The sequence below is a fragment of the Cygnus olor genome, chromosome 1, assembly GCF_009769625.2.
Source record: "Cygnus olor isolate bCygOlo1 chromosome 1, bCygOlo1.pri.v2, whole genome shotgun sequence".
Classification (NCBI taxonomy): domain Eukaryota; kingdom Metazoa; phylum Chordata; class Aves; order Anseriformes; family Anatidae; genus Cygnus; species Cygnus olor.
The window spans coordinates 137,560,420-137,682,315 of NC_049169.1; the positions used below are offsets into that span (position 1 = coordinate 137,560,420).

A 121,896-nucleotide genomic window follows, 5' to 3' on the forward strand; every position below is an offset into this window, starting at 1 on the left:
GATGTGTTGTCCATACTTTAAGAGGGAAATGGAAAAAATCGAAAATGTGAAGAAAGCACTACAAGAGCTATATAAATCCTGGAGAAAATACTTTACAGTTAGACTCTCAGGGAGCTCAATGTATTTATTTTATTGAAGCAAGACTGAGAGGCTACATGATTTCAGTACATAAACACCTTCTCAGGTAGCAAATCCAGTGCAAAATTCTAGAAGAGAGAAGAATAATGAGAACCCAGAGGCTGAGGAGCTGAAGCCAGAAAATTCAGATCAGAAGAAATGTATATGTTTTTAGCACTGGGGGACGGCAGTTAAGCTTGAAAACTCTGCAGCTTTTTTTTTTTTTTTTTTTTTTAATTTCTTGGCCTTTTCCATGTAAGACTAGTCACCTTTCTGGAGATATTATTTCACTGAAGCACAAGTTATTTGGATTCTATATTTGTAATTTGGGATACATAGTCATCTGTGACGGTACAGAAGGCTTGGCTAAATGATCACATTCTGGCCTTCAACTCTACGTGTTCTGGGAGAAGAACAGATATGATTTCTTACAACAAGGATTCTCTCTCTGCACTAAAAGGTTCTATTCTAAAATAAAATCATTCTTAAGTGCCACCTTCTACCCAGTGAATAAAATGTGAACAGAGGTTAACTAGTTCATGTTGGACTGTGTAATACCAGATTAGTTAATTCTGCCTTCTAATGACCCAACAAGATCATTGTACCAGTCTCCTCAATATTACATACACGGGGAATGACACGTAGCCACTACACCCAAGAACCCACATTTCAAGCCTGACAAACAAAGGAAAAGTCTAACATTAAGTCAGCAAATGTTCTGTTAATTCTTCAGCTATTCTTCATGAAAGGGCAGTGTAACATGGAGGAGATAAAGAGGAGGAAAGTAAAAGGTGAAAAGCCATGGAGGAGAGGAATGTGAGAGCAATAGGGAAGTAAGATGAGGTTAAGATAAGAAAAAGTCAAGCAGAGATTATGACATTGTGAAGAAGAGAATCCATGAGGGAAAATATCCAGTCAGTAGATGTATAGTAAGAAGATTTGAAACTGTAGTGTTCTGTGAAATTTGGCCAGGGAAATAGAGGCCCTGTGGAAGACATCCCTTAATTTTGTTTATTATTGGACAGAAGCATCATCTGAAGCCTCTACCTATGCAATGTGGGTCTCTGGCAGCCTCGTCCATTGGCTGTAGGTGGACTGGAGATCTATAAAGAAAACCCAGCTAGTGAGGAAAATGGCACAAAATAGTTCAATACGAGACATCTTGTCTCAGCATCATTAGTGAGCAGAGTATCTTTCCATGTGTCTGTGACTGCTCTCTGTTAGACTTGGAGAGTGTGCTTGATGAAGTTAATTCTATCTTTCTATCTTGATGTAGTATCGCATCCAGGCTTCACCACCCTGATAAATGCTAGAGAAACAAACCAGGATGTAAGGCCCTGAGAATTTCACCTGCCTCAGTTTGCACTGAGAGACAACATGGCAATAAAGAAACTGAAAACTTCCAGAAAAGCTCATTTTCTTTCTAACCTGAAATAGTCCTGCACGGAGCCCTTTGTTCCACGTGGTTCTTACTTCTTCCTGCATCTGTGCCATTGTCCCATGGAGAAATCAGCAGGCAGTGCTTTCCTTCCCACACAGTCAAGAAGATAGAAATTACAGACAAACGCCCCCCCCCCAAGGAAACCACTACTTGCTTTGTCTCAGTCATCTTCCATCTCCAAAGTGCTAGCAGTGGGACTCCATTTCCTTTACACATCAGCAAGGGGGGAAAATGTTATAGTAAATAGGTGAACAGTCTTATCTTTCTCCTGACACCACTCACTGTGCACTGGCCAAAGACATTTAATTCAGCCAGTAAGTAATTGAGGGTTAAGTTAAAACTGGCAGGAAAATAAAACACAGTTGCCAGTCCAAGTTCTACCCAACCTGAGCACTGCAATAGTATTAATGCAGAAAAAAACATTACTGAATTCCCAGAATTTTTTCATTGGATTTGCACTCCTCTAACTGGGAGAAGTTGGGATTTCTGTGTCATTATTCATTTTACATAAGAAACAAAATGATATATGTGAATGCTTTCATTTTTTCATTTAAAAAGAATAAAACTTTATGAACAAGCAGACACTTTGTAAAGGATGGGTTATCCTTAAAGACTTCAGAATTAACATTATAAAATTAAATACAAATTGTAATTTGTCTTTTACTTCCTTGCACTACTGTATGGCATTTTCTGGCTGAAAGACATTTTTTTATTCAACTGAGCTAAACTAATGGCTGGCAGCGAGGAAAATTCACACACTGGGAAAATATCCCTAAATATAATTTCAAAATATTATTTAGAGCACAATTAAAATAAAAGTGAATGCTATCCAGTGCAATGAAAACAGCCTTCCAGTTGTTCTGAAAGTTCACAGGGCCAGGACTGTAGGAGGCGGGGACTTCTGGAGGGGAACTTAGGGTCCTGCTCCCATCTCATTGAAGCAGCACAGGATGGGCACAGAAACTGTTTGCCGCCATGCTTCTGCACAATAGTTGTCCTAAATATTTTCTCTGGCTTCCAGGTTATCTAATACATTTGCCAGGTATAAAACCTTTTGACTGAAAGTATAGCATTTTTAATATATATATGTGCGTGTGTATCTCATTTACACAGAGATACATAGAAAATTAAAATGGAGTAAAAGGAAAGAATTAAAATATATCAGGATAAATAAGAAGAAACACACGCATACAAGACCAAGTGTGCAGAAAGAGATATTCATTTTAATGTGAGGAAGACAAAGCAGTTTTTCCACAGAAGTTTTGTGCTGCATCAGGGTGCCAAAGGTTGCCACTGGCAGGGAGGCGCCGCACATGCAGCACCGGCCGTACCTGAGAGCCCTCTCAAAGGTGTTGGTTTCACGCCAAGGCCCCACGTCCTGACTGCCCCACGCAGTGCCATAGCTAGGGAAGGCCCTGGCTGAGCTGCACCTGCCCCATCACTAAAGCTGACAGAATGGTTTGCAAGTGGGTCGCACCTCCATACATACAATGGGCACACCGACTCTGGCAAATCTCTGCTGGTTCCAGTTACTTTTGCCTGAGTTCCACCTATATGCTTGTTTCCTCATCAGACACCCTTGAGCCTGTTATGGAATGCCTCTTCTGGGGATTTTAAATTACATAACAAATTACAACAGATATAAAACCAATATAGTTTTGTGTTCTTTGAACGAAAGGCTTTCAAAAGTGACATGATTTTGGAAGGCCAAACTTCCATGAATCAGATACTCTTCATTTCCTTTAAGCCTTGTTCTTTTCAAAGGTCTCAAGCTGAGCATTCAAACACCGAGAAACCTAAAATCACTAAATAGCTTTGGAAAATCTTAAACTAAAAATGTACCTAACTACAAGAGATTGATTTCAGTTGTTCGACATCAAAACCCAACAGTTGCCTTCTCTGAGGCCAAAAGCAAGGCTTCCTTTCTCTGATAATGTGTTCTCCAAAAGGAAGACATCGCATACGATGGAAAATTAACACAGGGCAAAGAAGATCACAAAAGACTATGACCTTTCTCCTATATAAATATTTAATCAGGTACTTGACCTCACTGGATTACAAATTAACAGTAATTGGGACCCAAAAGGTTTCCTCCTCTTAACAATTTTTTTTTCAATTGAACATGTTATTAAATTGGTTCAACTATTTTTTTTAGTAGAAGGGAATTAGTTACTTATGAAAAATATATTGAGGGACTTTAGGAAGACTGCCATCCCTCTTACCAGTTCTCTGAATCCACACATTCCTCTCCTTCTGCATGAAGAAAGTCACCTGTTCTGAAGGTGTCCTGTACACCTTCAGATGAAACACCTTCAGGTTTCATTTGAAGACATTGTAAACATAAGACATAATGCTGTTTGTCCTGTACCCCAATTCCAAGACAGTAGCTGAGATGATTGAAGACACCCGCTAATATCCTGTTCTCCATGTACACATGTACAACAGAGAGAGGGAAACTTCCTCCACAGCTTTTGAACATTTCCTAAAGCAACAAAGGATGGATTTTGATCTACGCTGGGACCACAGATCCATTCAAGAAGATAATTTTCCAGTATGGGAATTTTATTTTTAACCATCCTATTAAATAACATCCACGTGTCATAGAAATTAAATGGACAAGCCTGTCCAGTCACAGAACTCTTGAGTCCATAATATGCAGTCAAGTAAAGCTACCACTGAAGCTTCCAAAGGGACTTTGATTTCTCCGAGGCCTTTTGACACAAAAAATAAAAATAATTTTAAAAAATGTTTCTTTCCTTCTTCAGTCTCTGCTACTTATATTTTTATCAACGGTGCAATTATTCACCCTGCGTTTTCAAAAGTTCATAAAGCATACGGAAAAAATTGATATGAAAGGAAACAGCACGTTCTGGGGAGAGGTTTTTCTCTTTTTACTGGACATAAAATAATTTGGTTCAGCTGTGCACAAGTTAAAAGAGAAAAAAAAATGCAAATGTAGCAATTTGGTGGGATGGGTCTCTTTTTATTTATATCCGTAATTCTGAAACAGCTTTGAAATGACAACTCTGTGTTAGGACAGAGATTGATCCTTGTCTGCAAAGTGCCACAGGCATTTTCCACAAGAAAAATCCCCATGTCACCATGGTGTCTGCCTTCCCCATCAGGAAGGCTTTCATCCCTGAGGACCGCTCATCAGCAGCTTCCCTTCCAGTGGGCGCTGCAGTGCTCAGCACAGCTCAGTTGCAGCCTACCAGCTCCGAAAGGACCTGCTTTGGATGACCACAGATTGACCTGGATACTAAACGTGAAGAGGAAGCCTGCGGAAGGAAGAGCTCAGAGTGATCTTATCAGTGGCAGCTGGAGGTGGTTTTTACCTGTCAACAGAAGCGAAAGGAAAACTCACAGAAATGACTGTGGGAAAAAGCTCTTCAGAGTAATTCAACTCTTCCCCAAGTTAGCCTGACTGCAAGGGCTGATGGAAGTACAAAGGTGACTGTGTTCAGCATTGACAGCTGAGTACTGGTGATCCAAGAGCCATGTTGTTCTAGGAGCTACTTGGTGCCTCTTCTTTACGTCTTGAAGACCAGAAGATCAAGGTCACGCTCATCTTCACCCTGGTGATGGGATAACTAACTCCTTACTGAACACTGAGCCCCCAACACACCACATGTGCTGCACCAGGTTTTGAGCTGAGCTAGCTAATCAGGGGAATTCTCCAGCTCTTTTATAAGGTGACCTTGTTGCTCTAATTTTAAAAAAGAACGGGGATATGAGCCAAATACCAAAGTCTAAATAAGTTTTCCTATAAGCACAATATCAAGACGGTAAGTTTGTGAAGTCCATCCACTGGCTCCAATCCCAGAATGTAAACCAGGTGATGTATCTTCACTCCTCTTTTCTGACAGCAGTAATCACGCTGAAGTCTGCATTTCTGGCTGTGGCAAACACATGGTGACTGTTATGGTGTTGCATCCATTCTGGCTTCTCTAGGCTGTTTGCCAAAAATCACAATTACATGTTGTCCTCTGATTAACACTCATCTCTGGGTCTCAAATATCTATTCTAATTTTCCAATTTGTTTACAGGTTTCTCTTGTGTCAAGTATTTTCTGAGCAAATTCTTCCTCATGCAGAGCACGTGCTCTGGTTTGCCTCTGGGTATGCATGGTGAAAGGCTCAACTGAGTTGCTCACATATGTGTACCTACAGGATTTGAAATGCCTAGGGTGTCCACCATGGCCCCCAGCTGCCAGTCTAGTAAGACTCAGGTCTCCTCTAAGTCCTGCATCATATCTGACAGTTTCCTGTGGATGTTTTGGATATGCCTGTGCATCTTAAATGGAACAGGTGGCCTATAGATGGGCAAGTGAATCAAGCCTTTGATGTCTTATGTTACAATGGATACGCTGTAGAGGTATTTGGGAGTTCAGAATTACTGCAGTAATATCTGTTCCCTTTCTTAACAGCTACATGTTGGTTTTAACTCACTTGATCACACCTAAACCTGTGATCTTTTCAATCAGTTATATGCCTTGAGAGATGCTATGCTTATCAACAAAAATCATGGGTCACTTCTGAGTCTGGAACCTGGAACTTACGATTAATATAGACATTATAGCCAAACTTATAAATCTACTTGAAGCACTTAAAGCAAATTCTATGTTCGCTATTTGTTATCTTTCTCTTCATCTCTGACTAAAGTACAGCTTCACTAGTATGTTTTTTGACTGGTCATTCCAAGGTGTCCTTTTCAATGAACTTCTTCCCTTCATTTTCTTTTGTCTTACTGCGATAACAGGTATTCTTGGACTTTTTGTGACTGATTTCCAGAAGATCCAATGTGAACATGAAAAGTACTGTTTTTTTTATCATTCTCTGCTTTTAATTTGTATGACCGCTTGAATAACTCACTGCACATCCAGGGTAAAGACAGTTTCATACATTTGTAGTGGTCGTACACTCTGTTACAGATCATTCCAGTTCACCTGGATACATTCATCAAGCAAACCATATTGTCTGTAAAGGTGGTGATCTTGACAATGTTTCACCAAGTCCTTTCTTGAGTTTTGCAAAAAGTGTTCTATGCTTAGTCTCTTGGCTTTTGATTCAAGTGGTCTATGCTTAGTCCCTTGTCTTTTGATTCCAGACAAAACCCAAAAAACTTTCTGTGGCTGTTTGCATGTTCTACTTAGAATATGCATTCATGCACCTGTCCCGTGTCATCACTATAGCCCTTGAGGCCTCTGCTGTAGATGAGTCAGGTGTCGCTCATTTCGTGGTCTATTTCTCTCATTAGTTTGAGATTGATAATTTGGTGTTGTTCAGTTTAAGGTTTTTTTCTTCTTGCAATTTGCAGTATTCTCCACAATCAGTCTTGGTGTTCAATAATAGTGCTTCCCCTTTCTATTACGTCATTTTCATGCACTTTCATCCCTGGGAGACCTCCTAGTGTTTGGGTTGATGTGCTGCAAAATGTTTCAGGTTCTAATGGGTACCAAAAGGCAATCTCAAGAAGCAGCATTTCAAAATGGTGATATGAAAGTGTAAATTTTGAAGCATTCATTGTCCAGGGGAATCTGCCAAACCCCTCTCTCTGTATGTTATCTTCTGAAGAACTTGGCTTTTGCCATCTCAGCAAGCATTTAATTCCTTGAGAGCAAATGGAAATGTTTCCCTTTTAAAATGATCTTGTTCGGCTTCTTGCGGTCACTGCAAAATATAAGACCAATCCTTTCTGCTATTTTTCTCCACAGCTACAAAGAACAAGCCTGTTTTATTGCGCTGGCTGATCCTGTGAATGAAGCCATCTGTTGTCATGTTTTGCTGCACTTTTATTAGTGCCACATGTAAGAGATTCTGCATCTTCCATTAACTGTACCTTGAATGTCACCAGGTGACCCCTTTTCTTCTGCGAGCACACTTCACTTCACGCATTGGCACATTCACGTCTAGTTCAGGTTTGTTCCTGGGGCTATGAATCTACTGGGCTTTTGCACACATTCCGGTGACGAGACCAAGCTTATGCCCATGGACTACTTGCTTCCCTTAGTGCATTACCACAAAGTCTTGCTTTACTCTTTGTGCCTTTGAACATCAGTGACATTTCACACTTGGCCAGGCCTGGAATTTGTCCCCTGCTTTCAAATTTCAGTCTCACCTTTGACTTCTCCAACTTTATACTTCCTTTTGAACAAGTGTGTTTCAGTTTCTCTCACTTCTTTCATTTGGGCTCCTGGGCCTAATTTGTGCATCACATGGAGGCCATTTGTGCTTTGTTTTATTAGCCATTCTTTTGACTTTGCAGCATCTTTCTTTGTTGAGCAAATCCACAGCTTTCTCCTGCACTCTATTTATTCATTTCATTACCTGCTGTAGTCTGAGTGTTTTTGCAAATGCGTGAATTCTTTTTCTTTCTTGATATTGGCACAGATACTGGACTTTTTTATATTTATTCACATCAGCTGCCAAAGCTATTTTTGGACTTAAAAAAAAAAAAAAGTGCTTGAATTTCTCCTACAGACCAAATTAACTGGCATTCACAGTCATGAGCTCAAACATTTAGACTGACTATTCAGAGAGCTTTCAACTGATCCACCATGGAGTGTGCGGTTTTGAACAAGGGCACTTTTCAATGCCCTAAATTCACAAGAATTGGCCTGGTAGTTTTGAGTTTGTGATAAATTACTCTATTGTCCCATTTATATTTTCAATAATATCTCCTCCAGAGAGTTTTTCCCCCTGGGGGAACTTTGATGATCAAATGTCCTTTCTGCCACTACACTCTTGAAAAAGTTGGTAATTCTGTGTACCAAACTCAGTCTAAAATTTTGTCCCTCTTCTGTTTTATTTACCATTACAGCTTTCATATAGCCTCTACGCACCTATCTGATTCTTGTCTTTATCTTTTTAGCATTCACCCTAATTTTAAATCATTGGATGCTTATCTACTCCAGGTACTCTCTCTTTAGCAAGAAGAAAAACTTCCATTTTTCTCCTCAAGGAAGACCCTCAGTAGAATCTGCTTTTGTTTTGTTTGGATTGGTTGTTTGTTTGCTTTTTCCTGAAATAAATCCTCTTGGTGGCCTGCTGATCAAATCAGGTAGCCACTCTAATGGTGCCTCTATGTGATGAAAGTAGTATGTCCTTTCCATAAATCAGTAACTGCCCCATCATCCATCCTGTGAGCGATCACTGCATTTCCAGCCTTTATGACTCTACAGGCAACCACAGAAGATTTGCAGACCTGCCAGCTCTCCATCAGTTTGTGAAAGTTAGCCCTAATGAGGACAGGAAAATGTCACACCAGATTACACTTCCCTGGACTTTTTGCCAAATCCAAAACACTGTTTCACTTCCCACTTCCTCTTGCCATTTGTCCTCTTTCTCAGACTCTTAATGCCCTGGCTTGCAAAGCATTGCACAGACAGATCTTCAGGCTGGTGCACCAGGAAGGCAGGCTACTAAATTTGGAGCTGCAGCTGATATGGCAGTGTTATACAACAGGCATCACCTGTAGCATTGTACCTCTAGTAATGTATTTTCAGGGAAGTCTATGGCGTCTTTTATAAATCAATCAAAAATGACCATGAAAACGATAAAGCTGTGTAACAGGAGGTTTGAAAGACAAGCTAACACGTTTGGATCCAAATGGATGGGCAAGGACTTCATTTACTGCAGCCAACTTAGCCGACCTAGTACAGTGTATCTCCCCCTCTCTGAAGCTGCCTCGCCAACCTTCCTGCCAGGTTTAGTGCAGAATCATTTTTAACCAGAACAAAATTGCTTTGTCTCCTCTCCAATGTAAGTAAAAACCTCACTAACTGTACTCTCCATGAGTCATTTCGGTTTCTTGTCCTGGACTTCTTTCAAAGAGCCTCAACTGCTTCACTCAGTTCTCTCCATATCAATACCAAGTTTTGTTTTGTATTTGCATTGTTTAGCATACTGTCAAAAAAACTGCCTATGTGGACTAGAAATAACTGAAATTTTTTTGAGATTTGGGGTTTTTATTTTACTTTTTCTTCCTTTTTTCAAATGGTAAAATTGTTGCAGAAGTAGTACATTTTGTGTTCTTAACAAGTCTGGTGTAAACACTGTGAAGTTCACTTAGGGTCTGATCCTTAGTATTATCTAAGCCAGTTTATCCTGGCGAAGGTTTTGCCGTGTAGCTTTGAGATTTTAACTGTCATAATGTTCTTCAATAATGTAGCAGGCGGTCGAGGGCTGAAGTATTATATTCAGCCCTTTGAAGTATGCAGCGGGGTAGGTTGTATTGCTGAAATGAAAGTGAGCGTGTCAGAGGGGTTATGGGGCGGGTGGAGCGCCATGGTGATGGGGAGCTAATGTGATGACCATTGTACTGTGTTCACTTAAAACCTTATTTCCGACTTGAGCTCTTTCTGGTTGTGCAGACTGCTGTGAAAAAACATATGTCTGACACCATATTTTAAACATATATACATTTAAAACAAATAGAAAAAAAAAAAACCATACTGTTACAAAGTAAGCATGAAACAAGGGTCCCAAATGATGATACCAAGATACCCTAATTCCCTTAGAGTGGTTTGCTCACTTGTTTGCTTTTGAAAATAAAAGAAATGAAATCCCAGCTTTGCACATCAGAGAGTGTATTGTCTTTCATGTTTAATTCTTCATTCTCAGCGTCTGGCCTTATTTTAAGCGTCACAATATTCACACCCAATTTAAAGTGTTATACTCAAACCAGCCCAATTACATACCTATGCTCTGCAGCTAAAGAATCACTGGGTGCATTGTTCATAACCACTCAAGTGACTTAGGCACCTACATGAATTTCCAACATAGGAAATATTTGGGGGTGAGGGGGAGGCTGGAAATCCCATCCATAAGTTGGCATCAATTTTTAGCTCTGTAACCAGACTCAAACTCTAATTTAAATTTAAATTTCATTCAATGTAAATATATTCAGTGATTTTGCATTTAAAATTCCATTGACTAAGTAGGAACATTTTCTTGAAGCCATTGCCATCCAGATGTTGTAATGTAACAAGAGCAAGTGAGTCATGATCTATAAAGAAAAGACTTAGAAGTAAAAATGTAAGATTAACTGGGCCTATGTTCCCACATCCTACCTCCTATAAAGATGAAATAATAAAACCAATAAAAATGGTGAAAAGTCACTTTTCTCCAACCCCTTATCTCCTTTGTGATAGTTGAAAAGCATTCTTTTTAATTTTGTACATCATTTTATCTCTGATAACGTTCCCATAAGAATTGTGCTTAATTTTAACAGCGTCTACAGTCACACCCTTTATGCTAAAAATCCTGTTCCTTTGCATGAGCCTTCAACTAATGTAAAAATATGCCATTGCCATGCAGCCAGACCATCCCACTGTGCACTTCACTAGTGTATTGAGTGTTCTCTGTAAATAAGACGAAAAACCTACAAACTCCTTGCATCCAAACAATTGTTTCTTTTAATGTAGAAGCCCAAGCTAAGGTCTAGAATAGGCAGGTATTAAACACAATTCGTCTAAATATCTGCCTAAAGACAACATTATGGTAATGCTATGTACCACCTCTTCCACTGTCCGTTGAGTTAAAAGCAAAAAAACAAACATGAGGCAAACATGGTAAGTGCCATCACGGTATTTTGAGAAAAGAAGCTATCCAGTGTCTATGAAAATTTAATAACCATTGACTTTTTTATTATTATTATTTCTTACTGTGAATCCAGGACAAACATTTATTTGACAACCGTATGTCCTTTAAAAGAGATCCATAAGTCTTCAAATAACCCAGACTGTTCTTCCCTCTCTCTTCTTCCCTCTCTCTCTCTCTCAATCTCTCTCTGTCTCCCTTTTTAATGCCCACATCTCCACTATCAGGAACAAATATGATTTCTGATTGAACATCACTTTATTTGCCAGTTCTGTGGTCTTTTCTTATCTTGTTCCACACTTCTCAGGCTTTGTGGTTAAATTATGTATTAAGGTCAATGTCAAAACACGGAAGATCTGTAATCTACAGGGAGCTCCCTTTTATTCGTTATTACAGTGAAGGCTGAGCGCAACTGTCAGGGAGCTTGGGATGTGCTCAGCATGGAGGCTTGCTACACAGCAGGGCTCTACAAAGCCTCACTCCTTGTTCTCCCAGGACGAACCCTTGATAGATTTACCCAGATAACCCATCTCACTTTAAAGCTCTCTTGTCTCTGCTTCAATCTGAAAGCTGTCAAGTGCACCTATATAGTAATGTCATAAATCAAACGTAAAATGTGTACACTGGAGACACTGCGAGTGTCATGTATTCACTTGTACTTTGAGATCTTCTAAAGTAAAATGGTGTCAGAATAAGGAAGGCTGGGAGGAATGTTTTTTTCCTTAAAAACGACAGAATATTTGAAGAGGTTGGCTGTAAACTTTTTTAAAACTTTTGTTGCTATAAAGCCAAATTCTGGTTTATCTTAAATTAATCAGGGACAGCTATTTAGTAAATAAAAAATAAAAAATAAAAAATAAAAAATAAAAAAAAATAAATAAAAAATAAAAAATAAAAATAAAAGAAGACGAAGAAGAAGTTGCAAGACAGCTATCTGTAAACAATGTGATTTAATACAAGACCATGTATTGATTTTGTTTCTTTGGTTTCCTTCTTGACAAGCATTTGTCAACACAGATTTGTATTAGTTCCCAGGTTTGTTTATTAAACACGCATCATTCTTTCCCTGAACTAGAAACAATTCTCTTGCAGCAGGAGTACAACATCAAAGAGGGATCCTAAAACAAGATGCCAAGCATGACAAGAAAGTAAAGGAGTCCTCTATGCAGAAGGTACCACCACTGAACTTAATTTTTTCTTATCCTCAGGTAAAGAGAATTTTATTTTTTTTTAATGGCAGAAAAGGCTTGCTATTTCTTATTTAGTGGAGTCTGCGTTTTATTTTTCTTGAGGGAAGAAGGAGTTTCATTTACAACATCCAGGTTGCCTTTTAGTCAAATAGATCCTAGCAAAACATAAGTGATCCTGCAGTTGAAACTTTCTTGACTTTAAATGTTCTGGCTCAAAGCCTATCTATTTCAAGGCCAGTTTGCATAAAATGTTTAATTAAGGATATCTATGAATCATACTGTATCCGGCAGTCACCAAGATATGTATTCCATACCGCATCCCAAACATGTTTGACAAGTTTGCATCATTAAACTGCAAAAAAACCTAGCATAACTTTAAAGAAATCTCACGCATCAAAACCCCACAAAAGGATTGTATCTCCTTTTAAATCATTTGGAATTGAAAAGTATCCAGTTCAGCTGGGATCCAGAGAGCGTGCGCTTTTTGGTGGAGGGCAAGGTGAGGCCCAAAAAGTGTTCTGCTCTGGAGACAGATGTGTGAGTCTGAGCTATAAACCAGCTGGTGCCAAAGGTCAACCCGGAGGGTGCCAGATTTTTTGGGCTGGGGAACCAGCCCAAACAGGATGTGATACTAGGTTTTTCATTCCCTCTCCTACTGCTCGCTGCAAATCCCTGCAGCTCCTTCACCAAACACACCTACAGTCTGCCCATGGTCATGGTGGCTCTTATATCTCTTGAAGCTATAAAATCATTCTTTGTTTCTGTGTACAGCAATGCAATATTTCAAAAGGCTTCGCATACAGGCAGTGACTTCCTCTGTAGTCCATACTACTAACAGAGATCTCTTTGCTCTATGAGGTGTTACTTTTGCACTTTCTTAATCTGTATCTTTTGTATTCTTGTTGTTTTCATTTAAAACAAGGGTATTTCTTCATGATAGCATCTGTTCCATCCTCTTTGAATTTGAAAATTATATCTTTTGCCTTCAAGATCCCAACATGACCATAACACGTCATGGAGCCATAACATAAGAATGTAGGGTTGGCCGTGTCGGGTCAGAGCAGAGGTACATTTGCCCAGTATCCTGTCTCCATCATTAGCCAGCCAAAGAGTGTAGAAACAGGTTGAGTAGCGGTGCTTCCCCCAGACTGCTCCTAGCCCCCAACAATTTGTCATTCAGCAACCTTCTGAGGCAAATATGGTGTCTTTATATTTAATAGACACTGGTGGATTTTTCTTCCAAGAATGTGCCCACTCATTGTGCCACTATTTAAGTATAAGCATCCCCAGAATGAGTTTCACAGCCTAAGTACACATTGTTTCAAGCATAGCCTCACTTCACACGTTTGAGCAGTTTACCCAAGATCCATAAACTGGAAAAGGAGCAGGGGAATGCTACAAAGAACCTGCCTTAAAGGATGGCAGGAAGGGGTTAGAAGCTGTCTTGTCTTGTTGTCCTCATCTGGAATCTTTTGATTACTCCAAGCAGGAGAGGACTTTGTGCCTTGTAATTTGAAGTTCATCTAGATATACAACTCTATTAGTTGTGTTGTGCAGAAATACAAGGTTTAATGAGGAGAGCAGTCCCATTCAAAGAATCTCCTTTCTGAGGAGAATTTTTTCTGTTCCCTCTTAAACATTTCATTCTTTACTGAAGATGAGAAAGTCTGAAAAAAAAAAAAAAAAAAAAGCTTTCATTCCTCCATCCATCAGTCAAATTTCTATGGGGTGATCCTCAAACAGTGTCCTGTGCTACTGAAGTGTAAATGACTGATATCACCAGTTGTATCTCTGCACTGCAGGTTTTAGTTCTATTAGAGGAAGCATGGGCTATGGGAAAGTAAATATCTTGACTGTATTCCTGAATGTATAAATCTTTGTCCACTTTCTCTTTCTCAGGTGAGTAACATTCTACTGAGCCTGTTTATGACTACAATTAATTATAGATTTGCATGTTAAGAATCATGATTTTCCAGATTGTGGAAGTACAGAAAAAGATAGATAGAGCTGTGCTTTTAGATAAAGGCATAGTTTAAGATTTCCATAGAAAAAACACTTTTCTCTAAAGATAGTCATTTGAACTGAAATAATTTCAGTTTCTTTAAAACTGTTCAAGAAAAAAAAAAAAAGTTCAGATTTTACTCAGCTCTTACTCACAGAAAAGTTCTTGTATCCTCTCAAAAGTGTCTCTGGGTTCCAAGAGTACCTTAAACTTGACTGCTTAATATAACAACTAGTCTGACATGACTTTTTACCCTTTTTTTTAATAAGACACAAGTAGGTTTGTTGTTCAGTGTTCCTTTTTTTTTTTTTTTATTTAGGGGTCAGAGGACATATCCTAAAAGCTCATAGCTACATTATTACCAGTAATACTTGACCAAGAGAGAAATGAACAGTCAGAAATACAAAAAGCATTATTATCCATCATCCATATATCCATATTTTGCACCTTCAAATTCTTTTCAGTGTCAACATTCCTAAGCCACACTGACACTAAAGAAAAGTCCCTGAAACCCCTGCAGATTTTAACAGGTCACTCCACAGAGCAAGTTTAGGGCTTTCTTTAAATTCATGTGTTTGTATTCTCAAGCCGATGAGTGTCAGGCTCAACACTGCTCCACTTTACATATATGCTTTCCACTTCAGAAGGAAAAGCTATGGTGCATCTGAAGCAAACCCTATCTGAAGAGCCATGAAAATAATTTCTGACTACCAGGCCTAATTAATGCCTCCATGCTGACCTCTACATCCAGCCCATATCAAAAATGTTACAGCAGAGCTGATTCAACATGAACTCAAGATCAGGCAAGACCTGGTACTAATGAATACTAATGAACAGTAATTACTGGAACTCTGCCACAGAAACCCACTGCAGAGACATATGCTAATGGGCTTTACACAACCAGGCACAGGACTTCATATCCACTAAGAAACTTCTGCTAGACTAAGAGCAAAGAGAACCATATGTCACGCTCAACCTTGCTTGCATCCACTTCCTCCCTTGCCCCTTGTGTCTGACATCCAGCTCCTGCCCCATACAGCTAGCTCAAGGCCAGCTCAGTTCTGCATCCTTCACCAGCACAGGGGGTCATGTGCATCCACTTGGGGACTGGGTTTGCCTTTCTGCCCTTTGTTCTCCCTCAAAGCGGGCAAAACCTCACGTGGAGTATAAAGGGATGTTAGGTCTCTTGGTCCTCAGCAGTTGTGCTGATAATATTACCTGCTAGTGCAAGGACACAATGGGAAAACAGATCCAAGTATGACATTTGGGCCTTTCCTGATAGATTTAATGGAAATTTACCCTCCAGAAGGAACGCATAAGATGTTTTTAAACATAGAGACGGTCAGTTTGACAAGACTTCTTCCTTCTGAAATGTCCAGTGCCAGTCCAACCACACTGTGTGGATACCCTGACATCAGTGAAAAATGTTCCTGAGATAACCTTCACTTTATCTTAATTTCTGAGGTTCAATTCTGGCAATAATTAATATTTGTAAGAATAAACGTAACATAATCAAGCCCCCAGCTGAGGTGTTTATGCAATAAACTTATCGTTCTAGGCTAGCACAAGAGGTCAACATAAGAAAAGCACTCAGGCTTAGGGCTGGACCAAGTATCTGAAGTAGTGAGTGAGGGACAGTATGGAGCCAGAATGATTCTCTCTCTGCATTTCCAGATACTTGATTCCCACAAACACCATTAGTACCCATGTTTTCATTGAAGCTTCATCTCCTGGAGTCATAAATTAGAATCGTAGCTTTCATTTTACTAGGTAAGCAATTTTCTGACCCTCCTGGGTGTGGACAAATGCTTGTAAATATGACCCACATGAACACTAATGGCTCCAAAACCAGAGTGTTAGTAAAAAAAAAAAAAAAAGTTTAATTATTTATTGACCTGCTTTAACTATGTGATGGAGGACAACCTCCTCTTTGGAGTAGATGTTGAATTGTAGTACTTAGGACTGTGTGCAGCCTGCAAAGGCATTGTGCTGAGACTGCTGCATGCCAAACGATTAGCAGTCATCTTTGAGCTTAATAGATGGCCTTGCTGCTGTCCCCCCCTTCACCAAGCTTTTGCTGGTCATACCTCACTCTGGCTCTTTAACATGCCCTGAATTCACCATGTGTTAGTGGTAACTGCTTTTAGTCCTCATGTACCTAAACATAGGAAGGAGTGTTTTGGGGGGAAAAAACCTGTCTCCACCAATTTTCATTGGGACAGAAAGAAATGAGAAAGCACAAGGGCACACAGCATGTCTACCTCTTCACTTCACCTTTGGTGACTTAACTGCATGTTCCCACCCATATTTTTAAGATGTGGGATTGTTTGACTTTCACCTAGCAAGAGATGATAGCTTAGCATGCGATTACCTGACATGAGGAAAAGAAATGACTGATGTGACCATGCAGCTCCCTGCTGGGTCTTGTAGGTCTGGGAGCTGTGGCTAGCACTGCCTGTCACTATGTGCTCAGGTTTAGCTGTCATTTACCACTCTGCCTGTGTGTATTGACTTCTTGTTCTTTGTGATCTTTTAGCATGCAGTTCCTCTCCAAAGGTATCTACTGTCTGTGTTCCCCAGTCCCCATCTCTCCCCCATCCCATTTGTCCCTGCTATGTGCAGAGGAGCCCCACTAACTCATTCTTCCCCTGGCTTTAGAGTTCACAACATGAAGAAATGGGCATGGAGAGATGTTTGTGTTTTGAGGGGTTGTTTTAGCTTGTGAGCTCACACAGGAAGAATGCTATTTGCATCAGCATGCATTTAAAAGTTTCCAGCCTTGTGGCTAGCATACAAATATTTTAGGTTTTTCCCCTTTAAATAAAAGCCTAAATCCTACAGAATCCAAACCTACCACATCATCCATAGAAATGCACCAAACAACACAGAGCCATCCTGTGGGCAAGCTGTTTGACACCTGGTTCTTACTTCTGTACTTTTCCATCTCCTCTCCAGCCTCCTCCCTTCTTTTGTCCCTGCTGTGTTCATATCTTGCTAACTGAAATTGAACTAAACAGGACATCACGATGTACCCATAATGGTCAGCAGAACAAGAGGTGTATTTGTCAGCTGTAACTGTTTAGGAAAAACAAGCACCTGCCAGCTGAAAGACCTCAATACACTTGACCTTCAGTCTGAAATAGCAAGCAGCAGAGTTGTTTTGCTACCACCCAGGCAATACATGAAAATCCATATTCCTTGACCTCTAGGATGTTAGTGGAGTTAATCCCATTTCTACAAGTTAAGAGGTCCTATACTTTCCTTATCTCTTGACTAGCACTTTTCTGCTTAGCATTCTTGCACAGCTTGTGCTCTTTTAAGTACCTCCTGATATTCCCTGGGCTGCAGAGCTTACAGAAGCGGGTCTTCTTTTTTTTTTTTTTCTTTTTTCTTTTCTTTTTTTCCTTTCCCTTTTTCTTTCCCTTTTCCCTTTTCCTTTTTCCCTTTTCCTTTTTCCCTTTTCTTTTTTCCCTTTTCTTTTTTCCCTTTTCTTTTTCTTTTTCTTTTTCTTTTTCCTATCTTTCAAGTCTCCAAAAGTAAGAAATTCATTTCGTTATAGGTGCCTGCATCTGACTGGATCATTTCTGGAAAAGATCGACAGTATCTTTAATCAGCTACTACAAGTTGAAGGAAATAAATGCAGTGTTTGTCTGCTTTGGCTATAGAGCTGCTCCTCCTGCCACCAAGGTCATTCATTTATCAGGCATATAGTCCCAGAGCTTTATAATTTATACTTAGAGCTGTTTGGTGTCCAGGTGGACTTTAAGGAGGTGGGTTTGAATCTGTTGATATATGTAATCCTAGACAACATTGGTCCTAAATCTTGTCAGCTGCCCATTACTTCTAGCAGAAGGGGAGGTGGAGGGTTTGCAAAGACTGTACCAGCAAAAGTCAACTTTGAGGACGATTTAATTCAGCCTAGTAGTCACAAGACATGGGTGCAAATTTACTAGAGGACAGAACTGGACAGTAGCTCTCAGTCAAGCTTACTGGAGCATAGACATTCCTAATCACACAATGCTGCAACAACTAGCTTTCCCACTCACTTTGCAGCTGTAAATGACTCTGAGGAATTGTTCTATTATATCAGCTTGTCCAATCAAAGATATTAGTTACCCTTACAAACTTTAACTGACCTTACATCTGCACAGGTACAGCAACACATCAACTATTCCTTTCATAATGTGCCTTAACATTAGCAATATTCCTGACCTGTGAATCCACTGTTTCTACTGTTCTTTTCTTTTTCTTTCAAGAGGCATTTTGGAATTAAATGTAGTGTTTTAGCATTCTTTAAGTCATAAAAGAACATGGTGTTATGGCAACTTTTGTACTACTGATACCCTTAAGTTCCTTAAAAAATCTACTTTGCAGCACTAGAAATAAAAAGTATGAAAGTCCAGTCTCTTGAATACTTTGATATGAGCAGTGCAAGAGACACATAGGAGAAGAAAGATTCCCATCCCATGTGGTAGCACCGTATTGTAGTAGAATGAAAAAATATATATATAAAAAAAATTCTAACTTCTCCTGTGGAGCAACTTGCTAAATTTGAGAGACTCTTGGAAGCTAGTCTCTTTCAAAAGCTAATTTGACATTTCTGAGGTCTTCCTTTTTGCATGTGGTAATACATTACACGTATTTGAGAATGATTTCAGGTTTCCAGGAAGATTAGAATAGTTGCTGATTCATTCCTAATAAAAAGCTCTGAATGAGTAATAATCAATCACTTTCTGCCCATTTTTTCATCAGCATGTATCAGTCTGCATACTTGAAATGCCTGAATGTTTCAAAATACAGCATCTTTTAAGCCTAAGTGAATTTAGCTTCAGCCTTCAAAATCAAAACAAAACCAACATTTGCAATATGTCGTGTTACTCCCTCCTGAGCCTGTTTCCCATGTCATGTTCTTCAGAGAGGCACACAAATATTAACAAACCTCCACACTTCTCTGTAAGGCTAGATATCATTATATAGTTTTTAAATATGGTAGAATTTATGAGAGATGAAAGAGTTAAGCAATGTTAACCACACAATAGATCAGCTCCAGACTGGGACTGAAGCATTAACACTTTACAGAAACAGGCTGCAAGTTAGCTCAACACATCACTGACAACCTTTGAAATTTGTGGTAAAGATAAAAACTTTCTGTGTACCAGCAATGGAAGCAAATCAGATGCTCAGCAAGCAGGATTTTACACAGTATTAGTCATGAAACACATGAGCAATTTGTATTTTAATGAGGGATGACAACAGGTCTTGTGTATGAAACTTGAATCCTTGAAGCCTAGTCCAAGGTTATCAAGACAAAGGTCAAGTCAAGGTGAAAAAGTGTAGATCTTGCAAGGTACATCACAAAGCACTGCACAATCCAAAGCAGAGTAGAATAAAATGTAAAGTATGCCAAATGTAGCTATTTCAAAAAGCTAAGAAAAACTAAGATCCTACAAATCTTTGGCTGACATCACTTCAAAACTAGTAGAATCCAGTATACCCTTCCCATTACTAGCTGGTTATGGAAGTGTTATGCTGTTAACAGTCATTACATCATCAAAGAAGATGTTGCTTTAATATGCTGTCAGAACAACACTCACCCCTTAAATATTCCATAAAGAAATGAGAACACCACTGTGAGGGGGAGCAAGTGGTGTTTTCAGATATGGCTTGATGATATCCTTGCATTGCATCATTTAGGACTCAGCGGACAGGTGCTTAAATAACATATTGAAATCACTGGGCTGGAGGTGGACCAAAAAAAGTGTGTCACGAAAATGAATCATTCATCATTTAGGCTGCCTTGTAGACAGCAATGAGAAAGATCTGGACTTGATAATCAGTGTTGAAAATGTCCCATGAATTCCACAGATTTAAGGAATGTTCAGAATGGCTGCTTATCTTGGTGGCTGTTTAAAGGGCATCATTACAGGAAGATGGTTGCATGAGTTTTACCGCTGACTTGACTGCACCTTACATCAGGTCTTAAAAGGCCAGAGACTAATTTAATTACAGATAGATAAGTGAGTTTTTAAGTGAATCTTTAAAAATGTGCTCTCTCAGGCTCTGTGTTCCCATGCTTCTTTATTCAATCATGCCTAGTACTTTGTGGTTTTGTGCTTTTGACATAAAATGTTATGACAACAATTTAAAAAATATTTTCAAAGGCTTGTCTTCAGACACTCTCCACATTCATGCAGTGCTTGAATGCCCAACTTATAGAAAAATAATCTCATTCCCCAGTGATTTCTTCATCTTCTCTTATCCTTCAACTCATTTCATTGTAAATCTGCTTCAGATAAACCTCACTTTGATTCACCCGGTCACAATATATGTTGTAACTTGCTGGGTGGAGTTATTTATACTGATACAAATTTCCTTAAATCTGTTATCTTGCATTGTTGGAGACATTTTTCAGTAGTTAAGTCACAGGAGAGTAACTGTGCAACTGGATATCTGTCAGTAACATGGCAGGAAGCTCTGTCAGGAAACCCCAGAATTCCAGTTTTGTGCAGGGAAAAGCTAATTGGTGTGTTACTGTCAGACCAGCAAGCCATGGGATCTCACTATCCCTCTGCCCAGAACCTTGCTTACAGCTTAATCTGTCCTCCCTTTGATAGACAGCACATTTCACAAGAAGCAACACAAGGACAAATTCCATGTGTATCCATGTCTCTGTACTGAAGGCATGCATGTTCATTGTTGAAGACTTTTAGTCACTACCTAATCATCTTCACCCTAATGAGGACAGACACTTGTCAACATTAGCAGAGAACCTGTATTTCATGCATATACCCATATGCCCTCATGTTTACGGAGTTCCAGGCTTAAGGTAGAGTTGAGGCAGATACAATAAGAAAAATGATGCATGTGTACCCATATGTGAAAAATTACATTGCAGATGTAGCAACTTCTGGTGGTTATGTACCATGACAGAACCTGCTTGAGGTTCTTCAGTCTCTCCACCTTTCATAGTCAACTCTACCAGTTGTAATCCATGCTTCTGGACAATCCATATCACATTGCAAATCAAAAAGTTTGAAAATACCAGAGATTTTTGCTTTCATCTCTCCCATCTCTGTTGGCAGATTGGTGAGGTGAATTATATTAAAGAAAGTGACTGCTGATGTGAAGGAAAAGAAGGATACATGTTTAGTACCTCATTTCAAATATAAAGGCAGAGAATAACTTCACAGATCTTTTTCCCTTCCATGGAAAAAAGCACAGCTCCTGGAAAAAGTCATTGACATGCTCCTTCTCATCAAGAGATATCTAGATGACTCTTAGTGGGGAATGCCAGAGCTGTATGAAAACACAACCATTTTCTAAAAGTGGCAAACCAAGGTAATAAGAGGGAAAAGTGGCTTCTGAGACTTTCAGAGAGAGCCTGTGGCAAGACTAGGATGAGAACCAAGCTGCATATCTGAGATATAAGCACTACGTTTTATCTGTTGATCAGTAGTGCTCAAGTCACAGGGAGTGCTTGGTCAATGGCACCTCTCTGCCTACAAATACAATTAAAGAAAAGGGAAATACAAGAAATCTGTGGTTGCCAGTACCTCAAAGCCATTGAGGAGTAATATGTTCCCTCTTTGGTCTTGCAACTGTTCAGTTTGTGCTCCCTTCTTTTCTTCTTCAGAATGCTCCTGCCCTGATCCAGAAGTGCTGTCATTCTGTGCATACAAAAGAAATCTCGGGAGCATGGACACTGAACTTCCATTTAATGCCTCCCTTTGTTTTGCCACTAGCCTTTCTGAATGCCTGAAACTACTGTGGATTCAGTGTGCAGACTGTGGATTCCGGCCACCCAAAACATAATGGAGAAAGAGCAGAATTTGCCCTTTAGTCAATCCCTGACTGTATGGCATTGTCCCTACAGATACCATTCTGCTCTTTTGCCATTGTATCCATATTGTCAAAAGTGATAAGTCAAAAGCTTTCTTTTGTACAGCTGAAAAGCTATATTTCCCAAGTCTCCTTTCAGATCTGATTGTAGCATTTTTATCACAGATGAGATTACTGTGTAAATGCACGCACTCTTCATTCTAGATTCTTTACTTTTTATTAAAACAACCATTTCCCAATTTTTCAATAACTACTTTTTACTCTTAACAAAGATCTTCCTGTTTCTTTCTCTGTTTCTTTTCTGAACTCAAGTATTCAATCCAATTAAATTATCATTTGTATCTAGTATTTAGCATGAAGAATCTTACTGTTTAATACATGCAGTCATCTCTTTCTTCTGTCCAATACTTATTTTTTTCTTCAACTGTTTGTGTCTTGAGAAAGATACATATTTCATCAAAAGATCTAATAACACATGGAACACTTACCCCCTCCTACCTTCAAAAGATCATACTTATCCCACTCTTAATCTAGTGAGGTATGCAGCCTCCATCAAAATTCTAAATTCTACTGAAGACAATGAAAATATAAATTCTGTCTTTAAAGCAGCTAGTTCAGCCCCTTGACAAACACCTACAGCAAATCCAGGGCATATCCAGAAGGAGACATCATTTTCATAAATGGTGGAAGATGACAGTCTTCAAGCTATTAGCCTGATGCTGTCATGTGCTTAAAATCCATTAAAACTATTCCTTAGATAAACAGAGGTAAAAAGCTCAGAGTACCAAGTTACATGATATAACCTATCATAGCAATAAATCAAAGGTTCTGACCGTGATCACAGATATTGTCTCTTATTACCTACAAAAGAAAATATAAACCAGATATCCTATTTTGTATCCAGAATGTCTCTAGTGGCTTAGCAGCTTTCTAATGAATATCAGCTTAAAATAAGCTCATCTCCTTAGAGATCTGCTTCTATGAAGGCAATATTCCCAAAGAAAACCCGTGACTGCTAGGTAACCTTTGTTTTACTCATATGGCAATGATCTATTGGCCTAGGAAGCATGTACACTTTGTATAATTCTCAGTAAAAGGTAATTTTTTCCCTGGGAGGTTTTAAGAAAATATCCCTTTAAAGTGCTGATGTAGAACTAATTCTCTTTCCTGACTGATTAACAAAAAAATATTGCTACTGTGGAGGAGAAATGTCGATGAATGCGACAGCAACCTGGCCTTGATTTAAAAAACTGTAGAAGAAAGGTGGAAAACTGTAAGAGAAACATTTAAAGGTAATACTTTTTAAACAGCTTGCTTAGACAGCATGAAAGCTTTTAAAATCTTGTGTATGAAAAATGAGTTTTTATCACCTATGTATACTTTGCACCAATTTATATTGAAGAAGATGTAGGTTCATGATGCAATTTTATTGCATCCCATGAAAGCTGTTAAAAAGTTACCACAGAGTACCTTATGCTAAATCAATCAAATGAAAAGAAAACCCATTATTTTACTGCACTTTTCTGACAGCTACACTATAATAATGTGAAACTTTTTCAACAACTAATCTGTATCTGGCATAATTACAATGTTTAATAGTTTAGTTTTGACATATTTGTTACTTAGCTCATTATCTTCCTATAAACCTAGATCATCACATTTAATGGTATTTCAAAAATCCTCAATCCGTGTTGAAAAGTTTTAAGCAACAGTCTTTCCCCTGTTCTTTCAGTACCTCTGGATTCTGTTGTTTGATTAGTGGATGCCCTCTCCTCGTTTAAATATGCTAAAACACTCACCTCTTCTGATTAGCAGAGTCTTCCATGCAAAGCCTTTGTGTTGCACTTTCTACTGATTTGTACTGTATTACACTGAGATCCAAGTATGTGCCTGCTCTTTTCTATTGAACTCATTTATCTTTGGCGGTCAGCCTCACATGTACATTTGGTGTCAAGTGTTGGAGAGAGAAGCAGGCACAGAAATGCCTCTTCTCCTTACTTTTAATTTTTGTATTGAAGGGAATGGGGATTCAATGCCTAGGAATCGCCTTTCAAGTCGGTAGCAGAACCACAGATAATTATCAGAGTTTGGATTTGAAAACACTGTGCCAGACAAAAGGTTTCTTGACAAGTCTGCCTCTAGGGGATGGCGAAATGTAGTAGGATGAAAAAATCACAGTGGCCTAGCACAATGAGCTACAGCAGTATACAACCAGCTCTTGGGTCAAGCTCCCACAGAGGTTTTGAGGTGTTGTTGGTACCATTCCCCATCCAGAGAAGCGGAGGGTTGAATAGGTGCTCTGCATCTTGCTGTGTCAGCATTTCTAGGTTTTCTGATGAAAAAAAAGGTGGGGGGGAACACGACAACTTCTGGCCTCATTTTTTCTGGTAGTTTTCTTTCATTTCAGTTATTTTCAATGTAAACAAGGGGCCCAAGCAGTAGTGACTGTACACCCCACCACTCCATTCCAAAAGCATAGGCTAAAACCTGACTTACTGAGGCAGTCAATAGCTCAGGTGGCAAAACTGAAGCTTTAAGCATCTCTTTTTCATTAGCACACCTTCCAAGCTAACTGGGCAAATGTGGCAACTCTGTACTGAGCAAGGCATCCAAGAATGAAAGACAGGTGAAAGGCTGTCAGGTAAGAGCAGAAAAACAGGGCCTTTATCATCAGGTCTTTCGTACATGCTGAAAATCTTTTGAAGAGCTGTCAGATGTGTCTCTCTGCTGAGGGCCAATGAAACCATTGCGGTGTCAGCTCTGAAACTTTAGCGTAAGTGTCCTTAACACCAACTGTACTAACATTACCAGCTTCATCAGACAAAATTTGAAGCAATACAGCTACTATTTGATCTAGCAGTCTTTGCCTCAGATGCGACGCATGTTGGCCCTCAAAGGGACACAAGGCCCATGGTGTATCCCACTGATCCAGAGAAGTCACACTGGCACCTCTGAGGTCAGATCTGAGCCTGCAGGCTGAAAATCTCTATCAGTGTTCACTGATATGATGTTTCAGATCACTTCATTGCACTGGAAGCACATGTGTGGGCAGCATGCTGGAGCCAGCCCTCTTACCTATACACAAAGCATACAGCCTCCTGACCACCCAGGCCCCAGCCTCCAGACATAGCTGAGCAGCTCCATTACACCAAGGCCAGGAATGGCCAGTCCTCCTTTGGGATGATACCTCCTTTGGGGGACACATTCTGCATTTATCCTTCCCGCATTGCCTGCAGCTCTCCAAGCCCTGTGGCTGGTCATGTTTCTACAATTTTCTTCACTCTTCAAGGCCTCTTCACTTTCAGTCCTCGTGTCCCTGAAAACAAATTCAAATTCTGGTCTTAATGGACAGCCAAGTGGAGATAATTAGCAAGTGGGGAAATAGGGAGCATGCCTAGCTCACTGATGACTCTGTGACAAATGCACCAGATGCCAGGGAATTACTCTCAGAAGAGAAAGCTGAGGTCCCATGAGGCAAAAAGTGGCCTCCAGGGAGGAAAATATTGGCAACCCTAGAGCCCAAGTGTTTCCATCTCTTGATGAAGATATTATTTTTCAACGTGAAAAAAAAAAAAATGAAAAAAGGGAAACCAAAAGAAAACACTTCTCTCCCATTAAGAAAGTCTGATGAAAACTGTTCTTTCATCTAGCATTTGATACTCAAATGCACTTTCCCATTCACAGTTGGATGGAAATTTTTTTTCAAGTTCAACCCTAATTTATTTATCTTAAAGCAGGCAATGTACTGTAATTTTACAATAAAGGACTCCCAATCAAAGCTTACCTTATCCAGAGGTAATTAATACAAAGATTGTTGAATTAAAGATGTGAGTCTTGACACTTTGGCGGGAGGTAAGGGACATGGTCTCAAAGGCCCAAATTATGCCTGAAACAGACCAATTAACACCATGTATCTTCTTTTATGTTAACTTCAATTAAGGTTTCTTAAAATTTTTAAAGTTATTTTCTTCTTTACAATCTCAGAATGTCAGAAATGTACATCAAAGAAAAACGCTTCAGTGTGAACACCATAGGTAACACTCATTTGCACACAAATCTGCATATTGCAAAGGAGTTCAGAGCCCATTTTGCATGAATTATTGCCGGATGTGAGTCAATGAATTAAACAGCTAAAAAATAACAACCATCCAAGTGATGATAAGCTGCACCTACTTATGTTGACATAATGAATTTCAAAAAAAACACGTCAGAATTTGAGTTAAGTTACAGTGGAAATAAAGAGGTGATTTAAGCTGTGATGCTAGGCAGGCCTGCCTGTGTGTTTTAAAATACTTTACAAATTCATTTTGCTCATCATGATTCAAAATTCCTGTATTGTGAGAGGATATTCTTTTTTTTTTCTACCAGATCAAACTGAAATGGATGAAATTTCACACTCTCGTCTCTTTTGGTTTTGACAGTAAATCCATTGACTTTTTTCAGCATTGCAGAATATGTCATTTATGTAGCTTTTATTCTGCAATCATCTGTCTATAAGATCAGTTTGCCCTTGTACAACTCGTCTTGCAAGATGCCATTTCTTCATTTGCCACTGATGGGCAAGAACCTCATTCTTTTCCTTGTGCTGGTGCAAGCGATGTATTTCTGAAATTGTCACAGCAAAAAAGGAGTGGAGTTTAGTGTGACTAATGCAGAAATATCTGGCTAAAGAAAGAATTGGTTCTTCAAAGAGTTAAATTTTAATCACAGAAAAGGAATACCAAGAGCAGAAATCCAAAGCTTTTCAACATAGAGTCTTGTTTTTCAGAGTCAAATCTATCCCTTCTAGAGCCTGTATGTGGCTCCCACTGACTCCAGTGTGTTCGCCCCTAATCAGAACAGGCTGCAAACAATGGACTCCTCTGCTGGGGCCTTTTCTTTTCCCCTTTGCAAATTCTCCACACATGGAGCAAGATTTTCTTCTGAGCTTGAGTGCTCTTCATAACTGTTTGACTGATTGCTTTTATGAATATATTTGGGTTTACGGACTTCCCATCAATATTCATAATGAGTGTACCACGGGGCTTCTGCCTTTTAGAATTCAAAACCCAGGTTGTAATACTGTTTATATATATCGTTTGGCATGCTCCTTCTCTCCTTATAAGATGACATCCCTTTTATAAAAAGAATGGTAGCTGGAGAAGCCTGAAACTGCCTTCACTTTTCAAAAAGCAAAGGGGGTTTTAAGGAGAAAGTAATAAATAGGATTACAAAAATTCTGATTGCGTATGAGGGGAAATATTTCACAGTGAGACTGCTTACGGATGGAAACAATCTGCAATCTGTCTGTCCTCGGAGACACTCAAAATGAAACTGGAAGGGCCTTGAGCAGCTTAATCTCGCTTGGAAGTAGACTTGCTTTGAGCAGGGGATTGTACCAAACACCCTCCAGAGGTCCCTTCTGCCCAAAATCTGCCCACGGATCTAATCTGTGGCTCCACAGCCTTGACAGTAATATAAAAGAACTGCCAAAAACCAACTGGGCCAAGAGCCTGATGTAGTTGACAGCAATGTCTGCATTTTCCCACATAGTCTCTCTGCTCTCCTAATAGTTGCTACACTCACTCTGGTGTTTAAGCCACTGACAACCCAGAATGCACGCCCAAGAGCAGATTGGGTGTTTTGGCTAACTGATGTGTGCAACAAGCCTACTGTGGATTGCACTTTTCTATAGTTTATTACATTTATTGTAGTAATTATAGCAGCTTCACCTTTAAAGAGCTTTAGGAGAAGTGGAGCATGACCCCAACTTCCACTACATTAAAAATGGCTTAATCATACCCAGCCACCATGGGAATAAGTAACAGTTAAGGTTGAATGCAGGTTTGCATGTGTTTTGCTCTCTAAAGACCCTCAAGAGTTTGCAAGTTACAAGAAATTTTACACCTATATTACCTCCATCTTTTCATTTTTTGTGATCACAGGGCAAAAAGAAAAAAAAATAGAAGAAAAAGAAGAAGAAAGAAAAAGCTAGCTCAGCTCAAACCATAAGGGCTCAAATTCCATCTGTTTTAGCTCTTTTTTTCTCTGAGATGTCAGTATTTTTCTAAAGACCAACTGTGATAAAGCTTATCTTTGATCAACAATTCTGAAAACACTGGCCCTTAGCCAGAACTCCATTTCTTTCTCAGTTTGGGCTCAATTCAAAAGTCTCAACTTTTTCATGAAGTATGTGACAAAACTTCTAAAGAAGTGCAAGTTCCAATGGAAGGGAACCATCCTGCCAGGATAACGGGCAAATCATGCTATCTTTGCTACTTACCTAAGCCTTTTTCTAAAATCTGTCACTGCACTTTATCCTTCCTAGAATCCCAAATCCCACTCATTGGGATTGCAGGAAACTCTGCTTCTTTAAGAGTGGATTTTGGCCTCAGTGAAGAAGTTATCCTGACCTCTTTTGGTTTTAAACCAGAAAAATAAAATCTGTCTCTAACACAGACATGTTATTCCTCAGCTGCAGACTGAGAAGTAAGCAAGATTATGGTATCTGACATTTGGGCAACTGATGGGACTCTATCAGCAAGTCGGTGTTTTCAACAAAAAGACTGTGTACTGATATTTGGCTGCAAGGAATGCAGGTGGTCTGCATGACATTTTAGGAGTGACAGTGGACCATTGTCCAAAAAGCTTGGAATCACTGGTTAAAGCAACCACCATTGCTATAAAGAGATAGAGGGGCCACTGAGCACCTCTTCTGAAGAAAAGAGCACCTGACAGGATGCCCGGCCATTGGTGTTTTACCACAGTAATACTGAGTGTGAGTCCAATTCCTGCTTTCCTGCAAGGAAAGCAACAGAGTTATAAAAAAGATTCTAACCTTCCTACACACTCTTGCTCTAACTTCTGCTCTAGTAAGTATGAACTGTGCTACCACTAGTCCTCTGCAAAGAAAAAGACTGTGAAAAAGCTATGAGCAAGTAGGGCAATTCCATACAGTATTGTAGCAGGTCAGGCTAGTAGAGGAAGGGCTTGCTACTAGCTAGCAGTGGACATTCATTTAGAGACAGGTTCTTAAAGCTTTTTAAGCACTAACCTCTTACTCAAAATGTGCTGTGAGGCACCTGAATTGGTTCATTCAAATCTCAGGAAAAAACTGAATGCTGTGATTTACTGTCAAAGCCTTATAAACAGAATTGCAGAATTCAGTCTGCAAACATCCTCATGAACAAAACCTCACAGAATTCTCACAATTATTAATATTAGGCCAAGTAATCATCTCCAAAGGTAAATGATGGAAGCACTGTTGCTTGAGTTATTTAAAGCCAGATTGGACAATTCTCCAGGGAACATTTTGGGGGAGAAAGTGGGGACTTTGTTAAGATTAAACTGAGGTTATAAATAGGAAGACATTAATGCAGTGCAGCGTTACTGAAACAGCAATGCTGTTTTATGTTTTTTTTTCTAATCTGAAACTAGGGAAATTCTCACTTCCCACAGCAGTCTCCACCATCCCCAATTGCTTCTATTACATTGACCAGCAGTAACACCCTGTGGTTATTCATTCATTCTGCAATGCTGTAATTTCTACCTTTCTCCTCATCAGATGTCAGAAACACGGAGCTCTTGTGCCTTTCCCATGAGCCTGTTCGTGACTTCTGATTCCAATGTTTACACCCACACGCATTTGGTTGGTGCAGAAGGGCTTGGACCTGAAGTGCAGAAATCTTAGAGCAAGATGGTAAAAACAAATGCTGTCTAGCAGCTTTGCACTGTCACTCCAAGGTGAGGAATGTGTAAATGAGCCTCAAGACTTTGCAGTGATGACAAGGTAAAGACGTTGTACTCATCCATTTAAAAGTAGGTAGAATTTCTATCCCTACTTTATGAGGCTTTGGAGGGTGTCATGTTTTCTTCTGGGTGCCAGTGATGAACAACATATATTGTTATTCAACTAACTGGGAGAAGAAGCTTAGGGTTAACAAGATGGACACCTGACAATTGCAAGGAAACAGGGAGCTGTCTCCTCACCTCCCTGCAATTGTGGGGATTTACATGTATGCAAGTGAAAGCAAAGCAGAGGTCGAAAATGTTTCCAGGTCAGAAAAGTCTGTGGTATGTCCCCCTACCTGAGTGTAAAGTCATACACTGCATACAAAGCACAGAAGAGCTAGACTTTTTCAAGGTCTATATGCTATCCACAAAGGCAGGTGTTCGAGTAAACTCCTATCAATAGGAAGGTCTGATGATTTGAGGAGACTGCTCATTTATTTCTTTCTGTGTCTCCATTTGTTTTTTTGTTTGTTTTTGTTTTTAATTTAGGGTGATTACTTCATCTGCCAGACTTCTGCCTGTTTTAAGAACTATTTGTGCCTTTTCAGTTCAATCCAGAGGAAGTGAAAATCGTGGAAGGTGCTTCTTCCACAGATGGATTTCTAGTTCAGACCTCTAACATCATTACAAGCACCAACATACAGGACAGTTTATCACTAAAACAAGCCTTTTTTTCGGTTGCTTTCTTCAAATGGGGTTTATGTGCCTGTCAATGTGAGCCAGAGTGCTGCATATGTGCACCTCTGAGATCTGTAAGTTTCATTCTGAATTCACCAAGAAAATGGGACGTGACACCCAGCACTAAGGGATATTCAATCATTTCTGATCCACCTGTACACTTGGCTTGTCAAGGCCTTCTCAACCCGCTTCAAACATCCCCACAAACAGCACTTGGAGAGGGAGCTTGCTTTTTTTCCCCTTAGACTTTAGCATGTAGGTTTAAGATGAAGCTAAGGAAAATGTTCCATAGGCACACGTGCTAGGGCTGGGCAGATATCTTCAATAGTTAAGGGTGGCATATACACACACGCAAGCAAATATACATGAATGCACACAGAAAACATTCAGCTGGCTGAACCCCCATCCTGCTCTCTCCCATCTTTCTTGTCATGTTGCTGCGCTCATCACGTTTCCCCACAGGAACAGCGGGTGAGTTGTGTGGACAGGTATGTGAAACACCTACAGGAGGGCCATCAAGCAAATCACTGTTTGTGGAAATAAATAATGGTAGCGCTTCCGCTCTCCCCATGAATGCACAAGGGGACGCATTGTGAAATGCATCAAACCCTTTACTAGTTCTTGTCTCAGTTCTCACTCCGAGTCCCCGCTGCTTTGTGCTGAATACTAGTCCTTTTCAATGGTTAAAAAAACCTCTGGAACTGTGGAATTCCAGAAAGCACAAGCCAGGCTCAGACCCCTCTTCTCATGCAGTTAACATCTTTCTTCTTCAGCCTGAGTGACGGTGTTTTACTGCGGGCTCACACAGAGGAAAGCCCGCAGCCCCAGCGCTGTGACACGTAGACCTTCAGAGACCTGGGCCCACCCCTTCCTACCACTGCTGTGTGTGGCCTTCAGGCTTAAAAATACCTCCCTTTTGCCATAGTCACTGTTTGTTTTAAGCCAGAAATTGAAGCTAGACGCTTGCAAAGAAAAACGTTCCTGGAAGTATTGTCTTACTCCCTAGTATGAGGCACGATGCTATGGAAATGATCACTGCCTTGCCACAGCCACTTGCAGACCCTGCCCACACAGCTGCTGGTGGCATCCCAGCAGCAAGCACCGAGAAAGCCAGGGAAGCACCCCAAAGAGAAGAAATGTGGACCTTTCAGCAAAGACTGGCATTTTACTTCCCCTCCGTCTCTCATACAAAGTCCTTCCAGTAGCAGCAACTTGATTTCAAGTTTGCAAATGCGCACTGCTCTCCCTCCCCCTCACCTGCCCATACAGACATGCCACAAGACATTCTGCACGTCCCGCCTGCTGAACCTGGCTTACAATCGATGCACCAACAAACAGCTGCTGCAGTTGCTGTCTGTGTTGGCTGAAGACAGAATTAGCAGGAAAGCAGTTGCCAGCTGAAAAGAGGTAAAAAAAATCACTGTCATTGTCTTCTCTGACGTAGATTTGGCAACACTGTTGCGCATCCGTTCTGATCAATTTTATTTCCAGTGATTTATTCCAAGGATCTCCCAGTTCAGCCAAATACAGGTCCCCAGAAGAAATGAACTCAGCCTGTAATAACGGAGAGTTAGCAGGTCCTCTCCTATCACAGCTTAGTTTTGCCCAGTGCATTCACTTTTCCATTTCCATTCAGCTTTATGGCTGTATATTGCTTATTTTTTGTACTTCTGACTACATGCATTTGTAGCATGAATATTTTCTGAGCTGTGACTTCTTCCAGGACAATAATACAAGGGAATAGAAATGCACAGGACAGTCAGGCTAAAAACGCTTGAATCCCACAATAATTTGATTTGCAGTGATTATTTGTGCCAGTGTTCAGTGTCATTGCTATGCTAGGATTTCAAACAGAAATTGTCTTACAGGAGACTGCCTTTGTCATTACCATATGATCTGGCAAATTTTAAATGTGACCCTTGGAATGCAAAGGTAGACTTCCAAATACCACGTGAGGAAATTGAAGCTCTTCCTGGAGGCTGCCTAGCCCAGTTAATTGCACTGCTAACTCTCATTGCCCTCAGAGGATCTTAGTTTGACACTTCTCAGCTATTTAGTGCTCTTCAACCAACAATTGACACACAAACATGAAATTAAAAAGTGAAAAGGGCGGGTTATTTTGTAGTGTTTGGGAGTTTAGATTCTTTGTTGTTTTTATGATGCAGTGAAAACTTGTGTGATGAGTGACTCCTGTGACAGAGCACTTCGTTGTTTCACAGCACGGAGCAGCCTAGAAATAAATGTCCACTCCCAAAAAAGATGCACTTATTAAGTAAGTCCTAAAAGTTATTGGCCTTCAAAATATTTTTTTCTACAAAAGCCATGAAGCAGAAGGTAAACCAACCCACAGATGATTGTCCCAGCCATTGCTGTAACAGCAAGGCTGTATCTGCCATTCAGGTGTCATCCTATTCATTGCATCAAGTCTCTTTTCAATACAGTCTGGATAAAATAATGCACTTTTAAAGGTGGACATGAGGAAGGTGAACACAAATATTAAAAGGGTGCAAAAAGTTTTCAGTAATTATGAGTTTTTTTATATTTATATTATATTTATATGATATTATATATCAGTGTTTTTTCAGAGCACAAGGCAGAGGAAGGAGGGAAGTGAATACAGGGAACATTGTTGATTCCATTTATCTAAGAAGCCCAAAGTTCACACTAAACACTTTTTATTTTTAACGCTTTCAGAAATAAGTCCTGAAATAAGCACAAGAGAGAACAAACTCATGAGTCGGGTTCGGCTAAAAACAATAGTGTACGTACAGTCTCCTTTTAAACCAGTTTGCCGGTGTTTCCTTGACACGATGTTTATGTGTAATGCAGTGCAGTAAATAGGGACCTGACTCACCACCTCCTCCTCTCGTGCAGATACAGACACCTGAGAAAAGCCCCATCAGGTCAGAAGGACAATACACAGTGCAAATAACTACCCGAGATGCCAGGCAGCAGGAAAGTGAGCTTAGGGAGGGATTTGGAGATGAGTTGCAGATAAGTAATCAGGAATCTATTTATTGCAAGATTTTTTCTCTAGCATTTGCCCAGGACTTGTGGACAATACATTTGACCTTCCAAGTAGTAAGATTTAGGATGTAAAAAAAGTAAAATAGACCATTTTACTATTGCCTGAGGGCCAGTGGGCTCTGGCTGGATCTGATGAAACAAGTCTAACTGCTAGTGCACAGAATAAGTTCAGTATTATAATGTATTGAAATGCTGATTTAGGTACTGTATCAGTAGATTAGACTGTCATCTAGTGGCAACTACTCAACTTGCACCCCAAAGTACTTGACGCCAGTCTGCACAGTGCAGATACCTACCCAGGAATCTTCTCTTGACAAGCTTTCTAGAGCAGCCGAATGATGAAGGACACTTTCAAGGGATATTGCCATACTAATGGAAGATGCAGGCATACATTGTGGATTTGATCCCCCTGCATACCTAGAAAACAAAAGGTCTTTAAACAGCTATCTCAGAAGATGCATGACCCACCTAAACTTATTCTACTTCCTGATTAATGAAAGGTAAAAACCACGAGCTGAAAGTTAGAGGAAAGCCAGAGCCTTCTATTATGATGCAAAGGAAAACATGCAAGGGAAACACATCACTTTAGGGACTAGCTGGTGATATTTTATTCCTTTTTATAGGTGTGCATATTACCAGGATGTCCCTGACATTAGAATGCATAAAGCCAAATAATAAGTTAGAAATAGATTTAGCAATAAAGTCAAAGGGACTTCCAGATGTTCAGAGAACAGAACTTAATGGAAGGAAAAGGACAAATTCGTCGCTAGATGAATATGAGAAGTGGTTTAAGAGTGATTAAGAACCCACAGGCCCATTTAAGAGCCACGAGTCTAAATGTTCACCCCACTCTAACATAAAACTGCCCATAAAATATTTGATTAAGGGATTGCTAGAGTCAATCCATTATTGGCAGAGCCAGACAGAAAGAGCGCAATGGCATAGAACAGTCTATCGGGCTGAAGTACTGGCCAGCCTGCTCAGAGAAACACCAGATTTAAACATCAAAGAGTGAAATTTCCCCCCACCCCATTTCCATCCCAGATATCTATATATTATATAGATATAGATTATAGATATATATATATTATATATATATATTCTGGATTGGATTAAAGATCATTGGAAGAAACTAATTCTTTTGAAGTAGGTAGAAGAAACAGTGGCTTTCAAATGTCTCAAGTCACCAACCAAAGCATATAGGCTGGAGGATTCTGTTATCTCCTACTGCTCTGAAGGTTGGTACGGATATGAAAGAGAGCCAAAAAAGAAGTCCAAGCAGAAGGAGAAGGAAAACAGCAAAAAACAGCAGGTTCAGCCTGAGCAAACACTAAAGGATGGACCCAGGGTAAAAACAGAAAAGACCTGGGCCAGATGCTGACCGACAGAGAGGAGTGTGGCAGAGATACCATGTCATGCTCCTTAGTTCTTTTTTTTAAGACAGATAGTTACCTTTTTTTCCAAGCTATTTTACATGCCATTTCTTGAACACTCTGATGTTTTGCTCACTTTTGTGGATCACTGTGTGAAAAAATGCTAATATTTGCTGGACTAGACATTTGGGTAGCACTTGTGCAGATGTCCTGGTTGTGGATCCACCACAATCCTCCATACTCCTTTATCCATTATCCATCTCCCAGGCCATCCAGTTCTCCAGTGAATTCTCTTTTTATGGTTGTAACAAGTACACTTTCTGGCTTTCACTACTCACAAGGAAGACAGTGTTCCCTAATTTATTTATACTTATATTTTTGTAATTTGCACAAATGAAATGATCTACAGGAAGGGATTCTCGGTAGTATAAATACATGTTATCACAAAGAACACATTTGTAACAGCATTAAAGAAACTTCAAAACTAAAAAGCATTTTGATTGCAGCAGGCCATTTAATATGCATGTCCCTCCCTGAAATTAGGCTACATTAGCTAATCATTGAAGAAATAAGAGAAGCAATATCTCAGTGTAAATTAACAATGCTAGCTCTGAAAGACAGCTAATTGAGATCTGAAACACAGGGAATTACAAGCAAGAGACCACAACACTCAAAAATAGCACACGCTCTGAAGTTTCACTGCACTTCTCCTTAACCAAAAAAATGCCTTATTTTTTTCAGGTAGAAAAGCATCACCAAAAAATCAAGCGCCAAGGGACAACAATTCATCTGACTGCAGTTACAGCTCAGGTTTGCCAAAGAGAAGGGTGAGGGCAATTGCTTTATCCTGTCATTTCTAAACCTGCACTCCCAGGCAGTGACTGTTACCAGTACTTGCTGCCATGAGAGCAACAGTCTGGCAGAAGAGCTCCTGCGCTAGCACCACGCAGGAGGGGACAGCCCTTCCCAAAGCACCATCCGTGGTTGTGCAGAGGTGGACCACTGGCTCAGGGCCTCCTGTTCTCAGTCCATTGCTCCAACAAGAAGATGTGGTTGCTCTGTGACACATACATTGTGCTGTAAGTGTCTAGTTTAAGGCACATTGGTAAATAACTGATTTTAATGGCCATAACAGTAGAAGCACTGCATTTCTATGGAACAACCGAATGTTCATTTTGTGCGATCTTACAATCTTGTGTTGATTATGCATTGTACTTTTTCATTATTTTTTAGGTAATGAGCTCTCGATTATTCCTGGCAATGGGGGAGGTTGGAGGGAGAATAACCCAAATAAAGCAAGAACGCGGGTAACACAAAACAGATGTAAATTAGGTTGTAAGAAAAGAATAAATACATTTAACTTTGAAAAGCAAAGTTGAAATGAAGAATGAGGTAGTAAACATAATGAAAATGAGGTGGCAGTGGAAGTGGTTAATCCACAACACAAATAATCCTCGCACAGCTGATCAAAAATTGACTGTCCGTGTTTACACCTGCAGTAAGCCCAGCTGCCACTCTTCTGAACAAAAATGACAGCTTCTGCCTTACATAGGCTGGGACTGCAGAAACTTGGGGGGAAATACTGAAATCTGACACGTTTTAGTGAGGGAGATACAGCCCCTCCTGGACATAGAGGTTCTCAAATTGTAATTAGCGAAGGTGGAAATCATAAGACTGGTACCTAATGCTTTGCAGGCCACAGCTTTCTAGCAGGCCGCAGATCTCTGGAGGTGGAAACTAATGGAAAGCAGCACCCGCGCTCCATGCGCATGCTGCACTTTCTTCAAACCTTCATTACTGATTGCTGGGCTGAGACAAATTCCAGCCAGGCTAAGCAGCCATTTTTTGGTGCACTTCTACACAGTCAGGACGTGTTTTAATCCCCCAGAATTTACTAAAGGAAAACAACAAAGATTTAGTTCTCCTGCCACAGCAAACAAACTTTGCCCCACCTTTTCACAGCGCAGATATCAGTTCTTCCCTCCTACCAGTGCAGTCACAGGTAGTTTTTTCTGCCCTGAATTTTGTTTTAATCAAGTAGTAAAATGAAGAAAATCAGAAAAGCCATGGAAATTTTAAAAGCTGAAAATCTCGCATGCTAAAAAGACAGTTTCCCCCATCCAAACCCCGGTGCTCCAGGGCCAACCCAAAAAGCAAGGCCAATGAAGAAACGTCTTAAGAACATAGTGCCTCTTTTCTGTACTGACTGAGAAGGGCAGGGAAAATGTGCCATGGGACCAATGAGTCTTCAAGATTTTAAAGTTGGAGGCTTCTGGTTCCCCTGCTTCAGTACAATAACTTAACTCAAGAACTCTTTCTCGTTGTTGACAAATAAAAAAAAAAAAAGTTTATTTCAATAGGTTTGAGGTATTCTTGAAGAACTGAATCAGATTTATATACTTGCACTGCTTTACAGAGCTTCAGAGGAAAACTGGAAATGTGCCTGATGCTGGATAAAGTCTCCAGTTCATGACATGACAAACACTGTCTCAAAGAATTTACAAACAAAATGGGTGGGACAAATGCATTCCAGTTTTACCCATGTTAAACTGAAGCCTCAAATTACACTGAAAGCCCACGATAGAGCTCAACATTCAATTTACATTCCTGAACCTGATTTAATGCCTTACCTACATGACTCTTTGTCTTTAATTGTGCCAATTTACTTTATAATTCACCTCATTTACAGAGATTATTAAAATTGACAACTGAAAGTAAGTCTGACACAGTTTAAAGCAAGAAACAGGAGAACAAGGAATGCAGTCTTGCATCCAGCACAGATTTCCATAGTCTAACTTCTGCCTAAGTTCCCCAGCCTAGAGTTTTTGCTTGAGTAGGTACAGGTGGCAGCCTACAGCCAGCCACAAGAGACTAAATAGCACTTAGGGGGCTGAGCCTGGCACAAACCAGCTCAAAAATAATGTTCCCACAGCTAAATGCTGGTATATTAAGATTGGTTGTCTTCATTTAGACAACCTCTCTTACAAGAATGAATGATCTTGAACAGAAGTATCTTAGTTATGAGAAAATTACTAATGGCACAGGTGAGACAGAACCACAGTGATATTTATGAGAACACTAGCCCTATATATTTAGAATTGACATCCTTAGTTTATGTGAATACAACAATTGCATCAGCAGTCTCAAACTGAGATGTGATCAAGTCTTTTCCAGTTCCTTTACTTTCTGGAACAGCTATGGAGCTACGTGAACCTGCAGTGTGACCCAGTACTGAAATTCATGCATGGACATTGGGTTTGTGAGACAAAATCTGCAGTTCATACCTAATTTTGCCATGAAATGCATGGAAAAGAGCTGGCTGCTTCAAACAGGATTCTCAGCAGCCATCTGGACCACAGTGTTATTGAAATTAACTGATAGGAAAAGCTGGGAGGAAGGGTGTTTAATAAAAACCCTGACTGCTCATGCTAAGACCACTAAGGCCCCAGGGAAACATCAATGTCAGATGAGGATTCATAGCCCATGCGCTTCACCACCTCTGCCATTCCTCTCCACGCTGCAACAGGTACTGCTTTCGTCTGTCACAGGACAGGAAGAGGAGCAACTGGGCAATAAGGCAGGAGTTGGGATACTAGTCCAGGAAGAAAGGAAGGTCCCAATTCTCCCCTAACCTTCCACGTCTCTTGTCTCCCAGCACCGTGCTCCAGCCACCCAGCAGCAGATGATTTTCAGTCTGTCACAGTCCTGCAGGCCTTCACAGAAGCACAAGGTCAGGTGCCCACCTTGTGCTGCTTGAGATGTCTCAGGGTATCTGCCCCAGCCTCTAGCTGTCCCTCCAAATTGCACGTCTCCCATAGGACCTGTCACCCCTGGGACATCTGCCAGCCTTGTGCAGATATTTTAGCTACCCACTATTGTTTCAAGTGGTATTAGAGACCTTGGTGCAAGCAACTGAGCTGATCCCTCCTATACCTTCCACTCAATCAATATTGGACACTGTAAAATCAGACAAGATTTGAGGCCTGCACATTCCCTATGTATCTATTTTCTCCTTAAAACCCTCTTTAGGATATCCCCTTCCAGAGAGCAAGACCTGTTGACTACTACATCTCACATTGACGGGGCAGTGTTGGTGCCCCGTGTTGCTGCTGGACTTTCCCTTTCTCTGCTATATGTTGTCACTCTGCTAATGAAAGTAATACGGAAAGCACTTTCTACCTGATGAGACATATCACATTTAGGAGTCACAAACTGGTATGGCCATGAATCTCATGTTACTGCTTCATTTTTTTCCCTAATCAGATTGCAGAAAGTTTCCCATCACATTACTTAGCTATATATCCTTCAAGTGAATGCTTGGTGCATATTTTGATCCTTATGGCTAGCGCTCAGCATAAGATCACTCTTTCCCTAGTGATCCACCAGAGAGATTGAATAAATTTCACAAAGAATACATTTCCAGACTTTAGCTAAGCACATATAATGAGTGGATCTCAACAGTTTCTTACTAACTAGTGATGGACCCTGCCTGTGATTAGAGCTTTCCTGGGGCCACATTTGCTGTTCAGGATTTTTATAGTGGTTTGTCCATACTTCAGAGCCAGCAGCTTGTTTTGAACTTTCTGAGCAAGGTGAGCATTTTGAGCCAGGCCCATCTAGTCAAATAATACATTCCACAGCTACGTACCTTCTAATGGTCACAAAAATGATATCATCTCCTGCAGAATACATGGCTGAGATTTTCATTAAAAATAAAGCACCCAATACATTAAGCATATTTCCTTTATTACCAACCAACTTATTCATACTGACATCTTTATTCATCAGAAGCTGCTGCAAATAGCTTGGACAAATAGGAGGTGGTTTTCTTGGATCATTTATTTTTGAATATTTGACATTTGTTATTTACACTGGGTGATTCTTACCTTAGATCAATACACAGACATTTCTACTCCTTAATTAGATGACAAAATTTAACGAGAGAAAAAGGTACAAATAGATAATAGAGAATAACAACTGTTCACATTAATATTGCATTACACACGTTACTTACCCCCAAACCCACAGATTAATAAATCCAACGTCATTGACAAACCACAAACAGTATAAAAAGAGGCACCCGGTCTTTGTCAAATGCAAGCTGAATACAACGAAATTTTTGCCAAATCCTTGCCTTGCAGCATTCAGGCAGTTCCAGCCTTGCTGTCATGGTGTCTCTGAAAAAAACAGGGTTATTTGTATACACAACTGAGGCATTTGATAAGCCACAGTGACATAAAATGCTGAGTAAGAGTCTCTTTTTTCTTACCTCTTTTCCTTTTACCTAAAAATCACACTCTAGTATATCTCTGCAGAAACTTTACTTAACATTTTCCTTAAGTACTTTCTTGAATAACGGCCAAAGATCATAAAATTAAGAATTTAGGACTACAGAAATCAAACTAAGAAGCTAGTGTGCCTGGGGGAGTATAGAAGAAACCACCATAACATAATATCAACAATAATACTCATATATGTATGTAAGAACACAGAGGGGTGTGTGTGCACAAGTGTGTGTTTGTATTTATATCTATAACCTTTCTTGGAAAGGTGTATTACACAACATATGTTAGTAAAGCATCTGTGAAAATTATTTCAAGAAGAAGACATGACAGAGAGTATACAGAACATTTTAATATTCATAGCTGTCAGTAGTAATTTCATGCCTCAGTTACACCCTCTCTCCGGTCACGTGCCTCTAATGGCAATGGTCTGTGGGACTGACCGCCTAGGGTTACACCTGCTGGTACAAAGGCACCACACGAAGGGACCTTCATACACCTGTGAAGCCAGTTAAAAGCCTCTACGGGGCAAATTATTTGATTTTTCTTTGATGAGTGCTACATTGCCTCTGTTTTTTTGGGGTAAGTTCATGCCTTAGTTGAAGTCCAGCTCAGCAAAGCAAACCCCAGCTTCGCAAAGTCCAGCTCAGCCATTCAATTGTATTAAGCCGAACCCCAAACTTGTTCATACACCTCCAGAAATTAATTTTATAGCCAAGCCAGTATTCAGATCTTCAGTCTTGACATGGGGTATTTGCCTTCTGTTTTTTAGAGTCTATTGATCCAATTGGCTCCACTTACATCACATTTTTAAGTTGTTCCTACAACCACAAGACTTAACAATTTGTTTTACTTTTGTTGATGAAAACAGGGAGTCTTGCATAGACACTTTGCTCCAAGGATCTAAGGCTTTAAGAAAGACATAACTTAATGAAAGCACAAGGGTTAGCTTGTGTAGACTTGTGGTTAACTTCTGTTAAATATACAAAATAAGCATGAGCCATAGATCTGGTGAAAATTGTATCACGGAACAGAGAATTTGCCAAATTGCTTTTCTAAGGAGTCAGAATATTTGCTGAATCAAATCAGTTCTTACAGATAGTTTTAGCCAAAACAAAATGAGTAAAAAATGTCAAAAATGCTAAAATACTTCTTGACATTTTTTAATGAAACATTTTATTTCAGAAACATCAACATCTTGTGTCCTCATCTTCCAAATAAAACACTAAAATTTTCTACTTGAAAAGATAATTTTGTTTACAAATTGAACTCCCTTTCACATAGGAGGGATTAGAAAGGGTTAAACAACCTGATAATTAAACACGCTGAATTGCCTCAAACAAGCTGGTCTTGGCATTGTGTTTTGTTTGTTGTTTTTTTTGGTGTTTTTTTTTTTTTTAATCAAAATCTTCAAATCCATTGTATCTATTTGCAAGGAAACCCATAGCTTCTTAGCTGTGTGGAGGTGGCTTAGTAGTTTGAGATGATTAGGAAGGACTTGTCTTCCTAAATTTGACTGCCAGTTTTGACAACATTTCCTCAATGACCTTGAGTACATCACCCAACTCTCTGTGCTTCAGTTTCTTCACCCATCTACTTGGGTTTTACTAGGATTGTGATGAAATCATCTTGTGTCAAGAATATTAATTTACCAGTATGGATTGTCATTTACTTATCAGTTCATCTGTGACAAGGCTGTCCTGTAATGTCATTGTCGCCTTATTAACTGAGAAAGGAGAGATTTAGGTGTATTTTTATCCCACCATGGCTTATAGGAGTTTGGTTGTTGTGGTTATTTCCATTCCTCCAAGTAATCAAGTGATTTTTCTAGTGTCTTCGTATGCATTTCTAAACTGTTCCAGCTCACAGTTGCCCCTCAGTAGCATTTCCTTCAAAAATAATTGTGTTGAACTGCATAAAATAATAAAATGAAATGTCTTTGTACCCACAGTGCAGCTCATGATTTCTTTTCTGGTGGAGGAAGGTTTCTTGTGTGACCTGCGCAAGTTCATGCATTTTGCTTTCTGTACGAGGAAATTCAATGAGTTTCCACAACCAAGCTTTCAGCCGCCGGCACGGGTCGTTATCGGCAGCACGAAGCGACTTGCACAGAAGCAGGTATTTCTGTATTTGTGCCTGATTTGTGCTGGGGGACCTCTTCCAAGCTTTGTGACCCGGACGAAGCCACCAGCAAGGTATTAGCGCAGCAAGTCTCCACGTCTCCTTTCTATTTCTCGCCCGCTAGGTGGCACCGAGTTCTTCGAGCGGTGTTAAGGGGATGTGGCAGCCCGGGAGGGGGCGGCCGGATCCGGCTGCGGAGCCCTAGGTTCGCCAACAAGCCGGGAGAGAAGACACTGGGCACCTACCGACTCCCACAGGTTTCATCTTCTGTTTAAAAAAAAAAAAAAAAAATAGAAGCATTTTGCTCCTAACCTATACAAACCCAAAGGAATGTGTTTACCTAGTGTACGTGTGGATTCTTTTCCATAACAAAAACCTCTGGCCTTGCTCGCAGTGCTCCTAGGACTATGGAAACCCTCCCGTCTGCCCCGCCAGACGCTCCCAAACGAAACATCCCAGGCACTATTCTCTCTCCCATCCCCACCGTTAAGCTTTCTTTCTGCCCCCCAGAAAGGTGGCCAAATCCAAAATGCTTCCTGGGAGCAGTCTCAGGCAGGCACCGTGCCCAGCGCTCTGCTGAGGCTGCAGCAGCGAGCGCTGAGGCTCCAGCCCATGCACTGCTGCTGGAGCATCTTGGAGGCACCAAGGAATTTATCTTGGAAGAAAAAGAAGAAAAACGCCACTGCCATCTCAATGATGGGACGCTGGCACTCGCAGAGGTAAATTATGTGCCCAGTGATGCTGCAATTGCCTGTGGGAGAGCTGGGCAGTGCTGCCTTTACCACCCAAGCACTTTTATCATGAAACCATCTTCTGAAAATAGAGAAGAAGCTCAGCATGTATCCTACAGCCTCTCTTAGAGTGCAAGTGATCACCATAACACATCAAAAGCGTGAGGGGATAAATCTTCTGCTGGCGTGAACTCAATTCAGCTACAGCCATGAGTGCCAGGAGAGGGTGTGACTGCATGCACAAGCACACACACTCAAGGGAGAGACCACAGAAAATTCAGGTCACCTGGGGGATCTACCTTCTGTCCCTGGAGAGCAGAGCAGCTGCTAGAGACAGCGATTTAAGAGCTGGTTTCATAGCTCAAGGACCATCTATTCCACAGTTTTCCAGTTAGTGACAGTAAGCAAATAAGGGAAAAAAACTTTTAGGCAGAAGTACATATATATCTGGGGGAATGTTATTTGTTAAATAATTTAAATAATAAGAGTGGCTGAGGGTAATGGTGTACATAGCTTCATTTTTTTAATTCAAACGTAGCAATGACACCTCACAAACCTAAACAGGACCCCAGTATAGCCTTATCTGCTTAGCTGAACAGCAATGGCTTTCTTTACCCATACAAAAACAAGTGAATATTTCACTCCCTGAATTTTTCCTGGAAAAGAGGTCAGAAGAAGCATGAATTTCCTTTTCAGTCCTAATCTATATTTCTATTTTATTCATTTTTCTATTAAAACTAGTTCCAGATTTTTCTGGTCCTTGCTGAAACATTCAGAGAATATCTTCTATCATCCCATCTTCTTACAGAAATAAAATGTACTTAATTCTGTAAACACTTAACTCCATAAAAGATGTTTAACATGAAAACTCGTAAGTCTGACTAGCAGTTGTTGCTTTTGTTAATACCTCATTAAATGTGGGAACCTGTTTCTGGATGAGGGAATATGCTCATGTTCCCAAACCAGTAATACATATGTCTAGCAGGGAACTGAATTTTTTGATAAGGGTTTTATTTTCTAAGGCTATACCCTTGGCAATAGTCATATAAGCTTAATTTTAAAGCTGTGAATTTTGTTCCTGTTGAAATCTATAGCAAAATCACAGTTGAATTCTCTGCTAAATATTCAGAACCTTTCACTGCATGTCAGCATGGCCAACTTTTTCTTCAAATACTTAAAGTGTGCTTATAACCTCCCATGATTTTTCTGAGGATATCACACAAGACTGAGAATTAGTTTACATACTACAGCTCTTTTTGTATCCCTGCTGCTGCCCATGGGGTATTTGCAGCTTTAAAGTTTGTCACTGCTAGATGCCACCAGGTCTGTGCATGTGCTTGCTGGTTCTGGCTGTTATTATGACACACAGGTGGTTTTTTAACATAAAAAGATAAAAAGTCCTTGATTTTAGATAGATTAGAGGAAAGCATTTTGATCAAAAGACAGAGTTCTGTATTGTACTTCCAAAGAAGTAGGTACAAACAGAGCTTGCTAATTTGAAATGTGAAGTAGCCCTGATCTTCAGCTGCTCCATTTCTTATGAAGGGACATCTCCCAGAAGCAAATCTTCCATCGTTGGTTATGGTCTATGGCAGGCCAAATCCCAAACAAATCAATGGAAGCTCATCTTCGTTAACTCTAAGGCTTGTCCCCCATGAACTTGACGAGGTAGATGCTTGAACTGTTGGAGATGTCTGAGGAAACACATACACAGCTGCTGCTGCTGCAAGATGTCAAAAGCAAGACGTGTCAACACCCAGGCTGCCACCACTGTACAATGCACGGCCCAACAGAGAGGATTCTAAAGCAAAGGGAATTTTCCTTCATGTGTTTTATTTGCCTCAGGCTGACTTAAAGAACATTTTCTCATAGCACATGCATCTTTTTAAAAGTGGTCATTATCAGAGCACTACCCCTGCAAGGAAAAGATGAGGAAAGACACCTGAAAGTTTGTTTTCTTTAGAAATTCTGTGTTCCTCAGCACTGACATGTTCATTTTCTCGTTGGCCTTCAGGACGCATTGCTACTGGCTGCTTAGCAAAACCAAGCAAGAAAGACTGGCAGGTATGTGAAATGCCGTCACATCTTTTCCTTTACACCAAGCTGAATACCACTCTCTGCTATTAACGTAGGGTCTGATCGTACTCTCATCAAAGTTAGAAGCTAATTTCCCATTGACTTTAATAGGGCAACACATACTTTTTACAAAACAGACAGGGCACTTTTTTATTTCCTACTAAATATGAAAAAGAAAAATCTTAGGACCAAAGTCTTTGATCAAAAAGAAAACAAACACATCTTATAGGCTTTTCAATAACTTTTTTCCCAATAAAAAGAGTAAAGTTGGCCTGAAATTATTATACCTGTTTGAACAGAAAGCATATTTTCTTCCTAGCTAGGCATTATAGCATTCAATCTATGAACACAGAAGAGATGTAATATAAAGTAATAAAGAGGAAATACAACATAAAGTAAGATTCAGACATATTAAATTGCTTAATGAAAACACAAGAGAGAGAGAATAGAAAATGTTTTCCTTTATTGAGAAAAATCCCTTTTCAAATGCTTAATCAATAATAAAGTTCATATTTCCCGACTTGAAATATTTTTTACCTTTTTTTTTAGAAAATTATTAAATATCTTTAATGAATATAGATTGTCATTTTTCTGCAGCATGGCCTGGCAGCATCCTGGATAGATTGTTCTCTGCCTAATCTGTTTCCCTTCTGCAATTGACTGATCCAAGCAGTGCACTTCATAATTTCATTTCAGATAATTCTTGTCACTGAATTCTATCCAGTAAATGTGAATACACATTTGCAAATGCACCTTGGGAAAAGGGAAATCCTGCAGGATCATGCTGCTGGTAATTTGGAGATGAGTCAAATTAACAAGGAACATTTGTTACCAGTTAACTTTTTTGTGCTCTTGAGCTACAGAGCAGATTGAGGCTATACAAGTATTGCAGTCAAACCACTGTTATTCCAGTTTCCATATTCTCTGACCCTAATTCACTGTCCACGGGTTATTAAATATGCAGAGTCTACTGACTAAGATGGAAGAATGTGAGACCTCTACTAGTGTGTGAGACCTTACATCCACCTACTCCACCATCTTCTGCCTGAATATCTACAGCTTGCTTCTGAACCGTCTTGCTCCACAGGGTGGAACACCAAAATTATCACTTAAAATAGCTGTCACTTCTGGAAAGACACGAAGCATTCATATCCTCTCAGGACTCAGTGGATGCTTTACATTTCCTGCTCAGCATGGCCACCTTTCTCCCAGTATGGGACTGCAAGCACTTGGTAAGACCCAATCCTCTGCATGCAGTTCCCGGAGGAGCAGGGGTGGAAAGACACAGCACGTCTGTAAGATGACATCAACCTGGCAGTCTTGAAGGACACAGGTTCTGTGGCACAGAGACTTAGAGAGGTCATGGAGAGGAAGAAGAAAATTCCCAGTGCCTGGGGAAGCTGGGAGGAAGGAGGCCCAAGGTATCTACAGTGACAGTCTGGGGAAAGACGTATGGTCTGGGGGGTCCTAAGACAGCAGGTCTGGGGGGTCCTAAGACAGGCAGCAGTCCAGTGTGCTGGGAGATGAGAAGTACCAGCAGGAGCATCCTCTGGGAAAGACAGGGTGGGGACAGGAGTAGAAAGGGACAGGTGGCTCTAAGTCATATGAAAACATTGAAAAGTTTGATCACTCCTGGACTAGACCATTTCTTCTTTATTTGTACCACAATCTGACATCAAGACAATTCAGAACCTACACATATGTGAGTAATGCTGTTCTGGGCAGCAGGGTATCCAAATTACGTGTCCAGGGCTGGCAGACACAACAGAGAACCTGTGCAAGATGGAGGTCCTTCTGGAGTGTCACTCAATTGCCAGCTGGTAGGCCTCTGAGCTCTCAGTGTAGCTGCTATGGTTAGGTACAACTTACTCTTTGGCAAATGGTCACAAATAAGAAAAAAAATGTATTCTATGGGGACAACGGCTTCTACAGGGGCTGTGACCTGCAAATAGCCAGATCTCCACACTTCGTCACTGCAGTCCACTGTTGATATGAGCCCACCACTCTCTTTCCCTGAGCAATAATCCCAGGAGTGTCTCTAGAGAGATCATTAACAATTAGTGAAAATTGGCTACGGTTCCTCAGACTGCACGTTATAAATGAGGGGTGGGAAAACGCAGTGCACAGAGTATGCCCAGTTTAAGCTGCGCCCTTGGCCAAGGCCTGGGCAGGCCAAGGTGGGCTGGAGCCCCTCACATTCTGCACATGCCACCGGATGCCAGAGACATGCAGCTCCTGGGTGACTTTCTGGAGATGTTTCGGCTGGGTTGGGCTGGGCTGAGGGAAGCCAGAGAAGGGGCCAGGCAGACAGAGAGGAAGAAATAGGCGAGATGACAGGCTAGGGAGAGCGGTTACCCTCACAAAACTGTTAAGGCACCTTGCACATCAACCTTCCTGAATATTATAGTGTATTGAAGTAATCTTATTTACATATCCGAGTTAAATTTGGCTAGTTTCTAAGGGGTATCGCTATAGGCAGTACACACAAATCACCTGGAACATCATCTCCCTCCATTGTAAACCTCTAATGATGGCTTATAAACAGAAACACGGTCAAGCTAGAAATAAGCTGTCACACAAAATGCTGACATCTCCAAATAACAAGTGTATCCAAGAGGTGTTTTTCTTTTTCTCATTAAAAATATTGCATTTGTTTTTCTCAGAGGAAGTAGAAGCCGTTAAGAAAAATCAACATTAAGTGACCTAATCTTTCTCATTTTCATTTTTAATTCCCCCATCGTGGGGCTGGAATAGCTCAGTTCCTTGACACCGAGTGCTATGACAACCATCAGACCCATCAGGTCTCTGCATAGCCACTCTGCTCATTATCTGGGGAAAAATGTACGTACCAAACACTCAAACTCTTTTTAAACCTATTAAATATAAATAACTAATATGATTTGACCTAGATAGCTGAGTGTAATGTACCATAACATCCAAATTTAAAAAAAAAAAAAAGCCTAAGAGTAAAAGCACTTATATATGTTATGAAGACTAAGTAAAGTTGCTACAATGAGCTCACCAGTTGTATTAATGTTTTAAGATAACTTCTCAAATGAAATGCTTTCGAAGTGAGAAATGTGAGTAAAGTATTCAAGATTTCAGGTATCACTTGTATGCTATAAATGCAAATTTCTATGAACAGTGTAGTTAAAGCACTGAGAACATACATATTTTTATAAATGAGATGCATCTCAAATCTGGATAATTAGTATCTCCAAAGAAAAACATATTTTAAATTGCCCTTGAAGCTTTAATATTCACACCTTACTGAAATCTAAAGTGCACAGATAAAACACTATTTCTTTTAACAGTACTAGCCTATGGAACAATCTGTAGTTGCACACACATTCAACCATGAATAAGCAAGATAAAGATGTATGAATTTCTTATCACTAACCTTTATACAAACACCATTTATGAATAGGTGTATCCAACTTGACTGCCAGCCTGGCTTTTCCCTTTCGTCTTGCTGCTAATCGATACTTGCTAGAAATTTTATGCAATATCATTGTCCAGTCTGAATTTTGCATTTTGATGCACAAACAGCAACAACATAACCAGCTTCACTCCTTGTCCTTATAAACGATGCTACCATTTTCACAGATAACCTATTTAAATGTCCTAACGTTTTCCCTGAGAAGCATCACCTTTCTGGCAGCTGGCCTTTGCAAGAGAACATTAGATTCTCATCTGAAAGAGAGATGTAAGACCAAGCCTCACTCTGCCAAGCTGGCTTAAGGCTTTCATTTAATTAGCACATCTTTAGCTTGGCCAAATTTAAATGAATGTGTTTCTTGGTAATACAGATAACAAAAAAGGCCTAGCATTTGCACCCTGTGACCTAGATAAAGAAATCACTTTAAAGATGAAGGGTTTGGGGTTCTCTGACTGATTTCAACTTTATTCAGCTTAATTCTCCTATCCTCTGATCAGTATTATCCCTTTCTACTGCAACTTCCTCTTCAAGCATATCTCCAGTCTTCTTCCCTCATATTACTAACTTCCCTAAGCCTTTATTTCACATTTGATTTTATTTTCTTCCTCTAAATATCTCTCCAAGCAGTTAACTGCTTTTCCAGTTTCCCAGATAACATCCAGAGATGCTCAAGCATTAATGGCTTTGCTTCCAGCTACTGATCAGCCATATAAATCTGTTCACACACCGCAACTCGTCCTGAAAATTGGGTCCAACACCACCCCAAACTTCAGTACAAAACCTGTTTGAAATCCACTGATTGAAAACAGTGTGCCACTAAAAACACAGTTGTCAATGCAAAACGACCACCTTTGTGACCCTACTGTTTTGACGCATTTGAATCTGTCAGGAAGTCTAAAACAAATGAATTTCTTTTGTAGCTGGGAGACGAATAAAACTTGTTTGGGTGGAGGTTTCCCTGTAAACTAATTACATTAGACTCACCACTGCCTTTCATCTTGTACCACACTCATTCATCTTTTGCTCAGAAACAGGAAGAGGAGGCTTCTTCTTCCTAACCCTGCAGTCCCTGCCGTGCCTGATTCAGACCATATGAGCTCCAGAGAAGATGCACAAGTTTGCTTGGAGCAGAATCAGGCCCACAGAAGCTGGAAAAATCACTTTTTCTCTGTGTGGAAAATGAGAGAAAACCACCCTCACAGAATTGCAGCAGAAAGGACTGGAGGAAAATGTAACTCAGCTGCTCAAACATTTTGTTCTCTGTGGAATGGTTTATAATCTATTGAATTTTCATTCCTCTGCTACATGACAGTTGAAGAGGAAAAAAAAAAAAAAAGAGATAAACATTTAACTAAAATGTGAGAATACTTCTCAAGGTCACCCCAATTATTTATTATTAGGATTTTTTATTTTTTTTAGTTTTGCAGCTGTTGCAAAAGAATTCCTTTCACTGAATTATCCCCTGACTGCAGTTTCCAACAGAAAATCTATTTACTGAAATTGAATATCAAGACTACCAGGTATGCACAGCTGCAGTATAGAAATGTATGTTATCTGGTCATCTCTTGCATGCTATTCCTTTTTTTTTAAGTTTAAATGTGGCATACACGGGTGTACAAGATTAGGAGGAAAAATATGTAAAAATGAAAGCATCAAATTATCCCTGCCGAAGATACGTCTGAAAAAGGGAACCAGAAAAATGAAGCCCCATATATGACCCAGGGTTAATTGTATTCAACTACCTATGAAATATATGCACATTTCTATGGGGAGAAACAGAAGCGTGAGAAGGAGTGTTTCCAGCAAATGAGGACGACTGGCCCAATGATGCAGAAGCGCCATTAGCCACAGCCCTTGGAGACCCAAACCAAACAGATGCATGCTCCTATCAGAAGCAGCAGGTAAATAGGACAGAAAATGTAGAAGCCCGATGAGTAACAGGCCTATGGTCTGACATGGTATGAATAAGCAGGGGATAATAAGCAAAGGCAAACAAGGACAATGAGAGATGTCAGGTGTAGAAAAGTCATCTACATCACGCACAGAGGCAGCAGTGCATTCCAAATCTGGGAATGCTGCATTTTGGGACCAACTGGAGACTATTTTTGCTGAGCCAGTGCCCATTAAGTGGGCTCTGGAGAGGTGTTTGTTCCCTCTGCAGGCTGTCGATATGGCTGGAAGCATGGTGTTGGCAACAAGAGAAAAACTGGCTCATGGGGAGCTCAGGTAGCAGTCAGATAACCTCTGTGCACACAGCGCTAAAGTTACAAACACAAGTTATGTGAATTTAATCAATATGTCCCCCTTTCTTACATTACTGCTGCACTGGCTTGTCCTAAGCCAGGGGTCACTCCGTACTTCCCAGTGTCAGCCATCAGAGTTACGCCAGCCTCTGAGTCCTGTTTGACGCCTGCTCCTTTATATCAAACACTGATTTTTCAGCTTCTCTGCCTCTTACCTTCAGCAAAGCACTTAGCCTACTTGAGAAGACCCTTCCCATGGGGTTCAAATGAGGAAAAAAGAAGACTTGATATGGTATTTGCTATGTGCAATGTATATGTGAGAAAGGAAAGTGTAAATTTCTGCTACATTTAAGGATATAGACTTTGGCAGCTGGATTTTCCTCCTCCCTCTATCAGCCCAATGCTGCTTTTAAACATGTTATTTTCTGGCTGTCCTCATTTTCTGTGAACTATTCCTCTGTCATTTTCACTGTCACAGGAATCAATACCTAGTAATAGCATTACATAGGTGGGGGTGTTGGCCTCCCAATAACTTCTGGAGACACAGACATGTGGTTTATTAATTTGTCATATATCTTTGACTGGTTCTTTTCCCCTTTGCCCTCTTACCTACCTTCCAGGGCTTCATGCTAAGATGCACAGTGCTGAAAAGCTGTAATGCACATCTCCGCTTTCCTTAGATCAAGTGGTCAGGAAAAAGTATTCTTCCTTCCCCACAAATACAGAATCACTTTTGCTAAACATTATGCTAACTTGTACAAGGAATGACAAAATTTCATCCCCGGTTTGTAAGACAAACATGTATGTAACAACATCCCTACCCAAAAATTCAACAACTAAAAACACCGTGGCAATGAGAGCTCTGACACACTGGAAGATTCCTAGTTTCCCAGTGAATGTCAGCTCTTTCTCCTAGTCCTGGAAGAAGCCAGCAAAAATGCTGAGAACCTATTTAGAGTCACACTTAACATTTTTATTCTGGCCTACAGCACAATGCAGTTGGAAGAAGGGGAGGGGGGTGGAGGGGGGAGGACATATTATCTTCTTCTGTGATAAAACAGGTGGACTGAGATCACAAAAATCAGATGTGTTATTTGAGTTTTGCATGTTATTATTTCACTAGGAACAGGTTTTGAAGTGGAAATTTAGAAGTATGGACACACTTCTGTTTCTACCACAAATGTCAGTGCAAATGAAACCAGCTTATACCAAGAACACCCACTATTCATAACAACAGCCTCTTGTATACAGTTTATTGACCTATTCCATGTACAGCATTTCTGTTTATCAAGACTGTTTACATGAAACTAATTAAAAACATCAAGATCATTGGTTCATAGATGCTACCACACAGACAACAGAATGTCATTTTAAAGATGTGCTAAATAAAACACAGGTTCACTTTTCTCAGCTCTGGCTGCCTTCGTTTGCCACAATGCAGACACATTTTCTAAATTTGCACTTACTCTAAGGGTACAGGATCAGGCTGACTTGTCAGTATTGCAGAACAGGGAGAACGAATGCAATAAACTTCTAGGCTGCCACCAGCTACAATAAACGACACAGAATGACAACAATCCTTCCACGTAAATACTGATCTTATTTTTGCTGAACTCTAGACCTCTTGTTTCATGGTATTTTTATAGACTATAGTTCATATGCATTACATTAGGGGAAGCAGTTATGATGCAAGAATATTGTCACGTTCCCTTGTAGTTATATTATGAAAAAGTGCAAAATTAAAGGAAAAATTCATTTCAGTAGACCACTCAGTCAGCACTGCACTTCAGGAGAAAAATAACAGTGCAGACTTCTGTTTGTTTGTAGCATTCAAAAATCTTCCCTCTGCACAGTCATGGGTTTTATTTAGATCTTCAGAATAAGGTATATTCCACTGTAAGAAAAATAGATGCCATTTTTTACCACAAGAAAAGTCTTTTATGAATGCTTGTATAAGACAGTTTTATGTGCCTCTGACACACCATTTACTTGACTTACCATAAATGTATTGCTTCTTAGGCTATCTCAAAAAGAACTGCAAAAACCAGAGGCATGCTCAGTCAGACGTAACTGTTACACATAGGTTACTACCTCACGAGCAGCTAGAGGGCTGAAGTTTCTGCTAGAAGAAGAAATAACAAAAGCAATAGATTGAAATGGCTGTTTTTCTCTCTGCCTAGCCCATCCCAAATAACATAAAAAGTCTCTCATGATTTGGAAATTACAATTTTATGTGAATGAAGAAAGTACCAAAGCATACAAGGAGACAGAGAAACACATTTCTTCTTATATAATGAGAGAGTATATCATTATGTTATTATCATTTGAGAAACAGAGGTGCCTATCTGATGCATTGCTTTTGATAGCAAGGAGAGAGGCGATTCTTCCTGCATTGAATAGATAACATGGACATGCACCTATTTAGCTTAATTTACACATATGAATAAATACACTTGCATGTCTTCTCCTGATTGTTCATAATGCAGTTTATAAGCTTCACTGCAGAAACAGCAAGTCCAACATTCCCAGTAAATATTTAAGAATTCTATAGTGCTGATGATGAAGCTTATCACTCCAAACATGACCTGCAGTCACTGCAGTGGCAGTACTGGAGACAGTACATGCACAGCCTCTGATGTGTGCAGGTGTCAGAAAGAAAAAACGCGAAAATCTTTTCCCTTTTCTTTATTTTTTGCAGGTTCACATTGTTACCATTTCCCAAAAGGTAGGATTAGACACGTAGCAGTTAGATGAGCTCCTAGGATGCAGGAAAAGAGAAAGAATCTTCTAGCTGCAGCAGCAGTAATGAGAGAATCTTTAGATTTTTCTTTCCTTAGACGAACATTTTGGAAGAGCTGCTTGCAACTGAGGTCAAGGTTGCATGAGAGGTTAATACAAGTCTGTCTTAGGAAGTGAGGATTCATAGGAAATGGAAAGAGTTTTCATATTTACTTTTGAAACAAAATTCACCTGGGATGCCTTCAGACTCTTGACAAGGACTAGCACTTCACTCCCTTCATAGGGCTAGAAGCACTTTGTCTTGTTTCTTCAGTGCAAAGAGTGGGTACCACATGCACAGATCCTTTACATACACCTGGCTTATCTAGAACAGATGAATCTGAAGCTTCCTTATTCATCCATGAAGGAATCATCTAAGGAGTTCAGTATTCACAGCTATGTATTTTTAAGCAAAACACTTAAAATTATATCAGAAGCATACCAGCTGATGGGTGTTTTATGCCCTGTTCAGATAAAAGCTCATTCAACTAACTGTTTCAGCCTCTGGGGACTGCAGGAAGAAAGGCATTAGTTAGTGAACTGTGCACAATTACCACTGAGGAATTCCTGCACACGTTCTCTAGCAATATAATTTTCATCTTCTTTCTTCAGCAGACAGCAGCATGGCCACTAGAGAATAAAAAAAGAGTTTCCCAAAACTTAATAGGTTTCTCCTTTCTACACCTAGCAGTAACTTGTCCATAGTGAGCCTTTGTAGTTGACTACGGACCCCCAAGAACAGATTTAATCTTAGTTTAGACTTAGTTTTTCACACTAGCAGTACTTTTTCTGTCTGGAGAGGACACCTAGAATCATAGAGTCACAGAATATGTTGGGTTGGAAGGGACTCACAAGGATCATTGAGTCCAGCTCCTGGCTCACACAGGACCACCTAAAAATCATACCCTATGTCTGAGAGCTTTGTCCAAATGCTTCTTGAACTCCAGCAGGCTCGGTGCTGTGACCACTGCCCTGGGGAGGCTGTTCCAGTGCTCAACCACCCTCTTGCTGAAGAACCTTTCCTTAACATCCAGCCTGAGCCTCCACTGATGCAGCTTCATGCTTCAGACACTTCAGAAGTCCTGCCCTGTACAGAATCATTTGGACTTCAGAACTCAAGAGTCTTCAGATACTGCTTAATTTTTAACTTCCACATTCTCCAGTCAGGAACCTCCATCCCAGTCAGGCAAGGCTGACGAGTCTATCATCATGCATATGGTATACATTCTCCATGAGTTGTGTCTTCAGGAGCCATATATGTGGTAAATAAATGGTATGGTGTAAAGAAGAGTTTCTGCTTCTGAAGCAAAAAAGAAGAAAAGGGATGTTTCTTCTCTCCTGGTAAGACCCAGGTACCAAAAGAAATAATTATGAAAATACTATGTCTACCAATCTGGTATCTTTTCTAAAAAAAAGACTATTATGTAATACACTCATGTAATTCAACTATATGATTGAATTTATCTTTTCATATGTATTTATTTCTTCCCGATTGCAAGCTTTTCATTGCACACTGCACCTAACGCAGAGAATCCTCTTGGACAAATCTTGCTTGAGTAAAGGCTGGCGAATTTTACCAGTTTATAGCTGCATTTTAATAAGTCTATGATCCAACTGACAACAAAGTAAACAGGAAAAGCTCTGCTGCAGCCAGACTCTCTCTGGGCTTTTCAGCTGACTGCTTCTGTATGTAAAGCAATTAGTACATGTGTATATATTCATGCATGGGGGAGAACAAGTACAGATTTAACTATCAATATGCATACCACAGTACGCAATTTGTTGCTAATAAAAAAAAAAAAAAAAGCTAATAAACAAGGCTCTGTGAGTCTACTTTTCATTAGAAAAGCTCAATGAAGACAAGTGTTGGATTTTGCCTAATCTGCTCTCACCAAATAACTTCAGCATAACTTATTCTACCCACTGGAATTCTTCCCTGTTCACCAATTTAAAATTGATCACTCATTTCTTGTTTACTGTTGCAATAACGGCTCTGCAGCTGAAAATAAATGTTTTACGCTTATACATATGAGAAACCCAGTCATATTCATGTTAAGATGCTTCCCTCATATTGTAGTTATAAAAACGGAGAAGGAAAATGTTGGAGGGAGGGGGGGTTCGTTCTGCAAATTTCTCTCAAATGGAAGAAACAGCCCCATGGGATATGTTACACAGTTCTAGCAGTTTCTGCCTGTATTTCTTCTAATTACATTTTCCTGAAGAAAACTGACTTCTACTACATCTGAATCTGTATTTGCCCTGCTACGGCAAATTGGTTGTTGCAACATTAAGTTTCATTGAGTTCATCAAGGGTTCAACAACCTTTCAGCAAGGGTTCAAGTTCAACAAGGGTTCAACAAGGGCTCAAGATGTTCAACATCTCACTGAGATTTTGATCCAAAACAGCAGAGGTAACTGAAGTACTCATTCTTGCTAGAGTACATTTTAAATCACAGTTCACTGTGCAGACCCTTCTTCCACCACGTGGTCTGTTACACTTGACACCATTTCACATTTGGCTGTTTAGAAATTGTGTTGCTGACATGGGTAGGACCTTCCCTTATACCTGAGGTGCATGCTGCTGGCTAAGGTCATGCTTCCTTACAGTCAGAGAGGACTCCTCTAGCAATATAAATGGGATCTGGAATGGATCCTTAGGTCAGCATACCATACCATGGCCCACAAAACAAACAGTGTTTAGAAGTCGTTCAAGTTGAAAACTTCAAAGGAAAAAAAATGATGTGTGTGCTGGTACAACCATGAAAATCTTGTCACTTATTCAAGGGAGCTCCCTCCAGGTTTACATCTCCAAAAATGTATCTTCCACTCTTTGTGGACTTTTCTTAATATCTTGGTAAAATGGCAGCAAATTTAAGACCAGCATTAGGAAGGGCAGTCCCATACTGTTAAGCATTTGATGCTCATTTTTCATGAGTTGAGCATAGAGGGGGACAGTGACTTTTTTTCCACCATTCCCCCACTTCTCCTGGGGTGGTACAGACACAGAGGGAGAAGGTCAGAGTTGAAACCGCTCCAAATAGCCTGGCTCATCCACTGGGCTGCTGTCCATGACACAGAGTAGTAAAAAGTGCACTCTCCATTCACCAGCATGCAAGCCTTCCTGCAATTTGACTGTAATGATGCCAGCCCAGGACCTCAAGGACAAGCAATTCCACATGGCCATGTTGCTCTAACATAGCACTTTGTCTACTGCTCCACTTGTGTAGTATTTTCTCCGCAGTAAAATACAATAGAGCTGTATGTACAAATACTTTAACCACTGGGAACTCCCGGCTCTTGAATGATTGATTTCATAATCCTAACGCTGTGTGGAAAAGGATTTTGATATTTAAGAAGTCTTCCCAGAAGTATTTAATTAAGTAGGTCAGTCCCTCACCTAGACAACACATTTCCTTCATGTTAACACAGAACAGTCATCAGGCTATACTTCCAAGCAGTGTTTTACCATTAAAGTGATTTACCTACATTAAGCTAAAAAAATCCGTACATGTCCACATGCCCTTTATTGTTTATCTACAGCCATCTACATCATTGGTTTGGCCTTACATGTCTGAGCTGGTACCTGGCCTCACCTCCCATTGATTTCACCTGAGCTATGGATCTCCAGCATCTTACAAAAGACACGCAGGGCAAGTCACTCTCAGGTCTCTGGTATAACATTTGTTCTTCTTTGTTGCCTACATCTTCTGGCCCCTCTGTTCTTAAAGTGAAGCCTCTGAAGTGATGAGATGGAGTTCTCTTATATCTTGACACATTTGCTATGTATATCTAGTTCGGCTTGATGTTTGCCTCTCCCCAACTATTGTTTTACTGCATAACCTCTATTTTATTACATGCTCCAGAAGTCCACAGTCCCTCCATTCTTCTACCAAGTTGGTTACAAAAATTAAATTCTTCTTTACAGTCCAGGTGGTTTGCATTGTTTTTAATTCCCTTTCCCAGATTTTAGTATTTAATCATAAAACTTCTGCAGGAGGTCTACCCCATAGAACTGTATTTTCAAACACTTAGGTTTAGTTTGCTTTCAAATATTAAAGGCATTTATTTTATTTGACATTTATTTTATATTATTTTGCTATAATTTCTTTTAATTCTAATAATCACCTGGTTTTATTTTCAGCACTGTATTTATTTCCTTTTGTTCCCACCACCCAAGCAGTTGTTTAACAGTTAGCTATAAATTTGCATCTGCTTGATCTTAGGTGTCTTTCTGCCTAAAGAATTAATGGTGCTTTTGATAATATATACTCCAAAGGTATATTGTTTTGAACAACTCTTTTGACCTACTTGTTTCCATAATGTTTGAGGTTTCTGTCAATGTGATTTCTCTTTATAATTTTTCTTCCCTTCTCTTTACCAGAGGCTGATTTTCTTCTAACAGCCTATTTCATTTCAGTTCAGTAAAACTCCCTTTATTTTTTAATTTTCTTAGGTTACAGAAGTCCCTAGATTCCAAAAACATTAATTTTACATTTTGTCAAATAGAAGGAAGTTCAGTAGATTCAAATAAAACCAGACTGAATAATCTTACCTATCTAATGTCCTTTTTCCTTCACTTTGAAAAATTCAGCAACTGTTGATGAAATTCTTGTCCCTGTGATAGGTTGAAAAGACAATTAAAGTAAGTGTTATTTCATTAGTTCTGAAATATAAAACTCCTTGTCACTCTTCAAAAATATATATTCAAATCTCTATATAAGTAACATGGAGACATTCCTGATCCATCTAGTAGGAATTTTACTTTGCAAAGACCCCAATCTTGCAATCCAATCTGAACAGAAGAGCCCTTTCACTTCCGCTGAAAGCCAGTGAATCCATTAGGCACTGGGATTACAAAGGTATTTTGGCACTTAAAAATATAGTTGGGTTCACAGTAAAATCTTCAAAAAAGTAGAGGAAGTGAATTCTCACAGAAATAAATTCACTACAGTGTCTGTAGCACAACACATTATACTTTAAATTAAACAAGCCAACAAAATTGAAATGCAATTTTTTTACAAAAACACTCCAAGAACTGGGATTTTTGTCCTATGGCACAAGAAAAGGCTGTTTTGGGAAAGGCTCAGGCCATACGTTCTGAAGGACCACAGGATTTGGGGGGACATGATTCATCTCCCTGCATTCTCCCTTCTCTGCCCTTCAGGCATTCAGTGATTTGCCGACCAGCAGCTCCTTGCTTCTGTTCCCTGACCATACCGAACACAAGTGCTCTCAAAGCAGCAAAAGGCCAAATTTCACATTTCACACCCAACATTTGCACCAGGGCTCCTCTGTCAAGAGAATGCAGGTTGTGTTTGCTCATTTCAGTTTTTTAAGAGGCTAATTTGTTGACAGAAATAGCTGCAGAGTCGATACATCACACATTTAATAATTACACAGTATTACAAATATAGCAAAAAGGCGATGTTCGGATTCAGGTTATTAAACTGCGGTAAATTTTGAAGATTTTCTTTCCAGGTGATACCACGGGCATGACTGCATTGGGCTTTGAGGGCAACAACATTTTCAAATTACTTTTCACAGAACATGAGAGAAGTTTCACCACCTTCCAACTGATGTTGGATCCAACCCAAACTCAGAACTGATATCTGCAATGTCAAACCTGTGCCCCTAAGAATTAAAATGTATTTGGAAGCTGGGTTATATATGGTACTGTCTATCCTAATGAGAGAGACTATAAGCGATTATGAAATGATAAACTATTAAAATTGAATACTTACCAAGCACAGAAAGGTCTCTGTGAATACCACAGTTATTTTGTCTCTGAAAGAACAAATGTTCAGGAAACAACTGCAAATAAAACTGAAAAGAATAGACACAGGCTAAGAACTCCGGAAGCTATGTAGAGGTACATGCATAAAGTACTCTGTAATTTACACAGCAAGTTTAGAAGATTGCTGTATGAGCATTCCAGGATCTCACTGGAAATCTTCTTTCCTCTAAAATTAGCCCTAGAGTTAGCTCAAATGCCTTTAACAGCAGGGAAGCTGTCCTGCTGACGCAGGCATGCCAGCATAGCGACACCATACATGCAGTTTAAAAAGGAGCAAGCATGGCAGCTCTTTGCTAAACCATGGCCTGCATTTGCAATTGTTAACATTTCAGAGGTGGCCACATTCGAAAGGGTCTGGTTTACAAGTTCTTGGTACCTACACTAAAATAAATGAAGAGAAAAGCAAGCATTTTATGGCATGACAGTACCATGCTTCTACAATTATTTTGAACATTAATCATTTAGTATTATGAGCCAGAGAGGGAAAACTGCAGAAAATTACAGGGGAAACTAATTATGAGCATTTGAGAATGTTTCTTCCTTCACCATACAATTCTATGCACATAAATTGTTACAATTAGATATTCATTCTCTACCTTGCACCACTGATGAACAACCTAAAGCTGAAATGGTTAAGGTTATAAAGAATTGGACATTCCATGTTCATATGGAGTTTTACTATCTCTTTATAACTGATTGAGAATGTTTTCTGAATTCTATTTAAAAAAAAAGTTCAAACTGCTTGACAAATATTTCATTGTCCTCATACAGCTCACTGCTGCCACTTGTTTGGAAAAATGAAAGGTAAGTTGAAAAACGCACCTTTTCCATTTTCATCTCTAATTGAATTCTCTCTTGACCCCCTTATTCCCCATGGCTGTATTTCAGGTTTTGATGATAAGAAAAAGAATTTTGTATTTGGATAATACAATTTTCTCACTTGCCTTCAGCGACCTTCAGCTCAATTTCCTCTCCCCAGAGACACTGTATATTATAGAATTGAATCAAATTCCTTATTCATAGAAAAAAAGTTCCAATTTAATCTGAATATTCAGCATTTTACACTGGTCAGGGTGATGGATGGCATATTGAAATGCTTTTGGTTCAGGTAATCAAATGGTAGAATTCAGACTTGTATTGAAAAAAATAATGAAGTCTATTCAATATTCTCATAAGGTGCAAAAAACGCACATTACACAGTCGAACTGGGGCTTTTTCTTATTACCTCACCAATAACATCTCCATTGCAAAAAGTATAGTAAAACATTAAGAATTTATGTAGGTTAGAACATGTGAGAAGCAGCCACTGAGGGAAAAAGCAGGCATCTTCCTGAGATTGCTCAAATGAACAAGCACAAAACGGGGGGAAAACCAGATCTGTTTTCCATATGTACCCGTGATTTCAATGCTGGCTTACCGAAGCCTTTTAATATGTTTTTAAATGCTTTTCAAGAAAGAAACTTAGCTTCTTGAATCATTTCAAGTCGCCTGATATCCTGAACTATTGTAATGCTTCATTTCAATTCCCAAAAGTTTTGTCAAGTAACAGCATTGGGTATCTCATTATTTCAACAGGACTGGTGGCTCCATTTTGGAAAACTGTCCTGCTGGTTGTGAAGTACAACCCCAAAGCAACAATGGATTAGATCATCTTCAGCTTGGCACCACCCTCCTGATGTAGCATGCTTGGACACTTGGATGTGGACGTCTCCAGGAAAACAAGAGGATAACGATGCTGCATGAATATGGTTTTAAAAACTCCATCAATAGTTCATTTCTTCTAGAGATGCATGGAATTACCCTGTCTTGTTTTTAAATACTTAATTAAAGATATTTATTTTCTATTTGTTTGGAGTACTTAAGCCACAGGGAATGATTAACCGTCGGCGCCACGAGCATTTAATTAAAATTGCAATGCAGCAATTAAATGTTAAAGCACTGTGTTACAAACGTAGCAGTGGGCCGCCCTTCCTGGTTGTACTACAGCTGGTGCAGGAGGGGAAGCCGGGTCCGTGTTCATTCCCTCCCCTTACACGCGTGCAGCTGGTGCACACCCCTTGACCGGGAAGGGCAGAGATGAGCCTCTCCCCTTCAGGGAGACGTCCCCACGGCCCACAGATGCGAGGTGGCCTTCACAAGCCAGGGGGAACATTGCTACTCAAGCTCCCTACGTGGAAATACAGAGCTCTGCACGACGCTGGGCCTCCTCACTGGCCATTGATTTTCTGTGCAAAACCCATAAGCTTACCTTAACAGCTCGGGCAGTTTCACAGCCACGGGGTGAAGCTGAGGGGGTGAGGCACGCGGAAAAAGCACACACATAAGCACTCTCAAGAACGGCATACATGCTCCCGCTACCAGGGATAATGGACATGACAAAAACATTTTAAAGCAGAAGGTCCTGATGTTGAACTAACTCTTTCAAATTAAGAAAGATTGCCAGGAAACGGTGAATGCTCAGAGTGGTAACTTGTGATCCACCAGCAACGGAGTAATAGGAGAAGAACAGAACCTAAAGGGACACGTGAATATATTCATTTCAGTAAAGTTCCAGATTGTTGTTTTTTTTTAAAAAAAGGCTTCATTTTTCCAACTTAGCCCCACAAGGGCAATTTAGGAACCAAACATTACATGTCACCATTGTATTGGTGTAAGGGAGGCTCTGCAATGAAAGCCACTAACAGCTACACTGATGAATGAGAAAAAAAGTCCAACTACTGTTCCCAGGGCCCTTACCTCTTCAGGACTAGCAGGAATAGAAGTCACTAAAATGCATGATTTTATAAGTTAATATGAACTGATACCAAAGAGATACACAAAGGAAGAAAGTGCTGGCTGTTTTACATAACCAGAAACACGAAAATGAACTTAAGATACTCTGTCTTAAGATATGTTACTTAAGACACTGAACTTAAGATATGTTTGTCTTTGTCATAGATCAGGATTTAAGCATGCAGTTTTGAAGTAATTCAAGTACGTTTGCTCTCTGTCCTAAACGGGATGGGAAATAAGCACACACTTCCGACTAACCTATAAATTGCATTTCACAGTCCAGAACAGTAAGGATAATGTGCTGCATGTGCTTACTTCTGTTGACATTTATTTGGAACTTCTTCTTTGAAGTTCTCTGTGTGAATACAAAATGTGTAAGAGAGAAATTTGTACAACAGTACAAAAGGAAATTAAAAAAAAAAAAAAGGTATTTTGTTGAAAAGCTGCATTCAGCTCTTGATCCTGCCATAAGAGTTCTTAGCACTCTTCCCTGCGGAAGCACGAGGTACGCACACAGCCAGGACAGTAGGGCTGTGGGAGGAGGCGCTAGCAGTCAGGGAATGCTCGTGCTGAAATTAATACAATCTGGTTTTATCTTACCATGGGGGCTATTCCCAAAGGCCTATTTAGCCTGAGGACACGGGGACCTTTCACTACCAAGGGATAACAACAGGCTCCTCTGGAGGGCAGGTCAGATCAGGAACCCAGCTCAAGCCCAGCAACGTCTGTGTCACCCAGATAAATTTAGCCCTGCGAATGCTCTCCATACATCCAAAGAATATTTAACCTAAATTATTTTCCCTAGGACCGTGTGGGACATTATACAAACCCTGTCTTCTTTCTTCTCCTTTTCAAAATACTCCGGTGTTCTTCTAATAACTGAGGTCTTTTCTGAGTTTAAACACTGTATCTGTATCTTGGCAATTGCTGTCTGCTGCCACATTTGCTTCTCTTTTCAGCTGATAATATTAAAAGCTAAACATTAATTACAGGCCGTACTTCTCTAACCTTTCCTCCTTGAAGGGAGACAAGGCCCTACTTCTCTAACCTTGAAGGGAAGGGACAGAAGATTTAGCTGGGAACAGTATAGTCAGGCACAGCTGCAGTCTAATAGACAAGTGCTTCTTAAAAACCAGACCGCTTTCTGCCGACTACTCTGCATCACCAGTCACTGGGCGAGACGGGGCCCAGAGCAGGACTCGCCGGACTCAAGGCACGCAGGAGGCAGCACGGCTGCAGTGCCTTCTTCTGAGAGCAGGACAAGCAACCTCATAGCAGCGTGCGAAATACCCCAGCCCAGCATTCAGAGGGCTTTTGCTCTTCCTCTATTCCTAACTCCAGCAAATGCGGACAGGAGCGGAGGCTCCCATATGAGCTGGCACACCAGGCAGTAGCTGCGGATACGCTGTGTCCTGTTCACCGTGAATGCAAGCCAGCTTGGGTAGCAATTTAATAAAGCAGCTGAAGCTAATGCCATTTTTTGGCACCACATAACAGAGTTTGTTGTAGGGTCACGCATATGCATATAAGGGGTCATGTACCAGCAAATTTTCAGGAAATAGTAGACATGCACATTATTAGACTGAATTGCTGTCTGGCTCCAATATCTGAAATATGTAACCGACTCTTAACCCTAAGTCGCAGTGCTCTGGTGCATTTAAATCACAAAAACATGTAGGTTTTTGTCTCTGAAACTAAATTTCTGCAGTAAGAAAAGAATATAAAGAATGTAGCACCAGATCCTATGCAGAAACACTTGAAAAGCAACACTGCTGGAATTAATGATGCTACTGGCACAATATCTAGATGAATAAACACTTCTCAAAATCTGAGATGGCTTCTAAAATCTTGATTGTAAAATAATTAATTTGGGGCTCCTATAATTTTTAATTAGAATTTTTGAGACATTTATTTTATATTTCCAAGATTTTCTTTGCAACAAGGGCTCTTTTTAACATGCATATTTAATGGAAGATAATATTGTTTCATAATCATGAGATTCTGAAGCTGCAGCTTTATAAGAAAAATACTAAATCTTATTAAACTTGTGATAAAATTATTGGTGTTGGCAACCTTGCAGACCTATTCCTAGAGCTGCAGTGTTTTCTTCCTCTAAATACTGTAACTAAAAAGACTTTAATGAGAGCCAAGGAATGTGGCTCTGTCTACCCAAAATCTTTTGGAATTTTTACTTTTCCCTAATGGAAATGAAAACAAATCTTTTTTTTTTTTTTTTTTTTTTTTCCCCTATAAGCTTTTATGGACATCTGAGTTGACTTTTGTAACAAAGAAGGATTAAGCAAACTCAGGAAAATGATAAATGTGGTTTGTATTAGTGTACTAATTAGCTCATAAATTTAGGAATAGTTAATCTTTTAATTTTGCTGAATGAAAATAGTGGTCAAATCACAGATCAGATCTTGGAACTGGACTAATGCAGTGGTGAATTAAAAACCCCTGAGCGTAAGTGTCTGATCCCATAGCATTATGAGAACTGGAAGTTTTGCTACTGGCTTTGAAGTGCACAAAGTAAATCTAACGAAAGTTGTAAAATATTGTTCAAGTAGCCAGATACTTAACAGATAATAATAAAAAGTGTGATTTATTAGGTGTCTGCTTCTCATTGTGCTGTAATCCAGCAATTAACTATGTTGATTATTTTTAGTACATGGAGCTAATTAGCGCACTAGTAGCCAGCATAATCCTACGTTTTACTGCAGTTTTTCTTTATGTACAGATGTATGTACACAGATATTCAAAGACTGTACATAAATATTCAAAGACCATCCCCTAGAAATACACATTATTTCAAAAAAACTTCTGTATGCCAAGTGATAAAATATACTTGCCGGTCACATGACTTACATTTGTTTAGAACTCTCAGGGTAGAAAATGAGTAGAGGCATTATCTGTTTTACACTGCTCCCCTGGCAATCTCACAAAGACTGCTCCGGTGATACACAGGGAAATGCATATTCCACCCCAAAACACGTTTAATTCTCAGCTCTTCAGACTGGGTCCTAGCCAGGTGGTGGCGATGCGTGGGCCAGGCAGCCAGGCACGGTTTACAGCATGGTAGCAGAAAGTAGCTGGCAGACACTGCACGCTGCTGCCTGCAATAGCTGAGAGCCTGCTCTTCCCTCTAATGGTTGCACCAGGACAAGGCTGGAAGAAAACTGGGCTCAGTAACACTCAGCATAGAGAATGAATAGGCTCCCATTCTCACACCCCATAAACATCCTCATGCACACCTTGTTAAACACCACCCAAGAGACTGCATTTCAAGCAGTTTTCCATAAACTCCAGGTGACCTGGGTACAATGCTAGATAAAACCATCGGATAAAATACAGCACTAGAAATACGTGAACCCGGGATTAGAAGATCAGGGGGACTTAATGAGGAACCAGCCTTCACATCTGGACTGCTGTAAACATTGCCCGAGCCAGGGACCTTATGGAAAAAACATCACACTGATAGTAATTCAGCAAAATGTTCAACTGCTAGCCCTGCTAGCAGTTCACTGCTAGCCCTGCAGTGATATGCAGAAGAACTAATCTAAAGCCATGCCGGAAAACAACTGCTGAACCAATTTTCTACTTTGGATTGTAATGCACCTGCTCTTACAGTATCTGCATTTTATACTCTCTTTCTTTTTTCCTGCAGGAATGTAAATACTCCCACATGAAACCAACCACTCACGTAAAGAGAAAGCCAGCAATCAGGACTTAGTCTGACTACACAGTGTGCTAAAGTGGAAATAAAATGTGTTTGCAAACACGGAATGTTGAAATGCCTGGAGCCAGGACACAAACTGATAACCTACAAAGGAATTTGTAATTATACCTCCCATTCGCACAGAAGGAGCTGCAAATCTGCAAGCAATCAACCACAACTGATACAACTGCAGTATTCCACCTCAAAGTGGTAGGAGGTCGAGAAAATTCAAGCCTCAGGTCTCACTCTCATGTTCTTCTCAGAACATAGCTGCCTGCAAAACATGTGCACCAAGTCAGCATTGCTGACATTTTTTCTCTGCATATGATGCTACTTCTGGAAGCCATATGATCTGCAGTTCACCATCCTAGCTCTATTTTCGGTAAGCAGCTGCAAGAAAGGATGAAGTGGCATGGTTAGCTGGTATGGGTGGGTAGTTTAAGGGATTCCCAGTTATTAACATTTTCTTAGCCTTCACTTTAAGCGAGGCTGCATAAAGCACCCAATGTCCTCTCCATTCCGGCCCCCCTCCCCAAAATAGTACCAGGACTAACAATTTTTGTTTGAGTGACAGAATGTTAGATTTTATCTTGCAGTAAGTGGAACACAGCATTTGCACTCCCCTCAAGTCTCTCTGACTGCATACCGTAAGCAGGTTTATGAGGAACATCACCTTGGCAGCACATCCTCAATGAGCACTTCTGGACAAAATTTTCAATTATAGCAACTTAAAAAAAGTGACCAGCTTGTCAGAAATATTCAGCACACTTACTTCCAACTAAGTTAACACATTAGGGAATCAGGACACAGTTATTTTCGTTCTTATATATAGGTTAGAACCTAACTTCAGATGCCTGAATTTGAAAATTGTGAAATGTGTCATCAAAAGCACTGTCAGAAGACTGATCGAAATTAAATACTCTTCTTAAAGCAACGTCCTAAGGAAATACTGTAGTTCTCTTCCCCATATAACATGCATTTGAAAAGCTCTAGAATAAAGACTCAGAAAGATCCTGATGGGTGAACCTCGCTTTGATCTAGAGCATGAATTTCACCTCAACCTTACATGCCCTGTGGAACAGTGACAGCTCTACTTTTGAGATTGCATAAGGCTACATCTAGCACAGCCCTGTGCAACGAGTTATGCTTGCTACTGCAAAAGCACTTACCTGACCTAACTTTAGACTTCAAAAATGCGGTTGTGGATACCTCAGACAACAATCTGTATCCTTATTTAGTAGTGAAAAACGACCGTTTTAAAGTCATGATTCACCTGACTTATGTTAGATGTCTACCTCAGAATGAAGTTAATCAGGCCCTAGAAATGCCTCTTCACTCCCACCAAGCACAAAGGGAGTGCAGACAACTCTTTCTTACCCAGATTTCTAAACTGTACATACCCAAGGTTATGAGGGAAAAAGCCCAGCCCTTCTTGTACGTGATATGCTGACAGAGAGCAGGAATATTCCCAACGAACACCACTGCCGCGTGTCACGGCAAGAGTGACAAAGCAGGGCAAAGGACTTTGACGTTTAGCCATTCATGCACATTATCTGTACTGCTGGGATCACTTTGAGCATCAACACTGGTAAAACAAGGTCAGAAATAAGCTGTGTGCAACAGAACCAACAAGAACTGGAAGCCAACGTGGCTCCTCAGTTTCTGCACCAGTTAGCACCTCCAAAAACTACAGGGAGGTGCTGTAATACATGGACACACCAGTTTGGGTGTATTAGCCCCACTGCCCAGCGTAGCTTCACACAATCACCCCCTTATTAATAATTGGTGTGAGTTACACCGGTACAGCACTCTCCTGCACCTCTTATAAAGAGATTCCCGACTTACCTAACAAGTAGTCTGCATCTTTAACAACACTGACCATGACCCTTCACTTTAACTTTCAGGTGTCAGTTGGATATTGCATACTCGGTATTTCTATAGATCATAATTATTCAACCAGACTTTTAAAGGAGCCCATCCTTGAAACAGAGATATTTCACATAAACTGTAACACAATAGAAAAGATTTCTGTTTTCCTTACATTGAAACCAACATAGAAAAGGCACAGCCTCTCTACTTACCGTGCCAGCAAAAACAGAGAAATCGTGGTCAAAAATGAGTTTCAAGTTTCAGTCCTTGGTAGAAGAACAAAGAGGTTAATTTTAGGTATTCTTCCACTTTGGGCTAACTTTTGGGGCTCATATAACTCTCCAAACACATATCCCTAATCGCAGATATACTGTTGAAGAGACCTGATCCATCCAGAGGCATGTTCAAAATATCCCTGTCAATTGCAAGTATTTTTATGACTTGGTGATGGCGCCCAAAGCACTTTAGTTTAACAGAAGACATGTGGAATTGATTCCTCTCTCATACCAATGTTAATCATGACAAATTCTAATAAAGTCAGAATTAAATTGCTTCGAATATACACTAGCGTGCACAGGGGAATACTGTGACTGTGTGTATTTCTCAGATATTTTTCATTTCTTTTTTCTTATTTCTCCTTTTCCTCTGGGAGATCTCATTGCCAGTTTCAACAAAGGGCATCATCTCTATGCAGATGATATCCAACTCTACAACTCTGTCAACTCACTCTCTGATCCCCTTCTTGCCACCTGTCTTCAACATGTCAATCAACAGATGGCTACACCATCACTAAGGAATGCTTCAAAGGCATTCAAAATGTTTTAAAAGTCCTCTTTGTTCCATGTCTGTGGCTCTGCTATCAGTCTTCTTAATTCAGCCCTTCAGTTCTAGGCCAAAAATCTTACCGTGATCCACAACAGAGCTCTCATTTTCCTTTCCCCTGCTTTAAAGCTACTTCCACAGTATTTACAGATTTTCCACACTTTGACACCTGCTTCCTCTACTTTATATTGAATGCTTTACACGAGTTTAGAATAATGCCATTTTATCCTTTTTTTTTTTTGTCCAAAACATACTTTCTAAACTTCACCAACCAACGGGCAGGAAACGAAGCACTACTTTGTTTCAAAAAGTGGAGATTCCCTCAAAAAATTCCAACACCTCACAGGTTTTCTTGAATGCAGAACTTCATTTGAAGGCTTGTGTAAATGCCTTTTGGCATCTACAGCAATAAGTCAAAGCCATTCAAAATACTTACAACGGAAGCACTGTTTTTGTCAAATGCTAATATTCTCAGTATTATCGAAATATAATTGTATTGATCTCTATCAGATCTCTCTCATGGCATCTAATCTCGTGCTTCACCTTATTTCTTCCTTCTCTTTGTCCTTTAGCCAAGCCCCCAGAAATTAGAAAGCAAGGCCATCCCTTCATATATCCTATGTTAACCTCATCTGCATTCTTAGGCCTTCAGTCAAAACCATTGAGATATGTAGATGGTATCATCTCCAGTACAGCCTCAGTTCCACAATAGTATTTCAAGGATCTGTGGCATCAACCTGTCATAAATGTTCAGAGCACCTCCCATGTTAAAGAAAGCAGAATGCAGAAGTAAAGCATAGCCACATAAGGAAAATATAGGGAAATGCAAGTAGGGATCTGAGGTAAAAATATAGATGACCCTCTGATGTACAAAACACCAAGGAAAAAGTTGCATTGGGCAAGGCCATGCTATGTAACAAGCCATTGAGAAGTTTAGGTTGGATATTAGGAAGAACTTCTTTACTAAAAGGGTTGTTAGGCATTGGAATAGGCTGCCCAGGGAAGTGGTTGAGTCACCATCCCTGGAGGTCTTTAAAAGACGTTTAGACGTTGAACTCAGTGATATGGTTTAGTGGAGGACTTGTTAGTGTTAGGTCAGAGGTTGGACTCAGTGATCTTGGAGGTCTCTTCCAACCTAGATGATCCTGTGATTCTGTACCTAGAGCCTCACCAACGTGAAAGCCCGTGAAAGCTGACAGGTTTTCTGTTTGCTACCCAGCCCAAAACAGGTTTTTTAAGAGACTGGCAAGCAGTGGTGTCTTAAGCGAGATATTAGCCGTCTTTTCATCTGTTACTGCTTATTTCCACCTCCCCTTGTAATCCTGTAATAGCAATGGCAACAAGAGCAATCATTCGTGTAGAAATGCAACAGAAGAAGCATTTTGCGTTCTCCTTGAAGCGGCTCTAGCAGCTGGAAACCACAAAGGTAAGCTGTGTGTACTTTCCCAGCTCCTCTCAGTAAACCAGCCAGTGAGGACCCAAAGGTCGGAAACTGCGGACTTGGCATCGCTTCCCTACAAGCTCAGGGGGAGCGAGGGCAGCGGGGAGGCTGTGCACACACGGTGACACGGGCAGACAACCCCACCACACCCCGATGAGAGGCGGACACAAAATGGCCGCGCCTCCCCCGCCCCTCCTCGTTACCACGGCAACCTCCCGCCGCCAGCCCAGGAGCGGGGCGGGGGAGCTCTCGCGAGATGTTGACGGGACGGGGCGGTGGGCGCGGGGCGGGACGGGGCGGCGCGGCGCGGATTTGAAGGCGGCGGCGGGAGGCGCCGCGCGGGGCAGGTGAGTGCTGCGCGCGCCTCCCTTTTCCCGCTCCTTCCCGCCTTTTCCCGCGGGGCGGGGGTCGTGCGTGCTGCTGCCGTTGGGCGCTGTTATTGTTCTCCCCCCCGCCCGGGTCGTGCGCGCGCTCGCTTGCCAACGGTCGCAGGTGTGCCGTTGGCGGCAGGTGCGCCGTTGGGCGGGGGCGGGGGGGGGGCGGTGCGGCAGCCGCAGGCGGCCTCGCCCTAGGCTCTGCCCGCCCCCGGGCGCCTCAGCGGGGCGGGGCGGGGGGGCGGGGGGGAGAGGCGGGGCGTGGCTGCGGCTCGCTGCGTGCTGCTCGCTGCCTGCTGACGCGGCGGTGCCGGTGCTGTGCGTGGTGCTGGGCTCCGCGGGGGGTGTGCCCGGCCGGGTGGCTGAGCTCTGGGCGCTCCTCAGCCTTCACGGGTTATAGTTACACCGCGGGACGGGGGCTGAGCTCGGGTTTTAGCTGCCAGTCCAAGTGCTGGGTGTTGGCCGAGCTCGGGTGTTGCCCATTTTAGGGCTTCCTCGGCAATGTAACTTGTGTATCTCCACTTTGAAAGCGAGGGCTTAAAACGTCAGCACTTCTAAAGGCATATGTAAACGTGAAGGCTAAAACATGAGAGGCTTAAATAGCTAAGCCCTGCAATTCCTACTGTTTTTTAATAAGTTTTACCAGGACAGTTAAGTAATTTGGCTGTAGAGGTGGCAATAGTAACCTGGGGTTGGTTCTCAGGGCTAAGCTCCAGTCCTCTGTTTTGTTTTTTTTAATACACATTTTAAAATTTATTTTAAGTGAACACTTAACCTGAAATGATGCTATGCCAATCCTCAAGTTGCACTGTGTTCCACATTGCCCTTAAAAACCTGTGAAAGTGAATATCAGAATAAATCTGTGCTTAAACTCTCAAATGAGCATATGGTACTAAGTCCTGGGGAAGGGTCTTTGGATGTCTGCTTGGGCATAGCTCAACCTGGGAATACTGGCATATCACAGTGTAAGATTTTACATCAAGCACAGCCTTCAGGATGAAAATTCAGCCTTCAGACTTAACCCTAAACCCTTTCACTGGAAGGTTTGCTTCTTAAATCTTCTTTATGCTATCACCCAGGCTTTGCATAAACTGTTTGCTTGTAGGCAGTTATTTCCAAGTTCATTTCTAGTTTTTGAAGCCTGTTTGTCCCAATGAATACGTATTATACGTTCCTGGAGAACACTTGTTAGACAGCTGTGTTTGGGTGCAGTTTCTCTTTATCCAGTCTCCATCACTTACAAAGTATGCTTTTAAGAAGAGCTATTTTCTGGGTTTGACTTCTAATTAATGACTTGTGCTTACAAAATGTGTCTGTGCCTTTGTAATCGCATGCTATCACGTCTCTCCCCACGCCTGCTGATATCACGTGGGAATAACTATCAGCACTTTGTTAAAACTATAATGTTAAAGAAGTGTTTTGTTGTTTTTAACAGGGCCCTTGGCTTCTGTGAAACACTGGAAGTTAAGTGGAATAAGTAGATAACTCAGACTTTTGTTTGGAATTTCTTCCAACAAGAAAGAAAACTTGTAGAAAATGACACCTGGGAAAGTTTTGCAACCTGTATTGAAAATGAAGGTGGATGAACTGTTTTTGTGCTGGTTTAGCCAGCCTGCGACTCAGCTGACTTTAAAGGACTGCTTGAGAAGAATCAAGAATGAGGAGAAAACTGAGATTGGAAATGGAGATTCAGGAAACAGTAAAAATGAGAGGTTCACTACTAAGAATTCCGACTCCAAGCAAAGCATATTAGGAGATATCAGACTACCCTTGTCTTTCAGCCCTCCTCAACTTTCTACTACTCTTCCATCGTCAACTTCATCCAGCTCAAGGAACGTTTCTAATGTTAAAGGAACACGTAGATCTTCAGGAACCAGAGTAGTAAGTCTGTTTCTTTCTTATTAGACCTATTTGTTGAAACTGAAGTGAATTTTGTGGCTGTGGCTTTGAGTTATGCAAGTAACTAGTTCCTCCACAGGAGATATCTGGAAGTGAAGCAGCACCACAGAACATGAAATGTCAATGTTGGCATGTCATTAGTGCTCAGTGGCCTGAGCTTCTGAAAGCCTGAGCTTCTTGGCTCCTTGGAGTTCTGTTGCTTTTTATAAGTTGTGTGTGCCTGACAAACTGAAAAATGGATTGCTTTTATTTCCAATAATTTTTCTATCAGGAAAGTATTGTCCTGGTTCCTTAAAAGTGCAGAATTGGAAGCATTTTAAAACACCTGATCTGGTACAGCTGACTAATTTGGTATATCTACCCTAGTTAGAACTATAATTTCAAATAAGCAATACTGATCTGTCTTGCTGATAATGTACATGTCCTGGTCACTTCAGTGGGTACAGCAGATATAAGGAAAGGTCAGGGTAAGTGCTTCCTGCTTTCTGAAGGATTGTCCTGTGCAATAAGGTTAAGGCTGGTGTATCTGTCTTCCTGTGTTCTTTAAGTTATAAACAAACTACAAGTGGTAGAAAAGCTAGAAATAACTTCTTTTTTTCTTTTAGAAAGTGGTTTTCCATAATGCTTTTTCTGAACAAATAATTTTAATAGCCAGAACTTGGATAGATAGGTCAGATAGCCTTAGCTAATAGGGTATCCTGCATGAAATGCATTTAACGTTTTATACTAAATATCTAATGTTTTATCAGATTATCAGACATAATAGTGTACAGAGGTTATTTATTTAGTTTAGTAAACAGATCACAGTTCCTGGCCATCTCTTCTTTAACTTAGTTTTGTGAGAAGTAGCCAAAGCCAGGTGTTGATGCTTCAAATACCATGCTTCCCATAACAAGCCCTTCCACTGTAAATGCATCTATCCACAATTGTGAGTTCCCTGTGTTTGTTTGCAGTGTTATTTTTACAAAATACTGCCTTGACTGCAAATATTCCTCTGTCTGATGACACCAGGCACTATTGTTAGTGCAAGACTCAAATTTTGCTCTGCTGAATCTGCATATTAACAAAGTAATTGTTTTGGGACTGTATGGTACGCTCAGTGCTTCCGTTCTAAGAAGGTCTTGATTTATGAAAGAGTGTCTTCTATGCAAGAATGGCATCCCTGCCCCCAGCCTGACTTGTTTTTTAGCGGCTTGCAGTTCAGTTCATTCTAATTTCTAGACCTCTTAAGAAATAGTAAAAAAAAAAACAAAACAAAACAAAAAAACCACTGGATAGAAAGTGTGATGACTGATGAAACTAAGCATTGCATGTATGATCTGCCTTGTATCAAAGGAGTTGTTAACAGAGGCATGCTGTTGCTGCTGTAGTGCTATAAATTCCAGTTACTTAATAATATGGGTAAGCTGTAAGTGGTTGCTGCTTTCAGCCAGTCTCCATACTTCTGTGCCTGACGCAGTCCACTGGCCAAACCTTCTCGTGTCCCAGGGAAGCCACCTCAGGTTGGTAAGGGGTAGAGCAGTCACAGCTGAGGAAGATTAAGAGTGTCAGTTAATTGTCTGTTATTGGTGTCTGTGCATATACCTGTATTTTTACCCACTGGCATAACAATGTGACAGTTTTGCACTAAAACAGTTAATCTGAAGTTTTGCCTTGATTTTTTTAATATTAATTTTCAAATCTAGTTCAACCTGGAGTGCCCGCTTCTTAGATCCGGGACATCAGAGTCCAAAGCTTGTCAGATTGCCTTTATAATAATAGAGTTGTATCTTATGCATAATCACTACCCAGACTACAAAGCATGACAATTGATTTACTTTTTCCTTTATGTTCATACCCTCGTATTTTCTGTTCTAGTGAAATGTAGAAAGTTAGCAGATGCTCGGTCTATTCTTGTGTCAGATAAACGAGCAAAGGAAGAGTTTCCTTTAGAAGCCACTGATACATGATGTATTCCATCACTAATTTGTTTATTGTAATTTTTCTTCATGTATGTTGATTGCTCTAAGTGGGTGCCATAAAGAAGAAGTAAGATTCACGAAGATGTAACATTATTTGCTTAATTGGAATCACTTGTATAGTGCTGAGAAGCAAACTAGATAGGTAGATAAGTGTTTTTTCATCCAAAGAGTTGGATGGAGGGAAGTTTCTATGCGATAAACTTATTTGTGACTTTATTCAGCTGAACTGAAGCATCATACAAAAGGTTCCTAATCTCTGAAATGTAAATTTTATTTGGAGTAAGCACCAGCTCTTAAGATATCCCAGGAGCTGCATAATTACATGTTCTGTCATGACAGTGGATTTTCTCACAGAAAGCAAAATATACCCCTTTTCCTTATTGTGCAGTCATAAATTACCCACTGCAGTGTCAAAAGTGATGCATCTGGCTTTGTGCACTTCATCACTGTTCATAAATTGAGCCACAATGGTTTTACCTACTTAACTTGAGTTTAAGCTTGAGGTCCTTGTCATGCTTCTGTAAGCGGAAGACAATGTTTTGAATAGCTTTTTTAAAAAAGAAAGCTTTTACTGTAGCTCTAGCGACTGAGATTTAAACTCTAAGTAACAGTTCTAGAAAATGCTAAAAAAAAAAAAAAAATTTGTTCAACTCCGTGTGCCTGAGAGTGACATTAGGAAAGGGCTCTTACATCCAGTCATAAAGAGCTGGACAATGATTTTCTTTAGGGCTATGTAAGTCAATATAGGCATATTCTGTATACAGTAAGGAAAACTTTAACAAAGAATTCTTGTAATGCAGCATATATAGGTAGTAAATTTGTTTTGGTAGGATACATTTTGGGTATCATTGAGCTGAATCACTACATTTAATTATGGGTAAGGTTGCTGTACAACTTCTCCTGTCTCTGGGAATGTTCCTATTGAAACTTTTCCAAAGGACATCAAGCAGTAAAGCTGGTAACAGAAAGCTGACATCCACAGGTCATTACTAAGCAGTAAGTATGAGTGTGTAGGAAATGCCACTTTCATACTGCAAGTTTCTGTCTGCTTCTAGAAAACCAAGTATTGTAGAATGCTTTCTTGGAACACCAGTCTTGAAATCCATACAGAATTCAACTATGAAAATTCATCTTAGCGTGTTTTGATGTGGGTGAAAACAAAACAGTGTTTGTTTAGATGCTTTTGGTTAATTTTCTTTTAGGGAAGGTGCTTTGCCTTTGCTTGTATGATCTCACTCAGGGAGATCGGTGTCTGTCTTGTGTCTGTTGTACAAGTAACTTGTGTACAAGCACAGTAACTACAAAGTTCTGGTGAACTTCATTATGTGATGTAAAGTGCTTGCTAGCGCTCTATATTGTTCAAGTATATTCGTGATTTTTTTATATGCTAAATGTATTGAAATAACAAGAAATCAGAGGCATAGAGAAACTTCAACAAATGTCTTTAACAACAGTATACTATAAAATAGTCAAGAAATTCTAGAGCTGTAACTTTGAAACTTGAGGAATTGTTGCCGTAGCTTTCTTCTAACCCTTATCACTACTGTACATGGGTTTAACAGTGTTTCTGGCACTCTAAATTATCTTAAACATATGGAGTATACACAATTGTACGCTGTTCATCACACTGTCAAAAATGCCAGGCCTCAAGGCCTAAAAGATGCCGCAGGCAAGATGTTTAATCCAAACCAGCTGGTGTGCTAGGCATCTGGGGAAACAATTCACAGAATTCCCTATGGGCATTTTGGAAGGGAGGGGAGTTGCAGACAGAATGTGATATGATCTGACGAAGTTCAAAGTTATTTTCCATTTCTCTGCAGGGTCAACCTTTAATATAAAGGTACTTCTTAGGCTGGTTTCTGTATATCCTTTTCTTGATAAGCAACCTGTTCCTGCTTGTTATGCTATGACAATTTTTAAAACTCATTGTCTTGTATTTCTCTAATTTGTAATTTTTCCTACTGCTTTACTATATTGTGGTATAGCTTTATTCATCACTGCCATTTATGCTGGATTTCAGTTTCCACTTAGTCAATTCAAATAGTGATACTACTAGAATCCATTTTAGTTTAAAGGAAGACTAAAATGAAACCATTTACCATTAAGACAAAGGTTTGAGCATAACAGCACTAATAATCGCTCATTGGAACAAATGAACTGATGACTTGAGTTAAAGGGTGGGTAGTAAGGCTTAGATCTACATCCTTTAGATCAGGCTCCATGTTCTGCAGGTGGGCTGTAGGGTTTTTGGGGAACCTCCTTTTGCTAACAAGGAGAGAAACTGTTCATAAAATATTAGAAAAGTAAGAGGAATGAGCTGTCAAATCCAGACAGGTTTTCACTTTGGTAGTTATTAAACTTTGATGTCAGTCTCGATGTTTCAAGTGCCTTGTCTTGCATGTTACCTGCATCAGAATCACTACCTCGTATACCTTAACACTAGAAGCAGTGTTAAGTACAGTCTGGGAAACGCTAGCTGCATTGGGATTGCATGGCAAACTAGATTAGACTGTACTCAGTCTTGCATAACACATGATCCCTAACTCCGCATTGAGCAAAGCTAGTGTTAGTAGTGCTGTCTCCCATCACTAGGTTGGGAGGGTGGCAGACTTGGCTTCCAACTCAAGCCTGTGACTTAAAAGCAGACTGTAAATAACCTGGTATCAAACTGATGTACTTTTATGATGATAACAAGGTAATATGACAGATATCAGCACTAACATGTTCACAGTAAAGGTCCTTCTATGGTGCCAACAAAGGAAGGACAGCCAGAAGTTCATATAAAGGTCTGGAAGATTGCAGCTATGGGTATTCCTAGAAAATCATTATTAAAATCATTATTAGTTTCAACTGGGGTGAAATAATAATGGTCAACATAAGCAGTACCAGTGGTATATCCTATATTGTTCTTAAGCTTTGCTGTACTGAATAGCTTGGAACAGAAGAATTGTTATCCTGATTAGAGAACCAGTTAGTCATTTTGTGTAAAAATGACAAACAGTTATTCACTGTTATAGCTTTTTGGTAGTTTTCTTTATTACTGCTGTATGTTGGACCCTGGGACATTAATATTACACTTGGCAGGAATAGTATTTAGTTTGTTTACACATTGTGCTTTGTTAGAAGAAATAGTAATCTCTTACAGTCCTCTTTCAAAGTGGCAGTTCCACATGAAAGAGAAGATATATCTGTCCTATTGGAAACTCGTAAATATTCGTTATATGCTGCAACCAGTTCTAACATGTTTGACATTTCTAGTGCTGAAAAACTGAATTTGGAATTATATGTGGCTTTCTTTAAATTTAAAATTCTCATGACTCCTGACACAGGGCAAATGCAAATATTTGGTCGCAATTGATTACTCAAAGGCACTCTTTCCTGTGGGTGTAACTGTTGTTTAAAAGCAAATAAGCAAAAAATTCATAGTTGCGTGAGATCATTATATGCAGATATTTACAGTTGCTTGTCTATTCCCAGTCTTTCAAAACATTTAAGCTAATTATAGATCTACATCAGTCATTGAAACAGTTCATTGTTTTAGCAGGTGAGCAGTCTGGGATGAAATTAGATCTTGATATAATGAAGACAGCTTCTTTTTTTTTGCCTCAAAGATGCAAGAGGCTCCACAGCTGAGAACCCATCTTGGATTTTTGAGAACCTCTCCTCCACATGCCCTACACTTACTCTGTCAGCAAGAAATGATCTTCAGGCCAAAAGTATGTGTGGGCTTACTTCAATACAAAACAATGTGGTTCATCCAGTGAACTAGTTTGTCCCTTGATGGACATAGTAAATGGCTGCACAGAAACTTTCAGCGAGCAGTGTTACAGGAAGAATCTCTAAAATACCAGTGGTAATATCATGGTTCTGTCTCTGAAAAGTAGAGGCTTTGCATACATAACTGTTTTGAACTAAATGAAAATTAGGCAACTTAAGTAGCTTAATTGGAGAAGATACCAGTTAAGCACATTCATTGTTTTGTACAGTCCACAACAAGTAGGTACCAAATTTAATGTTTTAACTGTGTCACAATATACAAATAACTCCTTTGTGTTGGGTTGAAGTATTGTGTTCTCATCTTCAAGTTAACCAGATGGTAATAGTGCATTGGTAGTTAAGATTAGTTTGTATTCTGTCAATAACAGATACAACTTAGTTATTCCACGGAAAGCTAACCAGTGATCAAGTGATGTGTTCATAAGCATGTGCTGGTACTTCATGTTAGATGTGCCTCTTTCCCATAGCAGTCACTATTCCATATTAAATATAGGTAGAAATTTGAGAATTTTGAGTCACCCGTGTACCATCTCTTGACCACGGGTACTTGCAGTGATAACGGACTCTTAGGGCTGCTGAGATATGTGCTTAAATAACCTTTTGCATACTTTTTCTATTAGGTTCTATAGTTTCTGTTTCGTATGAAACAAGCCTTATGTATTTGTTCTGTGCAGATTTTAATAGAAACTTCTGCTGGTTTCAGGCAACAAATAAGATGAGTTGGAAGAGTACAAGGAGACTTCCACAGCATTTATAGAAATAGATGAGAAAGGAGAATGCAGAGAAAGAACTTCTGAGTGGGCAAAGAAGGGAAACAGCAAAACTATCAATAAAATGGAGCTGTAAATATACCCACCATGAACAGTCTTCATCTGGGGCTTCCTGTCACCTTGACAAAACAAAGCTTGCAAAGCTTATGAAACTGCTTGACTCAATCTGTTTTTAAAATTTATCAATCAGGAGAACAGCTTCTAAACAGTTTTCTTCCTATAGAAGCTAGATCTGCATTGATAGTCAGCTGATCCGGATTCTGATAAAAATTTCTACTGGATATGATCATATTGGATGTAGTGAATAGTCTTTATTCTTGTGGCATATCTCATTGACTAAGAAATCAAGCAAACTTTGAAATTAAATAATGTTGAAGGTACTTAATAGACTAGGTTTTTCTTACTTCAGTCTAACATTGGTATTCATAAACAGTCTTCATTTGCATCAAACACCTTTAAAAAGGTTTAACTGAAAACTTGAGATTTGGAACAGATCACCTTTATCATTGTCTTATTTGCTGTTAACATACTAAAGGGCGTCTCCTAAAATATTGAACAGTGGCTTATTTATCAAGTAACAACTTTAGTGTAAACTAGAATGTTTGAAAAATATTTATACCTTACATCAAGTCTCTTGAAGATAGAAAATGGAGAAAGTTGCTAGTCGAGAGTACTGTTGCTGTTCCGGCAGTGTGTTTGTATTGGTATATATCTGTAAATTGCCTTAATTCTTATTTCTTCACATGTAACATTCACCCCTTTAGTTACCACACTGGAAGCTAAAGTCCAGAAGGTTACCAGTGACCAGTTTCTTTGATTTGCCTCCTTTCTTTGCCTTTTTCTTTACCACTATACTCTGTTTGCAAGTTTGGAAGTACAAGACCTTTATTTAGTTCTGTATTATTTATGAAGTTTGTTACCCTGTGCTCCTTGTTAACCAGTATAGTTTCTGTTGCTTCTCCATTTCCTCTATCAGCATGATAGTTTTAGGTCAAGAGTGGGCCTTTATAGGAATTCTATAGAAATTCCATTGTTGGTTAAGCTACGATTTGCAATCTTGCTGGCTGACTTGTAGAACAAGGAGGTCTGTATCTTAAGCTTCGTGATTTATTTTTACCTTAAGATCTTCGGGGAAGGAAATGTGGAGCAGAAGCATATGCAGTAAGCTGTCCTGCAGCTGTCACTGACTCAAAATTATTATCTTGTGATTTCAGGGACTAAATTACATGAGGTGTTAGCTTATGATGCCCAAATTAAAGTAGTTGTTGTACACCAATCATTTTAGTTTTGGAAATGAAATTCTAAGATGTGTATTTTTGAAGGGATTCGTTGAAAATTCAGTTCATGTCAAAGTAATAAGTACTGAACAGTTGGTCCTATGTTTAAATAAATTGCTGGGCAATCTAAGAACATGAATGACAATGTTTTTTATACCAGATTACTTTGTCAACTTCTAAATTAAGGTGATACAAGGTAAGTAATATCAGCCTGGAAAGAAGTAAATATCCAAGATGGTCTGTGTGACTTTGAAAAGTTGCATAATGCATAAATTAGGCTCCATTATAAAAGTACCTGTCTCCTGTAGGAAAGTCTAAGTGGCATTCTTAATCAGCTTGAACTGACGCTTCATTTCAATGTGTTCTGCTACACATAGGCTTACCTTGATAAGCTTCAAATGTACAAACTGTAGCTTCCGCTGTGGATACACTTCATTAGCATCATGGTTCATCTAAAAACAGCATTCTATTAGAGCAGGTGTAGCTTTAATTTGTATGAGCCAAAATAGATATTTTTATTATATCAATCTCTGTTTAACAGCCACCTCAGCAGCATCAGTTTGGGTACAGCTTTTTCTGTGATCTAATGAGTAGGTTCATGTGAAGATCACAAATAGTAAAGAGGTTTCACCTGTAAAGACCATTCCAGCAACCTATTTCCATCAAAACTCTGTTTATGCTATGCACAAATAAATAAAATGTGAACTGAATCTTTTCCTAATATGGCAGAGAACGTGAAAATTGTTCTGAATGGGATATACTACTATCCTTTAACTTTCAGGCTTCGGTTTTATATCTCGTGTTGACGCTTGCTGAAGTTAGTCTGCCAGATGCAGTTAGCAATCTAAAAAGGCTTGTGCTATGTCTTTGGAGTCCAGGCAGCGTAATCATAGCAAGGTGACATGTATCTTATCTTGCTTCTAATCTGATAACAGCCCGTGGCGTGGTGTACATACATGGCATTCTTCTCGTAATGCGCAGAGAATCTGATCAGCCCATCCTTCCTGAGCTATCAACATATATCTTACATCTAATTGGTGTCTTGCCGTTCAATGTCTTACCTCCTAAAAACTTGGGATTCTCCCAGTAACTGTAGAAAGAACCTCCAGGCATTGTTTTGTCTACTCCAAGAGTACTGGAAAAATTAAATCATTAGAGAAGACGTGCACATGCAGGTTTTCCCTGTTTTTTTAATTGTCTGAATGTTCCATGGTGGAGGCATTGCATCCTTCAAGGAAAAAAAAAAAAACTTGACTCCTTCTGTGGTCTGTACTTTGTAGACTGTCTCCCTTGGGTTTTGTCAGACTACCGCTGGACAAACTGTTTGGGCTCTGGGTCTTAGAGGCGACTCACTCAAAGGAGAGTTAGGGATGGATAATAATGGTTTGTTTCATTCTTCTCACAAGTACGTTGTATTCATCTCACAAGTACATTGTCATCTTGTTCTAATCTCTTCAAAGAAGTTTGAAATGAAAAGATATTAGTAGGGAGCAAGTTAAATAAGTATGTGAAGAACTTGGAAAACTGCATGCCTGGGATGCTATTAAATCCTTTTCCTTATCCATCAGTATAAGAATAAATAAGTTTCAACTTTGTGCATCCTTATTTCATACGAGCCATAGGTTTTAGTCAATGAAAACAAAAATGCTTGTGAATTCAAGATTGAAAAATCAATATGAATAGGTTATCCCCACCCCTGAGTGGGTCAGCCTGTCAATAACTGTTAATGTGCTTAGGTTGCTTAGGCAGTTATATGGATCAAAAAGTAGAATGTTCTTTGCTTTCTATTTATTCTTGAAGGTTCCCATTCTCTAAAACTGGCATGTTTTACAGGACCTGTCCTACTAACATTTGAGATCATTAAATCTTGCTATGTACTGCATTCTCCTGAGAATATTTTGTTTATTGCTCATAATAATGTAAAATAACACACACAGACAACTGAGGCTTTAATCCATTCCTATAAAGAAGTTTTTTCCCTCGAAAGGCCTTTCTGAAGACTTGAAGGGAATTTTTAGATTTCTGTCCAAGAAGCATTGTTATTCCTCACTTATTTTGACTTCATCAGTGGAAGTTGCTGTGTACAGCATTAAACAGAACAGTACTGCTGATGCTAGGGAGCCTGCCTAAGCTGTGTTTTCTCACCTTGGTCAATATCAAATAATATCAAATCTGACTGAAATGGACATCATCTTTTTAATCTTCCCCTTATTTTTCACTTTGTACCTTAAGAGCTGCTGATACAATAATGGTCTGTAGACTAACACTGGTTTGCAGGGTTAAAGATCTGCAGGTTAGTGTAAGTAATGTACCTGTGCAACCAGTGTTATGTTTGCACAACAGTAGATGCAAGTGACATTCAGCAGGAAGTTTTTTGCGGAAATCTAGACACGTTAGACATTCAGTTGGACTGTGGAGCTTTGGAGGAAGGAATAGGGAACCAAGCAATTATCAATCAAAGATGCCTCATTTGCATAAATTAATATCTAGTTGCAACATCTCTCAGTATATCAAAGGCCACTGTCAAGAGTTATTTCTAGATTAGATAATACTAAATAAGGGTGATAGTCTAGTTAAAATCTTTGAAGATGACAGGGGCAACCCATCCTTTTAGGGCTTTTTGTATTGTCTGCTTGTTTTTCTGGTCTAGCAAAGAACTGCTGTTTCTATTTGTCATTCTTGGTATGTTTCTCACTTCTTATTTATTTGCTTTTCTTGTCTTACAGTAGCTGTATTTTGCTTAGCAGCTTTAGCTGATTGACCTTTTTTGTATATCTTCCTGAGCTATTTGCTTGCACTAGTAGTGCCTTTTCCACTTAAAACATCTGAAATATATCCTTTGTACTAAGTCACTCATGCTAACTCATATCTCTTCTATGTATTCAGAAACACGTTACCTTGCCTTAGTTATCTTCTCTTAACTGCTGTCTTCTGCCCTTCACTAGTCATTTCCTTTTGGGAAGTTGCATGTGTTCTCTGTTGTGGAGATATGGCAGATAGTGTGTTCTGGGTTAAGGGGAAAGCTAATTTCTGCAGCATTGCAGGCTGAAGGATTCAATTATAGTGCACACTGTAGCCATTGAGTTTACTCACGCAGCCTTAAAGTGTCTCCAAAGGCCAAATGGACCTGCTGTCACCATGGTTCTTGTGTGATTGGGTTGAAGTCTGGAACCCAGCCTTTTTAAGGCTGAATGTGATTTGTTACATATTGAGCTGCTTATTTTCTTGGAAGCTTCCTGTAATGTTTGAATGCTTTTTTTTGGTATGATTTAAGGCCAGTTTCTGATACTCTCCTAAGACTTTAAATCTACTGTCAGTATATGCTTTTCACTGAAAGAAGATATAGGGAAAAAAAAAAAATGCATTCTGTAGACGAATGCTTCGGTTTTTGAGTTACGCTTCATGTTTCTATTTCTTCTAAGTTCCCCAAAACACTAGCAAAATGTGTCCAACCTGAATGCTTTTTGTGTTGCAGCCATGTAAGTATTACACTATTGTACATGTTCAGACCACTGCTAAAGTGGTGAACTCTTTAACCACAGTCCCTTGAGTCAGATCCATTCATAGTATGTATCTTTAGCTTTGGAAGGAAGCTCTGAGCATGCATCTTCCCTTCTGTTTATCTAGCTAATAATAAGCTGCCAGGATACTTGAACAGCTTTGTGGCTGGTATCCAGCCCTTCACCCAGGAAAGGATTTTGCCTTAGCTTTCACTGGAGAGAATTCAGAGTTAGGGTGAATGTAACACTACACCTGAACATTCCTAGTTCAATCTGGATGGAGGCTGACTTTCCCTTTCTCCTGTGACTAATTCATGACTGAAAAGGTGAAAACTGATCATAGGGGGGCTCTTGACCACATTGTTTAGTAATGCTTGTACCTGCTTACATGTGGCAGTACAGAACCTTTTTCTATTTGGGTGGTGTAAAGGAAGTGAGAGCTGCCAGTGTATTTACCTCTCAGTGCATTGCAACTAAGTGTTCACTTGCATGTAGATTCTTCACATATTGTAGCCTGTATGCTTTCAAAAACTATACTGCATGCAGGTACATAACTACTAGGTTTGAAACCAGGCTAGTGACAGGAGGGCTAGTACAACGTTAAGCTAGCAGTGGGATTGATGTACCATCTACTTGAGCTGTGAAGTGGTATTAAACCAATGAAACAGAATATCCAAAATATTGAACACAATATATTAGTAAGTGGTGACAGACTCAGAGCTTCATTTGAAAAAGGGAGTGAAATTCACAACTCTTCAAAGTGGGGTTCAGAACAACAATTTCTTACTGAGGTTCCTTCAGCGTATTCAGGTGAACAGGAGCTTCAGTCCTTCAGCTTAGCTCTCCTTGTGGCAGCCAGTCATCTTAATGATGTAATCTGGCCACCTCGAACAAGGCCATGATTGTACTAGTGAACTGGAGTGTATCACCTTGTGAGAAGGGATGAAAACAGAGCAATTTATGTAAGCAGATACTTTTTCTTAGATATTTTCCTTCTCTAAAGGAAGGCCTTTTTTCCCTAACCTGAAATGCAATCTGCTTTGCCTGTGTGCAATACAACCTTCCTGACCTTCCCCAAACATCTTAGTCTGGAACTGGCATCTGCTGCCCAAGTAGGATTCTTCTACTCTAACACCTCAGTCCTTCGTCTCAAGTTCCAGGCGTGCTGCTGTTGTGTGCTGCATTCCCTGCTCCTCTCTGGCTTCCTTGTGGCCCAGGGTTACCACAGGTTGGTTGATTTGGTCTTCCTAAAAGGCAGCAAGTGACAGCCAGTTTTGTTCTGTGCAGGTTGATAGCCTGGTCATGCCAACCACAACATCTGACTCTTGCCTAGTTAATTCCTTACTTGCTCTACTTCTGAGAGAAATAAATATATTTGTAAGTCGCAATAAAGAAGGATGTGGGGAAAAACTAAATACTAAACTAAAACCAAGAGAACGGGCTTTCTGTCATCACTTACTTCCTAACAACATGTGTTAAAAAGGATTCGGTTAAGACAAATCATGTTTCACTGGTACCTTTTCATAGATTCCCTTTTTCTAAATCTCACAAGCTGTGTATTGTAGAGTTTTTTATATATTGATATATGACAGAATGGTTATGAGTAGATGAATGAGGCTAAAAATAAACACAATGGAGCTAATATAATGTGGTCAAGAAAACTTGAGCTTCATAGTGAAATAGTTGCTTCAGTGTTTCCTGGCTGTGTACATTTTTATCTAATCAAGAAGGTTATTTAGAGCATGAGGGATGAAAACAGGAAGACTGGCCACATCTTCCTATTTATGCTGTTAGTAGCTACACTTGTGCATGACTGTTTAGAGGCATTAATCAGGCAATGTAAAATATGCAACATAAAGTGTCTTAGAGAATTTGAGGGGCTAAGAGTGTTAATGCAAAAACCTCACCTGTTATCTTTTAATGTACCTAAAAATGTAGAAGAGGAGGGACACAATGTCACTAACTTCCACAAAAGATTACCAAAAAAGATTATCAAATGTCTGTTTCTGGGAAGGAGATTGCTGTGGACCAAAAAGTAGCCTTATTCCCCATAAAATGAATGTAAGATTCAGTAGACTGAAAATAGAGTAGAAAGGTAGCTAACTCTAACTTTAGTGCTACTGAAATGTGATAGGCATGCAATCTAATACATGGATATTAAGTTTTATAAAAACTACTATTTAAGCAAGAAAAATGTATCCTGTCAATATTGGGGGGATTTTGTTAAATCATTGATACTCGTAACGTACTTCTATATGAAACTAGGTGAGCCGCTCCGTGGAATTTTGCAGCTTTTTCTGTTGTCTTCATTTTTCTGATATAATGGGGTTCCTGCTAAAGGACTGAAGAGCTTAAAAGGAGTTTAATTGCTGCGCAGTAAGCCTTATCCTTTGGTGAGGTACTTAACTGAAGCTAGACAGTGAGTGTTTTGTGACAGAAGGAAAAGCTGGGGGGGGGATGGGAGGAGGAGGAAGCTACGAAGTGACCACGGCTGGCCTCTTCACATTCTTCTAGGGCTTGCTTTTTTAAAATTGGAAGCTGCTTTTATAGATGCTCCTCCAAACAGGTTTGTTTTTTTCCATACTATCCCATTTAGACTCTGGAATGCATGTACGAAAGGGCAGGCCCCCAAAGTGACTTTCCAATCTGTTTTTGTGATTCCAGCCAAGTTCCCTTTAATGTATGGAGCAGGCGAAGTTGAGCTGACTCTCTTATAATACCACAGAACTCAGGCGCAGCTGCTGCTGCTTTAAGTGGCACTGTGTGATAATACAACAGCTCTGCTATTTACTGGGACTCAAGTGCCTGGACTGGCACAGAGGCATTATATGAAATCCGAAAGCATGAGGATAAAGGAAATTTCTTTGCGGCAAGATCCTGATCTAAGAAAGGAGTTGGCATTGCTAGCTCGAGGATGTGATTTTGTTTTACCTTCTAGGTTCAAGAAGAGACTGAGAGCTTTTCAGCAGGTCCAGGTTTGTCTTTCAGTTCTTATACAATTAAGTTATTGTATTCAGCTGTATCTTTACAACCATGCAAATTTCAGGAAATACACTGAAGTTATTCCTCAACTAGCAGTATTTCACTAGGTTTCATGTATGATGTTTTCTTCTGTATTTTAGAAGGTTGCACAGGTACTTCTCTGCAAACAAACAAAAAGACGGGAGCTTACCGAATCATGTAGTATAGATGAAGTATGTTTGCACAGAGGCATATGCAGTAGAAGGTTGGTGTGCCTATTGCCATTAGACTTTTCAGACTGTTTTCCTTAATCTGCATAGTCACAATCTGTGTATTTCCCCTGGGGGATTAATTTACATTTTACTAAAATATACTGAAGTAAGCTGTAACTTTAATTCAGAATATGTCAAAGTGCTTTTATTTGTATATGATGATTCTGAATGCCTTTGTGGTGGTGTTTTTTTAGACTTTTATTTGGATGAGATCAGTTGTTGTTACGTAGTTCATACATGTGCCTCTGCTGTTCTACAACAGTGAGTTAAATCCACCATTTTAAAGTGAGCTCCTAATTGAGAATAGAAGCATTTGAAATGCATGGTTCTTAGGAAAACTACTTATAAATGTTTCAAAGAGATTCTTTTTTGAGGGCAAAAGCTTAAAACTGTTTTTATTGGAGAAAGTATTTCCTCAACTAGCACCGAACTTTAAGTGTTTTGGTGGTATGTGAAAACATTTACTTTGTCCTTACCTCACCCTCACTTCTAATTCATGTACTAAAGGTGTATCAGTGACAGTATGAGACATTTTGTAATTGTTTTTAATTAAGGAAAGTTTGGTAGTTGAGTAAAAATTACATTATCCTAATTTTTTCTACTTTTCAAATCATTCTAAATATAGCCTACCACTTAATTTTGTGTTCAGTGCACTAGTGTCCCTTTAGGTGACCTTCAAGAGAGGGCAATGGAGCTGGAGCCCTGTGACCCTAAAAAAAGTGTTAGCCTGGTACCTGCTACATTATTATTTCAAATTTATTTCAGCTGAGCTATATAAACAATGTTTGTGCCTTTGCAGAAAGAATAATTCAAATGCTGACCAATCTGGTTTATGCCATTCAGAATAAATTTGTGAATGAAAGGATTTTTGAATTTTTTTAATGCTGAACATTACAGACAGCCAAAAGAAATGGAAAATGTTATCTTTAATTACCCCAAAGTAGCAGTTAATATTTCTGAAACTCGGAGCATGAGGCGAGCTTAGTCTAGTCATGGCATCCCGCTGTAAACAAACACTATTATTACCTTGTGTGGTGCCTGTTAACTTGATCTGTCTTTCATCGAGTGATAGCTGGATCACTTGCACTTGTACAAGGCTTTTTTGTGTTGAGCTAGAAAAGGTCTCAATATAGTATGGCAATGCATATGTAAAAGCAACTAAATACTTTAGAAAATAGCTTGTCTAATGTATTTTATCAGTTTTGATATCCTGCCAGCTGTTACCTTAGAATGCAGAAAACAAACAATCAATTTTCACTTGGGTAAATGGCAATTGTAGAATAACATGTTAAACCACTTAATCGTATTACAGACAAAACTGTTTGGGCAGAACAAACTTAATAGGAATATAAAACTAAAATCTGATGTCTTTGCTCAATCTGATGTAAGTGTTTTATCTGGAGTTCCTTCTTAAATGCTGTTTTATTTCTACTTCATGATTTTTAGAAGACCTTTATGAAAGTACCTGAAATATGCGAGTGCCAATAAATATTGATATAGAAGATGAATATTCTCTACCTTCATGCTAATGTTAATTTCAAGTTGTGCCTCATGGGTCAGGTGCATTTCAAAGAATGTTGGTTTATCTTTTACTACATAATCTTTGAAGAAATTTCATGTTGAAATGAAAGACTGCTTAGAGCTTTTGTAGAATAACTTGAAAAACTTTTCTCAGTTGCTGAGCTTCATTGCCATTGGAATTTAGTCTTCTATACCACTGCAATATTTGCTTTCAGACAGAACAGTTCATGAATTTGATGTAAAATCAGAATGCTAAAATCAAGTGTAAATGAAGGCTGACCTGTTTTTCCATACCTGGACTATACTTTTATAAGTGTTCATGTCTGTGAAGTTTCTATAAGCTGTTAAACAAAAGTCAGATTCTTCTTAAGAAATTTAGTGCTGTAGGAGTTAATCTCCTAAAGTAAAACAACTAATTGTCATGGATGGTGAGACTACACATGGCTCAGCATCTGCTCTGAGGTGGTTTGGAGTGACTGGGTCTCGCACAGTTTCTAAGAATTCTGAGGTGGTGTTTTTTGCATAGAGCCATATAAATTTTCCATAGATAATCACCTGTCCTTTGGAAAGAGCATTCAATAGAGTGTAGCAAATCAAGCTGTATGAAAAAATCTTTAAATGGACAATCAGTAGTGAGGTGGGTAGGTTTGGTAAGTGGTGGAACAGGCTGCTTCTCAATGGTTGCATTTATTGATAGAACGGAGCAAAACAGGGATTTCTGGAAAGACTGTTTCTCAAAAATAAAATTAAAACAATACACAGCTGTTGAAATGTTCTGTTATGGGGAAGTGAATTTGGAACTGAATTTTTGAGTAGATAATTTTGCACAGACCAAAGAACATTAATTCATCTCCTTGCATTAGTTGTAAGAAAGACAACAAAAGACAACAAAAAATTTAGGGAATTTTGTGTCTAGAGAATATAGTGAACTGGAAATGCAACACTTGAAGAGATACTGTATCCATCTTGCTCATCAATTCTCTGAAACCTTTGAGGGAGAGGAAACTTATCACCATGTCAAATGGACTGCCAACAGCTGGTGACATCCCTACCTGTCAGAGCTGCAATGTAAGCAGCATCATTACTGAGGCTATTTGAGGAAAATATATCTGAAGTTGGAAACAAAATGGTAACAGAATAAAATGCATCTGTGTGCAGTGACATCCTTACACCCATGTAGCTTAGTGTTAGCAGAAAAACACTTATTTTCCTAGCTTAGCTACTTAGTCTCACACTGCTCATGTAAATCAGTTGAGTTCTAACATGAAAACTAGACTTTAGTAAAGTCAAATAATTGGTGCTAAATATGATTTAAAAATAAAGAAAAATTGCCCTAAATCTTGAATTCATCCTCTGAATTTCAGTGCCAGACCTATGTGCTGGTGTATTTTCTGATACTTGAACTGCATCATACCTCTGTCTGCTGTTACTACTTGGTGATCCCTGTAGCTGTATGCGTCACACCTCAGTGTGGAAATGGCAAGCTACTGGTTCCATGACCACCTGTTAATGATGCTAAATGCTGCTTTCGCATGCTATTTATGTCAGCTGTATGTGAAATATTTCTTCAATTTCTCCACTGGGCCTCACAAGATTAGCTTTCCTTCTGAGTGAAGTTAGGCGTTAGTTAGTGCCTCTTGATTGCTTTTGCACTCCTCTGTTACCAAAATGTTTTATAAACTCTTGTGACGCATTCAAGATGACAATGAACACCAACAGCCTGTAGGTGTTAATGTGTGCTGGGCTGGTGTATGCTTGTGCTGTAGTGTACTCGTTCTTCCAGTGATGGAGATAACATTCCCATTTCCGAGGGAAAGTGAATTTTGGAAAGCTTAATTGAGGCAATTGGTTTTACATCTGTAGTCAAGAAGTAAGTTGTGTAATAATTGGAGGTCTTCAGCAGGCCAGCTTTCCTAACAGCATCAATTTTCTAATTTTATTTTGTTTGGAGATGAATTAATATCACAGAGGGAGACATGATATCTGCTTTTACATAACTTTACATCAGGTACACAACTTTATTTCCTTTTTAGGGGGAAAATAAATTTGCGGGGGGGGTGGGGTGGAATAGAAGCGTCATTCTGAGTGTAGTTAATAGCTATGTTTGATGTTAGTTTGGTGTAATGCCAACATTTAAGACAGAATGAAAGTATCTAAGCTGCCCACCGAGACTGGCTTGTTAAGGTGAGAGATTCCCCTAGACAGTCTGTCGCTAATGGATTGCCAGGTCCTCAGCTCTAGCCATGCAGAGAAAGCCAAAAGCAAATGGGAAGTTTTCTGCCACTTGGGCAATGGAGACTCCTGGTGTGAGCTTAAAATGTATTGGCTACACTGTGGCAGCAGCTTCTTTACCTGCTGGTGGCTGGTCATAAATTTATGGACGTGTGTACTGTTTCTGTAGCAAAGCCAATATGGTGCACATTTGTTACAGCTTACTTGCACACATGATTTAAGAGTCTACATGTCAGTACCCTCTGCAGATAAATCCTGACCCAATAATTCAGGCACTGGAGAGTTCTGATTTACTTTTTTTCCAGCCTTTGGAATGAAAGTTTCACAAGCCTTTTCTCCATTTTAATTTTCTCCATTTTAACATACTTCTCTTACCTTTATAATCACTTACACTACCTAATATAGCAGGTGTGCTCTGACTGTCGACAGTAGTAATCTGTATCCTAGAAAGCCTGAAACAGTTTGGCACATTTCTGTATTTAAAAAAAATAGCCTTCAACTTCTACAGGATCAGAGGAATGTGCAATTGTTTTCACAATTGTCCAAATCAGAATTTGCTGGGGCATTGCCAGACAAAAAGTTAACAGAATACTTACTACACTAACGACTCCACAGCTCAGTAACAAGGTTGAGCTGGCTGATATTTTTCTTGTTTCAGTGGATTTTTTTCTAAGCTCAATTGCACTGAGGGACTGAAAGTTGTTTTGTTGCGAACATGGAAGGCTGCAGAGCTTATGAATTAAGTGGATGTCTGTCTTAGCCCTATTTGCTACTTCTGATGCTGAACTGATGGCCTGTCCTGACAAGGGCTGTTTTCCATAGACAAATGTTAAAATTGCCTGAGGTAACTGGCTGTCAGTTTTTCCCCATTAAAATGATGTTTAGGCAGTCATGACTCCTGTGCAGGTAGTGAGTCCCAGTGTGATCCATTGGCTGTGTACAATCACAATGATTATGTACTAGGAGGCTCTTACTAGCTAGTCTTCTGAAACAGAACATGCTGGTAAGGAACAGGAATATGGATTTAACCTATGATCAAAGTATTTTCTGAGAAAGCTGCAACTATATGCAAAACTTTGTATATTACTGGCTTGGATGCTTGTTTTGATATAGCTCATAAAATGAAGGCTGTCTGACAACAATTCACAGGCAGTGACTAATATTTTTGTACCCCTTCTATCTCGGCACAAAATGTAGTAGATGTTGCTTTTCATTAGGTATTTTTTCTGAAATTTACTTTTCCGTTTTCTAATCTGTACCATTTTCATTTCCTGAATTAGCAGAGGAAGCAAAATGTATTTCCACTGGTCAGCAACAGCAAATTGTTAGAGGATCGTACCTCTAAAGGCTCTGGTAAAAGCTCTGTCAGCAAATAAAGCAAGTTACTTGTGGACATATAAGATGCAAATTTCTCCTGGGCCCATGGTTTTTTGGGGGGAATGTAACTGCCTCTTCCTTTTCCATTCCACCTGTACCCCACCCCAAGGCATTTCCGAATAAATCGTGGAAATCCTGGAACTCTAACTGCGTAACTGGAAACTTTTAATGCTGGAGTTCTATGTAATTAAAGGGGGGGGGGGGGACAACAAAATATATGTAGTTGTATTTTAAGGTCTTTCTACGGCAATAATGTATTTGCAGTAGAGTATTTCAGTTCCCAGCAGGACTGCATTATTTGTCTATTTCAGCTATACCAGCTTGCATGTTCATTGCATGCTACTCACTACTCATGTGTGGAATACAGCTCATCTGTGGTGATGTGCTTTTAGTTGAATGTATTTTTAATTGTAATGCAAAAGATGGTATGTATGGAATGGATCTTGTACTTTAAGTGGAAACCTTTTCTGGATAGCACTACCTACCACCTCCTCCTACGTGAGAATTAACACACTATCCCAAATAGCTTTGTGTAAATGGTCCAGACTCTTGCATGCTCTGCTCTGCAGAAAGACTTAGACTTGAACATGGATTCAATTTGGCGGCTTACTTGTGGGGCTCACTTTGGCTGTCTAAATGTGGCTTGCTTAATTCAAAGGGGAAACAAATTACTCATATTTCAAAACTTTCTGATAGTCACAAGAACTAATTCTTTAAGCTTTAGCAAGACTTAAGACTGTAATGCAAGACTTAAGACTATGTAGCAGTAGTGTTTGCCACAGCAATTTCACTCAAACTTCTTTCCCTGGCTATTATCTGATTAAGAGTAACTAGCTGACTAACTACCTGTTACTCTGCTGTTCTGACCCTGAAAATGAGAGGAGAAATTTCCTTCAGGTAGCAAGCGACAAAATCTTTTTGATTTTTTTTCCCTCAAAATCAGAGGTTAGCAGACAAGCATTATTTCAGCGACAAAATAGACCTGATTCTAGCTTGTTAAGAAGCTGAATTTTCCAATATTAATTTGTAAAATGAATGTAAATTGATATCTCTGCAACTCGATAGCCAGCAATATTCTAGGATTGATACTTTGCTGGTGAAGTTGGTATTTACTAATGTGGTCCACGTTAATAGCAGTTCATTACTGCACCAGAAATACAGTAGAACTTGATGCTGAGTATTTGGGGGAAAAAAACATACAAATCAACCAACTCTTCTGATCTTTCTATTTATAGTTCAACCACCAGGTGATGAATCAGTAAGGGTTTTGTCTGACCTAGTGGATGGAAGAGAGATCAGACTAGTTAGGTTCACCAACTGCTTTGTCTCTAACTAACAGTAACAGGGTCTGCACTCTGAACTGCTGACCTCTGAACAAAATGAGGCCGACAGATTTGAACCAAACATCATGAGAAAGGTTACCTATCCCTAGAGCTGTTTTTATATGTTTGTAGCGAGTAAGAGAATTAATATATATTTTTAGGTCATGGAACTCTAGCTCTAATTCCATACTTCTGTGAGTAGCAGTGCAAGTCTAGGGTCTTCCTTAAACTTCATTTTACTGGTGTCAATTCCAGAAACACCAGGGCGCTTTAATTCTGCCAAAGTAGGACTGTGATATATGGCTCGGTCCCGGGAATAAAGTTGTTTTTAAAATTGGGGATTATCATTGTCACTGAATGACAAGACCAAGAGACCTTAGATTCTTGTACAAAAACAGGCTTGAGAGTAAACTGCCAGGAACATGGATAAGTCAGATGAGAACGATAGTTAGTCTGTGAAAATGAGATGAGGCATGGTGTTGCACATCAGCAGGAGACACCCATCGTATTTGTCTGGGCAGAATTTTAAGGCAAATACAGACTGCACTGGAGGGGCTGCTGAACAGTTGTTACCTTGTGTTGATTGAGGTGATAAGTATGTATAAAATCAGAAACAGTGTAATTTAAAGTACTTTTTTCCTTCTAATAGTACATGGCTAGAACTTCATGGGAAGTTGCATTCCTTTTCTCATTTCCTTCCACTCATTGTAGCACCAATTTCAAGTGACTACAGGCCAAACTGGATCAGAGAACTGACCTGAGTTAAGCCTGAAAGCAAAAGCAAGCCAGTTCAAAACTATAAGGGCTAAAATTAATAGATGTTTATCTCTTACTGTGGAAAGGAAAGAAAAGCATGTATGATATAATTAGTTTCTATAGCACATCCAAAAACAGCTGCCAAATAATAACTGAAGGATAGGAAGCAACTGGGACTGAAAAAACATGTGTTGCCAGAGGACTTGTGCGTATATACCCTGGCACCTGTTTTTGGCACAGGTTCATTCTCTGTAGGTGTGTCTCTGAGATTGACCATGTATGTCTTAACTTTCTGATTATGCTTGGCAAGATTAGTCTTGGCGTAGTTCTAAGGGTAACGTAAACTTCTTTCAACAACATTGCCACAGTATTCTTCTAACCTTTCTCAGGTTAGCACCAGAACCATGTTGCTTCTAAGTGGAGTCAACTGTGGGAGACTGGATGAGAATAAGTAGTTTAACATTGCTTTTCAGCTGCCTCGGTGACCTGAGGCAATTCTCCCCATGCTGCGGCACTGCCACTGGTACTGATGCAAAGGTCAGTAAACCCAAGCAAGATAAAGGAGTGGGGGAAGATGCAGGTGTACTGTGGTTTGGCTTGCCTTATGCTGTGCTGTGAAATTTCATTAGTAAGCTTTCAGACTAAATTACTGTTTTCAAGTTATTTTTCAGGGTAATAACTAGATTTTACAGAAAGTCTGTCTGGAAAAATAATTTTGAAAGCTTTAAATTGTCAAAGGATTCTCTTGTTAAGTATATGAAGCTGAATGGGAAATGATGCAGTCAGTGAACTCTTGCAGTAATAAATCTGTCTTTCTAGTTTGGCTAGAAGGAAGATATTTAAGAGCTTACAGAGAACAAGGGAAAAACATCATTTCTTTGAATTAGATAATTGGAAATCTGAATGTCTACTACAAGGTCAAGCAAGCTTATATTACAGAAGTTTTTCTTGTCCTGAGGGTAGCTGTAGAATTAAGCTTGCTTACCTATTCTGAAGCAGATCTTTGAAGGAACTTTAACATGCCAAAATCTTTGGGATTTTGGAATAGATTTTCTAATTTTTTTTTCTTGCAGATAAGTGAATAATTTTCTAGGTATTAGTAGCATGAATCTTTAACCTGGTGTTCTCAGGATTTAAGTTTTATAAAAGTTACCATGCCACTTATTTATCTAGAGGAAGTGTTGACTTTCACTGTACAATCAAATAGATAGTAACTCGAATATTTCTGAGACTTTATTGGTCAGACTTGAATGGCTATAAAAAAGAATGGGGAGGCAGGAAGGCTGATTGGGTACTCCTTTTGTATCTGCTTACTGGTCATATTTTCTTAGATTCACAAGTAACATGTAACTCAGATAATAGGGCATGAAATTCAGTTGATTCCTACAGAATACAGTAATTAAATCATTAAGTTTATGCTACAATATTTCTTGTTTTGTTTAGAACTTTCAAGTTCACGTGCTAAACGGCATTTGTCTCTTTACTACCACCTTACTGTCTCTTGGGTCTCCATATTAACTTATTTTCTATTGTATCAGTTAAAGAAGGGAACTTCATGCAGGATCTGGTTTTCCTGGTGGGTGACTCATAGTATCTCTAAGTGGGTGTTTGCAGGGAAGTTAGACTTTAAAGAACCAAGTAGTATGTGGAATAGCTTTTTAGGTTATTATGCACTTTGATATGCCCAGGTAATATTTGCAAAAAATGTGATATGCAAGAGCAGAGGACTCAGTCAATGGAAAAACTAGAATCATTTATGCATAGCATGCTTGAAAAGTATTGCAATATTCTCCTGTTTTTTTGGTAACATCCCTAGTTTAATAGTCAGGTGTTGAACCAAACATTTACCTGTTGGAGAGGGGAAAACATCTTTTTTTAGTACAAAATATTTTTTTCAGTACATAATGCCACTTTGTTCGGAATTATGTGCCATAACTTAATGTGCAATTGTACATAAATGCAAGGTAGAATTTGTGGAGGGAGGTCCTATTGTCTTGACCCTGTTGTGTATGTTCCATTGACTTTTCTAATCTGGAAGTCTTTGTGGCAGCTCATGTTAAATAGTACAGCAAGAGCTAAATGCTATCTCTGAAAACACATTTTGAATGTTTCCAGAGAAACTGGTATAATAGGTGTTAGTGTCTGTCAAATGCTAGAAAGCATAAAAGGTTTTGTATGAAGCTATCTTTCTGTAGTCGTGTTAAAACAATGCAAGTACCAAATCAATTCAGTGACTTTGTGTCATAATCAGCAACATGTCTTTAAAATACTACATTTATAAACATATTTACCTTGTTCATTTTTCCACAAAGTCCTTTTTAAGTGATGTTTCACTTACTTGTCTTTGAATGTGAAGCCCGTCTGTGAGGTTCTGTACTTACCTGCAGATGGAGACAGACTTGACTGAGTGTACAGTGTTAAAATATCTAGGAACAAATGCCCCCTTCCTTCATGTTTCAGGAAGACATCTTGTCATTGCAGGACTCTTTCATTCATTAAGTGGAGAGAGGGAAAATCACAGTGGGGCTTTTAAAATGAGGTATCTTCATTTTTGTTTAGAACCAAGCTAACTTATGAGTGTAACTCATCTGTTGGCAGACGTAAGAAGGCAAATAAGACTGAACTTCTCTCATTGGGGTGAGGGGCGAGGTATCTGTGTTCCCTGGTCCAATTACTACTATATTGCTCTACTGTAATTCTAATAATTTACTTTCCATCCACTGGTAACAGTTGGTAAAGGGTCTAGAGAGCAGCAAAATAAAATAGAATGTTGCCCTTTGAACAATGACTCCCCTGGGATATAAATTTCTGCTTCCTTTGTAAAAGTGAAGGCAAATACGTGTTGGATAACTGGACAATCCTTATTAGTTTGGAAATGAAAACTGATCATGTGTTAAGAGTTTTTTCATAAATTCTTTATAAACAAATCTAACAAACTTGTTGACGTTTCTATAAACAAGGAATTTTCAGGGAACCATCACTTTCCATCTTTTAGCAAAAAAAACTTAAACTGCAGTTGCAACTTACAATACAATTACAAGTTCAGGACTTTACATGCACTTATTGCCAAGGCCAATGCACCATTCAGTCCTAACAATTCAGCATGCATCTGCTTGGATGAGTTATTTACGAGCTCATACAGTCAATATCCCTAACCCCAAGTATGTTGGGTTTTGTGCCTTGCCAAGTTTCAGTGGAACTCATCTCTTACCAAGCAAGTTTCTTTTGGCAGTTTAGCTTGCCAGTACTAGACTAGTATTAAAGGGTTTAAGAAAATGTAGGTCAGTTGTTGTAAATACTAAATTGACCACTGAAGTGGCATAGTTGTGTCAAAAGAGTAATGAACTGCTGTTGCAGACTTTCAATTCAAAGTTTTGCCACTAGCAGACTTCTGCCATTTCTTATCAAGGAAGAAATCCCATGGTTAGTTTTAATTCATTTTAGAAGAGCTTAATTCCCCACAATTAAGCATTTTGACTGCCCTGAAATAAGTTCTTTACCAGCTATACAACACATCCACAGAAGGATCTAGCTGAAATTCTAGAGAGCAGTGGCACTCCGAGCCTGTCACACATCCCCTCATTAAAGTGCAAACAGTAGAGGAGCCTCAGCTGTACTGGAAGCCTTTCGGTTGTCGGCAGAGTTGAAGCTGAGAGAAGAGAAGAATCCCTGGCCCTTCTTGGGAAGGCAAGGAGAGGGAGGAGGTGTAATTCGAACTCTGTAGTGCATTAGTTGGAGCTGCTCGTTTCGGATGACCAGTTTCTTTCTTTGGCGCAGGCTTTTATCCCTGTGTTGACTGATGCTAACAGTGCAATTTGATTGTCCAGCTGGAAGTTGCTTGTGGCATTTAAGAAGCATCAGTGTGCTCAAAACATCCCCATGGCAGATACGGTGGGAGAGCTGTGCCCTGAGCTGGCTGCTGGAGAGCACAGGGAATATTCAGGGTCACTTTGCATTGCACCCGAGATAGTATTCTCACTAGATGCCTGTATGTAAGCACCAAATTAATCCATCAGAAAGGCACGTCTTATATTTTCTGGAGCAAATGAAACATCTTTGTTTTTGTCTCTCACCTAATTTGAGGAACCGGCATGTAGAAACAGGTAACATCCTTCATGATAAGGAGAAGGGTTTTGTCTTAAAGTGAGAGTTTGTATTCTATACTTGAATGGAACAAATATACTGTTTTACAGATTAAACGTTAGATAATTTTATGCTAAGCTTGCTGAATTCAACGTGAGGCCTAAATGTAACATTTTTACTTTAAAGAAAAATCAATTTTCTTCACGTATATGTCTGTCTTCAGTTCTGAATCTGTTGCTTAGTTTCTTCCTCAGGATCACTATCTGGAACATATTTATGACAGACAAAAAAATGAAAAATAAATAAAAAGCCTCTATTGTGTAACTCTCTTAAATAACACCCAAGAAGAGCTACTCTAGTAGGTGTAACTTCACTACAGATCCTGAATTGAGATTTCCACACATGTTTAAGAACAGCTTTTGACGTGGACTAATGGAAATCATTTATTTTGTAGTCTGAGGTACCTGAAGTAAATGAGTACTTTCTGAAAAATATTCACAGTGAAATATTTGCAGTGAAATAGTTCTGTGGATAGCCTTTCTCTTTCTCCTGGGACCTTTTCCAATACAGTTCTCCCTCTGACCCTACTTTTGCTTTTAAAAGAAAACTTTCCCTTTGTTCTGAGGCTCTAAGTTTTCTTAGCTGTTGATTTTTGAAGTGCCATGTCTGTCTGTGCTAGGTTTTCTTTAATAACTGTTTTACCTCATGTTACCTGAAATGTGAAGTAGTCTGTAATTGCCACGTGTCCTCTCAGCTGGGGCCTCACTCACCAGCATGTTAATGCCTGCTCCTTCGTGGTGAGTGGAGCAACTCACATGGAGCAGCTGGCCAGGCAGCTGGGGAAAGGGAGAAATAAGGTAACTTTGCTCTTTGCAACAAACATGAGACTTCGGTTCTGTTAAATAAAAGATCATTTAACCGCCGGTGCTCAAATAGTTAGCATGCTTTTGTGTGGTACCAGCCTGAGGAGCAGGTCTTTGATCTGCCTAGGGTAACTGCTAGGGCCCTGCTAAAGTGCTGATGTGTAGCACTGGGTTTCTAGAACTAAACAAGGTATTAACCCAATTACATACGTTATTTGTAGTGCTGATGGTAATATTACTTTGAAGGTAAAAATCTTGCTTTGTTCTTTCCCAAAGTTTTTGGAGTCTACAGGTGGAAGGGTTTTTTAATACCCCCATGGCACTTCTGTTACGAACTGAGGTCTTGTTACCTAAGCCTCTAAGCTAATGTTGAGGTGTCAGAAATTCTAATTTATAGGTTTCTTAGAAAATGATAGGCAGCACCTGACTCTAGGCATCAGTTTCAAGGTAACTTTTTCCTCTAGGAAATAGGAGTTGTAACTCAGTTGAGGGACTTCTGCAGCTGGGAGCATGATCACTGGCTGAAAGTCAAGGAGGGGAAAGAAAGGTTAATTCAGGCTGTTTTAGCACAGGTAGTATTGCAGCAAAGACTCCTAGATTGAAACCCAGAAGATTAAAAACTGCTCTCTGTAAGTACCTATCTCTTTCATTGACATAAGGAAGGGTATCTGTACAGGCCCTTCGCAAGATGGTAAGAAGTAAATGAGGGTTCTTTGGTTTGTTTTTTTCTTCAATTCTGGTTGGAAATGAGATGTCATTCTGGATTTTGAGCATATTTACACTACAATAAGCCATCATATAGCAGTAAACATTGTTTCTACATTTGGGTAGTGGCCTTGGGATGAAAGACTTCATGTTTAACCACTAACATTAAGTTGCCACAATTCTATTTTTACCTTGCTTGCTATCTTGGTTTCTCTGTGTTATTGGACTTTTTTTTGAGACTAAGTACAAGGTGAATTCATCTTTACCTAGGCTAAGTGTGTTTAAATAATTTCTCTTGTTGCTGGTCATTTATTTTTCAGTAATATGCTATATCAGAAATTTCTTGAGAAACAGACTTCAAAGCACTCATGCCATAATTGCATACAGTGTACCAAAAAAACACTGTAAGAATCACTTACTTCCTTTATGAAACCGAACGCTTTTTAGGAACTAAAACACCAAGCATCTTCTCTGTAATTCTATTAACAGGATGGTAGTTTGCAACAAAGTTGTCGTGCTTATTTCAACAGTTTGAAGCTGTAAAACTAGAAATACTTCAAAAGCAGATTCTTTCATGACCTGTCTGTTAAACTAGAAGTTGAAGTTTTTCTTCTGAAACTGATAACATAACACGAGTATTTCAGATGTCTCCAAGAAGCTGTCTGGTGTATTATTCTTGAAATTTGATAGGTTGAAGACTGAAATTGTTTTTATTAAATTTTCAACATACCAGAAATCTTCCTAAATGACAGTTTTTGGAAACACTCAGTCATGAATTTTTCCAATGTGCTCTCATTCTTAAATAGCTTATTCAGCCTGTCATCAGAAATCTTTTTGAAGGTCTGTTGTAACAGATAATACCAAGAGAATCAAGTCATCTGAGGATGCCTATTATACATGATTTCATTGTACCTGGCTGTCAAATGTATATTTATCTATTTAGGTTCAGGCGAAGAAAGAAGAAGCTTTGCCACCATCGCTTAGTCAAACCATTCCAACTTTCTATTTTCCTCGAGGATGTCCTAAGGAAAAAGTGAATATAGATGCTGTGATTGCCAAAATTGAGAGAACTTTCTCTCAGTTTCCAAATGAGAGGGCAACTTTAGACGACATGGGGAAAGTTGCAAAGGTGAGAATTTGCTGGCTGGCTTCTTTCAATACTGTATACCTATAGAAAGGAAACAGGAACTGTGCTTTGTTTTCTTGCATTATGGGTTTTCATTTCCAGCAAGGTAGTGCTAGTAAGACAGCATACCTGCTGATGTTGATAGCACAGTTATGAGTGGAAAGCTTTGCATTATGTCTGTCTTAAAACTTACATTATTCTTAGAAAATCTAACAAACCATAGAACAAAATGTGTTCTTTGTTGACCCATAGACTTAAGACAAAAGCCACTCTTGGTATGCACTTTGATTTTTAGACCTCTACAAAATTAGTCATGTGGTGGAAAGTGTTCCTATCATTGGTATAAAATCTTCTGAGTGCTGTTTTTCTTAAAGCACTGTCATGAACATCCACTCTAAAGATGCTGAAACACAGAATCATTTGGTAATTTGAAATTATAACTCTTTAGTCAGTCGTGAAGAGTTAAAGTTACTGTAGAGTAACAAAATACCAGGCTTACAAAGCAGCTAAGATTTGTAAATTTTGTAGTACACAATAAGCTAGTTAAATCAAACTTAAGTTTCTAATCAGTGCTTGAAGTATCAGTGCAAGTCATGGTCTTGGTCATGAGTCTTAAGTTCTCATCCCTCTTCCTGTCACTTTGCATTTCAAGTCCAGGGCCTAGAAGAATAGAAGCAGGCTCTTCTCCAGAGCAGGATTAGGGGTTGAGGAGCTCCTAGCCTACCTCACCAGAAGAGTTTAACTGCTAAGCTGAACGGTAGGATTCCCTCCTTCCACAGCTCCTTTCCAACTAGAAGGGGTGCTCCAGCAAGTGAGCTGGAAGGGTCCAGTCAGGTACAACTCAGTGATGGAAGGCACCCTCCTGAAGGGTAGGGAAAAGCCTCTCAGGCTGAGCAGGGTATTTGTTAGAAACACTTCTGTAAGTACTGGTTAAACTAATGCATGAGAAATAACTCTCCTTTTCTGCCAGTGACCTTGCGCATCTTGTAATATTTAGTCTTCTTTGAGATCCAAATGAGCTTCTCAGAGATGTTGGCACACCTGATGACTCCAAGGCATAGTCAGTGTCAGTCAAGAGAGCGGCACTTTGCTGTGAGGACTGAGGAAGCTTGGAGCAGATGCAGAAGCAGCGCTGCAGCTGTATGGGAACACTCAAGTTGTGGAGGAGTACCAGCTGTACTGGTACACAGGAGTACTGTGAAGCACTGCTGGACAGGGCAGGCCGGCCTGCTACCAAAAGTCGGAAAGATGTGCATGCATATGCAACAATGCAGATGACTTGAGCTATCCTCCAAGCCAAACGTAAACTGGCTGCAGTCCAGAAGTTGTGTAACTGTTTGTGCTGCCCGGAGCTCAATTTAAACATATCCAGCCCAATAGCACGGGCTCTGCTCAGCTGCTTGGAGGGTGGACAGACCAGACGTGACTACATTCATCTATTAGGAATGCTGCAAGTTGCTTTGTTTTACTTGCCTCTTCTGAATTTTGGCCTAAAGCAGTTGCTTTAAATTAGCTAGTTTGGAGGGTGTAGCTAGTTTCAGAAATAAATTTAAAAAAAAAAAAATCTGTGCTTACCGTAGCTTCAGTAATGCTTCTAATCCCCTACAGATACATGTAATGTTACAAAAAGTTTTTTCCCATGATGTTTCCTCTGTTTTTTCCTTAACACTTGTAAAATTTAATTTTTTGAAAGACTTATGAGGGAGTAACCCTCAGGTAAACAATCTTGTCAATGAATTGACTTGATGTATACTTTAATTATAGGCTTGTGAATGCCCACTTTACTGGAAAGGTCCTCTGTTTTATTGTGCTGGAGGAGAACGAACAGGATACGTGTCAGTTCATAAGTTTGTTGCAATGTGGAGGAAGTAAGTAGATCACTTTTTCAGAGATACTGTATTTTTAAATGAAATGTGATAGTCTAATCTCTGAATGAGTCTATAAAGGGGAAGAAAACACTACCATAATCAACCATTGACAGCAAACTTTCACCTGGGACAACGTAAGTAGATCATACCTTTAAAACAAGCAAACAACTCTCTATTATACTTAAAGATTTTTAAATGCTTGTGATAAATGACTGGCTATTTATGGGAAAAGTGAAAACCACGGCACTAATTTGCAGATGTCATTTCTGGTCAAAATGCTTTCTTCTCTTTTTACTTCCTCTTTAGTTTCCTAGTTCTAACTTGAAAATGTCCTTTCATATAAGCAATTACTTTGAGTACCCCCTCCTCTAATGTAAATGTACAAGAATATACTGCTTTAACTTCCCTTGGAGTGAACTTTGCCATGTGTGATTGATTATCTTTTGAATTAAATGTTGTGGTTGCAGTTTTGTAAGACTTGTTCATGCTAATTTGTATGGGCATCCTAGGAGCGATTTTCTGTGTATGGTAGTAAATGCATATCTTTACATTTCAGAATACTTCAGACCTGCTATGATGATGCTGCAAAGTTTGTTCATCTTCTAATGAACCCTGGATGCAACTATTTGGTGCAAGAAGACTTCATTCCTTTTTTACAAGTAAATTGCAACTGAAACTAGTTCTAGAAAACAAAACAAAATTACGAGCTTGCAGAGTTTTTTAGCTAAACATGCATTTTCATGGTCTTCGTTAAAGTTTATTAATAATACTTTGTGTAGCTCACTTCGTGTTGTCCACTGAGATGCTAGTGACTTCTTTTAAAGTTAATCATTTTATGGCAGGTGATATCTTTTTTAAAAATCTGCAATAAGATATATGGATTTGAAATTGTTTGCAGGAGTAGCTTGTATCAGGAATTCTTGGGGGTTTTGAAAAGCAGTTGAAGTTACTTGTGTCAAGGAGGCCCTTTGGAGGGCAAAGGAAAAGTGGCCTATGAGTTCAAGATGTAATACAATTTCTCTCAAAGAGCAGCGAACAAATTTATAAAACCTGAATTGACTTTTAGTGCGTCATCCTCAGACACAGTTATAAGCTACAACAGTCAGTGTTTATCTGGCTAGTTTATTCAAAATTTTCTGCCTTTGTAAAATACAGGAAACCTTCAGGTTATATGGCTATTAAGAGATTATTCTATTCTTAAGGTCATCAGTGTTTACATGAAGCATGCTGTAAATGAAGTTATTAATTATTCTACTTAATTTGAACCGTCTTCCTTAAGGAAGGAGTTATGCTAATCTGTGCTATTTGTTTTATACAGTCACTAATGAATACTGTTCAGGATATTGTTATTCCTTTCTCTGTAGGATGTGGTGAATAGTCATCCTGGCCTATCATTTTTAAAAGAAGCATCTGAGTTTCATTCTCGGTACATTACCACAGTAAGTGTTTTTTATTTGGAAAAGCTATTCTTGTTAATTAAGTACAAAAGTCAGAATGGTTAAAATTAGTTGATAAGCATCTTTGTCCTTTGGAGGAAAAAAAAAGTTGAGTATGCTGTCAGTCTTCATTTCTACATAACTAGAAATATTGTGAAGAAAATTGATTTCTTTTAGCATTGTAGTAGAAAGTGGTGAACTTAATACTAGGAAGAGAAACACTGCATTGTAATAGCGCAGAATAAGTTAACGAACATTGAAGAAAAATGTACTGTTATCTTAGTCTACATCCGCAATCAAGTAAGTCTATACTCATTAGAATCCCACCCTTTATTCTGGGATTAATTAAATGGAATTTTGAATGAAAAGTCTATATTAACGTGATTATGTTCAGCATCAAGTAAAGTAATGAATATATTGAAGCTGCTTACCATTTTCCTCTCCGGGGATTTTTCTTTTTAGGCAGGTTTTTTATACAAGAAAAGCTCCATTTCTCTCTTTGTAGAGTTACATGACTGAAGTATTCTTTCTGTACACAAGGGAAAAATCAGTGACATTAATTTTTTTCAACTGTAGACTAGATACCCAATTCCACTGAAGTCTCAAAAGATGAAAACTCCACAAAATGACTTTCCATTCATTCTGTGCACATGAAAACTAGTTTAACAAATATTCCCCAACACAAACCATGTGGAGTTGGTCGTATTTTATCCAGCTTATAGTTTTACCCAGACCTAAACTGTGGAAGACTTTTTGAAGTGTTTGGTTTTGGTTCCTTCTATCCTTCCTATAGAGACTGCCAGCCTATCAAGTAGGTCCTGATGTATTAGTTTTTACTTCTTTTTGTAATCATTACATGAGCTCCCGGTGCCTTCTTGCCAAATGTGACTAAAGGAAATGTTCTGCCTGTGAGAGTAGTTCTCCTGATTAATGGATTGTGGTTTGTATCAAAGCCTGCTCTGCTTAAAATCATGAAAGCTTGCTGTAGGAAGGAAAAAATCCTGCCACTTCCAGTTAGTTTTCTTTGGATGAACAGCTTATTTGAGTAGGTCTGAGCCTAGCAATATTGAGTAAACTAGTGCTGGCAGCACTTTACTAACAAAACTTAGTATAGTTTCAAGAAAGATCCATGTTTAATCAAAATTCCAGAAAAACTAGTATTTTTAATAATGTAGTAAGAATATTTGGAATGCAATTCTGCAAATAAAAAATGGCAAGAGGACTCTGCTGTTATTTCCTGTCTTTTTTTCAGGATGGACTAACTGTTAGTGGTAAATTGACTTATACAGCCTTCTAAAATTCTGTCCTAGAAATTGTTACTAATATAGGTGACTTTACTATAAGTTAAAGTAAGGCATTTTGGACCAGGTGATCTTGTAGGTCTTTTCCAACCTTTATGATTCTATGATTTTATGTACTCACCTGAATTCAAAATAGCCTTAATCTTACTACATGAAGCTTTAAAGGGTGTTGTAAGCATTGCAGTTGAATATTTAATCTCTGTTCATGCTAATTCCAGTTAGCAGTTAAATGAACCATTTCTTTGCAGTTTGTGTATGTGTGCATGTGTATGTATACATACACTTCATACTTCTGTTTAGTGAAGCAGGTGTTTAAGTATTGTTCAACCATGGAAGCAACTGATTCTGTCTGCTAGGCAGTGATTTAGGTTGGTTGGTCAGCCTAGTGGTAAGGTTAGGTGCATATGTTCAAGATAAAGCTGAATTACATTAAAAACGCTTGTCCTGACAAATGGGATACTACGTTTAGTCTGCAAGTATGTTGTATGTACATCTTAACTATGAATTCTTGAAATTCCAATCTCCACAGTTTCCTCTCCCTTATGACAAACTGTTGTGCAGCCTAGTAAGGAAGGCAATTCTCTGACAATTGGCTTGTACTCTGCTTCAATTCACTTTAGAAAACTGTCTATTATGCCTGTTCCCAGTTGTCTCCAGCAAACATTCAATTTTGTTTTTATTTTTAGACCAGTTAAATGTATAACAGATGAGATAATGACATGCAGATGGATTAAGTTGCAAAGCTAAGGCAAAACCTTTTTAGAAAAAATTGCTTTGTAGTATAAGCCAAAAATGGGCCTTCCCTAAACTCACAATTAGAATTGAGCTAATTAAGTTTCAGAAGCAGGCTGGTCTATTCTCCTTTCTACATCTAGGGAGCCAGCTGTTCTTTTTCAAAGTATGAGCTGCAGAGCTTACTGTATGCAACAGTTTAAGCTTTATTTTAAAGCATCATGAATAAAACTCTTATGTTTGTACTTTAAAATGGTTGTTTTCTTTAAACTATTGTTATGCTTCAATTAAAACCTGAGGTGATGAAAACTTAAATGAAAAGGTCTTTAGTTTGGAAGAGCTTTTACTGGGGGAGGAAGGAATTCCTAAAGAGATGGCCTTTCTTGGCTAATAACTACTGTTGTGAGTAAAATCCTGTACATGCAACATTTAGTGCATTGCTAATCAGCAGGTATAATCCATTTCCAGTTAAGCAATTACAGTTGATAATACCTTAGATTTTTTGGTCTACTTTATTATTGATGAATGAATTATTTGGAATGTTTATCTGGTTGAATTCAGTATTCACCTCAAATATTTTGACTTAAAAATTAAGAGAAACTGTTTTAAAGGCTCATGTTTGTAAATGGGCATGTTTGGGCAGGAAGAAACCAAATGAGGTTTAATAAGAGCAAGTGTAGAGTCCTGCACCTGGGAAGGCACAACCGGATGTATCAGTACAGGCTGGGGGACGACCTGCTGGAGAGGAGCTCTGAGGAGAAGGACCTGGGGGTCCTGGTGGACGACAGGTTGACCATGAGCCAGCAGTGTGCCCTCATGGCCAAGAGGGCCAATGGGATCCTGGCGTGCATTAAAAGGAGCATGGCCAGCAGGTCAAGGGAGGTGATCCTCCCCCTCTACTCTGCCCTGGTCAGGCCTCGCCTGGAGTGCTGTGTCCAGTTCTGGGCTCCCCAGTACAAAAAAGACAGGGATCTTCTGGAAAGAGTCCAGCGGAGGGCCACAAAGATGATACGGGGCCTGGAGCATCTTCCCTATGAGGAAAGACTGAGAGACCTGGGTCTGTTCAGCCTGGAGAAGAGAAGACTGAGGGGATCTCATCAATGTGTATAAATACCTGAAGTGTGGGAGACAGGGATTTGACCAACCTCTCTTCAGTGGTTTGTGGGGACAGGACAAGGGGTAATGGCCACAAGATGGAGCACAGGAAGTTCCGCCCCAACATGCAAAAGAACTTCTTCACAGTGAGGGTGGTGGAGCACTGAAACAGGCTGCCCAGGGAGGTTGTGGAGTCTCCTTCTCTGGAGATTTTCAAGGCCCGTCTGAACGCCTACCTGGGCAGCTTGCTCTAAGGAACCTGCTTTGGCAGGGGGGTTGGATCCGATGATCTTTCGAGGTCCCTTCCAACCCCTTCAATTTTGTGTAATTAAAGCTAAGCAGGTTATGCTAAATGCATGAGTTTACCAAAATGATCTACCAGTGAAACTGATTTAAGTAGAAGTGTTGTATACTCAACTGAATGAATTTACTTCTGATTCCAATATCACTCTTGCCATAGAAGATAGTCATATTTCTTGCTAGATTTTTGTTATTCAGTTACAAATAGTTTGTGCTATTTTTAGTAGTAATGTAGTCTTTTTTCCATCTAACTTTAAATAGAATTAAATGGGGAGGGAGGGATGTATTATCTGTTCACCTGCAGGAAGTATTGTTTCTGTCAGATGTTGGTTGGTTATATTTGTGTGGACTTAAGTTGGGACATCCATGTCCCCTTTTTATTTGTCACTTCTTCATTTATGAAGTAAAATTTTCATAGCAAATATGGGTCTTTAAATCCAAAGCCATGAGATACATTAATGGGTTTATTAGATGATATCCTATAGTTTTGGAAGATTGGGAGGCAGTGAAATTGTCAATAGACAAATTCTGGATAGCATGTGAATATTCTACAGCTTCACTGTGTGGGGCATGGGTACTGCAGCATCGAAGTAAGAGTTACCTAGATTAGATATAAATGGAAGTAACTTGGGAATGTGACATAAGAGAAGCATCAAAGTGCAAGTAATGGAAAGAACAGACTTCTAAGCCCTTCAGTTTTGGGGAAAGATGGAGTCATGTAATGTAGCTAAGGCTTATCTTTGATCACAAATATTTGTGAGGGTGCATAGTTAGCATACTGAAAATCACATCTTCATTTTCTTTTTCTTGCAGGTTATACAGAGAATATTTTATACAGTAAATAGGTCCTGGTCTGGGAAAATAACTTGTAATGAGCTCAGGAAAAGCAACTTTTTGCAGGTACGAAATATCTAAAACTTTGCAAGATCTCTCTACAAGTTTAAAAACTGTAACTAAATGTTTAAGGGAGTAACATAAGCATTTTTTCCTTTTGCAAAACTAGTGGGACTAAATTGCATTAACATATTCTACTGTATACATATTTAAATGTCATCTTTTATCTAGATCTGTCCATGTGTAAATTTGATTAGCAAAAGTCTGGCTGATGTCTTCGTTCTTCTATGGACGCATTAGCTTTCAACCTTTTCTGTTAAGTCTTTTCTGTCATACTGCATGGTGTGCCCTGTCTCTGAAGATAAAAATTGTTCCATTGAAATATTATTAGGTAACAGTAATTAGTTTGGTTATCAGAACTCAGATCGCTCAGCAGCTGTCTTAGAAATTCTTAAATGTGTTCTACTTATCCTTCTGATAATAGAATGTGGCATTATTGGAAGAGGAAGCTGATATTAACCAGCTGACAGAGTACTTCTCATATGAACATTTCTACGTTATCTATTGCAAATTTTGGGAGCTGGATACAGACCATGACCTCTATATTGATCGGAAGGATTTAGCTCGACATAATGATCATGGTATGACAAATGAAGCATCTTTCTTTACATGTGTTATATGATCCTTAAGCTTTCACCTGAGAAAGTGGTTAGTCGCAAAGGACAGCGTTCATGAGTCTGTAGGTGTAGGTGATCCTGCTGACTCAAGAGATAAAGTAGGACAAGTCATTTCTGATGTTACTTTGTGTCTAGCAATACCTAATTTGAGGAAAATCCTCAATTTGAATTCGGATTGTGGTGAGGAAGAGGAGGAAGAAATAAGCTTGAAAGTGTATAGGCTTGATTGGGGGGGAAGGGAGACAAAAGGAAATGACCTTAAGTTGTGCCAGGGGAGGTTTAGATTGAATATTAGGAGAAATTTCTTCACTGAAAGAGTTGTCTTTAGTGAAGGAGTTGTGAAGTATTGGAACAGGCTGCCCAGGGAAGTAGTTGAGTTGCCATCCCTGGAGGTCTTCAAAAATGTGTAGATATAGTGCTTAGTGACATTGCTTAGTGACATGGTTTAATGGTCAACTTGGCAGTGCTAGTTAAAGGTTGGACCAGATGATCTTAGAGGTCTTTTCCAACCTAAATGATTCTATTATTCTGTGATTCTAGCATATGGAAAGAGTGGAAAAATAAGGCAAATGTATGTTGTTGCTTTGCTTATTTTAAGGATTTGTTGACTCAGCTGCAGGACATTTTGTTTTGGTACCATTTAGTGGCTTTACCTTTTCTGCATTCACAATATACAATGACTTTGGGATTCTGTAGTCTTGTACGCTTGCACCTATTTTAAATATTCTTGTACCTTTTATGGAACTGTTATGTTGTTTGGTTTGTTGTGTCTATTGTCATCTTTGTCCTTTTCAGGACTGGAAAGCTTACTTAAATGCTAAGTAACTAAGGAATATGATCTTCCATTAAAAAGGAACAAAAAGCATTCTGATAGCCTTCTGCAGGCAAGCTTTCAGAAGTTATACTTTAGCACACCGAGGGAGGGAAGCTTTTTTCATTTGAGAGGTTGCTTTAGTAGGTACAGTGTAAGAAAGCAAGCAGAACTGATATGAGGCCACAGGCAGTTTATTTTGCGCTATTTTACATCCTTTAGGCCTAGAAATATTGGTTAAAGCTTAACAGTTGCTGAGACCTAGACTAAATAAGAGCATAAAATGGACGATACCCAGATTTAGTCATGAAAACTTCTATTTCTGCATGTCAAAATCAAATAATCTGGATTCATCAATCTCTTTCTTATTGTCACTGGTTTAAAATTAGATCAAACACATGGAAAGAAAAAGTATTGAAGTATTTAGGTATTGTTGAGCAACTTCAGTGTTTTAAGAGTAGATAGGAAGATAGCGTATGTTTGAAACAAATTGGCAATCCTACAGTTCTGGGGATAGATGTTAATAGGGGCCAATATTCCTACTAAAATAATGTGTTGGTGGCATCTTCTAAAGTATATAAAACAGATGAGCAGTTTGAATGGTTAACCACTTGGTTGAATTATCAGTATTTCTACAGTGTTGAAAAAGGAATTGAGAGCTAGAATAATCAGAAGTAATTCTGCTTCTATGAGAATAGGGTTGTATGCTGCTTTGAGTGCCTTCCACAAATTCCTCAAGTTGCTCTGCATGTCCCTTACAGGGGTAGTGGTCAGTTGAGATGTACCTAAAATCCCTGAAATTGTTCCAAAATAAAAATATGAATCACAACCATGTCAGAAATAGATCCATGTCAAAATCAACTAGGTATGCTCATAATCCATTAATATACAATTCTGTTTTGGCCCTTTGCCAAAAGCAGGGTCACAAACTGTAATGGCACTTGAAAACATGACTTACTTGTCATAGAACTAGTAAATGATATCTTACTAATCAGCCACTCATTACTTCTGTTATGCTACTATTTCTGCGTCAAGTCTGAATTCAAAGCTGGTTGTTTGGTTCTAGCTTTGCTCTGGAGACTGTTAAGTCATCCTTTCTGAGAGGACTCAAAGGGATTAATGAGTACTCGAGTTGATCTTTCTTACAGGTGTGTTTATGTGAGGTTTCCAATAAACTCTTCAACTAGACAGTACAAAGCAAAAACTTGTACATAACTGACACAACTTTAAACCCTTCTTTCACAGCAATATCAAGTAGAATGATAGAGAGGATCTTCTCAGGAGCAGTAACAAGGTAATTATTTTGTATACTGATCTAAATCCAATCTAATATTTATATACTTGCTGGTTAAATTGTGTGTGATTATTCCCAGAATAAAATGACCTCATTTGAAACAGAACAATGAATTTCGGTACTTAATATTGTTAATCAAACTTGAGAGTATTCATGGAACCTCTGGCTCAATCCAAGATCTTTACTGTTCTTTCTTTATCCGTATGAACACTCACCATTTGCGATTGTATGGCATAGCAAGGATGAGAATGAGGAAGGAAAAGATGTTGGCATTGTCTTTCTGTCCCTCTAACCTGTAGAATTTTCAAAGGGATTTGGGCCTTTTAACTACTACTTATAAAATGAACACTTGCATGAACAAGTTTACAGAAATAAATGTTTGATATGTGCAGCTAGAAAGCTATTAATAAACTGAAATAACATAAAAGCTGAAATGAATGGCATAGTAATTGGCAGGCATATCTCTAGAGTTTATTCCATCTTGGGTTTTTTGGGCAAGACAAAGCATACATTGTATCTTTCTAGATATCATGAAGATAACAGGAAAAGATTTTTTTGGAATGAAATATAACATGCCTATTAACTCCCTACCTGACTTTTTTGCTAGAGAGGCTTGACTGTGTCTTCAGAATATATTTGGGTGCTATGTTCTGTAGTATGAGTAGAAACAGATATAATTATGTTCTTGTCACATACACTTAAGATAGAAATGAAAAAAATATTTTACTTGCATTCCAGTACTACTTCCAGCTGATGAAGATAACCAAAACTTTTGGTTCTTCTGGACAGAGTGCTGTCCAGCTACTACCTTCCTCTTTAAATATCCATTGCAGTAGAAACAGAGTTCACAAGCTCCCTTATCCTGAGTGACTATAGTCACTGACATGTCACCTTCAAAAACTTCAAACACCCCATCTTTTGGGAGATAAATATAGTTAATAGCACCAAGGGAAAATATTCCTTAATTTTAGTAAAACCTATCTGTTTTAAAATAAATTCTCTATATTTTTTCCCACATTGGCTGTCAAGAGGTAGAAAAGCACAAAAAGATGGAAAAATAAGCTATGCTGACTTCGTCTGGTTTTTGATATCTGAAGAAGACAAGAAGACACCAACTAGGTAAGAATGCATGTGTTTTAGCAGGAATAGACTGGCTTTATTGGTTTTCCAATCCTAAAAAGGGGGGACCTCTGTTGCTCAGCTAGAACTTTGGGAGAGACTAAACTCTAAAAACCATGAGTGGGGAAACTGGCCCAGTTGGCTGAATCATTGTTATTTCTAAGTGTTGCTCTGTTGTTGCTGATGTAAAGATCTGTTTCAATAGTTTCTAACAAGCTTACTGTGTATTGTTATTCATATGTTGCATGTTATTGACAAGAACATAAAAGGAAACCACAGGTGTTTCTTGATGCCAGTGGCTTTGGGGAGCTATACAGTTAGCACTAGCTGTAGAACATTCATAAATTTATTGCATGATTTATTGCATTACTGGCTTTTTTCAATTTGAAAAAAGAACTTGGTTCTGATGCACAATTTCATTTTTCCGTTGGCTCCCTTGATTATTTTTTTACGTAAAGCTATATGTTTTAGTCCTTTCCTCTTTCACCCCTCACAATTAAAGTGTTCTCAAATGCAAATAATGTTGTGTAGCAGGGCAAGTACCAGAAGCTTTTATCACAATAGGTGTTCCTTGTCTAATGACTTCCTATGGTATTAGGGAATGTAGTCTTAAGTCTAGTTTTGAATCTGTAACTAGCGTAGCCTTTAAAACAAGCACCATAAATTCTTAACTGTTTGCGTAAACAGTTCTTTGTTATTACTTACTTTCAGCATTGAATACTGGTTTCGCTGCATGGATCTTGATGGGGATGGTGTTTTGTCTATGTATGAATTGGAGTATTTTTATGAAGAGCAGTGCCAAAAATTAGATAACATGGCCATAGAACCTTTGCCATTTGAAGACTGTTTGTGCCAGATGCTGGATCTCGTGAAGCCACAATATGAAGGTAATAAAATCCTTTTCTATTCTCTAACTTCTGCTTCTCTGGGTTAGGAGTTAGTGTACCCCTAAGAGCAATCAGTTGGTCATACCAAGAATAAACCTTTATTTGGTGGTCATGTCTCGAAAGCCTATTAGTGTTTATTAATTGAACAGTCTTCCAAGAACAGGCAGGCATTCATTTCCACACTAAAATTGAATATGCTGCCTTAAAATTCCATGAAGTCTTAAACATGGCTACAAGCCCAAATTTGTCTCAAATAGAATCCTTTCTGCTGACTGAGGTGATGCCCTCAATAAATGCCTCCTGACTGTTCTGCTGACTTGCTGCTTACCTATTCAGTACTCAATTAAATGAGATTCCTTCAGATGGAACAGTATTTAAATGGTGTTTGTGTCTATAGATCATTATTATCAGACCTTCTAGGGTACAAGCCTAAACTTCCATTAGGAAATTCATGATAATGGTCTTAAAGGTAGCTGAATTTTAAACCATCCGTAGTTGTTGGCCATTTTCTACATTCATTTGAATCTTCAATAGGCCTACATTCTACCTTCCTGCATTTGACACATGATCTTTAGCTGATCAAAATCAAGTTTACATTTTATGCCTGAAAAAGAAAAAAATCATAATGGAGCGTAATGCTAATTTCATTATTGCTGTTCTGTGCTGCTCAGTACTATAAGTGTTTTGTATGCTTTAGTAAACATATTACTGCAGTGTTAAGAGTGACATCCTGCATGTTCATGGCCTCTACCTCTGCTGTTTCTGATACTGTCTCAAGTTTAATAAAACTTGTACCAGCAGTGAGTTAGTCTCCAGGGACTTCTTGAACTCAGGACAACTGAGGTCAATCTGCATCTGAATTTAATGTCTGAACGCTCCTCTATAGTTAACACTAATAATCCTTATTATGGCTAGACTTCTTAACGTGAACTTCAGTGTGTAAAAGGATTTGGCTTACACTCCAGTTGCTATTATTGTACAGAGTCTGCATTGCAATAAATGTAGAACTTGCATGTTTACACTTGAAGTGTTTGATAGGAGTAATAACCTCTAAGCCTTATACTAATGTCTGTTTTTTATGGTAAAAGGAAATTGTTGAATGCTTATTCTTTTGTTTACCAAACATGTTGTGCTAGTGTCTCACACTTATGTGCTTTTGTAGGTGAAGCACTGAGTTGCCTACTTGAATTTCAAGTATCACTTCAATAGTGTATAAGAGGGTGGTTCTGTTTACTGTCTATAAAATTATGGCTACTGTATAAATTAATATGTAGTCTTGCCTATTGCCCACCTTCTTTCCAGTATTAAGAATATTTAAATACAGGAAACTTAACTTTCTTGAAAGAAAGACACTTATCGTTTATGGAGATAAATTTCACGTGCCAAAGGAACTGAAATAGCTCAAAACTAGTTTTAGAGGAAATAAGTTTCACGTTATTTAAACCAAGTTGAAATGAATTTGCTAGGTAAAAACACTAAATTATCATAAACACTATTTTATCATCTACCTTTAGAAATGGAAAAAAAAGTAATAAGTATGTTTGGCTGGAAGCCTAGTCCTAGATATCAGTGGAATGAAGTCCTACATCAACATTCACATGTGTAATGCAAGGGGGGTCAGGGAGAACTAAAGAAGTGAAATAAGCTCTGAAGAAAGCATTTGTTATATGCTTGCCTACAGTAACATCCCAGACTTAAGGTGTCCCCTCCAGTCTTGTATATTGTGCTTCTGAAAGGCAGACATTTTTGATGGTGTCTCAGTTCTGCGTTTGAAATGAAACAAGGTTGATGTGTCTGATCCATATGATGAACTTGATGAAAGGAGGCTGTGAAAGGTCTCAACCAAGAGAAGAGTTATTTAGGACAGCAAAAAGAAAAGCTACTTGTAAAGAGCTGATTGTTTTCCATGTCACACAGTTTTTACTAAAAAGATGGATTACTGAAATGATTCTTCCATTTTCCTAACACAATCTAGTCTCAGCAATTGATACTTCAGTTGGTAGATTTGAAGCAAAAAAGTAACTTCATGTATGTAGCTGCACTGTGATACAATTTACTAAAGGATGCTTTGTGTACCAAAACCCAAATTCATGAATTTGTACAGACCTAGATCTAGCGATTTCAATTTCATTCTGTTCCTGTTGGTCTTTGAGAGACAGTGCGGGTGTCTGCACGAGCATTAGGTATTGAAGCTCCCATTGCAGTAAATGGAAACAGGAGAGTAAATCAGTAAACCAAATATAGGTGTCTAACTTATATAAGCTCCCAATTTAACTAGGACTCAAATCAGTTGCTTGGTTGTGGAGAGATGCTGCCACTTGAGATGACCCGATACACCAGACATCTGTGCGAGTCTGACAGATATGACACAGGTGCCATGGGGGATTTGTTCTGGAGCATCAGCTGTAAGCCAGGCAGAATACACGAGGGCTCTTCAGATGGTGGCAGATGTGTGGCAACCATTTCCAAATGGGATTCAGATTCAAAGACCCCTGCTTCCCTCTGATGCCCTTGAGTTATACATTGTTAAATATGGAATGCTATGCTGAGGAAATACTGTTGTAAGTCTGGCTTTTGAGCTCTTCCATAACATCTGCAGTTAACTACTCCTTGACAACAGAAGACTGCCTATATATAAGGTGAATTAATAAAGGAGAGTTTTAAGGATAGCCATCTGTCTTTCCTTGTATGTCTGGCATTTTTGAGTCTTTCTGCAGAAGCTTAATATTCAGCCTTGAAATACGGCAACATGACAAATACTTCTAACACTTAGCAGATCCATTGTTTTGGGCTTTTGAAGGATCACTTTATAAAACAAAATACTTCTGAATTTTTTGCCTTCCACTCAAACAATAAATACTGGTCAGCCTGGACAAACAAGACCAATTGCTTTATGGAAAATTCACTCATGAAGCACAGTCACATGCTCAGGTCTAAAATAGATGCTGGAATTTTTGGGTCAAATAGAAATTATTTTTCAAGTAGGAGTTGAAGGAGCTTAGTGAGATGGATTACCTTCGCTTGTATAATGCAGAATAATTTAGGCAAAACGAAAGGGGGAATCCCCTTCATTCAGGGAAGACAAAGGGATGCTGAAAGAGGAGATTCCTATCCGCTACCCAAACACTTCTTAGGAAGGAATGGCTAGCTCTCTGAAGGCTTCTGTCTCTTTAGGAAACTTGGAAAACTGGCTTAAATGATCTTTAAATCTAAGTATGGTAGACTGCATTTCACTTCAATAGGAAGTTCTTCAGTAGGATGATAGCTAAAGCAAAGAAAAAATCTGAAATATTTAAAGGTTTTGTCTGTTTTGAAGGACACTTTTCTAGGTAGGTATTTCATCTATTCAGTCCTCTGCTATTGCATTGAGTATCAGTAGCAAATGATCTTGAGCATAATGATGACTTAAAGAAGAATATTATTCAAAAGTTTTTGGCAAAAAGATATTTAGTTATAATTATCCTACCTCTTAATCTTGTTTACAGGAAAAATTACTCTGCATGATTTAAAGAGATGCAAGTTGACAAACGTGTTTTTTGATACTTTTTTCAACATTGAAAAATACCTCGACCACGAACAGAAAGATCAATTTTCTATGTTGCGGGTGAGTTTGAAGCTGTAAAAGTCTCTTTAGCTACGTGCTTAATGATTAATACAGTTTTGTGTAACTTGCAATGTGATTATTTAGGATGGTGAAGGCGAAAGTCAAGAGTTGTCTGACTGGGAGAAGTATGCTGCTGAAGAGTATGATATCTTGGTAGCAGAAGAGGCAGCAAGTGACCAGTGGAATGATGGGTAAGAATGTAGCAGGAGAGCTGGTACAAGTCCTTTTTACTGATGCAGAGCCTCACAATTACTGCCACTATTAATGCTATTTTTGTAGACCATTGCTGTTGGTTGTGTTTAGCCATGTGCTCAGTGAGCGAGGAAGAACCTCCCTTGTATCTAGAATGAAATATTCTTTGAGAGTTTGTGATCGCATGAGTTTTGTCAAAGAAAAGGTCCTAAATCAAATTTTCAGAGGAAAGATGATTTTAAACAGCTTCACAGCTAAACATGATACAACACTTAGTTTCTCTAGCTTGTTGAGTCAATGAAAAGCATCATTAAGAGCTTTATGGGGGAAAGACTGATTTCTGAACTAAAAATTATATTGGCTTAAAGTATTTTCTAACTGTTCTGTAAGAGTAAATATGAAAATTTTTGCTCTTTCAGAATCACTCCTTTACACTTGCTAGGCGACTTCCAGAACCTCTTGGAATCGTGCTGTACTTGGAGTCAGGTTTTCAAATCTTGTTTTCAGGTGGGAGCACTGAAGCTCAGCTTCCAAAATCCTGAATTTGCCATTCACCTTTTCATTATTTAAAAAGATAAGTAAAAAAAGAACAAATTTAACTTGTTTTAGGCCTTAAGTTGGGGGACCTGTCTAGAGAAAACATCTTTTCCTGCTTTTCCTATATCAGAAAAACAAGATCATCTTCTATGCCAGACAGCAATATTCATTTTCAAAATGTCTGTAGTTCTTGGCAAGGATTTAGAGAATTACTAGCTTGATGTTTAGGAAACTGTTCTAAAAGTTGTCCCTGCCCTTGGGAGGGGGGTTGGAATTAGGTGATCCTTTCCAACCAAACTATTCTATGGTTCTAAAACATGCAAGCAAAATCTTCTCAACATACTAAGTTCAAGAAACTAAGTTCAAAAAACTTCTTAAAAGAAAGCATATGAGGGAAGAAAGAGGGGAAGAGTTGTCACCCAGCCTCTTCAACACTGAGGGCATCATACTGTTAACTCCTTGTGGAAGCCTCCCCAGAAGTGATTAATATTACAGAATTAACTAGCCAAAAAAATTACTGAAGCTTTGTGCTGTGAGTTAGGCAATATTAAGCCTTCAGTGCATTTATCTTTTCATCTCTAAAGCTTAATTTATGCTAAGCTTGTGGTAGGTATAGAATATGTATCTGCATTTTTGACACTCATCTGACACTAATGCAGAGTGTAATAGCTTAGACTTGATGCATCAAAAGAAAGAATAGCTTCTACAGTCTTGCTGGCTGTGAAGCGTTACTCATTGATAAATCAGCTGATAAAACTAGTGGGATTCTTATAAACCAGTGAAGGATTCAGATTTTTGGTCCTCCTTTTAGAATGTTCTAAAATTATTAAGTTAGAACCATCAAGAGTCAAAACATGAAATTACTGGTGGACTTAATACAGCACAGTAAATCAGTGTATCAGCAGGTCAGCCTGAGAGACCAGGCTCAGGACAGGAATAGCTTTAGAAAAGACTTGAATACTCTTAAATCTGAACATCTTATCTTAATTAAAACCACTTCCTGAAGCATTTTACAACATTGTGGTTTTACCCTTTTTTCTCTGCTGCTGGTCTGTTTGTTTACTTCTGTCATGGTAGGTAGTTGTCTCTCTTCACCTTCCTGTTTTAAAATCTTGTTGTTGTTGTGAAGTGGTAATCCCATTTCATCTATTCTGAGACACAAAGTTGCAAAAGTCAAATGTTTTTGACAAAGATGTCTGCTCTTAGTGAAGATGAAAGCCACAAAATTCGCTGCAAGTATGCTTACCTCAGATTGTTTTTGTTCTTTCCTACAAATTTATTCAAGGAGTATCTGAAACCATGGTTCTATAGCTTTATGCATAAAATAAACAAAACTAACTAAAATGCAAAATGTCCTTCAAACTTCCAGATTATTTAAAAATTCACCTTAAACTTCACTCTTCAGTAGACTGCTAACAGCTCTTGGACATCTACCTTTTCAGGTATTTCCATGAAGATTTTCTCCATGGCATAGGCAATGTCATCTTCAGAGGTTTATACAGTCAAGTATTAAGTATTACAGACAGTGTTGTGGAACTTACGTAAAACAGAATCGTAATAACCCTAAAACTTGAGGGGAGGAGGGGGGTGTTCAGTTTCACCATGTTAATATACTCCTTCAGGAAAATCGGTGTGTTATTCTAAGAATAGAATACAGTTTTGTGTCTGGGCCAGGGCAATCCCAACCACAAATACAGGCTGGGCAGGGAATGGGTTGAGAGCAGCCCTGAGGAGAAGAACCTGGGGGTGCTGGTTGACAAGAAGCTCGACATGAGCTGGCAGTGCGCACTCACAGCCCAGAAAGCCACCCGTATGCTGGGCTGCATCAAAAGAAATGTGGACAGCAGGGTGAGGGAGGTGATTCTCCCCCTCTACTCTGCTCTTTTCAGGCCCCACCTGGAGCACTGCGTTCAGCTCTGTTTTTCCTAGCAGAAGGACATGCAAGTATTAGAATGAGCCCAGAGGAGGGCCACAAAGACTGTCAGAGGGCTGGAGCACCTCTCCTATGAAGACAGGCTGAGGGAGTTGGGGTTGTTCAGCCTGGAGAAGAGAAGGCTCCAGGGAGACCTTACAGCGGCCTTCTAGTGTCTAAAGGGGGCCTACAGAAAAGCTGGGGAGGGACTCTTTGTCAGGGCATGTACTGATAGGACAAGGGGTAATGGCTTTAAACTAGAAGAGGGTAGATTTAGATTAGATATTAGGAACAAATTCTTCACTCAGAGGATGGTGAGGCCCTGGCACAGGCTGCCCAGAGAAGCTGTGGATGCCCCATCCCCAGAGGTGTTCAAGGCCAGGCTGGATGGGGCTTTGGGCAACCTGGTCTGGTGGGAGGTGTCCCTGCCCATGGCAGGGGGTTGGAACTGGGCAATCTTTAAGGTTCCTTCCAACCCAAACCGTTCTGTGACATTGCTTCTGTCTAGACAATGCCAAAGCAGATCCTTTTTCAATATCAGCTGTCACTGACTTTAGTAAAACATATCATTATCCATCTGTTCATTTTCATGTCCAGCAGGTGATTATCAGTAATTTTTCACTAAACAAATTGCTTTCTAGTCTGTGCTTTTAATACATGGTTACTATCACTTCCTTGTGTTCATGCTCATTTTATTAATGCTTTTGATGTTTTGTTTTGTTGCATCTACTGCAGGCATATTGTTTTCCCTAATCCAGCTTAATTTCTGCTTTCTTGAAAGGAACTGGAAGGATTTCTGTCAAATGCATAAATCTTGCATCTGACAGTGTCTAACTGAAGAGTAGTCCACTACAGCATTACGTACTAGAGCATTTTCTTTCCAGTATAGCTGTGTCTTTCACTCTTCTGTCACATGCAGAACTTGCTGGTAAACCAGCTCAAATTTAAGTAACTTCCACAGAAACTGTGGTGCATGTGATTATTTCCTGAAAATATGAAACACTGGAAATGATGTTCTTCCTGCAGGTGCCTTGTTAGTGCTGTGACATTTGGGTACTTCACAATTTATCTAAACTTTTCTTTTTTTTGCCCATTTGTATGTAGGTACGAAGCTGAACTGAATCCTGTAGACCATCAGAAGGCCAATGTCCTGAAGTATCAAATGGAAAAAAGACCGTTTTTTGAAATGCCTTCCCATCTGACTGATGTAGACTTGGATGAATATGACTATGAAGAGGACTTTGAGTAGCTGTTGCGGTCGACACTTGCAGAAGAGAAGGGACAGTCTGCAGCAGGTCTGCTACACACTACACGTTTCAGTGGGGTTTGTTTCCAGGAAGTCAGCTCAGTTTTGTGCTTAAAAAAAAATATTTAATCACTAGACTACCTTTTAAAAGAAATGCATTTGTATGGGATGATGAAACTTTTGTATTTATTCAATAGTCTATAGTTTTTAAAATTGATTAAAATATTTATTTACAGATGTTGCATAATTCCTTCTTGGAAGAATAACAATATTTGACTTTTAGAGAAGAGTAATCTACTGTTTTTTAAGAGAACTGGTGTAGTTCTCTCTAAGTTGAGGCGTGGCGCACTATCTCCATCCCATATGTAAAGAGGCATTCCTGCCTTGCTATGGGAGGTAAGAAGATGACTTATACCTGGCCAGCAATGCTTGTGTGCTCATAGACAGCGCTAGGGTTTTTGTGCCTTGTCGAGGAGACTTGACTGAGCGCATGATTCAGCCCTTACTTACAAATGTAGTTTTATTGGACAAGCCGAGCATATTGGTGCATAAGGAAGACTAATGCCGAAACAAGTTGCTTCTCTTCTCTGTGTAGTTCTTGTTTGCCCCGACTTTAACTTTGCTTGGCCTTTTAAACTTCAGTGTTTTCATTGACGTTCATTATAAAAAGATTATTTAATAGTGCAGTCTGTTTTGGTGTTCATACTTGATCCAAAATGAGTGTGTTAATTCTTGTAGAAGGAACCAATTTTTTTAAATCCTTTGTATAAATGTTACTTGATCAGTGATGTGCACTAATTTGTTGTGGGCACTCAGTGCTTTTGTCTGTCCTCCCCTTCAGTTGTTTGCTATTGACACATTCCATGGATATTCATACAGTGTCACAGCAGCTTGAAATTGTTGCCTCACTCTTACTGTTAAACAGATTTCGTTGGAAAAAATGTACAAAAAGATGTAAGTTATTTTGGTTGCAGTGTAGATCTGTTTAAAATGTTTAAAAATCATGTTTGTATTTTGAAATAAAGATTTTCATACATGTAATTTAACAGCTCTAGTTGTTATGTACTACATCCAATTAACTTATGAAAGAACCACTTAAGCTATGGGTTACATATGTATGCAGTCTGGTTGGATAATTACACCAAGCTGCATCTAC

General features: G+C 39.3%; 1 protein-coding gene and 1 long non-coding RNA gene across 9 annotated transcripts; one reads left to right on the forward strand and one right to left on the reverse strand.

The window, feature by feature from the left end:
* Positions 1 to 51,788: 51,788 nt before the first annotated feature.
* On the reverse strand, positions 51,789 to 70,340 carry LOC121058920. Its single transcript, XR_005814391.1, has 5 exons — positions 70,120 to 70,340; positions 59,448 to 59,529; positions 58,259 to 58,321; positions 52,927 to 53,050; positions 51,789 to 52,822 (listed from the first exon to the last, which is right to left on the reverse strand). It is a non-coding gene; the product is annotated as an uncharacterized LOC121058920 (long non-coding RNA).
* PPP2R3B (protein phosphatase 2 regulatory subunit B''beta) lies at positions 70,145 to 121,674 on the forward strand. 8 transcript variants are annotated; one of them, XM_040534958.1, is made up of 15 exons: positions 70,373 to 70,466; positions 71,929 to 72,374; positions 100,713 to 100,898; positions 102,660 to 102,763; positions 103,320 to 103,422; positions 104,128 to 104,202; positions 108,441 to 108,527; positions 108,946 to 109,102; positions 111,195 to 111,243; positions 112,273 to 112,362; positions 113,074 to 113,249; positions 116,735 to 116,853; positions 116,938 to 117,044; positions 117,465 to 117,552; positions 120,599 to 121,674. In XM_040534958.1, exons 2-15 carry the CDS (start codon positions 72,030 to 72,032, stop codon positions 120,608 to 120,610), a joined length of 1,698 nt encoding a protein of 565 aa, XP_040390892.1. In that variant the 5' UTR covers positions 70,373 to 70,466; positions 71,929 to 72,029; the 3' UTR covers positions 120,611 to 121,674. The 8 variants fall into 8 exon arrangements, with proteins under 8 accessions (XP_040390886.1, XP_040390892.1, XP_040390867.1 ...); XM_040534993.1 differs by lacking the exons at positions 70,373 to 70,466; positions 71,929 to 72,374 and adding exons at positions 86,132 to 86,243; positions 86,342 to 86,652; XM_040534952.1 differs by lacking the exons at positions 70,373 to 70,466; positions 117,465 to 117,552 and adding an exon at positions 70,145 to 70,162.
* The last annotated feature ends 222 nt before the right edge of the window (positions 121,675 to 121,896 follow it).

Coding starts and splice junctions, on each gene's coding strand:
- PPP2R3B (XM_040534952.1), top strand. CDS start 72,030: ATGACACCTGGGAAAGTTTTGCAACCTGTATTGAAAATGAAGGTGGAT. Junction 100,899..102,659: donor ACATGGGGAAAGTTGCAAAG/GTGAGAATTTGC, acceptor CTTTAATTATAG/GCTTGTGAATGCCCACTTTA. Junction 108,528..108,945: donor GGAAAAGCAACTTTTTGCAG/GTACGAAATATC, acceptor TTCTGATAATAG/AATGTGGCATTATTGGAAGA.